Here is a 144,179-nt window from a genome sequence, read left to right as displayed (position 1 = left end):
TACAGAAACCATGTTGACTTTTGCCCAACAATTTATGTTCTTCTGTGTCTGAATTTTATTCTTTACTATTGTTTCAACTAATTTGCCCGGTACTGAAGTTAGACTTACCGGTCTGTAATTGCCAGGATCACCTCTAGAGCCCTTCTTAAATATTGGTGTTACGTTAGCTATCTTCCAGTCATTGGGTACAGTAGCTGATTTAAAGGACAGGTTACAAACCATAGTTAATAGTTCTGCAATTTCACATTTGAGTTCTTTCAGAACTCTTGGGTGAATGCCATCTGGTCCCGGTGACTTGTTACAGTTAAGTTTCTCAATTAATTCCAAAACCTCCTCTAGTGACACTTCAATCTGTGACAATTCCCCATATTTGTCACCTACAAAAGATGGCTCAGGTTTGGGAATCTCCCAAACATCCTCAGCCGTGAACACTGAAGCAAAGAATTCATTTAGTTTCTCCGTGATGACTCTATCTTTAAGTGCTCCTTTTGTATCTTGATTGTCCAGGGGCCCCACTAGTTGTTTAACAGGTTTCCTGATTCTGATGTACTTAAACCTTTTGTTATTACCTTTTGAGTTTTTGGCTAGCTGTCTTCAAACTCCTTTTTGGCTTTTCTTAGTACATTTTTACATTTAATTTTGCAGTGTTTATGCTCCTTTCTATTTACCTCACTAGGATTTGACTTCCACTTTTTAAATGATGCCTTTTTATCTCTCACTGCTTCTTTTACATGGTTGTTAAGCCACAGTGGCCCTTTTTTAGTTCTTTTACTGTGTTTTTTAATTTGGGGTATACATTTAAATTGAGCCTCTATTATGGTGTCTTTGAAAAGTGTCCAGCAGCTTGCAGGGATTTCACTCTAGTCACTGTACCTTTTAACTTCTGTTGAACTAATCTCCTCATTTTTGCATAGTTCCCCTTTCTGAAATTAAATGCCAGTGTTCTTCCCACCACAGGAATGTTAAATGTTATTATACTATGGTCACTATTTCCACATGCATGCTGGGAATCGTACCATGACCAGAGGAGCCTGCAGCCTGAGAGTGGATTCTAGGGGATCGCAGAGATGGGGGTATGAGGAGAGGGGTGCAGCCCAGCTGTATGCCCTGCTGAGACTGTCTGGCACATAGATGGACAGAAGATGCTCATGGGCCTAGAAGCAGCAGGGTGCCCTAGCTGGAATGGGCTTCCAGACTCCAGGTATCAACGGAAATACCGTTTCTTAGAAAGAAAGAGTACACATGGGACATGAATCTCTGAAAGGGAATTGCAGCCAAAAGAGTTTGGGAACTGCTGCTCTCGTCCATCCCCCTGCAGGCTCAAGATTGTTCTTATTTGTTTTAAGTGTCTCCAGGAGGAGGCATCCACACACAGTTTCACCATCTCACAGACCTGGCAGGAAAGTTTTCCTGATTATAAACCTGGAATTTGTATTTTTGGTTAATCCTTTAGTCATCTGAATGTATTGCTCTAATCTGAATACTCTCGTTTGCCTAATCTGAGCACAGTATTCCAGATGCTATTTACAAGAAATGAAGGGAGAGATCATTGCTCCTGTTTGTGATCCCTCTGTATATACAGCCTAATCTGTTGATTCCTTTCAGGCCACAATGAAGTATTTGATTTGGTTTATTTTAAATCAGGTAGCGGGAATCTTGCATTACACTATCAAGCTGGCAGAAAGTTTGGGGACTCAGGTATATGCAAAGTTCTGGAGGATTTCTTCCATGTAGCTGTGCAAAGATCAACAATTATAAACTGAAATGATGAGTGCCTTTAGGAGATGCATAATTCTTCATAGGGAAGTGACATGGAATCCAGTTCATGCAAACTGCCCCACGACAATTAACTTGTCAAAAGTTTGTACATTTTCCAAGTGGTTAGGAACCAAGAATCCAGGATTAAGAGCAGCCAGATGGGTAAGAGCAGAGTCAGGCTTCACTAGTTCCACCAACAGAAAAAAAGCCTTCTCCCAGAGACCTTTTTTAGTTTGTTTTTCGGATGAGTCAGGATCTTTGACCAAATGGTTAGAAGCATCCTACCACCTAAGAAAAGCACCCCAGCTGTCACTAATTTGGGCAAGTCATTTGACTTCTGTGTACTCATCTGTAAAATGGGAATGACAACTGCTGACCACTTTTGTAAAGCACTTTGAGATCTATGGATGAAAAGGGCTCTATCTAAATGCTATCATTGTCCTCTGCAGATTCTTGATTTGATGCAAGGAACATGGCAAAAAACAAACAAAAAAAGTCTTGAATAATCTGTTTCAAGACTGTTTCTTATTGTGTTACCTGCTGAAACTGTTCTATTAGATTGGCTCCACACAACAATGCAGGCAGATTGAATTAACAGTGTTTGAATGCAACACTGGATTTGCACTCAGTAGTTCTGGACCATTTCTTCAAGTTCCAATTCCCCACACAAATGCTGTTAGAAAACCCCATAGCCACACCCAGTTGCGAAGAAACAACAACTCTTCTGTACTTGTTGAGATGAAGCAAAAGAAAGAAAAGCTAGAATAGCCCTGATGAAAAATCAAAATTTAGGTTGGAAGTTACATAAATCTTAATGCTATTGGCTGATGATGATCTTTCAAGGGAAAGTGACCAACCACTCTAGATTAGTGGACTCGAAGTGTAGAAGAAAATATTTAATCTAAGCAAACAAAATATAATTGTATAAACTGGGGTTTTCAGAATTTTATTTATACTATTAACTAGAGAGAAAGCATACATATTGTAGCTGTCATACAGTCAATACATTTGCAAGTTTTTCTACTTTAAATTCTCTATACAAAGTCATTGCCAATTGATGAGGTCATTGATGGCATCGGGCTTAAAATAACCAAGAGGTATAAAAACAAGTTTGTCATCTTGCCCCGAGTGGAAATGGTGAACAGATACAAAAACTGGATCCTAAATACTGATGTCATAATATACATGATTTAATGGTATATGCAAGTTATCACTTTTCAAATTAAGTATAAACAATCAAACTACCCATTTTAGTCTGACTTTTTTTCCTTTGTATTTAGGTCACAGAAGTCAGCAGTAGTTATGAAAATATGTTCCTACCATTAGATATTCATTATGTCATTTAATTGGCAATTTTACAGGTCGGATATTTCATGTTCTATTTAAACTGAGTGCCAGCACTGAAAGTATCCACTCCTGTTAGTGTTTTAAAAATTGTGTGCCTATATAAATAAAAATCTAAGACATCTTTTTAAAATACAGTAAAGGAAAAGAAACATTTCTTTTTCCAGGCTACTTTTAATTATTACCAACAACATACTCCTAATTTTTGGCAGTTTGTACCCTTCAATCTGGAAAACCACAGCAAGATCCTCATCAAGATAAAGAAATCTCTGTTGCTAGTGATTTGTTCCCTAAAAGAATTAAATGCAAGATTTCAGTAACTTTAAAGTTCTTTTAAGGTAAATGTTTATGGTGATTAGAAAGAATTTTCAGATATAAATATATATATATATTCTGCATACAAAAGGGTCTCATGGGGCTCGTCAGCAAGTTGCCATAATAGAGCAGATCAAAGTTACCAGTGCTGTGTTCAATCCCTTTGAAAATATCCATATAGGCTTTACTTTAAGCCCTGAGCCACCTGTTGTGACAGTAAAGTTCTGAAAATGTAACTTGAAATCCAATTTCTGCATGTTCGGTTTCTTTCTGAAAAGAGCAAGAAGGCAAACACATTTTTAAAACCTGGTTTTAAAAGATTAAGCAGAACAAAAGTAAAATATATCTTCAGGTTATAAACAGAATTGTATTTTACAATCCACCATCCTGACAATATAACGGCCCACAGCAGTGCGCAGAGGGATCTCAGTCCAGAGGTTGAGGGTCTGCAATAGGCATGGTATGAAGTACTTCATCTAGAAGCTGGAGGGCCCGGTGTAAATGAATTTCAATCCAACAGGGTGTTTCTTTGATGCTCTGTCTTGGGTAATCAGGTCCCCAACCTTTCACAAAACTCATCCTGAGTATGCATAAGCGGCGAAGATCATCTACGCCGATTCCAGCAGCAGCCGACAAACCTAAATAAGAGGTTTTGAGTAAGTGTTCATGTGCATTTAGTTGCCTCAGACATGCTGTTTTACGCAACACCTAGCCAATTCTACATAGTAACCTGTTTGCTCAGCTGTTCCTTCATGTACAGTTCTCCCTCTCCACAAACCATACCAATCAACATTTCTAGATTTGTGCTACAGATACATGTACCTGTAGCCTGTGTAAGCTACCAGATACAACCAATTAGCCTGAAAACAGTTGTGATGCAAGCCAGTCTTAAAAGCCCATTTTAGAAAGTTAAGTACACTAAAGATACTTATGTCTGGAATTAAATTAACAGTACACTGTCAGCCTTATGAGAAAGTATTGACAATTCAATATATAGCTATGCCATCTTGATTCACAAAAGACACAAATCCAAATTAAACAAAAGCAAGCAAAAAAGGACTTCCAAATTTGTGTATGTAATTTATCCAGATGCACCTTCTATGTACAAGCACATGTATGGAGCCAATCTCAGTTTTTTCACTTCAACATGATAACCTAACAGGACTGTACAAATGGTGTTGGGAAAGCTCCAGCATCTACTGCAGTTTATTTGCTGCTAACGTGATTTCTTTAAAATATTTGTAGAGCGGGGTCTAAAGCCATAATTGTCATTTCAAATGTGCTATTAATGAGAACTGTTTGTATTTCCATTTTAAACCTCTATTTCAGTGAATTTAGCTTCGCAATAAACATTTCCCAACAGTGTAAGGTTGGTACAGACAACAGACTGCCTTCTCAAGGAAGATTTTTTCTGTTTAAAATGTTTAATGTTTAAAAGCAGACAAAAATGTACTCCATATTTAAATAAAAAAACCTTACCCAAATTATTCTGTTTCTTTTTTATATTGTTTTGTTCATGTTTAATGAAACAAAAGAAAAGATGAATATGGCAAGTGATCATTAAATAGGACTGGTGCTTTCTGTTAATAAAACAAGTTAAATGTTGTGGCCAAAATAATTTTCAATGTTCTCTGAAATGGCTTGAAATATCTACTTGCCAACAGCAATACGGAAGCTAGAGAAGATTGATTTGCTTAAGTGTCCAGCATTTTCAAAAGTCTGGCTACTTATTTAGGTGCCTAAATATGGACTTAGGAGCCTAAACTTAGGCACCAATTTAAAAAAACAAACTTTCCTCTTAGCAAAATTCAGGGCAAGCTCAGTGACAGATCCCAGCACCTTCCTCCAGAACAGGCTTCTTACATGGCTGTTTCCCCTAGACCTCAGTGATGGGCCCCAGTCTCTCCCCCCACATTTCTTTGGCGGCTGACTAGTACATTTAGTTCTCTCTGGGAAATTTTTCACACTCTGTTTTAGGAGGGGGAGATACAACTTCATTTAGAGGAAAAGAGTTATACTGTTTGACCTTTGTGCCTCGGAAGCAGCGTACTTTGTCACACTGCTTTTATACAAATTCTGCAGCCCCGTTCACACCCGGAATTTCCACAGACTTCACAATGGGAGCTTCATGTGCAGAGAAGCTACAGAAATGGGTGCTTTATTTACTTGATAAAAATAAGAGTAAGTCTGAAGTGTGAATAAGCAGAGATATAATATGGTCCCCATTCTCTGTAGGGTGTTTTTCCTTAAAAAGAGCAAAGAAATTACTTAATGTACTTACTGATAGCTGGGGCTATTCCACCTACTGATCCTGGTCCAGGGATGTTTCCAGCTACTGCTGCAGCCTGGGCAGCAGCTGCAGCTTGGGCAGTAGCAGCCTGCTGCTGCATCTGACGATGACACTGGCGTAAATCAAACACCTTTAAAAAAATATAAGTCCTGCATTACATCGATTTATCTTAACCACTGAGGGAAAGAGTTCATAAGAGCCAGTGCTATCATTGCTGTTATGTATGAGATAAATTAAAAATCATAACACCACAGAGTTACGGGCAAGCTTTTACCGACTGAATTTTTATTTCTAGAACATATAGGGGTCAAAAAAAAATCTATTCATTGTTTTTACAGACTCTTCCAAGATTTGAGCACTAGTAGCTTTAAAAAAAGCCCAACACATTGAGGCCCTGACTGAATCTGAGTGGGCTAAAGAGGCTACTTGTGTAGATCAAATTGCAGGATCAGGGCCTAAGATTGTCACAAACCGACAAAATCCAGGAGAAGGTCATAGCTTAATACTTAATTTAAAAAAGCAAGGCATATAAATGAAAAATTAGAAATGTGTCCTCCTAAACTTTGAGAGTCCCCATCTGCTTTTGTCACAGCCTTGTTGAAATATGGAAATTTACTTACACAGAATACGGACACATGGTAGGCCTCAAATTAGAACAGCTAGGTTTCAGTTTGTGGGCACACTGCTTTTTTATGATCAGACAGGTTATTGAAATACACAAGAATTCTGCTCTCAGAGACTGAGGGTTTCTGCAGTGAATGAAAGAAATCCAGAGCTCTGGGTATGTTGCCCAGCAAAGTAGTTTGGTTTTAAACCTCGTTTTACCCTGAGATGTACGTAAAGCGAATGTTCATTTTAATGTAGGTTACATTTGAAATCTTGCAGAAAAATATACGATTTTGTATAAAGTTTGACTTTTGGTGGATTCATTGGTTCAATATTTCCATGTCCATGCTTTTAAAAAAAATTAGCTATTTTTTCAAGATTTTAATATTACATTTCAAAATATCTTTTTTTCCAGAATGAGAAAAATAATTGGACCATATTATAAGCTTAAGTTACCAACTTTTTGAATTAACTCATTTGAACAAAAACTGCTAAAATGCAATATCACTGCTAAGATTGCTTGTGACAGAATTATGAAATGGCTGATTGCTTCCATAACATCTAAATAAACACTGCCAATTTAAAAAGCCAGTCATCAACAATAAAACGAACAAAACTTCATTGGGCACTAGTTAGAGACTAAAACAGTTTTTTTTTTTAAGTGGGAAAAAATATTTTAGGTTATTTGGTTTACATTTCTTTCAACACTTCATAAAACAATTTCTTTGCCACCTACAAAGAACAAATTCATTTGTTATTTCCTACAACTGTCATCCAGGATATTCAAACCAACCTTTATGTATGCACTTGGGTAAATCTTGTGAACTGCATCTCCTGGTGCACGCCCTGCTTCTCTATCCAAGTAGTAACTCTGAACGAAGACTGCGTGGTCACTGAGGCACCTAACCCACACGTCACCTTCACCTTTACATTCCAACTGCACCCCTTTACCTATGTGCAACCTTAAAAAGGGAAAAAGGTCCAATGTACTTATGTTCACAAACTACACACTAGAACCTCCTTAAATGAGCCATACACAAATCCTAAGAGTTCTCAGCAGTCCACTACACCATAATCTAAATTTTAGGCTGTAAAATAATTTACCTAGAAGGTGAATAATTAACTATTTTTCAAAGAATTGGGATTGCTGAAGTCTTAGCAGCAGCAGCAGTCCACTGCAAGCTATGCAACAAAGCATGAAGGTATATCACATCCACTGTATTATGAGCACACTGCATTGTACATGTAACATTAACTTTATGGAAGTAGCAGCATGGATAGGCAATGTAGGTCAAGGAACATTTAAAGTAATTATATAGACATAGAATCTGCATTCCAAAACTGTATCTCAGCAAATACAACACTTGGGCCTCCTATTTCAGCAGAATAAGGATCCACACTGACAAGTGTCCTAAAGTGTTTGCAGCGTTGCTGTAGCCATACTGTATTAAAACATGAGAGAAACAAAATGAGTGAGGTAATAGCTTTTCCTGGCCCACCTTCTGTTGGTGAAAGATACCACCTTTCAAGCTACACAGAGCTCTTCTAAAGTCAAGTGTACAGTCCTGCGTAAGAGAATAGCAGTGTATACATCTTTTGAAGCAATGCTTCAATACAGCAACATGACCTCTTGGTGATGTCACAATAATGCACCATATTTTAAGCTAACTAACTATAAACACTTGAAATTATTTTAGTCCTGTTGTACTCCTGTTTGTTTCATGGGGAAAGGACTTTATCACTAGCAAAAGAGTTCCTGAAGGCCTTTTTCTGCTCCTTCACCAAAACTTAAGTGTGAGGTGAGACTGAAAAACAAGTATCTTTTTTCCATTTGCCTATGATGCTCTAAAGAACCTGTGTGCTTCACTTAGTCTAATCTTTGCCCTTACCCTCAATAGATTAAGTCTTCTCTCCCCAAGCACAAGGACACAAATTGTTCTTAAAATTATGACAACTTTCAAACACAATTATATAAACCAACATATGAAATATGCCACATCAAGGGGCACACTCCTGGGCCACTCATGCACTACTCAGATGGATGAACGTACCCAAAGTGTGAACCCAAAGGCCCAGGAAAACACAAGCTGTATCGTATCAATCAGAATGTACATAACGGAATTTATATCTTCAAAAGAAAGATATATACCAAAATCTTGAACAATAAATATAAAATACAACCAAAGTCTGGCATTCCAGAAGACATGCAAAATACCTTGCTCTTTCAATGGCTTCTGTTCTGTGTACATTAGAAAGCTGGCCCAGGCAAAAGCGGTCTCCTCCAGAGGGGTCCACATAGCCATCAACAGTAACAACTGGACAGCTTGAAGGGACTTTAAATGTCTCCCCAACTTGCACATCCATTTCAAAGTAAGCAATTGAACACCAGTACTCCGGAGCTAGAGAAGACAAAGAACAGGCTGAAATGTGCCAGTAAAAATCCTGCAAAACCCTGAGACACAAGTGTTTAGAACTTTTACCATTTGTACTTGCAATTTAATTTTCAAAAGTGTGTATGTATGTAAGAAGTCAGTAGTGAGCTTAAATGAACACAAAATTGCCTCCACTTTCAAATTTTTATGTATCATTTACTAGTAAATGTTTTGCACATTAGAGATGGAACAAACACCTGGGCAGGAATGAGGTCATGGTAACTTAAGCTTGCAGCTGCATTTAAAAATTATTCGAACTGCACCTCAATGTCAATTAATTTGCATATTAATTATACTTTTTATATACAGATAGTACAGGTTGATTTTTAGGAAATTAAGACAGAATCACCGCAAATTACTAGGAGAAATACTGTTTTTATCATAATAGGACAGACACAAAAGCTTCCAGTTTTTACAAAAACCCTTAAGGAACAAGTATTTCAGACTTATGTTTATGAAACAATACTTAATTATGAAGAGTATGGATCATTATAAAAATATGAATTTTTATATAAACATTGAGGTCTTATCACCAGTTAAATTCAGCTTTCAATCACTGCCAGTTTTCCTTTCGGTGGTAGAGGCCAATGAATGAACGAAAAAATAAGTTACTGTTTAAATCATACAAAATGATATAACCTATGTGATGGACAAACTGTATTATTGTAACGTTACCATACTACCTTGCATCTGCAAGTTGGCTAGTTTTCTAGGTTTCACACCAAAACTGTACTTGCTTAGATTCTATTAATTGCTTAAACAAATAAAAATCTGTTTTTTCTATTTAAAATCCATTCTTTGAAAGCGTGGGCCTTTAGTTTCTGGAAATACCAACAGTTATCATTCATCCATTTTGTTCCATCTCAGAATGTATTATTTCTTGTAACATATGCTTGGCATAGCTTTTGAAGTAGGTGATACATGGCTTTGGATCAGGCCCATACGGAATACATTTAATTTTCCATTATACTTTGAACAATTCTTCAGAAGCTTGCACTTACCAGGATGATTTGATATAGGAGGCTGGAATGCAAGTTCATTGTGAACTGGCCCTTTAAAAAAAAGCATGAAGTTTATTTTACATGAAGATACAGATTTATGAGTAATTTTGTTTTGGTAGAGTCCACAGTGTGCTAGGCACTTTCCAAACAGAGAAGAGGGTATGGTCCTAGCCCTGACAAGTTCATTCTAAAAACAGAGATCAGCAGAGAGGTTAGTCTTGGCAAAGCATAGTTAACTTAACAATTTGTTTTAATTTTCATTATAAATTAGCTATGCTCCTCATAGGCAGCACAGCAGAAGTACATCTTTAGAAGGGATTAAATGTGCCGTTTTACAGATGAGTTCGGGATATGCATCATGGACAAAGGCACAATGGCTTCTGGGAGAAGATGACAAAGTTGGCAGACGTCAATGGATGAGACTGCCCAAAGTGAGAGGAGCAGGAGGCCAAGGAGATAGCCCAGGAGTACCGACATCCATTTTTAGAAAAGTCAAAGTATTAAACTGGAAAGCCAAGTCAATATTGAAAACATTTATGAATAACAAGCACCAGAAATATATTTGAACTCCAGTACTTCAGATAAACAAGATGGAGTATGGAGTGGGAACCAGGTAGAAGGGAGTAATATAAAACTTAATATCAGAGTCTAAAATATGTTTTGTTGATACAGGAAAACTGCCAAAGTAATTTATTGCAATAAGTGATTTTAACTCCCCCTCAGGAATAGAGTGCAGAGCATAACCACTGCAAATAGAATAATTTATAAGTACAATAATAGGAAATCCAGAATTATCCCAGTGTTTAGAGATTATTGAATTCCATAATAAAGGAGGACAGGCAAAATTAATTTTAATTTTTGTTCTTTTCTCACCACACTCCTTGCTCTTAGATAACCTATCTAATCTGCTATACCTTTAGGCTCTACTGATTTCAATCAAACCTACTAGATTACAACATGGTAAAACAAAAATCAATCTATTTTGCCTTGAGGCCAAGAGCTAACTAGTAATCTTTAAAGAAAATCTATTTACAGGTCTGTTTTGTAGTAAGTGCAAACGTACGTGCCAAATGTCCCCATGAATTGGGTTGTAGTGGGGCCAGTCAGCAATGATTTTTAACTTTTATAATCATTTTAAATTTTAGTGCACATAAATTACACTTTAAAAGAAATGCCTAAGTACTGTAAGTTATTAAGAAAATGAGACTTTACTCTAAATATGTTTCTAAAGGATCTGAAACAGGAACTTGAACCAAAAAAGGCCAAATATTATTTCAAAATCTACTTTTGGACCAACACTCAAGGTCAAAGGAAGCATTTACAGCCAAGTTATAAAGTTCTATAAACAGAAGCTAAAAAGGGAAATACAAACAGGTTTTTAACTGCAAAACTGGATGGTGCCATTATAACAACTAAAATTTTAATCTGCTCTCACCTGTTTTGATGCAGCGCAAAGTACAGCACACCAACTCTCATGGAGCTTTCGTATTTAATTGTCAGAATACGTTACACAGTAATTATAGTTTTATAATTAATAGAATTTACGTGTGTGGGGGGAAAAGGTCACAAGAGAGATTAGATTCTGCCATTATGCTACAATGACAGCACAGAAAGTATAGCAATTTGAAAATCCACAAATGCTTACAGTAATGTCCAGGGTGGGGCATAGGTGGGTGATGCTGAAGATGCCCATTCTGATGGTGAGGTATAGTAGGTGTGTAGGCTGCCGTTCGACTTCCAGTCCAAGTCGTTGTACTATCTAAAAGAAGAAAAAAAGGACTGGACTACTTCGCATTTAAGGGAGCTTACCCATGTCATTTCTATTTCTTTATTTCTCCTGAATATTTATTAACCGGTTTTAGAAAACTAAAAAGAATGCATGTACGTGTATACTCACTGTGATGGTAAGTAGCTGGCTGAGCTGTAAACCCATTCTGCTGCGTTCCTGGCTGAGGCCCTGAAGCAATCTGTAAGAGTCCATCACTATGGCTACCTGTCAATATACTGGTTGGCTGACCTGGTAAAAGAACATATTTCCCATTCATAAATATTCCACAATTTTATTGTAAGAGGGAAACTGCACAATCCTACTGAGGAAAACACATCCCAATTATCAAGGTTATTACAATAAAGCTGCTAGAATTTAAGGATATATTTCTTGCAGGAAAGAACCTTAGAAAGCTGCAGGTAAGATACTTTGTGCATCAGCTAATTTTTCTTCTATTCCGACAGCGTATTTTGTGTCATATCTTATGACTAGGATTGCTCTGCACATTTTTATTTGCTAACAGGAAAATGGATCTTTGTTTTACTCAGATTTTGTTTTGGATATTTTCAATATAGGGAAAAAAGAGAAGCTAAAGGCTTCACTTGAAAGATACAGAAAAAGCAACATGCTTCACGCAGCCCCAGAAACACTTCTTTTCAATAAGATTTCCACGGACTTAGAAGAGGGATCAAAGACTGAAAGGAAATGGAGACTAAATTATCTTCACACTCTTCGAGCAATATGATACGATGGCGATAGGAGCGATACAAAACCCAAAATACAAATGGTTTTTCTAGGCAAGGACTGAGGGATGTTGCCAAGGTAGCATAGGGATCTTTGCATACTGCTACTTCCTGATCCGAGTACAGAATGATTTCATTTTCTAGGGCTATGTGATAACTGATTCAATTGAGCACTTCCACACAGCTAAATTCACATAAAACATTTAAGAAAAATTAGATATGGCATACCAACGTGCTCATGAGGGTTTTAAGAGAGTCTGCAATTTTTACAGGCTTATTGTTCAAGTGGTTCAATTAGTTTTTTTTCAAAAAAGTTAGAAGAGAAGGTGTCCTCAGCTCCAGAAAGTTTAAGAACTACTTCTTCATATATCCAGTTTTATTATCCCTCCTGCTGATTTAATGGAATACTGAAATTTTCCATTCCCACCCCAGTTGTTCAATACTCATGCTAGTACTCCTCAAGGAGTCAATAACTTAAACAACAACACAGCAATGAACAGTGTTTGGAAGGGTTTCTCAAGAAGTGTGTATCAGTTTTTTGTAGTTTAGAAAATTCAGTCAGTGTAATGGGGGGGGGGGGGTAACAGAAAAAACTGATTCAAATTCTAGGCTCCAAGTAAAATCTCATTTTAACATCTGAGATCAACAGGCCACCTGTGACTGGAACAACAAAGTGAGGTATTAGTGTATTTACTTTGATAAAATAAAAGCAAGTTTCCTATGCAATGTCCACTTTACAGAAGATCAAATAGTTGTGCCATTCAAGTATTCTGATTTTATATTCCAGATAATCTAAGTTTCTTACTTGTGGAAGCCACAGGAATGTTGGGAAAGTTGGTGGTGCTGGTAGTGCTAGACTCAGTAGGAGCTAACATAGCTGGGGTGCTGTAAGTCTCAGTAGAAGCCCTGTTACTTGGTGGATGCTGGATGGTCTGGACTGAATGGCCTTCAGCTGTAGATAAGGACTGTCCTTCGAAGTCATGAACATATTCATCTTTCACCAACATGCTTGATGGAGCTATGAAGAAATAAAGGTTTAAATCCTTAAGCATGCATGTGCATTTTGCTAATTTATAGGTAAGTATGTGGAGCTGCTCCACTTCCAAACAATTACAACACTATTAAAGCTGCATTCTTAGAAAAGCAGTTTAGGCAACCATCTCTGACCTACACAGACCTTGTACAACATTGTGGGGCACGTTCTCTAGTTTACAAATAAATAAGCAATTCATCCAGTAGCTGAGAACTATAAAAAGTAACTTTATAGCACACCAAAGAACGGTGAGCTCAACTTGCTGCCTCTGAAATAACAATTCCGTTCCCAAATTATGCATATTCTAACACCATGCTGGTTTGTGTTCATTAGAGTATGGCTGGAGGGCGTGAGAAAAGTGGAAATGCACCGTCAAGCACTTTAACTTACATTAATGCAATATTGAAGTTACAACTTTAAACAAGCAATTCAGAATATGCAAACTCCTCATAATAAACTTAATTCAGCAACACTGCACATAAGAAAAACCCTCTCCTCAAGCTACTTTTATGCAACACCCTTTGGAAGTGTGCATGCACATGGCAAGGCACTACAGAACTCACTTCGTATTTAACAACTACTAATCCAAAATAGTATCTGTGGCTAGTGTGGGTGAGTTACAATTATATGAACACTAACTTTTGCATTCTGTATTTAATGTTTTAAACTAATTTTTTACATTGCATTAATTCCATGTTTGTTTTTGGTTTAAGAAATGTCAAAGGATATTAAAATATTTTCCTTTTGTTCTCTATCAGTTCCATAGCTGTAGTGAGATAGCAGCACAAAAATATAATTATGTAATCAATACATACCATGTATTTAGTTACTGTACTATAAACTTTGGTACAAACTTGATACTGTGCACATAAATCATTTTCAGTTGCTTCTTCTCCTTCAGTAGAAAGCAAACTGGCCTGGAGTCTAGTCTATCAAAAGTTCAAATTTGTAAAGTTTAGCCAATCAATTTGATTTTTTTTATTTTATTTTTTTTAAAGTTTATGTCCAAGACTTCCAGGCACATGAACCAACAAAAAATCCCACCACATCTGTCCTTTAAGAGGAAAGGAAAACCCTAGCTTCGGTGCATCAGTTGCATACACAATACAGTTACAGAAATAACTAAAACCCTATCATTTTGCTTCTCTGAGTATACCTGGAAGTAATTGTTTCCAAGTTTTAAATACATTCCCCCCAGTTTACCAATTTGATTATTCTCCAGCACACCTGCCACAAGTCTGAAGTTAGAGTTCAGATGTCTGAATTAGTTGTGCAGTCTTAGTTTTTAATACTATTTTACACAGGAAAAGTCTATTTTCCTCCTATCACCTAGCTCAGATGGTAAATATACTATACTGCCAGACTTATTCCGTTCAAACAAAAACAAAAAAAATTTTGGCTTGTAACTTTCCATGCTTGCTCTGATTCCAAATGAGAGTTTTGGGGAAGTTACAAATGAGTGAAACTAGAGCAACAACGAAAGGTGAGTTGAAAGCTTAGGCTATATCTTTTTTGATGCACACACCAGATTGCTTCACGTACCACTATTCTGAAAGGTCTCCTAACTAGAGGAAATAAGTGCATTTCTATCCTTGCTTTCCCTCCCTCTCTCAGCATGTGAGAACATTTGTGAATATGCTATTTAAAGTGCAATCTAGTTCTTTTTACATAGAAATCTTTATCAATTATAAACAACTAACTACTTACCAGAACTCTGCAAGGTCAGTCCTGAAAGATCTTTTAAAAAGAAAAAAGGAATCTTTTAAAAAGTAAAAATACCTTTAAAAACCATGAAATGCATTTACAAGCTTGCAATACATTGAACTCATGAATATACACAAACTAACAGAAATTTGAGGTTAGTGACTACATACACTATGCCAAGACATCACAGAAATATGCAAACTAAAATCACTCTTACAGTTTACATGAACTAAATACCACTTCATATTCAGTTCCGAAAGGCTAAAACTGCAAATTTCATCCCTATGCCTCAAGTTTATTCCAAAGTTAAACTTCAGTAACTATTTCCAATAAATAAAAGGTAGAAGTAAAAGTAATTCAAAGTATACTTGGTTTTTAACTATGTCATTACGCACTCATTTTTATTTAGGTCTACATTTTCTAGAACATAAGGAAAAAATATTTACACTTTACTTCCACTGTTCCACTTTAAATCGACAGACTACTTACCAATGCCAGGTGACACCACACGTTCATAATGGTAAGGATTCACACAGACACTGTCACATTTTAGGTCAAAAGCATACTGACAATATTTAACATGCTTGAGTTCATTTTTGTGAAGATCAGGCCACCTCCAAAGACGAGCATAGATCACGTGTGGGAACCCTTTACGACCAGCCACCTAGAAAGTTAAAGACACAAAAGTCATCTGGGAAAGTTGGGGAAAAAAAAATGACTTTCCCTCATTTCCCAATAACAGAATAAGGCTGGCTAGTACCGAGCAGATACCTTTCACTAAAAATTTCTCCTGCCATGTTTTTAAAAATACTTATCCTCCAAAACTCTGGATCCAATAGAAAGAATCCAAAAAGAAATCGCAGTGGATATTTAAACTAATGCAATTATTCCCAGGAGAAAGTATAAGACTGTGACAGGCAATATTGAAAATAAAATGGCCAACACAACAAAAGTGGTGGGAATTCACAAGTTAGATGAAATTGCAAACCACAGCCTCCCAGAAGTCTGTTGATAAAAATTATGGGAGAAACTGTAGAATTTTATCTCTAGATTAAAAAGCTAATACCTTAGCAGGATGTGAAATGGTCTTTCTATGTAACCTGTGGCATGTACATTTGAAAAAACAGGTATTAGTAGAAAAATGGTAAATGTTATGGGGGCAAACCCAACAAACTGTCTGCATATGGGTTTCTATCGCCTCCAAGGCAGGGAAAATTATGCCATAGAGCCACTCTGCCTCTGTGGTGCACCCCAATCCTATTACACCCACTTTTGCTACCACGCAACTAGTATACGTAGAAAAAATATCCGTGTCTGTATCTGGACTAACCTGAAGCCTTCCATCCAGTGTTCTCTGTATTGTAACACATTTACTAGGATGAGCTCCATTTGTAGTTATAGCTGTAATCAAAGAATCCAATTCATCTTTTTTCTCCTTTAGCTTTTTAACTAAGCTTTCGATTGCTCGTTTTGCAAAAGTTTCACTCTCTCCACCTTGCCGATGGCACATCAAGCTGTGAACAATGCTCAGACAAGCATCATTACTTGTTGGTGTGTTAGTAATAGACATATTGTCCATTTGGAACAGCTTTTTCTGGCAGATCAAATATGCCTGGAATCCTTTTTAAAGCTGTATTTTCAGGCTAGAGAACAAGAGATGATCAAAGAAAATGTCAGGCACATGGGGTCTTGGGCAAACCTAGGGAAGAAAAATACACCTACTGTAGAAGAGTTTTCATAAAGCATTAATACATCACAGCTTGGAGGTGATAAACATGTTATCAAAGCAATAGATAATTTAACAGCATATTAAAACTAACCACAACAGAACCAGTACCTTGGCATTATGTTTCAACTTTTTAGAGAAACTTTCATACAAAACGTTTTATTATAAATGAAAAAATATATTTATAATCAGTTTTGACAACAAAATGATCATATATTATATATCTATATATAATTTGATGAGAAAAGGCGCTGAGTAGACAAATAACCTTGGGTGAGTGGGCTCTGATTTGGAAAAAGAGGGCCAGAAAGACTGATCTGTAGTACCTCATATGAGTAAGATTAAACAAAAGACAGATTGGGTGGGTATAAATGTTGGGGAAATTGTTCGGAAACAGATAATTTTTCGTGTATTTGGTAGACATGTCCATTATTAAATGTACTGGATTGTGATCTGTAAGCAAATATTATAAATTGTTGGAATTAAATTTTCCAGTGTTAGAAGCTGCTAGACTACCAGTAGCTTTTTAGTGGAAAAGAATAAGTTGCCCCAAGTTAAAGAAATCGTTAAAAAAACTGAGATACTACGATTAGAAAGTTGATGTATCAAGTATGTATGCAATTTATAGACAAGGTTTCCTTCCTGTGAGTGCTACTATATTTTCTATAACCTATGTCTATAAGATGTTACAGACCAGTCAGCTTAACTTCTGTATCCAGAAAAATAATGGAGCAAATAATTAAACAATCAATTTGCAAATACCTAGACGATAATAAGGTAATAACAGTCAGCATGGATTTGTCAAGAACAAATCATGTCAAACCAACCAGATAGCTTTCTTTGACAGGGTAACAACCCTTGTGGATGGGGGGAAAATGGTAGCTGTTTATATCCTGACTTTAGTAAGGCTTTTGATACTGTCTCGCATGACCTTCTCATAAACAAACAAGGGAAATACAACCTAGATGGAGCAACTATAAGGTGGGTACATAACTGGTTGGAAAATCGTTCCCAGAGAGTAGTTATCAGTGGTTCACAGGCCTGCTGGAAGACCATAACGAGTGGGGTCCCACAGGGGATCTGTGCTGGGTCCGGTTCTGTTCAATATCTTCATCAATGATTTAGATAATGGCATAGGCAGTAAACTTAAAGTTTGTGGACGATACCAAGCTGGGAGAGGCTGAGAGTGCTTTGGAGGATAAGATTAAAATTCAAAATGATTTGGACAAACTGGAGAAATGCTCTGAAGTAAACAGGATGAAATTCAGTAAGGACAAATGCAAAGTACTCCACTTAGGAAGGAACAATCAGTTGCACACAGACAAAATGGGAAACGACTACCTAGGAAGGAGTTCTGCGGAAAGGGATCTGGGGGTCATAGTGGATCACAAGCTAAATATGAGTCAAAGGTATAATGCTGTTACAAAATAAGCAAACATCACTCTGGGATGTATTAGCAGGAGTACTGTAAGCAAGACACAAGAAGTAATTCTTCCGCTCTACTCAGTGCTAATTAGGCCTCAACTGGAGTATTGTGTCCAGTTCTGGGTGCCACATTTCAGGAAAGATGTGGACAAACTGGAGAAAGTCCAGAGAAGAGCAACAAAAATGATTAAAGGTCTAGAAAACATGACCTATGAGGGAAAATTTAAAAAATTGGGTTTGTTTAGTCTGGAGAAGACAAGACTGAAAGGGGACATAACAGGTTTTAAGTACATAAAAGGTTGTTACAAGGAGGAGGGGAAAAAATTGTTCTTCTTAACCTCTGAAGATAGGACAAGAAGCAATGGGCTTAAATTGCAGTAAGAGCGGTTTAGGTTGGATATTAGGAAAAACTTCCTGTCAGGGTGGTTAAGCACTGGAATACATTGCCTAGGGAGATTGTGGAATCTCCATCATTGGGGATTTTTAAGAGCAGGTTGGACAAACACCTGTCAGGGATGGTCTAGATAATACTTAGTCCTGTCTTGAGTCGAGGGGACTGGACTAGATGACCTCTCGAGGTCCCTTCCATTTCTATGATTCTATGTTTCCGGCCCTTCTGGTTTTAAAGAAAACGCTTACACAATTTAGGATACCACACTATGGTCTGACTGAGCATGCAACCAAATAATATTATTTTGGAGTTGAATTTTCCCAGTCATCCAAATAGGACGATTCCCAGGAAGGCTAATTAAAATAGCTAAAATACCACTGGTTCACCACTTCACTATTCAGTGATGCAACTGAACAACTAGCAAGTGTGTTTATCCAAATCAAACAGATGTATCCTGGTACTCTATAGAAACTGCTACAGAAATATCCATGTCCCAAAATGGTTAAACAAGCAGATACTTCATTTTGATTGAGGATCAATGGAAAATAGCTTTTAAAAAAAGTAGCGATGCCAGCTTCAAAGATTTAAAGATAAACACCCCCCATTTCTCCCCTGCCACTGCAAAAAAATGACTTGCAAATTGTAACATCTGGGCACTTAAATGTAAGTTTAATCATGCCATCTTACTGGAAGCTGATAAACTTTAGTGATCTAGCAACTTCAAGCTGCATGTATCCCCAGAAAACTGGGACAATTCCCCCCTTTGCAACTCCACCACTGGTAGCTATAGCATAGACAGAACTCATGTATTTCTACCACTAAATCACCCAAACCTAGTTTGATGATTTGGTGGTAAAAAATGCCTCTGTCCTGTTTACCCTACAGCTTCCACTGGTGGAAAACTGTGTGCCATCTGCCAAGCTAAGACCATGGAGAAGGCTATAAACTCAGGGTATAGCTACATTAAAATGCTACAGTAGCACAATCATAGTGTAGTAGACACTTACTACAGGAACAGATGAGGTTTTTCCATTGCTGCAGCAAACCCACCTCTCAGAGGCAGTAGCTAGACAGACAGAAGAGTCTTCTGTCAACCTAGCAGTGTCTACACTGGAACTTAGGTCAGCTTAATTACATTGCGCAGGGCATAAAAATTTTCACAACCCTGAGGTACGTAGTTAAGTTGACCTAAATTTGTAGCATAGACCAGCCCTCATACTGCAGGCTTAAATTTTCATGAAGCAATATTTTGAATATTACAAAAACAAATTAAGAGTCTTTTTTTTCCTTTTATGAATTTAGCACAAATATATAAGTTAATGAAACTATAACTGTTCTATCTGTTCAATATTTATTCTCTTCAATTTCAATTTGAATTCAAAGCTCTATAGCAAACTTGATACAAATGAATTAGAACGTCAGATACCTTTCCCCATCTGTCCATTTTCAGGAGTTTTTCAAAACACACTTTTGGACGTGAAATTTCTCCGTTTTCCAAAAAGTCTCAGTAAAATGTTCTCAGCTATTCAAGTTACTCCTTAATAAGTAGTGTTCCAGATAGAAACACATAATAAAGTGAATCTACCTAATTGAAAACTTAAATAAATACTTAAATGACTAAAGATAACAGCCAACATTTAGAAATAAATGCCTGAAAATTATACTCTTTGAACTTGATCTTGCACCACTGAAGTCAGTAAGAATTTTGCTACTGACTTCCATAAGAGTAAGATCAGGCCCTTGAATCCTTATTTAATCATTTAAGTGGCCTGATTTTCAGAAGTGTTGAGCCACCTGCCAGCAGCCACTGAAGTCCATAGGAGCTTCTGGCTGCTCAGCACTTTTGAAAGTCAGGCCACATATTTAGGCATTTGAATACTTTTACACATTGGTAAAGAGTTCAGAGTAACAGCCGTGTTAGTCTGTATTCGCAAAAAGAAAAGGAGTACTTGTGGCACCTTAGAGACTAACCAATTTATTTGAGCATGAGCTTTCGTGAGCTACAGCTCACTTCATCAGATGCATACTGTGGAAAATATAGAAGATGTTTTTATACACACAAACCATGAAAAAAATGGGTGTTTATCACTACAAAAGGTTTTCTCTCCCCCCTACCCCACTCTCCTGCTGGTAATAACTTATCTAAAGTGATCACTCTCCTTACAATGTGTATGATAATCAAGGTGGGCCATTGCCAGCACAAATCCAGGGTTTAACAAGAACGTCTGAGGAGGGGGGGGGAGACAAACAAGGGGAAATAGGTTACTTTTTATAATGAATCAATCATTCCCAGTCTCTATTCAAGCTTAAGTTAATTGTATCCAATTTGCAAATTAATTCCAATTCAGCAGTATCTCGTTGGAGTCTGTTTTCCAAGTTTTTTTGTTGAAGGATAGTCACTTTGAGATCAGAAATCGCGTGACCAGAGAGAGATTGAAGTGTTCTCCGACTGGTTTGTGAATGTTATAATTCTTGACATCTGATTTGTGTCCATTTATTCTTTTACATAGAGACTGTCCAGTTTGACCAATGCACATGGCAGAGGGGCACTGCTGGCACATGATGGCATATATCACATTGGTAGATGTGCAGGTGAACGAGCCTCTGACAGTGTGGCTGATGTTATTAGGCCCTGTGATGGTGTCTTTTGAATAGATATGTGGGCACAGCTGGCAACGGGCTTTGTTGCAAGGATAGGTTCCTGGGTTAGTGGTTCTGTTGTGTGGTTGCTGGTGAGTATTTGCTTCAGGTTGGGGAGCTGTCTGTAGGCAAGGACTGGCCTGTCTCCCAAGATCTGTGAGAGTGATGGGTGTCCTTCAGGATAGGTTGTAGATCCTTGATAATGCGTTGGAGGGGTTTTAGTTGGGGGCTGAAGGTGACGGCTAGTGGCGTTCTGTTATTTTCTTTGTTGGGCCTGTCCTGTAGTAGGTGACTTCTGGGTACTCTTCTGGCTCTGTCAATTTGTTTCTTCACTTCCGCAGGTGGGTACTGTAGTTGTAAGAATGCTTGATAGAGATCTTGTAGGTGTTTGTCTCTGTCTGAGGGGTTGGAGCAAACGCGGTTGTATCGTAGAGCTTGGCTGTAGACAGTGGATCATGTGGTGTGGTCTGGGTGAAAGCTGGAGGCATGTAGGTAGGAATAGCGGTCAGTAGGTTTCCAACGCATTATCAAGGATCTACAACCTATCCTGAAGGACGACCCGGATCCGCTCTAGGTAAACGCTGGGAGGGGGAGGGGAGCTGGCGGGCCGCAGAAAATAACCCCGAGTGTTTGAGACCCCTGGCTTAACATCTGCTGTGAGCATGAAGCTTTAAAATCATTCATTTGGATAATAGGGGCTGAGAAAAAAAATGCTTTTAACACAGTACTGCACGTAACTACAAAATTCTAAGAATATGTCTACACTTAAAACACTATGGTGGCACAACTGCAGCCACACCACTATAGCACTTGACTACAGATTCTCCCATCACTGTAGTTAAATCCATCTCCCCCAGGGTGCTAGCTAAATTGATGCAAAAATTCTTCTGTCAACCTAGCACTGTCTACACTGGGGCTTAGCTCAGCATAGCAACATCAACTCCCCTGAGAGCTGTAAATTTTTCAGTGTAGATCAGCCCTAAATAGAAGCTATATAAAGTTAGCAACCCTACAAGATACTAAATATGCTTAAGTTATGGAATTCAAAACTCAACTTTAACAGGTCTGCATTTGTAAGAAGAAAGAAGTGTAACAACTAGTGTTTTATACAGTATCTACAAACGTACTGTATCAAGTAAGGAAAAAATATTTTTGGGAGCCAATTAGATTTGGGAAACAATAGCTAAGTACTTAAAATACAGATTGAAAAAACAGCTAACCAAGATACTACTGTCCCACTGAAAAATTTATTACTAGCCAATTCTTCAAAAACCTTCCTTAAAAGTCAAACTGAACTGAAAATTCCACTGTCACACTTCTCTCCACCCGAATGAACAAAACACTAATTACTACTCAGGACTACACTGAGGTAGTGAAGGGTGATATATCCTTTTAAACTAGGCAAAGAAATTCAAAGCAGGAGGCAGCTGTTTAAAATTAACAATGGTAGGCAAGTGCCACGTGCCTCCTCATTTTCATACCTGTGGATACTTCTGCCAAAAAAAGGTTATCTGAACAAGAAAGATATAATTTGCAAGCATTTAGGTCCATCTACAATGGAAATTATATTGCCTATAATTAAAATGCTAGTAATGATTTGAGTGTTATTGACATTACTGAGTGTCTACATTGCAGTGCTGTTTCACTTCCATTATCCTCATGTCCACACAAAGCTGGTGCAAGCAAAATGTCCATTGGGAACCAATTCCCAGAACAACTGCTGTGCTATATCCCTGATAATAGCAGCCATTTCTATAAGATCACCCCAAAATGGAGGCCAAGCCAAGCTCTCAGAGGTAGGATTTTCTGTGTGAATTACTGAAAAATTCATTGCCAGTCAAGTTGCGAGGCCCAGAAAAGGAGTCCAATTTTTTCAGATGGGGTGCTTCTGGTCAGCTTGACCACAGGACAGTGAAATACAAAAAGCAACCCAGAGAACACCCAAAGGAGTGAACAGTGATGGGAAAATTAGTACACCAGCTAGTCTGACAGTATTCCTTATCTACGGTAGGAAGGTAATACTACAAGTTAGCATGGGCGAAGAACAAGTGTTTAGACTTGCTCAAAGCAGGAACAAAAAAAATGGTATGAGGCCTTTTGAATACTGGCAGCAAATCTCCGTGCAGCATGCTGAGCATTTGAGAGAATTATTTAATATACCAAAATTCTCCAGCATAAATGAGGCCTTAGAACAGAGGTGGGCAAATTACGGCCCATGGGCCAGACCATCCTGCTTGGCCCTTGAGCTCCCGGCCGGGAAGGCTAGCCCCCAGTCCCTCCCCTGCTGTCCCCCCTCCCCTGCAGCCTCAGCTCACTGTGCCACCAGTGCTCTGGGCAGCGGGGCTGCAACCTTCTGCCGAGCAGCATGGTGGTGTGGCTGGCTCCACCCGGCACGGCTGCCAGTCTGGCTGCTCTGAGCGGCATGGTAAGGGAACGGGGGGGGGGGGCGGCTGGATAAGGGGCAGGGGGTCCTGGGGGAGGCAGTCAGGGGACAGGGAACAAGGGAGGGTTGGATAGGCGTGGTAGTCCCAGGGGGACCTGGGGTGTGGAGAGGGGGCGGGGCAGTCAGGGGACAGGTAGCAGGGGGGGTTGGATGGGGGTGGGGTCCCAGGAGGGCAGTTGGGGGGGTCCCGGGAGGGGGCAGTCAGGGGTCAAGGAGCAGGGGGGGTTGGATGGGTGGGGGTTCTGAGGGGGGGCAGTCAGGGGGCAGGAAGTGGGAGGGGGCGGATAGGGGTGGGGGCCAGGTTGTTTAGGGAGGTACAGCCTTCCCTACCTGGCCCTCCATACAGTTTCGGAAGCCCGATGTGGCCCTCAGGCCAAAAGGTTTGTCCACCCCTGCCTCAGAATTATCAAGAAGTTTCAACAAAGGAAGCCCCTTGACATATCCTGTGGTCAAAGGGGGGGGGGATTTGTGCCTCTGTCTTTTTCATTCTGAAGAGGGCATGAAAGGTTTGGTTTAGTTTTTAAATAAACTTTTTCTGCTTTGATGTTAGCAATATTAGGATATGATTTCCATGCTTTTACTGAAGGACTCCTCAGAGAAGAACTGAAGTGGGAGCTTACACCCTCAGCTGAAGTACAGGAGTGTTGAAATTAAAAAACAAACAAACAAAAACTACCCCACGCATATGAAAAAGCCAAAAACAATGTTTTAAATTATGACAAAAAAATCCCTCCCGCCCAACCTCAACCTCTCTTTCATTGTCACAAACCTACTAATTTGCCAGTGCTTGAGAAGTATACACCTGTAAAATCTAAAAATCTTTCAGGTTCTTCTTCATATATCAAAAAGGAAGCAAAAATAGGCACTTTTTGCCTTGACAGGTGACCTTTAACACTTTTTACAAAAATACAATCCACAAACATTTTGTCAGACTTGGTTTTAAAAAGCTGAACACTATGCCTGTCAGATATTAGAAATGAGCCATACTACATAACTGTTAAGGCAGGACAAGCTATTGTTTGGCCCAAAGCGACAGAAGGAAAACGTGCTCTTGGTGAAGGAAAACTAGATTATATTAAGGATGGAAATGAGAAGCTAAGGAAGGATGCAACAGAAGTAGATACATGTTATCAACAGTCCAACAAATGTCTTTGGCAAGATGGTAGACTCAGGGCCAATATTCATACATCACACAACTGATTTACACTAGCAGTTAAGCCAATCACATCAGTGTAGAAGTCAATTTAATCAAGAAACAAACCCAAAATATTAAATATGACCATTTAAAATACCACTGGATAATTGCCCTAAGGTTCCCCCATTTCATTACTATTTATTATAACTGACAGCATCCACAGTATGCTAGGTGTTTTCTAAACAAATGAAGACATGGTGCCTGCCTAAAGAGTTTACATGTTTTTAAGACAAACAGACTGACGAAGAGAGAAAGGTTTGGGTAAAAGGGAAATAATATTAAAGTAAAGCAAACAAGATGTAACTGATAATGCCTGGGTAAGAAAAATTTTAATTGAAATATATATTATTTCAAAGTTACTACAATCTTCTCATAATCAGACTATTAGTTTCTGTAGGCATGACAGCCAAAATGAGTCTTCAGGAGAGATCAGAGTTCTGCACGGCTTCTGATCAGGTCAGGAAAAGTCCAAAGATGCTTGTGGGAGAAGCAGACAAACATCACATAAAGACTGGCACTGTGTGGGCTGCTAGCAAATACAGACATGAACAGAGTCAAGAGTGGATAAAAAGGGAGAGGTGGACTTATGAAAACATGTGCAAGAAGCTTAAATTCAATGTAGTTGTGGTGGTGCACAATGCACTTGCATATGATTTAACTGGGAATTGGTCCTGCTTTGAGCAGGGGGTTGGACTAGATGACCTTCTGGGGTCCCTTCCAACCCTGATATTCTATGATTCTATGAACCAAAAGAAAAAACAAAGGTTTCATATATGTTCAATACTGTATGACAAATTCAAGACTCTAACTTTTGGTTTTGTCCAGTTGAGGGACTTAAATGGTGAAAAGAGAAGAGGGGTTACTTGTTTTTCCCCAACAGTTGGTTCAAATGGAAGAAAATGCTTCACATTAGCTTGTGCATTTAACATTAGAACTCTTCCAAGGAAGAAATACTAGGTAAGCACTAGATTTTTTTAATGGCAAGCGTACAACATTAATGTGATACAAATGTTGAAGATTTAAACCCTAAAAATGTAATGTGACTATTATCAGTTCTTTTACCAGTATACAATTTAAATGGAAAATATAAAAAGATAGTGCTCATCTCTCAAGATTGCCAAAGTATCACTAGCAGATATTCTTAAAACAGAGCCAAAAATGAAAAAAAAAAAAAAAAAAAAAAAACAAGATCAGAAGGGGCAGAGTGAAGGCAGGAAGACAGCCATATGCTGATCTAGATCCATGCACAGAAATGAATAGTAACAGTATATGAGCTAAAGTTTGAAACAGTTAGAACCCAAATTAAATTCTTATATTTTCAATGTAATGGCCAACAGCCAGGAAGATGCATGTTTAACTGTCTCAGAGGAGGTAATTCATCCCCTGTAAATGCTGCCAAATTGAATAACTGTCTCAAAACATCGCTAACATTGAAACAGATTTCTGATTAAGCCAAGGTGAGAAAGCTGCAGCGAGACTAGACTGAACAGTATTTTTTTTTTTTTGGTTCTCAGATAATTATTTCATCCTAAAGGATACATTTCTAACTGAAACATAATTTAATGGCATTTTTAAAGCTTTAGATAGGTGCCTAGTGGGATTTCCAAAGGTGCCTAGGTGCCCAGTTGCACATTTACGCATCTAAATACCTTTTAAAATCTGGCCCAAAGTTCTTGTCTTATTTGAAGCAAGATTTCAATCCACTGAGGTCTCAGATAAATGATCACTCTCCACATTACAAATTGACTGAAAGGGTTTGCCATAAATGGCAGCCTAATCTCTTGAACTAAATGTGCAACACCACAAATTAGTTTTCCCTCCTGCTCTGTTATAGATGAAAAAAACCTGTTATACCAGAAATTATTAAATAACAATCTTCTGAATATTAATATAGATTCAAAGGTAATGTACAATCTGACATTGGACTTCAACTGCTGCAGCTCCCCCACCCCCACCCCAAGCTAGGTGCTAAAGAAATGATCTGTACCTTGGAATATCAGACAAAGCTCTTATGGCACAGCTAATACAGTTGTATTTAGCTCAGTAAATGAATGGGTTAGTGTTCTCAATTCAACCATAGTGCAGAAGTGATATTTTATGACATACATTTGAGTGCCCCCCGCCAAGCCTCCAACCAACCAAAATGAAAAGGGTTGAAAACACAATGCTTACAATGTAGCCAGTCGTAACTATGAAAACCTTAGCTTTTAATTTCCTGATGTCTGAGCCTTTAAATTAGGAACCTTAAATTGAGGTTCTCCTCTGAAAAATTACTTTGTAAAAAGACAATTCCAGGGTTCCATTCTGATGTGTTTCAATCATATCCTAATCAAGTACTTTCATACCTGACCAGGGGTCTCAACGTTAATCTGTGTTCTTTCCTTGTATATAACCATCAATTATTAAGGACCTTTAGCCCAAATTACAACCGTGACAATTTCACAGATTGAGAAAAATCCTATTGTCCAGCAGCCTGAGACAAGCAGAAATACTATAAGCATCAGGTTTTCTGCCTGCCAGACAAGGAAAGGGAGGTAAACTGAGCGTCAGGCACAGCAGCATTAAGGCGCCAACGAAAAGGGTGGTTGAAGGGTCTGTGTGTGTGACTACAGCAAAAAGTAGTGATCTCTCTATAAACAGAGAGAGGAGGAGGGAATGAGCAGAGTGACTGAACTAAACTCCCAGATGTTAAGGGATTGGGCCTAGTTGATATCAGCTACAAAAGTAATGCCCTCGAAGAAGTGTACTGCTAAGCATAGCTGAGGCAGAGTCCTCGCTTGACCGTGCTATCTGTCAGTGCTCTGACTAGAGAGATCTGTTGTGACTGGGTTTGAGATTTTCAGCTACAGATAGATTGCCTATGATTGAACTATTTATCCTTTGACAAGAAGGCCAGCAGAAGTTTATTTTTCCAGCCAACCTATAGCAGGCTGTGTATCAAGTTTTAGAGCTTTGCAAACTGGGACATTTTAGCAGCAGCTGCAACTGAAAGATAGTTTGATTTGATTTAAGAGGGAGAATAAAGATTGCAAGCTGTTGGCCACAAAAGTTAGAAAGTTTGAAGACTATTACTTCGTCAGGAAGACAAGCAACATTTTAACTTAACAACCAAGCTAAAATACACAATTTGATAACCAGCTGCTGATACAAAAACCAATTTGATTTTAGAGGGGAAGATGGTCTATTACTTTGGCCTGGTCTACACTGGGCAGTGGGGGAGGAGAAAATCGATCTAAGTTACACAACTTCAGCTATGTCATTCATGTAGCTGAAGTCGACATACTTAGATCTACTTACCGTGGTGTCTTCACTGCGTAAGTAGACGGCTGACGCTCTCCCATCAACTCTGCCTGCACCTCTCGCCCTGGTGGAGTACTGGAATTGACAGGAGAGCGTTCGGCAGTCGATTTATCACGTCTAGACTAGACACGATAAATCAACCCCTGCTGGATCAATCGCTGCCCGTCGATCCAGCAGGCAACGTAGACAAGCCCTTTGATACTATCTTTGCAGATGGTGTGCAAGCCAAGTTTCAACTGGATACACCTCGTGTTATTGTGCACTGAATTATCCAGAGCTCCTATTCGAGATTTTAAAATAGGTTAACTTTAGGTTTAGAAGATTTCAAAATAAATTCAAACATTTTCAAATTTTACTATAAAAAGATGACAACTTCGGGCTCTTACTGATGCCTTTAAGGCAACTGGGAGGTATATGGAGATATTCACCATGTACAAAAAGAAAAGGAGTACTTGTGGCACCTTAGAGACTAACCAATTTATTTGAGCATGAGCTTTCGTGAGCAACAGCTCACTTCATCAGATGCATACCGTGGAAACTGCAGCAGACTTTATATATACACAGAGAATATGAAACAATACCTCCTCCCACCCCACTGTCCTGCTGGTAATAGCTTATCTAAAGTGATCATCAGGTGGGCCATTTCCAGCACAAATCCAGGTTTTCTCACCCTCCACCCCCCCACACAAATTCACTCTCCTGCTGGTGCTAGCCCATCCAAAGTGACAACTCTTTACATAATCAAGTCGGGCTATTTCCTGCACAAATCCAGGTTTTCTCACATCCCCCCCACCCCCATACACACACAAACTCACTCTCCTGCTGGTAATAGCTCATCCAAACTGATCACTCTCCAAGTTTAAATCCAAGTTAAACCAGAACATCTGGGGGGGGGGGGGGGGTAGGAAAAAACAAGAGGAAACAGGCTACCTTGCATAATGACTTAGCCACTCCCAGTCTCTATTTAAGCCTAAATTAATAGCATCCAATTTGCAAATGAATTCCAATTCAGCAGTTTCTCGCTGGAGTCTGGATTTGAAGTTTTTTTGTTTTAAGATAGCGACCTTCATGTCTGTGATTGCGTGACCAGAGAGATTGAAGTGTTCTCCGACTGGTTTATGAATGTTATAATTCTTGACATCTGATTTGTGTCCATTTATTCTTTTACGTAGAGACTGTCCAGTTTGACCAATGTACATGGCAGAGGGGCATTGCTGGCACACGATGGCATATATCACATTGGTGGATGTGCAGGTGAACGAGCCTCTGATAGTGTGGCTGATGTTATTAGGCCCTGTGATGGTGTCCCCTGAATAGATATGTGGGCACAATTGGCAACGGGCTTTGTTGCAAGGATAAGTTCCTGGGTTAGTGGTTCTGTTGTGTGGTATGTGGTTGTTGGTGAGTATTTGCTTCAGGTTGCGGGGCTGTCTGTAGGCAAGGACTGGCCTGTCTCCCAAGACTTGTGAGAGTGTTGGGTCATCCTTTTTGCGAATACAGACTAACACGGCTGTTCCTCTGAAACCTGTCACCATGTACAGTACACTGTTTCTGCTCAGGCTACAGCACTGAAGGCAATGATAAAAAAATCATCATTTGATCATCAGCCACTTGATCTGTTTCTATAACACATTCTAAGACAAGCACATTAGTGGACACAATATACTTCATGACAGATTTCACTACTGTGACTGAAGACTAACATTTTAAGGAGACAATCTCTTATTGTTCGAGGCTTTACAAAAACTATATATTTTGTAATTTAACATTTATATTGCAGGAGCACCCAGAGGCCACAACAGGGTTGGACTCCACTGTGATGTACATCATCAGACAGACACAAACTTACAATCTAATATCTAGAATACACTATGATGGAACTTTCGACGATGAAAAAAATTCCCAGAATTGATGCCCAAAAATGTATCTTTAGGGATGGCAAATTTGAATGGGTAAATATTTCTGGTCCTTTAGAAACAAAGCTGGAAGGAAAAAATAAAATTATTTTCAACTTCCAATGGACATATTATTTATTTGTAGCAGTTGGTTATCAAACTTTCCATTTTAACTGGTTATTATGTTAGTTTCATGGTCTACTACTGCAGTGGTAGAATGAGAGTTTCCACAATAAACTTAATAAAGTGAAGCCCACAAATAAATATGCAACAAAGCACCTTTATGTCTTGGTGCAGATATGCCCAAAGGCCCCAAGTGTGGATGCTTTCCCACTCACATCAAATTCTCTCTACTTGCCTAAATGAGGAACAACAACAAACAGATTTGTAGATGCTGGCACAATCAGCACACAATAGCAACAGCAAGCACTACTACCATAGCACTAGACTGGCATGGCTACATATGACAAGCAGTAGATGGATGTTATCCATAATATTCTTTAGGCATTAGAATTTTTCTTCAATTTGAATTAAGTTAAACAACATCAATTCTGACTGTCTCACTGATGGTGGTGGCGGAAATGGCATATTCACTTATACTAAAGCAAGGACAACACAAAAGAAAATAAATAAACTTTTGCACTATTGTACAAAACACAATAAGAGGAATTCACAGAAATGCTTTGAGACAAATTCCAGTAGCAATAATATTTTGTCTTAATTTAATTAACAGAAGACAAGAGTTCAAAGATTCAGAGCGCCTCTTTTTCTTGTGGAACAACTAAATCTGAAGTCTTAACTGCCTTTAGAGAGTTTATCTGTTTGTTTTTCTCAGTCTCCACCTGTGCTCACCTATTACTTTCAATAACATTTTACAAGTGTAACAGATTGGCCCTGTAACTGGAACACAGTAAACCTTTCTACTGATGATATGCAAGGATCTAGCTTAGCTGTGCTACTTCTGCAAGGTTAGCAGACATAAAACCACCAACCCTCACTCTGTCACCTAAGATAACAGCTATGAATCAAATACATATATGGAAAAGATTTGATAAATAGGTACCGTGTTTATATAGTCTTTTTCAGACTAGAATCACATTTTAAAGTTATATTAATCTAAGTTTTTGTGTTTCAATTTCCCCTCCCCTCCAGCCAGCCATTATTCTTAAGGACTTGTAAAGGCCAAATAAACTCCAATTTGTACTACATACAACAGCCTGACTTTGTCAGGGAAGGAAGATGATCACTAGAGCCCTACCAATTTACAGCCATGAAAAAGGTGTCATGGGGCTGTGAAATCTGGTATCCCCAACCCATGAAATCTGGTCTTTTGTGTACTTTTACCCTATATTATTCAGATTTCATGGGAGGACCAGCATTTCTCAAAATGGGGCTCCCTACCCAACAGAGGGTTGGGGGGGGGGTCACAAGCTTATTGTAGGGGGATCACCTTCTGCGCAGCCTTCAGAGCTGGGTGGCCGGAGAGTGGTGGCTGCTGGCCAGGTGCCCAGCTCTGAAGGCAGTGCTCCGCCAGCAGCAGCGGCGCAGAGATAAGGGGGACAATACCATACCATGCCATCCTTACTTCTGTGCTGCTGCCTTCAGAGTTGGGTCAGGACCCCTACACTGTCAAATTTCAGACCTAAAATACCTTAAATCATTAAATTTATTATTTTTAAATTCCTATGACCATAAAATTGACCAAAATGGACCAGAAATTTGGTAGGGCCCTAATGATCACACACAATGCTGGGGCGCTGCATATTCCTCTGGGCCGCCATTCAAATTGGATTTGTTTCAAAGACCTACACCTAATCTTTGAGACCCTCAATGAGCTAGGACCAGACTGTCTTAAGTTCCAAGTGTAGACAAAGCCTATGTCAGTATAACTACCTTGCTCCAGGGCACAGACGTTCCACACCCGTGAGCAATGTAGTTATACGAACCTAACCCCACCATTTAGACAGTGCTATGTCAATGGGAGGGCTTCCCCCACTGACATAGCTACCGCCTCTTGGGGAGGTGGAGTACCTACACTGACAGGAGAAGCTCTCCTGCTGGTGTAAATAGCATCTTCACTAAGAGCTATAATGGCACAGCTACACTGTAAGTGTAGACAAGCCCTTAGAAACACAGATGGAGAAGCTGACACTCAGACATCTGTGTTCACAAGGAATGCTACCACTGACAGAGTCAAATAAAAGTTTCCCCAAGCCTATAGTTCATGGGGTGACCGGTTAAGGCTTGTCAGTTTCATAGCCAACCATATACAAGGGAGTGATGGGGCCAGCATCGCATCCAACTGCCTTTGATAGGCCCTAACACAAAGGCTCGGGTACCTATGTTGCAACCGGATGAACTGGAAGTTGCCTTTCAGTGTGAAATCAATCAAGACTTGAACCCATGACCTTCAGGATTGTAGCTGAGCACATTACCCGCTCCACCATCACACCTCTATCTCACTCTCTCTCACTGACGGAGGCCAGAGTGAGAATTTCAGGAGCCAAGGAAAGGACATGCTCAGCAGAGGGCCTTAAGATGTAGAACTCCTTAACACAGAACAAAGGAAGCCCAAAGCAGACGGTTTTCAGATCACAATACAAACCCACCTTTTTGCAAAAGCCTTCCTTCAATAAGGATTGAACAATAACCTGGCAAAAATCTCAAATAGAAAAAATAATGCTGACTGAACCAAATAACAGAAGGAAGAGTAAACTCTTATGGACAGATTTAGTGTAATTTTATATTTTTATTTAATGCCTTGATACCATAGCAATGGGTACTTGGCTAATGTGCATTCTGTACTGAAAAGTGCACAGGGATAGTATTTTGTGTTAGCTCAAGCCTCCCCCCCTATTTTTTTTTTTAAATCTTCACCTCTGTGGTGAGACCAAGAATGGAAAATTCCAGCCCCAAAAGAATTTTTCAGAATACGTGCAGTACTTTTGAAATTCTTTGCAGTCAGGTCCGTTGCTCTGCTCCACCGTATGCAGATATTTCTCAACATCTGTTGTGTTATTTCTTGTATAAAGTAAGTTGAATTAAACCTATCCACTTATAAAACTGATTCTAGATGTTGATCAGTTTCAGTCACATTTGTACTGATTTCTTTAGAGCTTTGCTCTGTGCATGAATACTGTTTTTAATAAATACATATACATGCCTGTAAGACAAAGAAATCAAAAATCAAAATAGGTTCATGACTGTAAAGTGGAAGAAAGCCTTGTTCCAACAATCATCTAGCCAAAACAAGACGATGGCCAGAAGGAGGGTAAGAAGGATAAGCTGCCTCCCTTTTCATTACATTAATTTTGTAGTTCAGTATAACTATTAATAAATAGAATAGTCACAGAGTTTGAAAACAACTTTACCTAGTTTACAGGGACCCATACACACAAAAAGAATTGATTGGGGATTAGGATTTTATGTTAAAACACACACAAGGATCCTAGTATGCTTAATATCTTCAAAGCATAAAGGCCTCTGGGCAGCTTAAAAATAAACTAAAATATGATTTAGAATAAAAGAAAACAAGATGCGTTCAATCTCAGAGCAGAAACCAAATATAATAAAAAACACACACCACGTTTTAGAAGTGTAACTAGAGCTGTGGGCCACAGTATCGAAGAACAGAGTGGCAGGAAAGGCACTTCAATAATGAGGATGGTGGAAGAGCTTAACTGGGGATAGACTGATCAACAGGAGACTCAAGAAAAGAAACCTTCTATGCCGTGGGGGGGCGGGGGGGGGAATAAGGGAGCTGGGGAATGGAGCAGAGTGCAGCACAAGCTGGGCATCCTCCTACAACAGGGGGAGCTCAGAGAGAGGAGCCTAATAAGTGGGGCAAGAAAATGGGGGGGAACTTGTAAACTGGAGGGAGCGGAGAAGGAGCAAGCAGGGAGGAAGGATGCTCTCCTACCGCCCCAATCCTGCAGTGGGATCAGCACCAGGACCTAGGTGTGGGTGCAAGGGTCCCCTGGCCGCAGTCCTAGGAACTCCGCACAAGGGGGGCGGCCCGTTACTGCTGGGTGGCGCCCCAGGGGCTCTCCCCTCCCGCCAACGGGGGAACCCTGGGGAGGGCCACGCCGCAGCAGGCAGAAGAGACCTCGGGGGGAGGCTGAAGAGCGCCCCTCCCCCACGCGGGGGCGCGCACCCACCCCAGGACAAGCAGCCACAGGGCGCAGAAAGCCTCCGAGCGAGGGGAGGGGAGGGGAGGGGAGGGGGACCCGCGCTCCCTCGCAGTGGGGGCGGGGAGCACTTTCAAGGGGGAGGCGGTGTCTGATTGGTCACAACCCGGGGCGGGCGTTACCTGGGCTCTCCAGGCTCGGCTGGGCCGCGGCGGGCCCGAGCCCCCCCTGCTCCCCCCGCCCCGGTGCGGCGGCCCCTGGTGCGCCTCCTCCTTAGCCAGGGGCCAGGCCCTCGGGCGGCGCGGCCTGTCTCCTCAGGGCGGCCCCGGCGGGGTGGGGGAGGAGGCGCTCACGGGCCTCCGGAGCGGGGGAGGGAAGGATCCAGCCGCCCCGTTACCGCCGCCTCCGCCGTGTTGTTGTTGCAGCTGCTGCCGCTCCGCCGCCGACACGTCCAGCTGCCTCCGCGCATGCGCAACATCCGGGCAACCCCGCCACAGCAGGGAGTCCCCCTCCTGCTTCCACCATCACTCCGGAGCGCTTGTATTTTTTGCGCATGCGCCTAGAGGCAACCACCGTCTCTAAGGTCGCAAAGCGCCGGATAACATTTCCATGCAGGCGGGCGGGTGCTTTTTTGGTATGGGTGAAATTTTAATGTTGTGGTTTCTGTCCCCGCCGTAAGGGGAAAAAGTGAATTTTCTTTCCAATCTCAAAAAGAAAAGGAGGACTTGTGGCACCTTAGAGACTAACCAATTTATTTGAGCATAAGCTTTCGTGAGCTACAGCTCACTTCATCGGATGCATACTGTGGAAAGTACAGAAGATCTTTTTATACACACAAACCATGAAAAAATGGGTGTTTAGCACTACAAAAGATTTTCTTCCCCCCGCCCACCCCACTCCCCTGCTGGTAATAGCTTATCTAAAGTGATCACTCTCCTTACAATAAGAAAAGGAGTACTTGTGGCACCTTAGAGACTAACCAATTTATCTGAGCATGAGCTTTCGTGAGCTACAGCTCACTTCATCGGATGCATACTGTGGAAACTGCAGAAGAACAGTATACATCCGATGAAGTGAGCTGTAGCTCACGAAAGCTCATGCTCAAATAAATTGGTTAGTCTCTAAGGTGCCACAAGTCCTCCTTTTCTTTTTGCGAATACAGACTAACAGGCTGTTACTCTGAAACCTCTCCTTACAATGTGTATGATAATCAAGGTGGGCCATTGCCAGCACAAATCCAGGGTTTAACAAGAACTTCTGGGGTGGGGGGTAGGAAAAAACTAGGGGAAATAGGTTACCTTGCATAATGACTTAGCCACTCCCAGTCTCTATTCAAGCCTAAGTTAATTGTATCCAATTTGCAAATGAATTCCAATTCAACAGTCTCTCGCTGGAATCTGGTTTTGAAGTTTTTCGGTTGTAATATCGCAACTTTCATGTCTGTAATCGCGTGACCAGGGAGATTGAAGTGTTCTCCGACTGGTTTGTGAATGTTATCCTTCTTGACATCTGATTTGTGTCCATTTAGTCTTTTACATAGAGACTGTCCAGTTTGACCAATCTCCTTTGGCTTTTCCCGTTCCCAGGGGCCCAGAACTCTGAGCAGTTATTGGAGCACCTGTCTGACTCCTGTGGCTGGTGGGGACTGTTAGCTGCTGTAGGGGGGCATCATGTCTGTGTGGCGGCTACTGCTCTGGTTCTGTATCTGGGGGGATCAGCCTGTGGAGCTGGGGTGCTGAGGGAAAATCAGGGTGTCTGCTCTTATTTCACACCCATAGGGGAGAGAGGACAGAGACCACCATTTGCCTGAGTTGGCAGGAGGGGAGATAGACAGATTAACTGGGGGGCTGGGCCAGCACCTTGCAAACTGGTCCAGACGCATCCTCTCATGCTCAGGCCGGCAGAGCTAAACAAGGGGTGGGTCAAGCAGTTGTTGGGGATCATTGATGCCATCCTGCACAGCAGGGCATGATGTCAGTCCAAGGGAGCAGCGAAACTACATACACCCACCTTCCGCTGGAAATTTAAAAGCCTGAAATTCTTCTCTTGCTGCCATCCTTCAACCCCTTTCTCTCCTCCCTCTCTCCACTCATCCCCCATCTCAGCTTGCTTTTGCCATTTAACTCAATAAAGTCTACAGCAAATTAACATTTTTAAGTCAAGGAAAATGGTATATCCTGGCTACTTTAAAGATATGTAGGTAATGACAGGTCATAAGAACTGCCTTCAGTGTAGTCTCCCTAAACAGGACAGAGATCTCTGGTTTTGTCTGGTTTCAGAGTAGCAGCCGTGTTAGTCTGTATTCGCAAAAAGAAAAGGAGTACTTGTGGCACCTTAGAGACTAACAAATTTATTTGAGCATAAGCTTTCGTGAGCTACAGCTCACTTCATCGGATGCATTCAGTGGAAATACTGGATGCATCCGATGAAGTGAGCTGTAGCTCACGAAAGCTTATGCTCAAATAAATTGGTTAGTCTCTAAGGTGCCACAAGTCCTCCTTTTCTTTTTGGTTTTGTCTCTCAGCTTTTCACTGTCTTTTTGCATTTGCACAGTCAAAAACCCTGAGATTCTGGAAGCACCCCTGTATCTGAAGAGTCTCTCAAAAGCCTGACACTCTGTTGAAAGCCTGAGGCTTGGGAGATATGGGTGAGACCCTTGTGCAAAGAGCCATCATTTCCCATTGACAGTCCCTCCAGTTATCCCTGTTTGTCCCTCTCATTTTCTGGGGCAGGGCTATAATATATAGTAATAGAGCAATGCCCGCATCGTCTATATTTCTGCAGTCCCTGTGTATAAGGGCATGGGGCCTTACAGCACATACGTGTGTCCCAGTATGCCTATTACAGGCCTTGTTGGGACCTTTATATCCAGGAGCTATAGTTGCAGCTTACATGACTAGGAGCAAGCATGTGGCCCATGGGAATTCTTAAGGCCTCCTGCTATTTAGAGGGGACAGCCCACCAGAGACACAGATTTTGGGAAACCCGAAAGTAGGTCTTATCATAATAGTTTGGAAGGACTCCTCTGGAGGAAGGGTGTATATGTGTATTCTCTCCCCTCACAGCTGGTGGATGCTGGGACTGCCCTCTGGAAAGGGTGTGTATCCCTTTCCTTCCTAGCTGGAAAGTCCTGTGTGGTTGTAATCTAGTCTGTGTTTTGGAAACAAAGCAAGCCCTGAAGAAAGGGTTTTGAAGACTTCTGTAGTTTAGACTTGATATTTCTACCCATGGCTGGTGAGTTTGCACATTTGCCAACACCATGCCACTTAGTTTTCAGGCACAGAAACACCTGCGATTGATTGCTCAAAGGAGATAATGGACAATGGGAAGGTGATCATATTGATTTTATTAGATCTGTCAGCAGCCACAGTCTGAAACCCATAAGGAGCTGTTTATTTTTCTCTGGACAGTGGAGGGGTGAATGAGGGTCCTGACAGTGATTGTTTCTTCTTCTCTCAGATCTTTTCCCCAGGAATGTTCTGGATTTTAGTCTGTCACCCTGTTGTGCCTCTACAATTTCTGTGGGAGACAGAGACATGCTGGAACTGAGTATCAGTTATTAATTTGTTTGCCGTACACTACCCCAGCTCAGAGAAGCAGCAAAGTGAGCTTTAGAGACCACATCCTCAGCCCTCTCTGTCGCATGGACTCCTGTGTTGGACAGGAAGAGTCTTTTGGCAGAGAACACAGAACAGCACTTCCCTATCACCTCTCTGTGCTAACCAAGGCCGGGTTTAATCCTTACTTTGTAACTTGATTTTAAAATGCAAGGTGCCCAGTTGCTATGGAGATGAGCATAATAAAAGAACATAAAAATGCATAATGCAAGGAATAACATCCAGAACTGAGTTTCTATACAGATAATTTAAAAAAAAAATTATGCTAAGGTTTGCAGACAATAGTGTTAACCACTATTAAATGAAGCAAACTTCCTTCCCTCCCACACAAAGCTTCTTAAACTAGAAGCTTTTATTTCTTTTAACAAAGACATTCTCACTTTCTGAGTGCTTGATCCTGCAACACTTAGGCCATATCCACACTACAAAGTTGGGTTGACACAAGTTATGTTGGTGTACCACCACCAAAGTTTTTATATTACTTGAGCGCACGCACACTTGGCTGGTTGCGTTGGCGCTGCCCATACTTACTAGGAGTGCTTGCCTCAATACACAGTGTGATGCACCAGAGCTAGGTAGGTATCAGTGTGCTCCTTGCCATCCTCCAGCGCAGTGCCTTTTGGGACATTTCACAGTGCTTTGTGGGTGTAGTGGGTTAGCGGTCCTCCCTCTCCCTTTGGCTTGGAGGGAGGTCACTCTGCCTCACTGGGAGGTCAGCCTAGTTGCAGGAGGAATTAGCAAATCAAGGGCTACAATGTATGGGGCCCTGGCCCTCAGGCAGGGCAGAGCTGCAAGCAGTCCGGGGGAGCTCTGGCCCTCAGGCAGGGCAGAGCCGCAAACAGATGGGGCAGCAGCCTAAGATGGGGAGGCTGCCAGCCCAGGGGTGGGGTTGGCGGCAGGGTGTAGGGGGACCCAGGCCCACCCTACTCCACCAGGTCCCAATGGCAGAGGGCTTCACCAATGGGTCAGCAGGGATCCCAGTGAAACTCGCCAACTCAAGCAACGACAGCAAAACCAGACTAAAGTCCGGTTTCCCTGGGCTGCTTCCTACCATAATCCAAGTAGGGGATTCGGCATCCAGGGGTCCTCCATCTCCTTAGGCTATTCGGCCATCCCAGATGCTCCTCTCCAGACTCAATCTCCTCTGGGGGCATGCCACGGCCTGGTTCAGCCGTAAGCCTGCAGCAAGCAAGAGGCATCTGTCTCCTTCCCAGGCTCTTCTCCAACTGAGCTGGAGGCCCCACCTCTTAGACTTCTTGTCCCACCTCTTAACTTCCAACGCGAGGGCTGGGCTTGGCCTGGCTGCACCCACCCAGGTGCAGAGAGCAGCCCACCCCCTCAGGCTTGGCAGGAGGCCACTCTGCCTCACTACCTTGGGATAGTAGTGATTTGTCCAGGGATTTCTGGGTATTAGGGGTCAAGTTACCACCATGCCACTTTATCCAGCCCATAATACTTTCCACATCCCATAATGTGCTTTTGACATGGTCTCCCACAGTATTCTTGCCAGCAGGTTAAAGAAGTATGGGCTGGATGAATGGACTATCCGGGGATAGAAAGCTGGCTAGATCATCAGGCTCAACAGGTAATGATCAATGGCTCCATGTCTAGTTGGCAGCCGGTATCAAGTGGAGTGACCAAGGGTTGGTCCTCAGGCCGGTTTTGTTCAATATCTTCATAAATGATCTGGAGGATGGTGTGGATTGCACCCTCAGCAAGTTTGCAGATGGCACTAAACTGGGAGGAGAGGTAGATACGCTGGAGGGTAGGGATAGGATACAGAGGGCCCTAGACAAATTAGAGGATTGGGCCAAAAGAAATCTGATGAGGTTCCACAAGGACAAGTGCAGAGTCCTGCACTTAGGACGGAAGAATCCCATGCACCACTACAGACTAGGGACCGAATGGCTAGGCAGCAGTTCTGCAGAAAAAGACCTAGGGGTTACAGTGGACGAGAAGCTGGATGTGAGTCAACAGTGTGCCCTTGTTGCCAAGAAGGCCAATGGCATTTTGGGATGTATACGTAGGGGCATTGCCAGCAGATCGAGGGACGTGATCATTCCCCTCTATTCGACATTGGTGAGGCCTCATCTGGAGTAACTGTGTCCAGTTTTGGGCCCCACACTACAAGAAGGATGTGGAAAAATTGGAAAACGTCCAGCGGAGGGCAACAAAAATGATTAGGGGACTGGAACACAGGACTTATGAGGAGAGGCTGAGGGAACTGGGATTGTTTAGCCTGCGGAAGAGAAGAATGAGAAGGGATTTGATAGCTGCTTTCAACTACCTGAAAGGGGGTTCCAGAGAGGATGGATCTAGACTGTTCTCAGTGGTAGCTGATGACAGAACAAGGAGTAATGGTCTCAAGTTGCAGTGGGGGAGGTTTAGGTTGGATATTAGGAAAAACTTTTTCACTAGGAGGGTGGTGAAACACTGGAATGCGTTACCTAGGGAGGTGGTGGAATCTCCTTCCTTAGATATTTTTAAGGTCAGGCTTGACAAAGCCCTCGCTGGGATGATTTAGTGGGGGATTGGTCCTGCTTTGAGCAAGGGGTTGGACTAGATGACCTCCTGAGGTCCCTTCCAACCCTGATATTCTATAATTTTTAAAACGCCCACAGGGCACTTTTCGGTCTCGGCCACCTCTCTGACAGAAGCATGGACCCTGCAAAAATGCTCATGCGTGTTGCTGATACAGGACATACAATTCACAGAGCTTGAGGGAGTATTGCTACAAGCGGACCTGTGATGAGGAAGATGTGGAGATATTTGAGTACCATAGCTGGATCCTGAGGGATGTAGTGGGGGAAAAACGCCACGTTGGTGTTGGCATTCACAGAGCAGCTCCGCATCTGGTGGTGCTGCTCCTGAGCCTGAGAAACAAGCACTAATTGCTGGGATTGCATCATAATGCAGGTTTGGGATGATGGGCAGTGGCTTCAGAACTTTCGAATGCAATAGGCCACAGCCCTGGCTCTGTGTGCCAAACTCACCCCAGCCCTCTGGAGCAGGGATAGGGTGACCAGACATCCCAATCGGGACTGTCCCGATTTTAACCCATTTGTCCAGCATCCCGACTGCACATCGGTCGGGACGCCCTTTGTCCCAATATCGGGGATGGACCTCTCACCATCACTGCCAAAGTCCCGGGGCTGGCGTGGTGGCACTTCCTGGGGCAGCCCCCAGTGGCGCACGCGCCCGCCTGCCGGCAGGAGCCAGCAATGCAGGCGGCCCCTGGGCACAGAGGCAGAGGAGGTCTCTGCATGCTGCACCGGCTCCCTCCTGCCCAATCAGAGCTGTGGGGGCGGGGCTTGCAGGCACCAGCAGCGGGCAGAGAGCCCTCCGCCCTCCCACCCCATCCACCTACCCACCCACCCCACCCAACCCTAGGAGCCAGGGGGACCTGCCAGATGCTTCCTCGGAGCTGCCCCAGATAAGCACCACTGGACTCTCACCTCACCCCCGGCAGGTCCCTCTGGTTCTTAGGGTCAGGGCGGGGGGAGGGGAGGGCAAGGGGCTCTCTGCGTGCTGCTGGCGCCTGCAAGCCCCGTTCCACGCCTCCAGCAGCTCCCATTGGTGCTTTTCCCAGCCAATGGGAGCCACGGAGCTCGTGCATGTGGCGGGCACAGCACGTAAAGAGTCTGGAGACCCCCACCTCGCCGCTCTGACCCTAGGAGCTAGAAACTTCCCAGCAGGGCTGGTGAGTGCGGCCAGGGAAGGGGGCAAAGTGTGATGGAGTGAGTGTCTGGGAGGTCTATGGGTATGTCTAAACTACGGAATAAGGTCGAATTTATAGAAGTCGGTTTTTTAGAAATCGGTTTTATATATTCGAGTGTGTGTGTCCCCACAGAAAATGCTCTAAGTGCATTAACTCGGCGGAGCGCTTCCACAGTACCGAGGCTAGAGTTGACTTCCGGAGTGTTGCACTGTGGGTAGCTATCCCACAGTTCCTGCAGTCTCCGCTGCCCATTGGAATTCCGGGTTGAGATCCCAATGCCTGATGGGGCTAAAACATTGTCGCGGGTGGTTCTGGGTACATATCATCAGGCCCCCGTTCCCTCCCTCCCTCCGTGAAAGCAAGGGCAGACAATCGTTTCGCGCCTTTTTTCCTGAGTTACCTGTGCAGACGCCATACCACGGCAAGCATGGAGCCCACTCAGGTAACCATCACCCTATGTCTCCTGGGTGCTGGCAGACGCGGTACGGCTTTGCTACACAGTAGCAGCAACCCCTTGCCTTGTGGCAGCAGACAGTACAGTATGACTGATAGCCGTCATCGTCATGTCCGAAGTGCTCCTGGCCACGTCGGCTGGGAGCGCCTGGACAGACATGGGCGCAGGGACTTAATTTAGAGTGACTTGACCAGGTCATTCTCTTTAGTCCTGCAGTCAGTCCTATTGAACCGTCTTATGGTGAGCAGGCAGGCGATACGGATTGCTAGCAGTCGTACTGTACCATCTTCTGCCAGGCAGGCAAGAGATGAGGATTGCTAGCAGTCGTATTGTACCATCTTCTGCCAGGCAGGCAAGAGATGAGGATGGCTAGCAGTCATACTGTACCATCTTCTGCCGAGCAGCCATGAGATGTGGATGGCATGCAGTCCTTCTGCACCGTCTGCTGCCAGCCAAAGATGTAAAAGATAGATGGAGTGGATCAAAACAAGAAATAGACCAGATTTGTTTTGTACTCATTTGCCTCCTCCCCTGTCTAGGGGACTCATTCCTCTAGGTCACACTGCAGTCACTCACAGAGAAGGTGCAGTGAGGTAAATCTAGCCATGTATCAATCAGAGGCCAGGCTAACCTCCTTGTTCCAATAAGAACGATAACTTAGGTGCACCATTTCTTATTGGAACCCTCCTTGAAGTCCTGCCTGAAATACTCCTTGATGTAAAGACACCCCCTTTGTTGATTTTAGCTCCCTGAAGCCAACCCTGTAAGCCGTGTCGTCAGTCGCCCCTCCCTCCGTCAGAGCAACGGCAGACAATCGTTCCGCGCCTTTTTTCTGTGCGGATGCCATACCAAGGCAAGCATGGAGGCCGCTCAGCTCACTTTGGCAATTAGGAGCACATTAAACACCACACGCATTATCCAGCAGTATATGCAGCACCAGAACCTGGCAAAGCGATACCGGGTGAGGAGGCGACGTCAGCGCGGTCACGTGAGTGATCAGGACATGGACACAGATTTCTCTGAAAGCATGGGCCCTGACAATGCATGCATCATGGTGCTAATGGGGCAGGTTCATGCTATGGAACGCCGATTCTGGGCTCGGGAAACAAGCACAGACTGGTGGGACCGCATAGTGTTGCAGGTCTGGGACGATTCCCAGTGGCTGCGAAACTTTCGCATGCGTAAGGGCACTTTCATGGAACTTTGTGACTTGCTTTCCCCTGCCCTGAGGCGCATGAATACCAAGATGAGAGCAGCCCTCACAGTTGAGAAGCGAGTGGCAATAGCCCTGTGGAAGCTTGCAACGCCAGACAGCTACCGGTCAGTTGGGAATCAATTTGGAGTGGGCAAATCTACTGTGGGGGCTGCTGTGATGCAAGTAGCCCACGCAATCAAAGATCTGCTGATATCAAGGGTAGTGACCCTGGGAAATGTGCAGGTCATAGTGGATGGCTTTGCTGCAATGGGATTCCCTAACTGTGGTGGGGCCATAGACGGAACCCATATCCCTATCTTGGCACCGGAGCACCAAGCCGCCGAGTACATAAACCGCAAGGGGTACTTTTCGATAGTGCTGCAAGCTCTGGTGGATCACAAGGGACGTTTCACCAACATCAACGTGGGATGGCCGGGAAAGGTGCATGATGCTCGCATCTTCAAGAACTCTGGTCTGTTTCAAAAGCTGCAGGAAGGGACTTTATTCCCAGACCAGAAAATAACTGTTGGGGATGTTGAAATGCCTATATGTATCCTTGGGGACCCAGCCTACCCCTTAATGCCATGGCTCATGAAGCCATACACAGGCAGCCTGGACAGTAGTCAGGAGCTGTTCAACTACAGGCTGAGCAAGTGCAGAATGGTGGTAGAATGTGCATTTGGACGTTTAAAGGCGCGCTGGCGCAGTTTACTGACTCGCTTAGACCTCAGCGAAACCAATATTCCCACTGTTATTACTGCTTGCTGTGTGCTCCACAATATCTGTGAGAGTAAGGGGGAGACGTTTATGGCGGGGTGGGAGGTTGAGGCAAATCGCCTGGCTGCTGGTTACGCGCAGCCAGACACCAGGGCGGTTAGAAGAGCACAGGAGGGCGCGGTACGCATCAGAGAAGCTTTGAAAACCAGTTTCATGACTGGCCAGGCTACGTTGTGAAAGTTCTGTTTGTTTCTCCTTGATGAAACCCCCCGCCCCTTGGTTCACTCTACTTCCCTGTAAGCTAACCACCCGCCCCTCCTCCCTTCAATCACCGCTTGCAGAGGCAATAAAGTTATTGTTGCTTCACATTCATGCATTCTTTATTCATTCATCACACAAATAGGGGGATGACTACCAAGGTAGCCCAGGAGGGGTGGTGGAGGAGGGAAGAAAAATGCCACACAGCACTTTAAGCACAGCACTTTAAAAGTTTACAACTTTAAAATTTATTGAATGACAGCCTTCTTTTTTTTGGGCAATCCTTTGTGGTGGAGTGGCTGGTTGGCCGGAGGCCCCCCCACCGCGTTCTTGGGCGTCTGGGTGTGGAGGCTATGGAACTTGGGGAGGAAGGCGGTTGGTTACAGAGGGGCTGCAGTGGCAGTCTGTGCTCCAGCTGCCTTTGCTTCAGCTCAACCATACACTGGAGCATACTGGTTTGGTCCTGCAGCAGCCTCAGCATTGAATCCTGCCTCCTCTCATCACGCTGCCGCCACATTTGAGCTTCAGCCCTGTCTTCAGCCCACCACTTACTCTCTTCACCCACCACTTACTCTCTTCAGCCCGCCACCTCTCCTCCCGGTCATTTTGTGCTTTCCTGCACTCTGACATTATTTGCCTCCATGCATTCGTCTGTGGTCTGTCAGTGTGGGAGGACAGCATGAGCTCGGAGAACATTTCATCGCGAGTGCGTTTTTTTTTCTTTCTAAGCTTCACTAGCCTCTGGGAAGGAGAAGATCCTGTGATCATTGAAACACATGCAGCTGGTGGGGGGAAAAAAAGGGACAGCGGTATTTAGAAAGACACATTTTATAAAACAGTGGCTACACTCTTTCAGGGTAATCCTTGCTGTTAACATTACATACATAGCACATGTGCTTTCGTTACAAGGTCGCATTTTGCCTCCCCCCACCGCGTGGCTACCCCCTCAACCCTCCCCCCTCCCTGTGGCTAACAGCGGGGAACATTTCTGTTTAGCCACAGGCAAACAGCCCAGCAGGAATGGGCTCCTCTGAGTGTCCCCTGAAGAAAAGCACTCTATTTCAACCAGGTGACCATGAATTATATCTCACTCTCCTGAGGATAACACAGAGAGATAAAGAACGGATGTTGTTTGAATGCCAGCAAACATACACTGCAATGCTTTGTTCTGCAATGATTCCCGAGTACGTGTTACTGGCCTGGAGTGGTAAAGTGTCCTACCATGAAGGACACAATAAGGCTGCCCTCCCCAGAAACCTTTTGCAAAGGCTTTAGGAGTACATCTAGGAGAACCGTGAATGCCAGGGCAAAGTAATCCTTTCACATGCTTGCTTTTAAACCATGTATAGTATTTTAAAAGGTACATTCACCAGAGGTCCCTTCTCCACCTGCTGGGTCCAGGAGGAAGCCTTGGGTGGGTTCAGGGGGGTACTGGCTCCAGGTCCAGGGTGAGAAACAGTTCCTGGCTGTCGGGAAAACCGGTTTCTCCACTTGCTTGCTGTGAGCTATCTACAACCTCATCATCATCATCATCTTCTTCGTCCCCAAAACCTGCTTCCGTATTGCCTCCATCTCCATTGAAGGAGTCAAACAACACAGCTGGGGTAGTGGTGGCTGAACCCCCTAAAATGGCATTCAGCTCATCATAGAAGCGGCATGTTTGGGGCTCTGACCCGGAGCGGCCGTTCGCCTCTCTGGTTTTCTGGTAGGCTTGCCTCAGCTCCTTCAGTTTCACGCGGCACTGCTTCGGGTCCCTGTTATGGCCTCTGTCCTTCATGCCCTGGGAGATTTTGACAAAGGTTTTGGCATTTCGAAAACTGGAACGGAGTTCTGATAGCACAGATTCCTCTCCCCAAACAGCGATCAGATCCCGTACCTCCCGTTCGGTCCATGCTGGAGCTCTTTTGCGATTCTGGGACTCCATCATGGTCACCTGTGCTGATGAGCTCTGCATGGTCACCTGCAGCTTGCCACGCTAGCCAAACAGGAAATGAGATTTAAAAGTTCGCGGTTCTTTTCCTGTCTACCTGGCCAGTGCATCTGAGTTGAGAGTGCTGTCCAGAGCGGTCACAATGGAGCACTCTGGGATAGCTCCCGGAGGCCAATACCATCGAATTGTGTCCACAGTACCCCAATTTTGATCCGGCAAGGCCGATTTAAGCACTAATCCACTTGTCAGGGGTGGAGTAAGCAAATCGATTTTAAGAGCCCTATAAGTCGAAATAAAGGGCTTCATTGTGTGGACGGGTGCAGGCTTACATCGATTTAACGCTGCTAAATTCGACCTAAAGTCCTAGTGTAGACCAGGGCTATGTGGGGTGCTAGGCTGTGAGGATGTGGAGGGCGCTGGGCAGTGGGGGAGGTTTGTGTGTTTTGGGGTGCTAGGCAGTGGGGGCCTGTTGAGGGGTGCTGGGCAGTGGGGGAGATCTTTGTGTGTCAGGGCACTGGGCAGTGGGGAGTCTGCATGGGGCATTGTTTAGTTGTGGTGGTGGGGCTAGGGGGAAGGGCACTGGGAGGGAGGAGAAATCTGTGCCCCTGTCCCCGTGGCTTCTGCTGGGGGCTGGAGCTGGGGCCATGAGTCCTTGAGTCCTTGCCCCGTGGCTTGTGGTGCGGGCTGCAGCAGGGGCCGTACACCTCCCTTGCAGCTTCCTAGGGCTGTGCGCCCCCTCTCATGGCTCTGGTCGGGGCTGTGCACCTGTGGCTCCCCCCCGCTCGCCCAGTGTGTCCTGAAATTTCACTCTTGTGATCTGGTCACCCTAAGCAGGGACAGGCTGCGAACGCTCCCAGGTTGGACCATAGGGTTAAGGAAGGTGCCACATGGTTTATGGGGAGCAGTGACCATGGAGTTCTCCAAGGATTGGAAAGACTGCTGAATCTGGGATCTATGGGCCTGTCAGTCAGCCACATTCTGCAACATTTAAGTTTGTTGCCTGAGCAACCCTGTTATGTCCTGATATGTTTTCCAATGCACCTCTCAATCCCTTTGCCTCTCCCGCAGCAATCACTATCTCTATTCTTGGTCTTTCTCCATGGTTGGGTTCTGATGGACCCCCAAGCCCTTTGATCACAATCTGAGTCAATAGTGGCCTGGAGGATCTCACAGAACATATCCACCTCAGCCCTCTTCCACCTCCTCCCAAGCAGGGTCAGATGTTCAGTGGGCATGGAGGAGGCACCCCTACAGCCACCATGACAGAAGTTGCTGATACACCATTAGATTAATGGTCACAGTGGAAAAGGAAAGATGTCTCAAAACTGCCTTATATTATTCAAATAAACACCCTTAATAAGAAATGCTTATTAACACTTAGCTATGAAGCACCTTGCTACAGCACTGCTCCCCAGCTCAAACCATGGTGAGTATCTCCTAGCAGGGATGTGTTCTGTTGCATATTGCTATAATGATGATATAGGCACATCATATAACATGGTTTCTACTCCTTTAGTATCTCAGGAGGATGTAAAACAGCAGCTAGTAAAGCAGCAGGTAACTTGCATCCAAGAGTTTTGAAAGAGCTGGCTGAGGCACTTGCTGGGCCATTAATGTTGCTTTTCAGTAAGTATTGGAGCAGTAGAGAAGTTCCAGAAGACTGGAAGAAAGCTAATGTTGTGCCAATATTTTAAAAAAGGATAAACAGGCAATCAGGGCTTAAATTCAGCTGGAGCTGTCCACAGTGAAGCTCTGGTAAATATTTTGAAATCCACATGGCAGAAGCCCTGGGCCCTGACTTGTCCCAGAAGGCTGAAGCCCCGAGTCCCGCAACTCACAACTGAAACCTGGAGCCCCGAATAGCATAAGGACCGGGGGGAGTTCCAGGAAATACTTTATGAGAATTTAAACCTGCAGGTAATTATAGGCCTGTCAGTCTGACATTGATCCCTGGCAAGATAATGGAGCAGCTGATACTGGACTCAATTAATAAAGAATTAAAGTAAGGTAATATAGTTAATGCCAAGCAACATGGGTTTACAAAAAATAGACCCTGTCAAACTAACTTGATTTCTATTTTAAGAGATTACAAGTTTGGTTGCTAAAGGTAACAGTGTTGATGTAATGTACTTAGACTTCTGTAAGGCACTAAACTCGCTACCACATCACATTTTGATTAAAAATTGGAACAATATAAAATCAACATGACACATATTAAATGGATTAAAAGATGGCTAACTTTTCACAAAATGTCATTGTAAATGGGGAACCATCACTGAATGAGTATGATTCGAGTGGGGTCCTGCAGGGATTGGTTCTTGGGTCTGCACTATTTAACATTTTTATTAATGACCTGGAAGAAAACATAAAATCCTCATTGATAAAGTTTGCAGATGACACAAAGATTGGGGAAGTGGTAAATAATGGAAAAAGGTAACTGATAAAGAATGACCTGGATTGCCTGGTAAACTGGGCGCAAGCAAATATGGTTAAATGTAAATGTATAAATCTAAGAATAGAGAATTTAGGTCATATGTACATGGGGGGGGGGAAATCTATTCTTGGAAGCAGTGACTCTGAAAAGGATTTGGGGTTCATGGTAGATAATCAGCTGAACATGAGCTCAGAGGCTGACACTGTGACCAAAAAGCCTAATGCAATCCTTGGATGCATGAACTGAGGAATCTCGAATAGGAGTAGAGAGATTATTTTACCTTTGTATTTGGCACTGATGAAGATGCTGCTGGAATACTGTGTCCAGTTTTGGTGTTCACAATTCAAGAAGGATGTTAAATTGGAGAGGGTTCAGAGAAGAGCCACAAGAATGATTAAGGATTAGAAAACATGCCTTATAGTGACAGACTCCAGGAGCTCAATCTATTTAGCTGAACAAAGAGAAGTTTAAGGGGTGACTTGATTACAGTCTGTAAGTACCTGCATGGGGAACAAATATTTCATAATGGGCTCTTCAATCTAGCAGAGAAAGGTATTCCGTGATCCAATAGCTGGAAGTTGAAGCTAGACAATTCAGATCACAAATAAGACATACATTTTTCACAGTGAGAGTAATTTAGCATTGGAACAATTTACCAAGGGTTTTGGTTGATTCTCCATCACTGACAATTTTTAAATCAAAACTGGATGTTTTTTCTAAAAGATCTGCTCTAGCAATTATTTTGGGGAAGATCTATGGCCTATGTTATTCAGGAGGTCTGACTAGATAATCATAATGGTCCCTTCTCGCCTTGGAATCTATGAAAATTTTAGACCCCCCCTCGCTGGGCGTGGGTACAGGGAATTGGCTGTGGATATATTGGCACTATTTTCACAGGCAGCGCTGATTTTGGCTGATACCTCACTCCTGAGGGTGATAAAGGCACAGAGACCAAAGCTGCCTGGATCTGTATGTTTATATCCTGTTTACTGCAATGGGGCCAGCCAAAAGCACTGCAGAGTGGTATGAGAAAGTGTCCTGTTGTGGTCGAAAAAAAAAGGTTGCCATCCCTTAAAAACTTCAGGAGAGGATTGCAGAGTATCTCCATGTAGGTTTCATCCAGAACTCTCAAGAGGATAAAGAAGTCATCTTTATTCTGATAAACAGAATACTCTGCATAGCTCCCACGCCTAGCCCAACCAGCCAAAGGAATGAAAAGCATTTTGCAGATGATGACTCTACCTTTGTTTGGTCTACCTCTACGTAAGCACCGGACACTGATCTGATGTGGATTATGTAACCACAATGTCATACAATCCTTTTTAGAATTTATTCCCTAACTAGGGTGACCAGATGTCCCTATAAAATCTGGACTGTCACGATATTTAACCCTTTGTCCCGCGTCCCAGTCAATGTATGATCAGGATGCCATTTGTCCCGATATTCAGGTAAGGAGGCGAGCGGGAGGGAGGCACTGACTCTGTGCGTGCTCTGGGGCTGGAGCACCCACGCTCACCACTAGCCTTTTCACTAGGAGAAAAATTAGTGGGTGCTCTGCATCCACTGACAGGCAAGCTCTCCTCTCCTCACTTCCTTCTCCCCGCTCCAGCGCACCACATCGCCGCTCCTCCCCTACCCTATCAGCGCTTCCCGCCACCTAACAGCTGTTTGGTGGTGCTTAGGACTTTCCCCAGAGGGAGCTGGAGGAGCGGGGAGGCAGCGTGCTCAGAGGAGGAGGGGAGAAGAGGCAAGGCAGGGCAGGGGCGGGGACTTGGGGAAGGGGGTGGAATGGAGGTGGGGCGAGGGCGGTGCAGGGGCGGGAAGAGGCGGGGGGGTGAGCACCCACTGGGCAGAGGGGAAGTTGGCACCGTAGGTTTGAGGGGCAGGTGGGGGTGTGAAAAGGCTAGTGGCAAGCGAGTGGCGGGTGAAGAGGCAAGCAGTGGGTGGGGGACTGAGGAGGGACGCAGCAAGCCAGCGGCGGGCGGGGGGATGAGGAAGGGCATGGTGGGGAGGGGGCGGGACCTGGGGCAGAGTGGGGGCGGAGCCTGGGAAGAGCAGGGGTGGACTGTGGGCAGGGCTGACAGCACCCCAATGTGTCCTGATATTTTACTGTTGTGATCTGGTCACCCTATCCCTAACCTTTTATTTTCTAACGTTACACCAGTAAAGCAATGACCACCTTTGTCTTGCCTTGTAGATGGGACAGGCACCATTTTTATAGGGGATACTAAGGCAGACAGGGGATGAGGTTTGAGGGAAAGGATAAGCAAAAAAAAAAAAAAGATTGCAAGGAATAATGCATGTACGCACTTGTCTGAATTTCCTTCCCTTTCATCAGCAGGCTCATCTGTGCTTGCCTGGTGGGACTGGCTAGACTCGTGCAGAGTTTCACATGGTTCCTGGCTTGCAACATGGTTTGAATTCCCCCCACCCCTCATGTGTTCCCTAACCTCCCCCCTTGCTGTTCATAGAAGGTGCGTCTATCTCAGGATCCTCCAAGGTATCCACCGTCATCTGCGGGGTCACTGCCAAGCAAGTCATGCTGTTCATTGGAAAAGCTTTGGGGCAGCACTACTCACTTTGTGGTATGCCTGGAATAGTTCCTTCACTTTCACAAGGAATTGTTGCTGATCCCTGTCATGCCTCTTTGCCAGCATTCCCCATGCAACCTGCTTATAGATGTCAATGTTTCTATGGCTGGTCTACAGCTGAGCTTGCACAGCCTCTTTTCCCCATGGGCCAAAAAATCCAGGCAGGTGTGAGTCTAGTAGCGCTCTGTGTGTGGAGCCAGCATGGTCATTTGGGCAGTCGAACAGACACAAGGGTGAGTTGCTAGGTGTACTCACCAAGGTGGGCAGTCAGGAAAAGGCATTTCAAACACATTCAAGGTGTTTTAAAGGGGGTGGCAGGCTTCCAGTCTATGGGCAGTGGAGTTCAAAACTGTGACCGGAGCGGTCACTGTTGCGGGGACAAGGGCATTGTGAACAGCTGCTAGAGAAGTAGGAGGTTGAACACAACTACTTCAGTGTCTACACACATACTATATCATCCCGCATAGGCTGATTGAGGCTCTACGTCACTCATGGAGGTGGTGTGAGTGTGGCACTTTAATGAGCCGCTTACATCAGCAGGAGACAAATTTTAGCACTGACACATAAGAACGGCTATAGTGGGTCAGACCAAAGATCCATAGAGCCCAGTATCATGTCTTCTGACAGTGGTCAATGCCAGGTGCCCCAGAGGGACTGAACAGAACAGGTAATCATCAAGTGATCTATCCCCTATCACCCATTCCCAGCTTCTGGCAAACAGGATAGGGACACCATCCCTGTCCATCCTGGATAATAGCCATTGATGGACCTATCCTCCATGAATATATCTAGTTCTTATTTGAATCCTGTTTTAGTCTTGGCCTTCACAACATCCTCTGACAAGGAGTTCCACAGGTTGACTGTGCGTTGTGTGAAAAAATACTTCCTTTTGTTTGTTTTAAATCTGCTGCCTATTCATTTCATTTGATGACCCCTAGTTCTTGTTATGAGAAGGAGTAAATAACACTTTCTTATTTACTTTCTCCACACCAGTCATGATTTTATAGACTTCTATCATATCCCCCCTTAGTCGGCTCTTTTCCAAACTGAAAAGTCCCAGCCTTACTAATCTCTCCTCATAAGACAGCCGTTCCATACACATAATCATTTTTGTTGCCTTTTTCTGAACCTTTTCCAAGTCCAGTATATCTTTTCTCAGATGGGACGGGCACATCTGCACACAGTATTCAAGATGTGGGCATACCATGGATTTATATAGATTTATAGCTTTATATAGAGGCAATATAGAGGCTATTTTCTGACTTATTATCTGTCCCTTTCGTAATGATTCCCAACATTCTGTTCGCTTTTTTGACTGCCGCTGCACATTGGGTGGATGTTTTCAGAGAACTATCCACAATGACTAAAAGATCTCTTTCTTGAGTGGTAATAGCTAATTTAGACCTAATCATTTTATATGTATAGTTGGGATTATGTTTTCCAATGTGCATTATTTTGCATTTATCAACATTGAATTTCATCTGCCATTTTGTCGCCCAGTCACCCAGTTTTGAGAGATCCTTTTGTAGCTCTTCACAGTCTGTCCGTGACTTAACTATCTTGAGTAATTTTGTATCATCTGCAAATTTTGCCACCTCACTGTTTACTCCTTTTTCCATACCATTTATGAATATGTTGAATAGGACTGGTCCCAGCACAGACCCCTGGGGGACACCACTATATACCTCTCTCCAGTCTGAAAATTGACTATTTATTCCTACCCTTTGTTTCCTATCTTTTAACCAGTTACCAATCCATAAGAGGACCTTCCCTCTTATCCCATGACAGCTTACTTTGCTTAAGAACCTTTGGTGAGGGACCTTCTCAAAGGCTTTCTGAAAATCTAAGTACACTATATCCACTGGATCCCTCATCTACATGCATAACAAGGTCAAGGCAAATGGACTTAAATCAATTTAACTTTGTCGTGTAGACCAAGCCTTATTCATGTGAGTTGTCCTTAAACAAGTGATACCAGTCAGCTCTGTGTTCTTGGGGAACCAGGGCGCAGTATCCAGCCTGTCTGATGCATGAAAGACACCGCCCCACCCCTCCCCCAGCCTCTGCTTAAACCAAAACCCATCAGAGAAAAAACTTGCAGAGAGCAATGAAGGGCGGATGGGAGACACACCTAGACCCCTCCTGACAAGGATGACAAGATTAAGACATCTCCATGAGCATACAGAATGGAAAACGGAGACAACTCCCCTAGCCTCATCTGCATGAAAGATGGGACAGGAAGACATCTCAATTTGCATACAGAATGGAGAACAGAGAACAGCACTGAACTCTGGGACCAGAAAAGCAGGGAAGCATGGCATCATGGGGGATCTCTTTTCCAGATGTTAATGAACCTACGCGTGCACACACCCTGCTCAGCAATTATCAGACCAATTCAAGTAATAAATCCTAGATTGATATCCAAAATACTGAAGGAAAGGAGTACTTGTGGCACCAATGCATCCGACGAAGTGAGCTGTAGCTCACGAAAGCTTATGCTCAAATAAATTGGTTAGTCTCTAAGGTGCCACAAGTACTCCTTTTCTTTTTGCGAATACAGACTAACACGGCTGCTACTCTGAAACCTGTCAAAATACTGAAGCAGCCTAGTTGCATTGTAAACTCCCTGGAAGAAAACACCACCCATAATCAAGAGTGATCAGCTCCTATTATCTAGCCCAAAGAAAACCCTTGAGTCATCCATTTACCCATAAACAAATCTAATGATCTCCCTTGAACCGTTGTATTTTCTCTACAAAAATCCCTACTCAGCCTCCAATCAGTGTTCTGATGCATGGACCCAAACTCTTAATCAGTTCTACTAGGACTCCATCTCCTAGTATCGTGCTGGGGGCTCTGCCTGTCTCCTGCACTCAGGATCCTGAGCTACCACCATCACCTGGGAACCCCAACCAGTTCATGCTTCAGGGAGCAGTGAGATCCTTTTCTTTCTCTCTCTCTCTGTTTTCCTTTCTACCTCAGGTATTGACTTTTAATAAAGTATGTTATGTTGGTTTAGGCTTTCCTTGTGTAGTTATCACTATTATTCAATAAATAACTTTTATGGTTAAGCTGGTTGCTTCTCTCTCTCTCTGAACTTTACTCTTTTGTGTTTTGTATTTTGGGGCACTACAGGGGTTTGCTCATCAGGTGGGTTACTACCAGTACAATTGTGACGTGAAAGGGGGGATAGGGACGTGTTAAACCTGTGGCATATAAGGGTAGCTGAAAGTGCTGCTTGACCCAGCCCACTGAATACAGGGACATATAAGGGGGTCAGATTGAGAGTGCTGATTGACCTGGTCTGCTCAGACTTGCTCTGTTGTGTGTGTGTGCACACACATGTTCATCTGGTTCTAGGGCTGGAAGAACCCAGTCCTGGGGAACCTAGGTCCTACAGCATAGCTCCATTGGGGGGTGGACTTGCAGAAGGAAGGAGTAGAGCTCCATATGAACACACAAGTGACATAAGCAGTACATTAATAGAATTACAGAAACCCCTCCCCCCGGAAGAGTAACCCTAATAAATGAGCATACCCCAGAGTAATGGGCACATCTGGTAACAAAAGTCATTCCACTGAAGTCAATCAGACAACTCATGTGCATATGGGTTGCCAGACTGGGTCCTAAGAACTGTTTGCAAATACTTAATTTATATTATTTATTTCATCAGATCACGTCAGAGCCTCACTTGTGGATCAGGACCCCATTGTGCTATTCAAACACAAACACACACCAATGTATTTGTGCCATGTAGGCCTTGTCTAGACTGGGGGAAAAGGTGCTGTTTTTCAACAGCTAGTTCAGTTGAGGTAGCCTAACAGGGTTATCAAGCTACAGTGCTTAACTGTGTCTGCTTTGGTGTTAAGAGGAGTTTTCATTCATGTTAAACTGATGGGGGAAAAACACCTTGTCTATAGCAGACCTAAATGTCAAGCAGAGAGCAATGTCCCCTCACCATGTATGGCCTCTACTGTCATTGTATCTGATGAAAGTCAAAAACATGAATGAATTAATCCTGCAAGGTAGGAAGGTGGTGGTCCCTTTCCTGGATACAATCCAGGCCAGTGCGGGTCTGTGTCACCACCTGCCCTGCCACCTTGGGTGCCTCACACTGCTTTGCTGCTGTCGCTTCCAACTTGGGCTGCTCACAAACACCCAAAAGCATGCAGGTCACACCTTGAGTGTCTGTCCCTGGTCCAGCAGCTCTGACCCCAGCAGCCTGCCAGGAACACACCAGCCACACTCTGGCTTCCAGCAGCCTTGGTTACTTGGTTGAAAATTCAAGATGATTGTACAATGGCAAATAACAAACTTAAATATCATTCTCTAAATATCTTCAATACAATTAGTTTGTTTTCTTGGCTCTCTGGCCAACAAGCCCCATCTGGAGTAATAAGGAGGCTGTGCACCAAATTGCTGCTGCTAAATTGTGTTTTAATTATGCTTTTAATATACAGTCATTTTAAATGTAAATTGTGGTTTTTAAAAATAAATTATAGAATAACTAACATCACATTGTTCCCTGCAGTCTGCACTTTATCAGGGGAGCTGCAAAGGATGGTCTATAAACTCAGCAAGAAAAGTCAATCAGTTTTCTTATATTCAGGTACAGCATAGGGGTCTGAGCTTAAAGACTGCAAATTCACTGGCAGATGCAGTGTTCAGGAGACTTATTCTTCACCACCCTAATTTGGTTACCTGGGAGCATATTATACATTTTTATATCCCATATAACTTTAGTTCAGGTTCCCAATTGAACTTTATTCCTCGGATACGCCCTGAAATTTGCTGCCTTTAGTTTCAATCGTCATGTTTATTTCCCAGCCTGCTGCTTTGTAAACAATTATATTCCAGTCGTTTTAAGTATTAACCATAACAAAAATGTTAACAGTAATATGAATAACAAACTTATGTAGCACCTACTCTCTATTAGGAATCCCCAAGTACTTTACAAACTTAAGCCCCGATCCTGCAAAAACAAACATGCTAATGTAAAGTCCCCCTGAAGTCAATGGGACTCTACACAGACAGACAAGTCTGCTCCAATGTGACTCTTTTCAGGGCCTTAAAATGACAGAGTAATTATATAAAGCATAGGAGGTATTTTGCACAGCAGTTGTTGAAAAGTGTACAGCCAAACTACACACCAGTTTAGGCCAACATATGAATATTATATCCAGCTGAAACTTCAGGGAGTTTCAGTAAGGTAGGCTGAACGTAACTACCTAAATTGAAATTTCAATGAGAAGGAAACTGAGTTCGCACCCCACTTTTGGGGAAGATTTTGTGGCATCTTTAATGCCCACAAGCGGTCAGAACCTTAGTATTTAAGGCTCATCTGAAAGCCTGCATCTCTAGTAGTACAGTATTTCCTTATCAGCCTGCACAAAGAGGGGCCAGGCTTGGAGAGAAGAGTGCAATATGGTTTTTCCGAAGCCACCCAGAAGTTCCTTTTAGGTTACACATTTCATCTGTATTTTGAAATTTCAAGTATTAGTGACAGAAATTTCACACTTTATATGCAAAAAATAAATTTGAAATAATAAAATTACTTTGATTGGATTTCTCTAGTTCCTTCCATTTCACGATCCAAAAGTATGTATTTTTATTAGTATGTTTTTTAAAACACTCAAAGCTCTAAGTCTGCGTTAGTGACTATGGGTCCAATCCAACTTTCACTGTTTTCAGTGAGAGATGATCAGGCCCTATAAGCTTGCCAAAATGAATTAGTAAAATGAAGCTATATGAGTTATATAGTCACAAAAAATGTATGAAACAATCAACATATTTTTCTTTATAAACAGCCATATAATTCAATAATGGGCAAGACCATTTCCTTTTCAAATCTGGCAGAAAAATAATCAGTCCCAAACTAAGATCATATGCCAAGTTCCAGCAGCACAAAAGGATAATTTACTACTTATGAACCTTCAGCAGAAATTGATCTATTAACTATCCCCTTGCTATAGCTGGTGAACTTTGTTCTGGGGGGAAAAAGGGGTTAAGAGCTAAGCTAGTAATTCATGTTTGATGGCGCACTCACAAACATAGAGAAAGCATACATGATAGTGAGATATAAAGGTTTTTATCAGGTGGCTGCATTATTCACAAATGGTGATTTCATGAGTAATGATCACAAAAAAATGGCTACTGAAACCTTTTACCACATTGTACTTGTATTTTGTTTATGCCACATATTGTACAGAAAAAAATTCCCAAAATATGTTTGATAGCATTTACAAATGTTATTGGTACTATTTTACATCCCTCTCTTGCTGTAAAGCTAGCCTAACTTGGAACCCCATAAGGGCCACCTAGGGAGAAAAAAAAGCCATAACAAATAGATTTTAGAACTCACTAAAGCGTTCCTAAAATAGGATTTTTTACACAAAGCAATGTTTCATATTTAAGTTCCCATCTTGTGATTACCAGGACTAAAAGCTTTCATTGCCACCTCTGCTGGTTCTTGAGGTATTAGAACTTACAGTCACTCCTAAACAGATACAAATAGGCAGTTCAGATGCCAGGTGACTGTAATGGTTACTGTCCAGAAGTTTGTTTCCTGGAGATACAATTCTCTGGAGGCTGGAGCCACGAGACCTAGAACCAAACACATTGAAATAAATGGAGATTTGCTGAGGGCCAGATTAATCCTCTAGGTAGCTTGTACCAGACATTGAATAGCTAAACATTTCTGTACTTTAGGTTAGGGTTTCTGTCCGTGAGTTGACAAAGTTGACATAGAGCCCAAAAAGGAAAAAGAGATCAAAAAGAGAACTGGGATAAAAGGTAACATTAATTACCAACTGTATGTACAAAAACGGCAATGTTACAACCCTTTAAAATAATTTTCCCTTGCCATTCCCATAGCACTTTACTAAATTTCTCATGCTCTTCCGTTGATATCAGCCTAATGTGAGTCCTCCCAAAAGAAAAAAATCTTCAAGTACAGAAACAGTTTAAAATTCTGGAAGTCGTTGGCTTACATACTGGTAATCAGCACCTCCGCAAAACCTCTATTGCCCCAACACTGTCCTGATCATGTGGGTTAGTCTGCAAATCCATAGTGTCATCTTCAAGTGATAGCAATCCTCACCTGTTTCAATCCTTTTACTCGGCATCAAGAGTGCCCCCATTGTCCTAGAACTTGAATAGCTGAGAAAAGTTCTGGATTCAGTTATCCCCACTATTATTTTTACCATCTCATCTTCAGATCCTAGAAGTTGGGGAGAAAAAATAGCCAGAGTAGCAGTTTTCTCCCTGCTCTCCCTTGAAATACCTCAGTTCCTCTGAGGGTCCACGTTTCCATGTGGTACAATCCAAACCAACTTCACATATATCGTGCCCAATCCTGGAAGGTGCTAAACACTCAGCACTTGACAGGAACTTTTCTCAATTCCCATCGAGCTATATGGCAATTGAGGGCACTCAGCATTTTGCAGGATTAGGACTAAGTAGGTATCATTTACTGAGAGAGCACATCCATTTGTGGTCATTACATAGCACTAGAACAGCAGCCAACTAGTGGGTTGCGTAAATTCAGACATTAATGCTAGAGGAAATTTTACTTGGCCCAAAATTCTTAAAGGAGAGGAAATGTTATCTGAGTCTGAGGGAAACTTTTGGCATTCAAAGGGGAATTTGTACAGCTGGAAATTTTAATCCATGCTATATCCTGCTCACTTGAATATGGGAGAATTCAGCCTTTGTACCTGCCATACCAGCTAAGTTTAAAATTAGAATGATGACATTTGAGCTGTATTGGGTCTCAGTTTTTTTTCAGGGAGAAGTATTTTTAACTTTGGATGCACTTGGAGATAAAAATAAAAAGGGAAGTCAAGGATCTCAAGTTTCTCTCCACCATAGAAACTTTGCAAATAAAGAAGTTGCTAAAGCACACTTCACAAATCTACTCAGAGATTTTAGTATGTTACCACATTATTTAGCAGCTCTCAAGTTAAACATGATCAGGCAGGTATACTTGAATCCTAAGAAAGTTCTCCCTCTGCTAATTTAATGATTAATGGATCAATGAGAAAAGGATACATCCATTAATAGTGAGGATAAAGAACAATCTATGGCCCAAATCCTGCTTTTCTTACTAGCACACATAGTCTTAACTTCATTCTAATGACACTAGTGGGTAGATTTTCAAAAGAGCTCAGAATCCAGCTTTTTTCAACCAAGAAAGGAAGAGACTGGAGGGTAGGAAGTGTGTTTGTAAAGAGAATAGGCTTTGGCCCCATAAAAGTTGCTAAGAGAAATTCAGCACAAAATATGCACAAGTATTTCACATACACCACTATAGTTACATAATGCATACCATGGTACTACAGATTTGTTTTGGCAGCAGGGGTGTGTGCTTTAACTGCATGCTTTTCAATGAGGCAGCGAGTGTGGAGCACCATGAGAGTATTTGCAGGATACAGCTTTGTTTCAAGACAAACCCCACTGATGGCTGAGGAGTGACTATCACTACTGTATGCAGATCACTGCATCCTGTAAGATATTTGAAGGACACTTGTTGGGTAGTGAGCTAGTATAAACAGGTGGCCCTCTCCTGAAGAGAGGTAGACCTGCTTAGAGCTGGGCTGAATTTGACCCATTTTTTGAGAGATGTGGTAATGTGAGTATTTCTGTAAATGTGATTATATCATACTTAGTTTTTAAGTCCTGTTAAATTTAACACAAGTTTTGATGCTAATTTTTCTTGTTCGTATTAGCATCAGTGTAATAGGAAGTGGACAGTATCATAAGTATCAGTTGTATTTTAATAAATGCTATAAAAAGTTAGGCACCGTAGAAACCATTCAATATTGTTAGCCTTTAATAATCCACGGTAAGAAAGGGTATCTAGGGTAAAATTTTTAAGAGTTCTTAAGTGACTTAGGAGCCTACATCTCATTTTCAAAGGTGACTTGGTGTGTAAGCTCCTAAATTCTCATTGATACTTCTGAGCCCAGACACGTTTGAAAATGGGACTTAGTTTTTATTTTGATTTAATCATTCCGATTTAGAAAAAGATACAGTTGATCACTGTAACTCCTCTTGTGTAGATGCAGTTATACTGATAAAGTAACGCTTATTTTGCATAAGCTATTATTATTTTGCATAAGCTACTTTCTGGGATCATTCAAAAACATGTCACTTTTCACTAGGTTTACAGCACAAAGCTCACTACTGGAATGAAGATTTTTTACACAGGTAGGGAAACCTGGAATTCTCAGTTTTGTCACAGAACATCTGAAAAAGAACTGTCAAGCCATGCCTGACTCTAGAGGACTGACTAAGTAGGAGAAGGAACAGGCCCATAACTAGAATTTGTTTTATCTCTTCTCTGCAGTTACTTCTTTCTCAAGTATACATAAGAAGGTTTTAAAATCATAGCTTGGAACAAATTATTTTGTTCCAAATCTTTCACAAATGTGATTTGTTAAATTAGACCATGTATTGATATCAATAGGCTTATACAAGTTTGCATATAGTGTAGTTAAAATGACATGATTTTTTAATTTCTTTACCTATGTTATTAACATCTTAATGAAAATTTTAGTTCAGTTTGTTACTATGCACTTCAGTCACTGTACTGCTCATCTTGTACAATGAAAGTCAGTTTCCCTTGCAGGTTCTTGGTGTACCCATGCTTGTGTTTCAGACACTACATGAGAATGTTTAAAAATGCTGAACACAAAAAACAACCCCAGGAAAAAAACGATTTGCATGGCCCTAGACAGCATATTTTGTTTGTTTGTCTACAAAACCCATAATTTTAAGTCTGAGCCAAATTTAAATCTACAGTGTCCTTTTAAAAGCTAGGGAGTACAGTCAACCATTTATCTGAGTGGTGAATTTTCACTGACATTAGTGATCTCTTCAAGCAAATAGATGTCAGGTATAGTCAAACAGACACAATAAATCCTGCAGGGAGTTAGACCAGACCCTTGCAGTCTCTTCTAATCTTATGGTTCTATGAAATACAGTAAGCATATTAATTTGTAGTATTTCTGTACATTAGTGATGAGAGTAATTTACAAAACATGTGGCACAGTTATCAATACTTTATTAGTTTGTTTATGCAATATTCCTTTTACATAAAATCATGTAAATAATTATTGAAAATATTTTATACAAAAGCTCATGTGAGGTTGAGAAGTTAAAAAATATCTACTTTGATATGCCACTAAGATTTACAAAGGATTGTAAATAAGAGGCAAAGAATGCAAAGTTCTATTTTAAGACTTAAGACGAGAGAATCTGAAGTTCTAATAAAAGTGTCTAGTGTTCGGAAGATTTCTGCCTATACAGTTAAGTTTTCCAGACTTGGCTAAATACCTGTATCAATAAGCCTAACACTTAAATTCCAAAAAGATAAGTTAAAGGCGTTCCATATACTTGTAAAATAAAGTTATTTAGATTTGCAGCTAAGTGTTTAAATGATCAATAAATATTTTGCTTTGTCTCCATATGTTTGAATACTTGTATTTATATAAACCTAAGAATGAGTTTATTTCTCCCCCTTGCTTAGGTAGCTGCACACATATTCACTTAAGGCAGTGAGTTTGACTAGTAATCTGCTTTTCCATCTCCCTTCTTCCTAGGCAAGTTAACAGCAATACCATTCTATAATGGCCCATTTCTCATAGGTGTGGAACACCCTCAACTGCCATTAAAGTTGCTGAGGCACTCAGCATCTTACAGAGTTGAGCCTTAAAACTCTATAGCAAGTAAATCCAGCACTTAGTCATTCTCTAGCAACTGAGCATGTCACCTTAGCAATTCAACCTCTTTCTTCATCTGGAAACTGAGGAACCAATTTGGATACCTGAAGCCCTACCTGTAAACTCACAGTCCAACAGCAAGCTAATTTGTGTGGTATTATCGAGCTAGATGCTACTTCTGCTTTTTCCCTGGAATTTCTATTATCATAAAATCCTCAGCTAAAGTTACTTCTTGACCATTTAACGCTGATTCAGCTTGTCTCTTCAGTTCCGTGACATCAATATCTCCTTCTCCAATCTGACCAGCTGGTTTATACCTCTGACTGAAGTGAGTCAGAACCAGTTTCTTAACCTTACACAACTTTGCAAACTCAGCTGCCATTTTTGGAGTGCTATGACCATGCTCTTTGGCTTTGTCCATTTGGGTGTCATCCAATGTGGCTTCATGAACTAACACATCTGCTTCGTAACAGAGTTTCATTGCTCCATCTCCAACCACACCTGAACAGTCACCTAAAATACAAATTTTTCTTCCAGGAATAGGCTCATCCAAGACATCTGAAGGAGAAATGGTTACTCCATTTTCTAAGACAACTGTAACACCATTCTTCAGTTTCCCATATATAGGACCTGGCTGAACTCCTAGAAAGTTAAGTCAAAAGTGTCTGGTTAGTTTTAGTGTTTTGAAAATAAACACTGCTCATATTTCAATGCAGTATCTGACAAATTTTACATTTAACCTATTCTTAAGGCATGGTTTTCTTACAAATTAAGTATTAGGGTATGGCAAAGTGAGAATTTTCTTTAATATTTTTATGAATCCTATGTGCACTTCAGTTTCTCTCTATCATTGCATTGCTACCCAGTGGGAGCAAAAAGGTTAAACGTTGCTCTTGCACCAACACAGGAGACATAAGCATGTATCACCTCGCTGTCTGGGTAGAATGAATAGTCATTAAGGAACTGGTTGAAACTGATCCAGATCAACAGAGAGAGTCCAGAGAGACAATAGGTAGTACCAATGATTGAACAATCACTTCCTCTCAGCAGGGAAGCTGAAGAGGAACCCAAGCTCCAGCAGTGGGGCTCTGAACTCAGCATGGCCCTGCCTGGAGAATTAAAAAGGACAGACGTGTCCATCAGGGAATAAAATGTGGTCTTCTGGGTTTGGAGGAAGCTAGCTCACTACTGGGGAACTTACTAAGTAAATCAGAGAGAGATAGTGCCTGAAAATGGAATTCACTACAGCATGGCTGGTGAATTATGGCTTCACCAGAATGGACTATTCTTTAACATTTATTTCTCTATGCTAACCTAAGGACTTCCAATGCTGTGTTCAGCTGACTAATAAATCCTACTTTGCTTTTGAAAACACTGTTGGGGTGTCACTGCAAATACCAGCTCAGGTGCATTAGTCCCTGAAGAGCGTACACGTCTCTAACCAGAAGTGTATCTCAGTTGGACTCACTGATTAGAACTCAATGGTGTGAAGCAAGAGTGCTGAAGCCCCAGAAGTTCATCAGTGAGGCTGTGTGGCGTATGCTGAAGGAAGAGAGAGACCTCTTGAGGTCTGGCACACTAAAGGGTATTTCAAAGAGTCTGTTCAAAAGCCGGTGGTGTAGCACCAATATTGTAGATCCATGACTTACAAAAACTAATAGTTTACTTATTTCATACTCCAAGAGAACAAAATCTTTTAATTTTAGTAAGAGGCTCTACTAACAGATTTTAAGTTGTGTATTTTGAAGCTGATACATCCCCCCAAATACACTCTACGGCCAATTTTATGATCTCTTTCTCATGTAAGCCCTTAATAAATGTGCTAGAAAGGGGAGCTTGGTTTTTACCCCTCTAATGATCAAACTAGTATGCATTTGTATGGAAAAAATAAGTTCTAGAATATCAAACTTTCCTTTTCTTGTGAAGAATAAAGAGTCCCATTTCAGAATGTATTACAGACAGATGCACACTGTTCTGATTCAGCAAGCTTCCTTGCAGAAGTTTTCAGAAGACACTCTGGCTATTAGTGAAGAATATAATTTTGTTACAATTCCTGGAAAAGTGAATCAGCTGTCAGCCTGAACACTGTGTATACTTGAATATCCATCACCTATTGATGGATCCATTTTCAACAGTTATATTGTAACACTCTTGCTTACACACTATCATAATAGATGCCTTAGAAATTCTAATAAGGCATTTGGCAGTTAATGTAAGCATATACGAAATGTAGTTAATCATACAGTTCTATTATGACTTTAATGTATATCAATTACATCATAAGGACATTCATGAATAGATTTTAAGAAACAAAGTAATATCCACAAGTCATAAGAATTAAAGGAAAAAATAAATGAAGCTAATTACCAAGGCCTTTTAGCTTCTGTGCATTGAGTTTACCAGTCCGCTGCTTCTCCTCCACTAAAAATCCAAAGGAAGGAATACGGTGAAATAATCGAAATGCTTTCATAACAAATTGCTGATTGTTGACCAGTGTGTAGGAGTTTTCTACATGATCCAGATGGAGCGTTCTCCCTTGCACTTCTTTGGAAGAGACTTCATCTCTGTCAACATAAGACAGTTCTTTAAATTCTTCTGCAGGGCACTGATCTGGTGTAGGTACCAGTTCATGAACCACATATGGAAAGAGAAGTTGCGAGTGGGAGAGTTCCAGAGTTCTGCAAATGAAGTTTCGTAGTCCTAATGGTCCATAGATATCAACAGGTTGCTTGCTTGTAGTAGAACTACTCTGAAGACTAATTGTGCACAGGAGACCAGGAAGACCAAAAAAATGGTCCCCATGAAGATGAGTTATGAATATCTTAGTAATTCTACCTATGATTAAAGCAAAAAGACACCATAGTAAGTGTGCTGAATGACAATTACACTCACAGCTGCAAAATTAGAACTGGTTGAAAAATTCAATTATTTTGTGGGAAATTTACAAAAAAATTAGTTCCCAATTTTTTTAAAACCAAAACCAAACCGAGAAGTGACGTTTTTTAATTGAAATTTTTTTCACTTTTTATTTTTTCAATGAAAATTTGAAAAATGTGAACCAAAATTACATTTGTCACTTTTTTTGTTTTGGTTGATAAGCCATTTTTCCCCAAAGGTTTGTGTGATTGAAAGTTTAGATCAAAATATATTTTAAGAGCAAAGAAACTAAGAAAAATTGACTAATATGGTGATCTTTGCTGCATTAAAATGCAAACAAGTTGGGGATGGGGGCTGCACTTTGTCATACCACATGACGACTGTGGGCCAGTGAGAACTACTGGGTGAATTTCTGCCTTTGTTCTAGTTTCTAGTTCATTCCAACCATTCATCTAGTCTGACCTTCTGTTTTATCACAGGTCACTCCCAATTACCCATGAATTGAGCCCAATAACTTGTGTTTGTCTAATGCGTATGTTCCAGAAAGGTTTACAATCTTGATCTGAAAACTTCAGGAAATGAGTAATTCATCAATTCCCTTGGTGGTTTGTTCAAATGGTTAATCACCCTCCCTGTTAATTTGCGCCTTCTTTCTACTTTGGCTTCAGTTTCCAGCCACTGGTTCTTGTTATATACCTTTCTTTGCTAGATTAAAGGGCCCTTTACTACCCGGTATTTTCTTCCTGTTGTGAAGGTACCTATAGATTAATCTTCTTGTAGATAAACTACACAGCTCTTTAGATCTCACTGTAAGGTATTTTCTCCAGCCCTCAAATAATTTTTTGTAGCTTTTTTCTGTACCCTCAGCAATTTTTCAACATTTTATTTGAAGTGTCAGTATCAAACCTGGACACAATATTCCAGCATTGCTCTCACCAATGTCAAATACAGAGGTTTTAAAAAAATTGCCTCCCTACTCCCACTCATTACTCCCATTTATACATGAAAGGATTGCATTAGCCCTTTTTCCACAGAATTGAACTGGGAGCTTATGTTGCATTGCTTGTCTACTATGACCAATAACTCATTTTCAGAGTAACTGGCTTTCCAGGATACAGTCCCCCATTCTGCATTCCTAGATGTATAACTTTGCATTTGGCTGTAAAATGCATTTTGCCTGAATGGACCCTGCTTACCAAGCAATCCAGACTGCTCTCTCTGACTACCGTGTCCTCATCACTGACCACTTTGTTATAATGTGCAGATTCTCAGCAGTGATTTTATATATAATTTTCACTTCACTGATGAAAGCCTTGAATAGCATTGGGCCTAGGATTGATCCCTGTGGGACCCCACTAAAATACCCCCGTTCAATGATGATCCCCCATTGATAGCTGCTTTTTGAGATGTGTCAGGCAGCTCTTAATCCACTTAACTTGTGCTCTCTTGATATTGTATATTACTAGTTATTCTTAATCAGAAAGTACCATGGTATTAAGTCAAATACCTAAGTATATTACATATATGCAGTCACATTTGCCAACCAAATTCGTAATTTCAAAGAATAAACTAAGATTATCTGAAAAGACCTAACTTCCATAAAACTATTCTGAATGGCATTAATTATATTCCCATCCTTAAACTCTTTATTAATTGAATCCCATCAACTTTTTGATTATTTTGCCTGACATTGATAGTGGGCTAATCAGCCTATAGTTATATTCATGTCATCCCACTTCTCCTTTTTGAATACTGGCACAACATGAGCACTTTTCAAGTCTTCTGTAATTTCCCCAGTATTCTAAGATTTATTAAAAATTAATGTTAACAGTACATAGACCCTCAGCCAACTCTTTTAGGACTTTTCGGTGCAAGTTATCCAGGCCTGCTAATTTAAAAATGTTTATCACTAATAGATAATATCTATCATCCTCATAGCTACTAATAGACTGGAAAGAACTTCATTTTTATGTGGTAGGAATATCTCATCCTGCTTCTTTCCAAATATAGAACAGAAATATTTACTGAACACTTTTCTGCAATATCAATAATTTTACCATCCCCATCTAGTGATGAGCCTATGCAACTGCTAAGATTTCTTTTGTTTTTACTTAAACAAACATGAAAACAAATAATGTACAATCAGCAGCACACTCAGTGTTTATTTGTTTTGATATTAAATTCAGTTCCATGCTAACCCCTTATACAGTTTTTGATATGCCATAGTTTTTGGTATGGACAACACAACTGCACTGTAAAAGTCACAAGGGAAAGGTGAATACTTTGGCAGCTAGGTAGAAAGCAGTTAGGGTTTTTGGAACTTGCACAGGTACTGGGAGTGTTTTGGGATAAGCAGATATAACAGCAAATAATTTTAAGTGGTCATGAAATAATTAACGTTAATGTTGACATGTCCACCAATATCTGTAGCTTTCTGAACACCCCATTAAAGTGAATGGGACCATTCACACGTCAAGCTATTGTTTCAAGCTGCCTGCAGACTCAGAATACGGCAATGCATAGGTTTAAATTTAGTTCATTTTTGGAAATTATAATCATGAAGGCTAGAAGCTTGTATTAGATTAAAGCTTATGTTCTGGAGAACAATTCTGCAACAAAGGGTGATAAAGGAGAATATCATAGCAAGTTCAAATGGTCCCACCGAAAATACAGTAATTAGAGATGTTCACTCTTATTTACAGAGGTCTTCAGACTATGTGAGCCTGAATAGGAAAGGTATTTCATTTGGACTGTATGAAGATTTTTCTCTCTCAAGATAACAACTTTCAATTGCACTGACCTGCTTTAAGATGGCTTTTCATAAATTGTGTTTGAGTTCCCTCGCCACAATCAAATAGCCAGCATTCTCCTTCACTACGAACGACTAAAGCTGAAGCTCCTCTTGTTGGAGATGGATATGCTGAGCCCGTTCCCAGAAAAGTTATATCCATGGACATTATGCCCAAGTCAGCGTACCACCCAAAACAAATATATCACTGTAAGTCTATTGCACGTGCTTACTCTGCAGAGGGGAAAAAAACAATAACTAGTTGTGGCTTTGCTTTAAATAAGGGGTGTCAAACTCATTCTACTGCCTGGGTCAAATTACATTTTTTATTGTTGTGCATGGACTGGGGTATAAATTTAGGACTGCCCTTTCCAATTCACAACATATCTCCCAGTGATGTTAATGAGGTCTGCACAAAGATGAAGGGTAGAATATGGCTTTTATTTAGTAGCAAACCTTATTGTCCCCTTCAATATCAATTGGAAGGACAGTCTCATTGTCAGAAAGACAACACATTGGTTTATGCTCACTTTGCATTTGGAAGAGAAGAATCTCTTAGCAACAATGATGGCTAGAAATCTATTTGGGCCTGGTCTACGTTAGAAAGTTAAGTTGGTGTCAGTTAGGGTGTGAAAAATCCATATCTCTGCACGGTGTAGTTAAGCCCACCTAACCCCTACCGTTAGGTCAACAGGCTTGTTTACACTTAAAACGTGACAGCAGCACAGCCGAGCCACTGTAGTGCTTCAGTATAGACACTACCAATGCTGATGGGAGGGGATTCTCTCTTGGGCGTAGGCAATACACCTCCTTGAGAGGCAGTAGCTACGGTCAACAGGGATTTTAGGTCAGCCTAACAATGCCCCTCAAGGGTGTGGATTTTTCACACCCCCGACTGACACAGTTAAACCGACCTATTTTCTAATGTAGACCAGGCCCTAGCTATCAGCACTCGGGGAGGTGGATTACCTATGCCAGTAGGAGAATCCCTCCTGTCAGTGCAGGTAATGTCTACACTGAAGTGCTACAGATATAGCTGTGCTGCTGAAGCATTTCTAGTGTAGATGTTGGTTTTAAAATGAAAGCAGAGATTCTACAAAATCTTTAAATGGTATGCAAGCCATATGACAACGTTGAGTGGGTGAGCTGTTTGACACAGCTGTTTTAGAGGCAGTATTCTGTACAAATAGTTGTCATAAGTTGGTTTTGTTTGTTTCTCCTTTACACTGTCAGAAGGAAGTTGTCTTATGTTTATATATGTGATCTGAGTGTATGTGCCATTTGCATGTTCCATTAAAAGCAGCCCAGAGACTGTTAGCAGAATATTGTAAATTGTATTCATGCTTTATGTTGCATATTTGCATTCTTAAGTTAGTAATTTAAAAACTTAATTTTCAAAATTTATTTTCAGACATTTCCACAGCCTTGTAAACAATACAAATTTTGAGTATTTCAATAATTAAGTCTTTGCCCTAGGGAGGGGTGAGGGAGGAAAGGAAATCTAATCTGCCTGCCATTAAAGCTACTTCAAAAGGTATTAAAATAAAATACCCATACAGCCAACCACATTTAGTTATATCAAAAGAAATGAACCATTATTTCCTAATGGGCTATAACGATTCTCTCCATTTCAGTTCAATAGTCCATTACCTCACCATATTAACAGGATTCCCTGCAGGATGGTAGAAGATAGCATGTTATTAATCTGAACCTGATTACGCTATCAGTTACCTTGTTGAAATAAAAGTACTATAGCTCCAGAGAAGTCAGAAATAAAAAAATTGCTTTGTATATAATAGCAACTATAAATACACAAAGGGCTACGTTCTTTTTTAACAATGTAGGCATGTCCAGATGATCAATAACTTCTATGTTGAGGTAAGAGCCCAATACAGTTGTTGAAGTTCAAATGGGTTTTTGCCATTGACTTCAATGGGAACAAATTGCACTCCCCCACCCCTCTTCAAGGTACTACCCCAGTAACATGTTCAGTAATTATGTGCTTAGGTGTTTAAATCAGTCCAATATTGTACAGCACATATTTTGAGATACGATATAAAATCAGAGTTCTAGCAACCAGTATTCATTAGAGATCTCATGTCACTTTTGGGAAAGAGGATGTTAAATTCACTACCTGAACCATAAACTGACCATGAATAAGTTTAGGCTGGAAATGAGAAGGTTTCTAGTCATCAGAGGACTGAGGTTTGGAACAACCTTCCAACAGGCACAGAGAGGCAAATACCCTAACTAGTTTTAAGATGAAGCTTGATAAGTTTATGAATGGGAATACACAATGGGGTAACTTGTGATAGCAGGTGACTGGACTCGATGACCCAGGAGGTCCCTTCCAGTCTTATGCTCCTATGACTTATAGCAGCGTTTCTCAAAGTACGGGTCACGACCCGGTACAGGGTGGTGGCATGTCAGGCACTAGGTCGCCTTGCTGATTCAAATGATAATGATTGTTGCTGCACAGCAGCTCTAAAGGCCTATGCAGCAAGGACCTGGGAGAAGAAAGAGGTAGCAGGTGGGCGGGAACTGGGGAGGGAAGCAAGTTGGGGCTAGCAGGGCTGCTGCAGGCCTCTCCCCTGGCCCTGGAGCTCGCTGCTGCTGACAGGGAGAGAAGGACCTTTGCCCTCAGGGCTCCATGCTAAGGAAGAGAGAGGCCCTTTCCCCGGAACTAGCTACTGCTAGCGGGGAGAGGGCTGGGGGGAATCCTCTGGCCCAGCCCAGGGGGAGCCTGCCTGCACCCCAAAACTCCTCATCCCTGGCCCCACCCCAGAGTCCCCACCCCCAACCAGAGCCCTCACCCCCTGCATCCCAACCCTCTGCCCCAGCCCTGAGCCCCTTCCTGTACCCTGAACCCCTCATCCTCAGCTCCACCCTAGAGCCCTCACCTCCATACCGAACCCTCTTCCCTACTCTGGGCCACCTCCCACACTCCTTACCATAGGCTTACTAAGGCTAATGTCTAGTGTTAGTTATGTAAAGTGGGTTAAACTGGAACGTATTGCATTATTATGATTTTCCAAAAACTCTAGTCAAAAGATATAATTATGTTGGGTCATGGGCATCAAAAATTTTCTTCAACTGGGTCAGGAGGAAAAAAGTTTGAAAACCACTGACTTATAGGAACCTTTCAGAGTAGCAGCCGTGTTAGTCTGTATCCACAAAAAAACCAGGAGAACTTGTGGCACCTTAGAGACTAACAAATTTATTAGAGCATAAGCTTTCGTGGGCTACAGCCCACTTCATCGGATGCATAGAATGGAACATATAGTAATATATATACATACACATACATACACACAAACACACACACACAGAGATAAATTGGAAGTTACCATACAAACTGTGAGAGGCTAATTAGTTAAGAAGAGCTATTATCAGCAGGAGAAAAAAACTTTTGTAGTGATAAACAAGATGGCCCATTTAGACAGTTGACAAGAAGGTGTGAGGATACTTAAGTTAAGGAAATCGATTCAATATGTGTAATGACCCAACCACTCCCAGTCTCTATTCAAACCCAAGTTAATGGTATCTAGTTTGCATATTAATTCAAGCTCAGCAGTTTCGCATTGGAGTTTGTTTTTGAAGCTTTTCTGTTGCAAAATTACCACCCTTAAATCTTTTACTGAGTGGCCAGAGAGGTTGAAGTGTTCTCCCACCGGTTTTTGAATGTTATGATTCCGGATGTCAGATTTGTGTCCATTTATTCTTTTGCGTAGAGACTGTCCAGTTTGGCCAATGTCCATGGCAGAGGGGCATTGCTGGCACACGACGGCATATATCACACTGGTAGATGTGCAGGTGAACGAGCCCCTGATGGCGTGGCTAATGTGATTAGGTCCTATGACAGTGTCACTTGAATAAATATGTGGACAGAGTTGGCACCGGGCTTTGTTGCAAGGATAGGTTCCTGGGTTAGTGTTTGTTGTGTGGTTGCTGGTGAGTATTTGCTTCAGGTTGGGGGGCTGTCTGTAAGCGAGGACTGGTCTGTCTCCCAAGATCTGTGAGAGCGAGGGATCATTTTTCAGGATAGGCTGATGATGCGCTGGAAAGGTTTTAGTTGGGGACTGAAGGTGACAGCTAGTGGCGTTATTTTCTTTGTTGGGGCTGTCCTGTAGTAGGTGACTTCTGGGTACTCTTCTGGCTCTGTCAATCTGTTTTTTCACTTCAGCGGGTGTAGTTTTAAGAATGCTTGACAGAGATCTTGTAGGTGTTTGTCTCTGTCTGAGGGATTGGAGCAAATGTGGTCGTATCTTAGAGCTTGGCTGTAGACAATGGATCGTGTGGTGTGTCCTGGATGGAAGCTGGAGGCATGTAGGTAAGTATAGCGGTCAGTAGGTTTCCGGTACAGGGTGGTGTTTATGTTACTTGGAAAACCAAAAAGAGATGAGAGATCCATGCTATTATGATATAAGTTTAAGATATTCTCCTTCAAATCTTTACAGGCACAATGCTGAGTCCTTCTGAAAATGGAGCAAGTTTGACTATGCCCCATACCAGCTAATGGCAGCATTCCACTTGTGAGAACCATGCTGCCTGAGTCAAGGGTTTTCCCAGTAAATAAAAAAATAAAAAAAGTAAATAAAATAACTAAAGAAGGATAACCAGGCTAAGTGACTTTGAAAGTAAAAGGCACACTTACACTTATTTTATTTACTTTTTATTTAGGGGGACTTTCTCTCGATCCCTTTCCGCCTTGGAGAGGAGGACTGTCTCAAACCTAAGAGTTGCAGCTTATATGTATCTCCAACCTACTCCTCTTCTGATCTTCACAGCTGTGAGAGAAGATTGCAACAGTATCTTCAGAAGTCATGCAATTATAGGGACCAACCTGCTCATTCCATGGGGTTTAAATGCTTTAAGGGGAGCACATGGCTCTTAGCCGCACCTATACTTACACCATTGTGCAGGTAGGAAGAGTCCTAACGTAACAGACATTCCATCCATAGGGAAAGCATCATACAAGTTTCACACTACCAGTTAGCCAGTGCTACTCCACAGATACATTCTGGCAGAACAAAGTGAAGTCATTAAAATCCTTACATAATTTCAGTCCCTTTCTAAAATACATAGGACAGTAACTAAAAATATATCTGACAAATTGAAAAGGGAAGGGTGAGGTAGTGGAGTGTGCACTGGTTTCTACAAAAAACTATCACAAACACCGACCATGAGAAGAGAAAGATTACTTGTTAGCATCCTTTAATACAAGCGCACCCAGGTTTTCTTGTGCCTTGTAATGAGGAAGTTTTGCTAGGATCAATCCTACCAGCGCCAGTCCTCTTCGCACTGCGAGATGAAGGACCAGCCCCAGAGAAAGCCCCGGTGGGGCCCAGCCTTCTTCGCACCCCGCGATGAGGGGCCAGCCCCGGTGGGGCCCAGCCTTCTTCGCACCCCGCGATGAGGGGCCAGCCCTAAAGGGAGCCCAGCCTTCTTCGCACCCCGCGATGAGGGGCCAGCCCTAAAGGGGGCCCAGCCTTCTTCGCACCCCGCGATGAGGGGCCAGCCCTAAAGGGGGCCCAGCCTTCTTCGCACCCCGCGATGAGGGGCCAGCCCTAAAGGGAGCCCAGCCTTCTTCGCACCCCGCGATGAGGGGCCAGCCCAAAAGGGAGCCCCAGTGGGCTCAGCCTTCTTTGCACCCCGCGATGAGGGGCCAGCCCCAGTGGGCCCAGCCTCCTTCACACCCCCTGACACCTGGGCTGCCTCAGCAGCTCGTCTCTCTCACACACTTCGATGAATGGGTTGCCCTAGAGGACCCCGCCCCAGCGGGCTCAGCCTTCTTCGCACCCCGCCATGACGCGCCAGCCCCCGAGCAGCCGCTGGCGGGCCCGGCCTTCCCCACGCCTGGCAGCGGGGCCGCTGCAGGGGTTCCCGGCCCGCGCGGGAGGGGGCCTGCGCTCCCCAGGCCCGTCTCGCGGGCCGCAGAGACCCAGCTGCTCGCGGCCTCCTCACGCAACGGGGCCGAGCGGCCCCTACAGCCGGGGCCTTTCCGAGGAGGCCGCAGGGGGCAGGCGGAGCCCGCGCACGCCAAGCCGCGCGCCGCGCGAGAACCGCGCTGGAGCGCGCCACGTCCCGGGGCGGAGGGAGCCCGGGAAACGCTGCCCCGCCCGCCGGGCCTCCTACCTTCCTGCCCCGCCGCGCGCCGCGAGGAAGCGCCGCCGCCGAGGAGGCGGGGCTGGGGGCGGGGCCTGCGGGGCGGGGTCGCGGTCGCGCTGGCGGGCTGGCGCCTCAGGGGCCCAGTCAGCCCATGGGGCGAGGAGCGGGGAGGTGAAAGGGGCCCCAGCGACTGGGGTTGGGGAAGGGGTGACGCAGAGGGTCGTGGGGGTGGCAGCGGGCGTCAGCCAATGGAGTCGGAGCGACGGTGGGGGTCAGCGACGGTGTTGGGGTGATGGAGGGGGCGGGGAGGGTCAGCGGGTGGGTGGGGTGATGGAGAGGGATGGGGAGGGTCAGCAAGTGGGGTGTGATGGTGGAGAGGGGCGGGGGTGGCGGTGGGGGTCACTGACTGGGTTGGTGTGGTGTGTGACGGTGAGGGTCAGCGGGTGGGGGTCAGCGACGGGGGTGGGGTGGCGGTGGGCCTCAGTGACTAGGTTGGGGTGATGGAGAGGGACGGGGATGGGTAGGGGGTGTGTAACAGTGCGGGTCAGCGAGTGGGGTGGCGGAGGGGCTCAGCGACGGGGGTGTGTGTCAGTGACTGGGTTGGGGTGATGGAGGGGGCAGGGAGGGTCAGCGGGTGGGTTGGGTGATGGAGAGGGATGGGGAGGGTCAGCAAGTGGGGTGTGATGGTGGAGAGGGGCGGGGCGGCAGTGGGGGTCACTGACTGGGTTGGTGTGGTGTGTGACGGTGAGGGTCAGCGAGTGGGGTGGCGGAGGGGCTCAGCGACGGGGGTGTGTGTCAGTGACTGGGTTGGGGTGATGGAGGGGGCGGGGAGGGTCAGCGGGTGGGTTGGGTGATGGAGAGGGATGGGGAGGGTCAGCAAGTGGGGTGTGATGGTGGAGAGGGGCGGGGCGGCAGTGGGGGTCACTGACTGGGTTGGTGTGGTGTGTGACGGTGAGGGTCAGCGAGTGGGGTGGCGGAGGGGCTCAGCGACGGGGGTGTGTGTCAGTGACTGGGTTGGGGTGATGGAGGGGGCGGGGAGGGTCAGCGGGTGGGTTGGGTGATGGAGAGGGATGGGGAGGGTCAGCAAGTGGGGTGTGATGGTGGAGAGGGGCGGGGCGGCAGTGGGGGTCACTGACTGGGTTGGTGTGGTGTGTGACGGCAAGGGTTAGCGACTGGGATGGGGCGATGGGGTGCAGTGGTGGGGAGTGGCACAGAGGGTCAATGACTGAGGTAGATGGGTGGATGGCTGGGGCAAGGGCGGGTTCTGACACTGAAATAAACTTCCCCACCGTAGGATTTGATCCTTTATCCACCTTCATCATTTTCAAAAACCCGAGGGCTGAGCTGCAGCCCCCAGTGTTGGCTGTGAACACCAGGCCTCATTGTGCCCCAGTGAAATCCGTGGGGATTTGTAATGACCCAGGGGAAGGGCTGGGAGCATTCAGACAGCCCTAATAGGAACAGCAATGCCCCCTTAGCGCTGTGTGGAGAGCATCCTGAGAGCTGCAGGAATAGCTGAGTACCATAGGACTGCTGTGACAGCCAAACTTTCAGCCACTTTCAGGCTTTGTCTTTATTGCCAAAAAGGTGGAGTTTACCATCATATAACTAACCAGTTATAACCAGTTAGTTATTTTGCTATAAAATCATAAGAGAAACAAGACGCCTGTAGGTTTTACTGTGAGGTAGCTAGGTGCATTCAACGCTATCTTCCCCCATGTGTGGTTGACCGCACTAGTTTATTATTATTTATATTATAGCACGTAGGAACGCCAGTCATGGACCAGGACATGGTTGTGCAAGGCTCTGTATAAACACAGAAGAAAAAGAAAGTCCCTGCCCTCAAATAGCTTACAATCTACTTACTGTAGTTTACTTTAGGGTAAAACTACAGATGCATTGTCTCCACTAGGATTTTACAGCGGAAGAGTCCATAGGGTTGTCAACCCTCCAGAATTGTCATGGAATCTCCAGGAATTAAAGATTAATCTTTAATTAAAGACAATGTCATGTTATGAAACCTCCAAGAATTCATCCAGCCAAAGTTGGTAACCCTAACAGCCCATGATAAAAACACTTTTGTTTTAGCAATTATGACAATGCCTGTTATGCTATGTACCAGAACTTCATAGCGACATTGCTAAGATGCTTGTTGCTCCAAAAATGCAGGACCTTTATTCTTGGGCTGCATTATGTTAGCAAGCCATTCTGATTTCATCCACACTCTTAGGCAGTGATAAACATACATACTAGTCAGTTCATTGCATAGTTCTGGGAACTTTGGCTGTGTATACGTTCTGCAGTGGTGATGGCAATTTCTGTACATCATTTCTATTTTGTTCAATTTTAACTGAGAACTCCAGCCAAAAATAAAACTAAGAAGGTTACTTATGCTATGCACTAGGCTCACAGATTATAACAGCATGCCGCAAGGGTCTACTTTAACATTTCCCAAGTACCTTTCTTGCTTTATATATAAACTGTTCAATGGAGAGTTTTTGAATGAGACTTCTCACAGCTACTGACTTCCAAATCATTAGGATTTTAAATACAGCTATTTTATAAAACCAGTAAAGACCCCTGATGCTCAGGTCAGGGTGAACACTGCTTCAAAACATTTTTGATACTGTTTATGTACAATTGTATCCCATGATGAATACATGAGTGGTATCAAAGCAAGGTGGGTAGCAGCTGGATATCTGAAGAACAATGTTATTAATTTAAGCAAGCTTGCTGCTATCTAATTTTTCAAAGCTGAGCAGGTTTGGACCTAAGTAGTATTTGGATGGATAAACCATCAGTAATTACATAATGTTTACCTGTGCTGATGTGACTACAGTGGTTGACATGTATGATTATGTACATTAAATGTTCTAAAAATTTCTACATATTGAATTGAGTTGCACGACTCATTACTGAGTGCCCTTAATTGGTCCCAGGATAAGCATTGGTCAACTAAGGGGCAAAGATGGAAGCGAGCACCAAGTGTGATCCAGAGGAACCTGAGTGGAGCAAATGCTTCCATTCTGTAACTGATCCCGTCTGTTTCTGAGAGAAGAACTGTTATGTAGTTAAAGCACACAATAAAATCAACATTCTATTCTCAAGTATCAAGGGGTAGCTGTCCACAAAAACAACAAGGAGTCCCATGGCACCTTAAAGAGTAACAGATTTATTTGAGCATAAGCTTTCATGGGTAAAATCCCCAATAAATCTGTTAGTCTTTAAGGTGCCACCGGACTCCTTATTCTATTCTCAGCTGCACAACATACATATCAAGTGGCCTGGGACAAGCCACTTTAACTCTCTCTGCTTCTGTTTCCCTGATTGTACAATAAGGTTAATACTTCTCTACTTCACAGGGTTTTCAGAGGTACAGGGCACCTACAACTCCAACTTAAGTTAACTGTGAGTGTTCAGCACCTCTGACAATCAGGATCTAATCCTTATAAATCCCTTGAAAACACTTTGTTGGAAGCCATTATAGAAGGTACAAAGTATTAATCTAGCTTCTCCTTCCCCTTGGATATTTATGCCTTTATCTGTGCTGTTTCTTACCCTCATTGTGTCTTTGTACACTCCTGGTTTTTATTCCAATTCACCATAAAATACACTTCTGCTGTTCAGCCTTTCAATGATAACCCAAATAGACAATATTTTAAAATTTAAAAAGTTCTGACCCATGCTGCAAATCCTTTGCATTTTCCACATTTCCATTGACCACACTGGGAGTTCTGAGTGTGGAGAGAATGCAAACTAAGCAATAAAGCCACAGTGTGGACCAGAGAACAGAATCTTTAGCATAACATACTGGTAAAAAAAGAAATGCTTATTTATATCAGCTATATATGCAAACCATATTACAAAGGGCTTGTGAATGCCCCCTTGGAGATCTGTGGATTCTAATCCCATTTTAGGTTAATGTGAAGATGAATTTGGAGATATCCTGCTAGTCCCACTATTTACATATGTTACCATACACGGTTGTCACAGCTGGGAGTCCCTACTTATGAGTCACCGAGGCCTGGAATAAAAAATATTGTAGGTCAGGATTGAGGGGCATTGACATAGGTGTATGGGTGATACCTGCACAGGACCTGCTGTAGGACATTAGTTGTTGGTCACTTACACTAGCACTGAAATCCATTACAACAGAGTAAAAATGCAAGTTTCTCTCAAGCAATTTAGTATTTTTGGAAAGTTCTGTATATTGAGCAGATACATTATTTTAAGAATAGAACAGAATCAAGCATAATTTGGGCAAAGGAAAATGCATTTTACTAAGAAAATAGAAGACCAGAACACTTATCTCAGTACAATTACAATATTATAAAAGGAAAAAAAAAAACAATTCACATTTCAACACAATTTTTTGTTTCAGCTGACCCTGACCCTCCTGAAATCAATCAAATCCTAGATTGAATTTGACATCCTAAAGATTCTCTTTGTCTAGACTAGAATTGTTCACACAAGAACTCCCAATATAGAGTGATTTCTTTACCTCGTGTTTGAAATAGACAACAGTTAATTTTGCTATTTATTTTATTCCAGAAAAGCAGGCAGATCTACTGTGGGTAGTCTGGAGTAGGGTTACCATATGTTAAGTTCCCAAATAGAGGACACTACCAGGGGAAGGAGAGTATAGTTTCTTTTTACTTTGAATATTTAACATTTATAAACAATATCTAACATTTATAAATAGCCTCAAAAATAAATGTAAATCAAATTTAAATGTACCTTTTTACATGCATTCCTTTTCTACTGCCTTCTTCCTGTTGTGCCCATGCATATTCCTCTGTAGAGCATATCTTTCTCAGCACTGGCTGATTGCTCAGTAAGCAGCCATGGAAGTCTTTGCAAGATGTGTGCCTGAAGTTGTACTGTACAAGCAGGATCCCTTTCAGCAACTCAACAGTCCATACCACGCCAGCCTTACTTCTATGCTGCTGCACTGCCTCCAGAGCTAGGCACTCGAACAGCATCACCACTTTCTGGCTGCCCAGCTCTGAAGGCAGCGCCACCACCAGCAGCAGCACAGAGGGTGGCAAACCAGTAAACATGCATGTCACTCTTAGGGCACGCCAGGAATTGCAGTTCTACGAGAACTGATGTTGAAAAAAGAATGAGCAAGGAAAAATCACAGACATTTGTTCGTATTTCAAAAGTCTGCCCGGATGGAGATTGGTGGACCAAAAAAGAGGTCATGTACGGGAAAACCCGAATGTATGGTAACCCTAGTGTGGAGAGTAATTCTGATTTCCATTTTTATTATAAAGGAACTTCTTTAAGGACAGATGAGCAAAGTTCTGAAAAAACGATTGAATGCCTATATAACACAATGATTTGTGCTCCATGAGAGGCCTTGATCCCTGCTCCCATTGAAGCCAATGATAAAACTCCTCCTGACTTCAGTTGTGCAGAATCAGGCTCTAAAAAACAGGAAAATCAGGAAGGTTATGCAGGTAAAACTCCTTACTGAAGTCAATGGGAGTTTTGCTTCAGTAAGGATAAATAAGACCTGCTGAATTTGCCTAGATCTTTTAATGCTAAAAATGTTCTAAAACTGCCTCCGCTAATTTTACTGATTAGTTTATAAGAAGATAGTTTCTAAAGTAATGGGAGACTTCTCCCCCTTCCCTCAAAACTAAAATGGAAGGGACCTTTCTCATTCCCAAAGTGCACTCTACAATCATCCAGACTCATAAAAATTGCTCCTTAAAGTGTATTTCTAGTCTGAAGGTTTCAGAAATGTTCACTATTTTGTGTCTCTGTTTGGGTGCACAACTTTGGACACCTCAGGCCTGATTTTAAAGCTGCTGGAAACATGTGGCTCCCATTAAAGTCTGAAACTTTTGTTGAATGTAAAAATGACATTTTCTTACTCATTAAATCCAGTCCATGTGTATATTCAGCAGATCTGACTCTGAATAGTAACTTTTTTTTTTTTTTAAAATGGTCTTTGCACCTGCTGGTCCACCACAGCCAATGGAGCTAAGAGAAAATGAGCTGGATTCTATTCCATTTTATGAATCAGCAACACAACTGGTACAAAAGTTCCAGTCAGCTACACCTGTACAAGCCTGTTGAAGGCAATGCGAGTTCACAGTTGAACGTGAAGACACAATTCCCCCAGCAGACGCTTTATTAGACTTGAAGATCATGCACAAGAAGAGATGACTCTAAGCTCCCTGGCTGTGTGCGCATGGGCTGGTAGTTAGAAAAAAACAACTTTCTACCTATATACTGAGCACATTTGTTTTGGTGTCAGAGAGAGAAATATGGAACCTCATGAGGCTATGCTTAGTCATTTTTCAGAAGAGAACTGCATGTAAAGACATCTGTACACAGTATGCTAAATTCCCTCCAATGCTTACATAGGTGCATAGGGTTTGGACAGCTAGCAAGTCAAACAGCTGCCATGAACATAGGTTTTAAATCAGCACCAAACACTGTGCTTCAGAAGGTAACAGCGGCAAGAAGAGGCCTATTGCATGCTGGGGTGGTCCCATATGTGCCATCCTGAGATATTATGGAGACATGAATGTTAGAAGTACCTAGATAGGTCAAGATGGACAAATACACAGATATAGACAGATGACTCTTCTACCAGAGGCATGTTACAACAGCATTCAGCTGGAGATGCTACTGGTTTGGCATTAATGCCCAGATCTGTTTTTGTATGTTCAATCAATAATTATTTGCTGGTTCGATGATTTCCCTTTCTCCAGCATTCATCATATGATAAATAGATGTAATGTGCAGGACTGATGTTGTGAAAGTTCTTATACAGCATTTGTGGCAGTTGTGGGCATTATATAAAAAACAGAGAGCAATACGATTTGTAAACTTTGGTGTATCATTTACAATCATGAGACTATTAGAGTCTGAATTTTTTTATTCTCACATTTCATACCTAAAAGACTGCTAGATGACAAAATGAAATGATATTAAGAGCTTGATCCTGCACTAAAAGTAAATGGTAGCAGGACCAGGACCTAAATGAAAGGAGATAGTTGCCTTTTTGTGCCTACTTAAAATCCAGTCTGAGCTGAGATACATGGTTGGATCTGTATGACAGCAATGATGCCACTGTTAACTTGGCAATAATCCAATTCTCTCACAGTAATATTCCTTAAAGAACAAGACTACTGTTTAGTAAAAAGGAGCCCTTGTCCTTTGTCCCTTCATTACATTTTCACACGAAAAGAGTTAGTTATAAAAACCTGCTAGAAAAAGTACAAAGAACAAATTCATCTGCTCGGGGCAAACAAATTAAATACTGATGCGGGTGAAATGATACTTCACTTACAACATTTTCCCATTAAAGCTCGTAAAATGCATGGAACATCATGCAACATCCTAATATGTCTAAAACAAATGTATGTGGCAAGTTACACTTTTGTATTAACCAGATACAACATTGGACTTTCACGCACAGTTGTTAGCCAAAAGTAGTATAAAATATACAAAGCTTTCAAATGCTTTTTATTGAGCATGTATATTTTCAGGAGACAAAGTGGGTGAGGTAATATCTTTTATTGGACCAACTTCTGTTGGTGAGAGAGATAGGATTTCAAGCTACACAGAGCTCTTCTTCAGGTCTGAAGTGCTCTGTGTAACCTCGAAAGCATGCCTCTTTCACCAGCAGAAGTTGTTCCAAAAAAGATATTACCTCATCCACCTTGTCTCACTAATATCCTGGGACCAACTCAGCTACAAACACCACTGCAAACATGTATATTTTGTGAAGTTAGGCTATGTTCTCTTAGTCTTTTTCTTTTTGTTAAGTGCACATTCCTTTCACTTGTAACACAGATGTTTCCCTCCTTTGTTCTCTAAAGGACTGATACTGGTCCCATTGATGTGAATGGGAACACAACTGGGACCAATCCTGGACAGAGCTCAGCACCCTCAGCTCCATTGCCTTTAATGGGTGCTTAGGATCCTCAGCACCGTGTCAGAAGTGCTTAACACTGTATAGGACAGGGAGTGGAGGAGAGTTAAAGCATTTCTTCTTTGTGCACAAGTCACTGGGAGCGTATGCAGATTGAGGACAGGATCAGGCCCTAAGCAATGATTTTTAGAGAGAAGTATGTGCCTATTCTGCACAATTCAGTGCTATAGAATGTAACATCAGTGATAAATTTTTTTTTCTTTGGATTAAGATCATTTCCTTTATTGATAATTGTGTATAACTACCCTTGAAAATGGTTGCAAAGCAAAATCAGAATTAGTTAAAATATGAAGCTGAACACTATGGGGTTTCCTTTCTGGATGACAGATCAGTGAATTTTCAATAGTTTAATTCATGCTCTCAGGCAGTTTGAATGAACTTATTAAATATGATAATACATAGAATCTCTCTCATCCCTTTCAGCATGTATTTAAAAATAATAAAAAGGAAGAATGAAGTGCATCCAAAGTAGGATTACCTGAGCTGGTATCTCAGTCACAAACAGAAAACACAGTGGTGGTAAATCATATGTATAATCTTAGGTCCCAGTTATGATCCAGCGATAACTGAACAACAAAACCTGGTCACAAGTTAAAAGTTGCAAGTTAGATGAGATCTGTGTACTAGTAACGAAGTTAAATCCCTGGACTTCCATGATCCTTACCCAGTTGCAGAGACATAGTCAGATCCTACCTACATTAGAACTTTGAAGCATTCTGTATCCAGATCAGGGAACAACTGTATTCTAAATGTGTCTTCTGTTTCAGTTATAGATCTAGTATAGACAGGGACAGACTCAGACAGGAGAGCTATGCTCCCTCCTCTCCTTTTCAGTGGCTTCTTGTATCTCAGATGAAGTTTCAAAAACATTCACAGCTGGTCAATGCCACTACAAGCCACTTTTGAGCAATGTAATGCTCTTGGCTCCTATAGATGAAGGACAGCAAGAAAATAATGGAGTATGTTTTGCAAAAACAGGAAACCTGGTCCACACTTTTATTAGAAGTCCCTGCCAATTTTTTTCTGCGTTTTGGCTGACAGTAACAGCTGCTACCCTTACAGCCTGGGGCAACAGCCTACTGCGGTCAGTCAATGCCACTCTTGAAGGGCCTAATTTTCAGAAGTGCAGAGTACCTACAGTTCCCATTGACTTTAAATTGTGGCTGCTCAGCTCTTCTGAGAAATAAGGCCCTAAATGGAGCTATGTATGTTTCTATTTAGTCACAAGGTACAACCTTCCCCCAATGGCTGAGCACACAGTCTCTGCAGTCATTGCTGACCCAGGATACAGAAGACTCCTCTTCAACACATGCCATGCCATGAGGGCAACATATGGAGTGCTTATTTTTTTCTTTGTTAAATTCATATTTTCACTGGAAGGAGTGGGGAAATGTTTGTTGTACGTTTACTTTAATACAATGATGCAGAGTTCCACTTACACACAAATAACTCATTCTCAATTCATGCTTTGGTGAGATTTGAGTTTTCAGAAGATCTGGCAGTTATTTTCTGTACTAAATAAATAATGATCCCAGAATAAGATTCAAGTTTAAATTAACTTATAAATACACTAGAAAGCAAGCAACGCAAAAAAAGATGAAAAGGCATTCTTTGTAAAAAACACCATGTGCGTGTTGGTCTTTTTTATAGATATAGAAATTGCGAACCTCATAATTCACAAAAAACACAACAACCGTAGAATTTAGAGCCACCTCCACGCTCCGTGTTTTACCAAAACCTCAGTATATTTTCAAGTAATTTTCCCATCACTGCTTTTTCTAAATATCTCAGCCTTCTCGCCTCACCTAGTTAAAATCCACTGCAAACTCTACTTTTCTTCCTCTCACCTTTTGCTCTTAAAAAGATTAAAATCAATCAATCCATGTTTATTTTAAAACCATAACAGAGTAAGCAATAAAAGGATGGGGGGAGCTCTGCACCCTCTTCAAGGGGACATGGTAACTGTGCTTCCTGCTGTGCATTCGTTTGCCATGGATATAATGTCTGTAAATTTATTCCTGTATCTGGATCTTGGCTTCTAGCCTGTCAGTTCAGCCAGAAGAGGTATTTATTTCTGCCCTTGTTCCCTGACACAGCAAAACTCCAGTAAAGCACACAGTTCCCTTTGTCTAGTCTTACGTTATCCCTTCTCTGTTGGGGATAGTTTTAACAACGTCACAGACAACCACAATAGCAACATTCTGTGTCTACTAACGTAGAGAACTGGATTTCACTCAGACAGTAGATGGGGAGAAACGAGAAGGAATCCAAACAACAATACCCATGTCAAATTCAGGGCCTTCAATGCAACAGAAGGCTAAGCCTGAATGAATCAATGAGAAAAAAAGAACTAACCTAGCAATGGTCTAGCCACAACTTCTGATTTCATATGGAGTAACTTGATAGAAATTAAATTAAATTCACATTCTGTGGCTTGAAGAGGAACAAGGGATCGACTGAAAACTTTTGAAAGTCAGACTTTTCGAGTCTTCTATGCACACTGAGCTACTGGGAGTCTATCAAGCGAAGACTGCAGGAAACATGCAGTCAAACCACTGGAAGGGCACATATCAACAGCTGCCTGCAGCACCCACTGTTCCAGCTTTATCAGAAAGAGAAAAAAGAAAGGAGGGAAAATAATCTTTGTTCAAAGCACCAAGCAGATCTGTTTTGGAGTCACTTCTGGTCAGTGATGGGTCACCTGGCTCTACAAACTCCTCACGTGAAAACAAAGGATGTAAGTTCTAGGAAGAACACAGTGCTGAGAGGTTTTCTTAAAGTAACAGAACCTTAAAAAGAAAACAAATCAAACCAAAATCTTTTGGCAGATAATTTCTGAGTTCTGCAGCTAAACTGAACCACCTGTAGCTTCCACAACTCACTATAAAGGATTCGGTAGACTGCTTTATAAACTGAACCCCAAAAAGTAGAATAATCTGCAATAGTTTACCATCTTTTGCTTAGATAAAAAAACCCACTATGATGTGATTATTTTCAGACTTTTCAAGAATAACTTTTTTCAAACTAATTCAAAATTTTTTCTAATGATAAATTCCATACAACAATTGAACTGTAGAGTACAAATATCGTTGCAAATTTCAAATGTGCACACAACATTGGCCTCCCCACAGCCAAGAATTTACAAAGCATGACCACTGAACAGAGTGGCTGAATGAAGCATGGAAACCTGGACACATGTAGCTTTGTTCTGCAGATGGAACAGAATCTGCCATTTGGATACATTTGGCCTTTTTTCTTGACAGATTCTTTCTGTGATGCCACAATTCATTGTTTGTGATGACAATGAAGAAACTAGACAGAAGACTTCTTATTAAAAAGCAAAAGCAAATATCTTGGCAATCAGCAATGATGAGAAGGAGAGATACAGTTCATTATCATTTGTCTGTGGCTAAAATACCATTTAAAAATTCTCTGGTGTGAGGAGCGCTCTAAACTTGAGTTACAGCATTACTGTCATTTAAATTAATTTTGGACAGCTATATCATTCATGTGATGTGAGTTATCACCAATATAGTTTAATCAGATTCTTATAGGAAAATCTGTCACGCAGGAAAATGAGGGGGTGGAGGGGAGACAACAAAATGAGGAAAAATAAGTTACAAGTTGCAAAAGTCATTATCGTAAATTGGTCTGAAAAGAATTCCCTGCAGAGTAGAAGACAGCACCCAAGGAGTGCAATCTTTTGTATGTCAGTGCATTTCAGATGGTTTTGCCGTAGCCAGAGGCCAGTCATACACGTCTGGCATGAAGGATTCATATTCGTAGCTCCAAACCTTTGATCGTATATATTGGTTCTTGTCTGCAGGTTCAGGGTAATGGAAAGCCATGTTGTTTGCGTACATAAATTCCATAACCTGAAAAGTGAAATCAGTGTACAGTTTGTGCCTGTTAATACTTATTTGGATGGTATACTACGAAAACAGAACAGAACAGAACTTCAGCTAAGCTAGTGAAATTAGATGTATTAAAAAAGGCTTGGTCGAGGGTAGTAGATAGTGTCAAATAAAAATCACATTTCTGATTTTTTGTTTATCTCCCATTATTACAAGTATCCCCTATGCAAGGAAAAGGGCAGGGTCTCATTCTAGTGCTCACAAGAGAGTGTAAAAAGGGGGCCTGGTTTACATATTGGCTGGTGCTTGAAGTCCCTAAGAAGGCATGATTGGCAGCCAAGAAGTAATGGCCAACTCCCCAGATCGTTGGTATATATGCTACAGACCTGCAGGATGTGCAATGTGCTGGTCTGGGTGCACTCTACTTCTGGAAGGCAGCAGAATGCTCACCCAGCTTGGATCCGTCCCCTGAGCTCCTGGCCTGGTGGGGAAAATTCAAGGCGCACAAGACACGCATGCCACTATCCCTGCTCCCTAGGGAAGTGCAGATGAGGGAAGGATTTGGCCCTTCGTACCTCTGTTCTTTTCAAAGTGGAGAATAAATTTGGTTTTTTGATACAAGAAGTGGCACTTTTATACTCTCTCTCTCTCTCTCATATTAGCAATTCCAGAAGATCTTATATACTAAAAACATTGCTACGATATCTTTGACATCTTATGCAGTGAGATTAACTGCTCTAAAGAATGTTTGATACACAATAATCAAATATTTTTCTTTGCATCCTTTCAGCTGAGGTAGGAACACACACTTAGATTTTGCCTTATGGCTGCATTCAAACATTCAGGTAAAGTATCATTATGCATACTTCTTGGGCACCCATGAAGCCACAAGCTACTTAAAGCATTAACACCATCTAGGAGAATGACAAACTATCCTCTTTGTCTCAAATTAAAGCCAGTTACTTATGGGACCACTCTGCAACTCATAAGTTAGGCAAAGGCATGCTGAAAAAAAAAATAGTGCAATATGACCTAAAGGGTGTATGGCTTAGCCTCATTTTGACTTCTGGTGTCAATGAGTTCCAAAGCTGGTGGCCCTTGACCGAGACTACTCTGTTCCCATGAGTTCAAATCTGGGCTTCAAAAGCTAGAGAATCCCTTACAGGCAGAACTACAATAGGTTATGATAGAGGAAGAAACATTCTAGTTCTTTTAGGACTTTAGAAATAAGGAGCAGAATCTTTTAAGGGATCTAGAACTGGAATGATGTCAAAGAAGTCAAAGGAACAAAGTTTTGACTAGTGATCATTACCAGTATATAAATAAACTAATATTTCACAAGTCTCCCTTATTATAGCAGAATCATAAAAATGTAGGTCTAGCAGGGACCTCAAGAGGTCTTTTCTCATCACACTGCACTGGGCAGGATTAAGTATACTTAAGCCATCCCCGACAAATGTTTGTCTAACCTGTTCTTAAAAACCTCCATTGATGTGGGATTCCACAATCTCCCTAGATAACCTGTTCCATTGCTTAACTGTCCTTATAATTAGAAGTTTTTGCTAATATGCAACCTAAACTGACTCTCAACTTTCTGCAAACTAAGCCGACTACTTTTTGTCCTATCCTCAATGGATGTGGAGAACCACTGATCGCTGTCCTCTTTATAACAACCTATTACATATTTGAAGACTTACCAGGCCCACCCTCGGCCCTCTCACTTTTCGACCTTTCCTCATAGGTCAGGTTTTCTAAACCTCTTATTCTGTTGCTCTCTTCTGGACTCTAATGTGTTAACATCTTTTTAAAAGTGCAATGCCCAAAACTGGCATAAAACTCCAGCTGAGGCCTCACCAGTGCAGAGCAGAGTGGGACAACTATCTCTTATGTCTCACATACCACACTCCTGTTACTATATTCCAGAAAGACGACATTTTTTTGCAGTAGCATCACATTGTTGGCACATATTCAATTTGTGATCCTCTTTAATCCCCAGATCCCTTTCAGTGCCTAGTCACTTATTTCCCATTTTATATTTATGCAGTTGATTTTTCCTTCCTAAGTGTAGTACTTTGCACTTTTATCAAGAGCCTGAACATTAGTCTGTTCTTTTTTGTCCCAAATATCATGCTATAGAGCTTGGGAAGTTTATATAATGTACAGTGTATCTTTTCGCATAGGCCAATGCTATCCACTTACTTTAACAGCAATGCAAATAGAAACTTCTTTGATGTTGGACAGTGGTGGATAAAGCCTTCCTTGGGCAAGTTCCTCATTAGTTAACTGGTCTGTCAATGCCTGTATTAAAAACAAATATTAGCAATTTATTGACCCTTCTCAGGAGGCAATGCATCACTAAGCTGCAAACAGAGGAATGTGTTTGTAAGTTCTTACTGGTACAGCTTACCTGAAATACATATAAAAATGCATGGTATAAGTCCGCCAAAGCCTCAAAAATTACTATAAAGATGCAGGCTGCAATCTGTGACCAAAGCAACAAGCCTCTCACTTATTATTAGATTTTTTTTAGCATCTCAGCTGAAGTCAGATGTTTCTTTGCTGAAGTGTCAACATCTCAATGTTAATGACAGTAAATAGATAAATTACAAGGGAGCCACCTGCACTGCAGGGTTGGCCCATTGAACATGGATGCACAGAATGATGGATCCCATCATTCCACTCACTTCCAAATAAAACATAAATAAGTAAATATAAAAAGGAGAGGGGGAGATGGAAAAGCAAACAGACAGACAAAAGAAGCTGCAGAAGGTGATGGAAGAATCAAACAGAAATTACAACAAAGATTGGACGGAGCCGCTTTGTTTGCAATAAAAAAGAAAAAACACACAATAAAAACCACACACACTGTATTTCAGGGTTTAAGGCTTTTTTCCTTTCTACCTTTGTTCTGTCTTGTAGCTGCTCTCCCCTCGGGCAACCCTAAAAAACCTTGGCTACAAATTCTCCCAGTATCATCCTCCAACCATCTTATGGATCATTTCCCCCGCCTAAAGTGCAGAGACTCCTGCTGGCAAATCAAGTCCATAAAGTTGGACAGCACATGGCAATGTAGGGAGATGATAAAACATCAACCCTAGAGCTGGTCAATAAATGGGGTTCTCCCCTACCTCTGTGGAAAATCTATTTTTTTGGTGGAAATTTGAGAACCAAAATACTTTGGCCAAACATGTTAAATATTTTGATTTGGAAATGCTACTGCAGTGCCTCATGTGTCCATTCTCCTCCACAGTCCAAGCTCCCTCACTGATCTCCCATGATGCACCACCTCCCCTTTTGGAGAAGGGACGTGGTGCATCATCAGAATCCCTGGCTACAGTGCAGCACAAGAGACATAGTCCAGCCAGAGAGCACAGCCCATAGAGGAGAATGGGAACACAAGGTAACCAAACTACAGTTCCCATGAGGCACTGCAGCTACATTTACAAATTGAAATATTTCAAAAAATAAAATTTTTGTCATGAGCAGACATTTCCCACCAAAAAATATTGATAATCAAAACCCGGTTTTCTACTGAAAAACCATTTCAGTGGAAAATTTTTGATCAGTCCAACTCAGCCCATCATGTCAACGGGACCGACTTCGCCTTTCAAAAGCCATCATCTATGTTTGAACACATACCTTTGCAGCCTCAAGGAAGACCTTATCACTAATATGCCGAACACTGCTGAGGACTACAGCCAGAGCCACACCTATAATACAATTATTGATAATATTATGATAAAATCATTTTTAATGTGCAGCCCCATCATTGACATGGTACAAGAAATGCAGACAAGCCATAAAATAAAGTATTTCAGATTTATGGATAGGATTTTTTTAACCTTCTCTGTCAAGTGCCAAAAGATTCATAGCAAAGGAGACAGAGAAGTACTAATTTTGCTACATAAGCATAGACAGACGGTGGAACACTCAAGTGCTGCACTGGACTTTTTGCATTAATGAGCAAAACTCTTGGTTCATACATCACTTTAGTTGAATGTTAAAACACAAGTTCTTCAGACTAGTTACTGGTGTCCTAGTAACATACCAGAATGTGCAACTTTGGGGGGGAATCCCATGATGCTTCTTTGCACTATTATCTGTGCAAAAGTAATTAGAAGAACAGCAACTTCACGAAAGTCCCCCCCCTCCCTGCCAAGAAATAATAAATAGGCCTTGGTTATTTGTATTTCTAAAAAGTAATCAAACTGAAACCTGCTAATTGTGCACACAGACAGCCTATGTCACCACGTATTCTGATCACTCGTCCTTGGCATATCACGTATCCTTAATGGCCTCCATTTATTTATTGTACTCACTTAAGTCTCATCTTAAACTAGACTAAGCTCTTCAGGGCTGGGAAGGTCTCTTACTGTGTGCCTGTACAACGGAGCCCCAGTCCTGACCGAGGTCTCTAGGCAATGCTGCAATATTAGTAACAACTCTGAAATAATCTAATCTTAAAGTGGAAGAACAGAATTCTCTATATCACCTGGAAAAATATAGGCATTGTTTCCCTGGCCTGGTTTGAAGGATCGTCCATCTTTCAAAACCACATGCTCGAATGGACTGCCACTGGCAAACAAACACCGCCCCTGTTAAACAAGAGGGAGTCAGTCATTCACAGAGTCTGCATTACATGAAAATAAAATCGCCACGAACAAGAGGCTTACCACACCACACTCACAGTCATCTAGGCCCCAATTCAGTAAAGGTACTTAAGCAGAGATGCCAGAACAGGGGGTGACAGGGGACCATGGCCCCATCACCTTCAAAAGTGGGAAGGTGATGCCTTCCCACTTTTTACCAGCCATAGGGGTGAGCTAAGGGGGGGGCAGTGTAGGGGGAAGGGGCAGAGAGTGAGTGAGTGGGAGGCAGGGTCTTGCAGGGAAGAGGCAGTACCGGGGCAGGGGCTCAGGTAGAAGAGAGGACGGGGGGAGGGAGCATGGTTCAGGTGCTAGTGGGCCCCCCCACTTTTAGGGAGCTTCCTCCGCTCCTGTACTTAAGCATGGGCCTCATTTTTTCACATGCTTTAAGTCAAGGCCATGCCAGTGCCTTGCTGAATCAAAGCTCTACAGTCCATCCCCATGAAAACCAAAACTCCCACCAAACAACAGCTGGGAAGAGACAAAAATATTAGCAAGATTTCCTTCTGAGTTACAAACATCAGGAAACTAAAAGTAGAAAGCATACACATCAGACTATATAGGTTTCTAAGGAATGGAAGATTTCTACTTGTTTAAAAGATATTAATTCCTCCTAATAGCACACAGTTCTCTAGGAAAGTAAAACCTTCCATTGGGACTAATCACACGATTAAAGTAAATTATGATGATTAATTATTATTTGTATTGTGACAGTACCTAGGTGCACTAGTCATAGAAATGTAGGGCTGGAAGGGACACAGAGCTCATCTAGTCCATCCTGACAATGCCCGATACGTGTTTGTCAGGGATCCTCAAAGTTTTTTTGTTGGGACCCCCTTTGAAAATATTTCAGGCTGTGATCCCCCGCCCCCCATGCCATCTAGCTCTCAAGGCAGCGTCGCCACCAGCAAGAGTGCAGAAGTAAGGGTGGCAATACCGCAACCTCCCAGAATATGCTTGCGACTCCCTTTTGGGTTCGGATCCCAGTTTGAGAAACACTGGATGATGAGGATTCCATAATCTCCCTTGGAAGCTATTCCAGTGCTTAACTATCTTAATAGTTAGAAAGGTTTTCCTAACATCTAACCTAAATCACCCTTGATACATATTAAGCCTGTTACCTCTTGGCCTACAGTCAGTGGAGGTGGAGAACAATTGCACAAATCCTCTTTATAACAGCCCTTAACGTATTTTAACACTGATCAAGTCCCCTCTCATTTTTATTTTCTCAAGACTAAACATGTCCAGTTTTTATTAACCTTTTCTCACAGGTCAAGTTTTCTAAACTTATCATTTTTGTTGCTCTCCTTTGGACTTTCTCCAATTTGTCCACATCTTTCTTAGAGTATGGTGCCAAGAATTGGACACAGCGCTCTAGCTGAGGCCTCACCAGTGCAGAGCAGAGTGGGACAATTATCTCCAGGGTCTTACATAGAACACTCCTGTTAATACATGCCAGAATTTCAGACCAATTTGCCATGATCACTTTGAATTTTAATCCTGTCCTTCAAAGTCACTCCCAGCTTGGAGTCACCCGCAAATTTTATAAGCGCAGTCTCCACTCCATTAGCCAAGTAATTAATGAAAATATTGAACAGTACTGACCCAGGACAGATGCTATTCAATATTTTCATCAATGACTTGGCCAGGGCCCCGCTGTGCTAGGTGCTATGCAAACATAAGACAAAAAGATGGCTGTTACCACAAGCAACTTACAATGTAAAATATAAGACAACAGGCTGATAGACAGACAGATGGGAGCACAAGAAAAGATTGAGACAATATTGGTCAGCATGATAGGCTGTGGTCTCAATATGTGCTTAAGTGCTCTGCTGCATCAGGGCCTCTAGAAGGAATGTGTTTTGCAATTGATCCTCTCTTGCTATGAAGATAGTTTTAATGATTAAAAAATATTAAAAGTCGCCGAGAGGTTTGAGTGTGAAATCTGCTTGCTCTATGGTCGAGCAATCTCTCCCTCTTCCAGTTCAAACCGGAAAACTGAATGTCTGATAGCAAATTGTGAAAATAATAAAATTAAAAAGTTTATAGCTCCATATCAATCTCACACATGAGAACACATCACCATGTATGCAAAAGTTCTGGTACTGTGTTTGAGCATGCGGACATATGCACAGTAATGGATTTTTTGACAGGCTTCAGAGTAGCAGCCATGTTAGTCTGGATCCGCAAAAAGAAAAGGAGGACTTGTGGCACCTTAGAGACTAACAAATTTTTTAGAGCATAAGCTTTTGTGAGCTACAGCTCACTTCATCGGATGCATGCAGTGGAAAATAAAGGGGGGAGATTTTATATACACATAGAACATGAAACAATGGGGTGTTACCATACACACTGTAACGAGAGTGATCAGGTAAGGTGAGCTATTACCAGCATGAGGGGGGAAAAAAAATCAAACACACACCCCTTTTGTAGTGATAATCAAGGTGGGCCATTTCCAGCAGTTGACAAGAACGTGTGAGAAACAATAGGGGGTGGGGGGGGGACAAACATGGGGAAATAGTTTTACTTTGTGTAATGCCCCACCCACTCCCAGTCTTTATTCAAGCCTAATTTAATGGTGTCCAGTTTGCAAATTAATTCCAATTCAGCAGTCTCTTGTTGGAGTCTGTTTTTGAAGTTTTTTTGTTGACAAATTGCGACTTTTAGGTCTGTAATCGAGTGACCAGAGAGATTGAAGTGTTCTCCAACTGGTTTTTGAAAGTTATAATTCTTGACGTCTGATTTGTGTCCATTTATTCTTTTACGTAGAGACTGTCCGGTTTGGCCAATGTACATGGCAGAGGGGCATTGTTGGCACATGGCATATATCACATTGGTAGATGTGCAGGTGAACGAGCCTCTGAATGTGTGGCTGATGTGATAAGGCCCTATGATGGTGTCCCCTGAATAGATATGTGGATGGAGTTGGCAACGGGCTTTGTTGCAAGGATAGGTTCCTGGGTTAGTGTTTTTTGTTGTGTGGTTGCTGGTGAGTATTTGCTTCAGGTTGGGGGGCTGTCTGTAAGCGAGGACTGGCCTGTCTCCCAAGATCTGAGAGAGTGATGGGTCGTCCTTCAGGACAGGTTGTAGATCCTTGATGATGCGCTGGAGAGACTTTAGTTGGGGGCTGAAGGTGACGGCTAGTGGTGTTCTGTTATTTTCTTTGTTGGGCCTGTCCTGTAGTAGGTATTGTAGTTGTAAGAATGCTTGATAGAGATCTTGTAGGTGTTTGTCTCTTTCTGAGGGGTTGGAGCAAATGCGGTTGTATCGTAGAGCTTGGCTGTAGACACTGGATCGTGTGGTGTGGTCTGGATGAAAGCTGGAGGCATGTAGGTAAGTATAGCGGTCAGTAGGTTTCCTGTATAGGGCGGTGTTTATGTGACTATCGTTTATTAGCACTGTAGTGTCCAGGAAGTGGATCTCTTGTGTGGACTGGTCCAGGCTGAGGTTGATGGTGGGATGGAAATTGTTGAAATCATGGTGGAATTCCTCAAGGGCTTCTTTGCCAAGGGTCCAGATGATGAAGATGTCAGCAGTGTAGCGCAAGTAGAGTAGGGGACGAGAGCTGAGGAAGCGTTGTTCTAAGTCAGCCATAAAAATGTTGGCATTTTGTGGGGCCATGTGGGTACCCATAGCAGTGCCGCTGATTTGAAGGTATACATTGTCCCCAAATGTAAAATAGTTATGGGTGAGGACAAAGTCACAAAGTTCAGCCACCAGGTTTGCCGTGACATTATCGGCTTGTAGTCCATCTTTGTGTGGAATGTTGGTGTAGAGGGCTTCTGCATCCATAGTGGCCAAGATGGTGTTTTCAGGAAGATCACCGATGGATTGTAGTTTCCTCGGGAAGTCCGTGGTGTCTTGAAGATAGCTGGGAGTGCTGGTAGCATAGGGCCTGAGAAGGGAGTCTATATAGCCAGACAATCCTGCTATCAGGGTGTCAATGCCTGAGATGATGGGGCGTCCAGGATTTCCAGGTTTATGGTTCTTGGGTAGCAGATAGAATACCGCTGCTCGGGATTCTAGGGGTGTGTCTGGGCAGATTTGTTCTTGTGCTTTTTCAGGGAGTTTCTTGAGCAGACGATGTAGTTTCTTTTGGTAACCCTCAGTGGGATCAGAGGGTAACTTCTTGTAGAATGTGGTGTTGGAGAGCTGCCGAGCACCCTCTTGTTCATATTCTGACCTATTCATGATGACAACAGCATCTTTTTGAGTAGGTGAAGTCAGGGTCAAAAGATGATGTAAACTAAACACAGAAAATACTTCTTGCAAAGCAGCAGAGGGCACCAAAGCATCACCATACTCATATGAAATGCAAGAATAAGTAATAAGAGTTTATTGATTGTTTCTTCATGCTCTTATTTAGTGTTATTTTCAAGTTTTCCATTTATAATGGTTAGGCCTTTTCTGAAGTCAAGAAACCTAAAGGGCTGGGAGTGGAGGATTGGTAATTACAAGACAAACTCTAATAGTCAAATGACAAGGGGAACATTGAGTAATTTTGGATAATCAAGGTTTTGGCTAATAAAGGGAATTCTTTATGTAATTATTAAGTGTCAGAGAACATGACCCTGCTTAAGATAATGGTGAATTCTGGATAACTGAGGTTGTACTAAATACACTTTAGATAAATAATTATTCTGAAAATGGACATAATATTGGGCGGGAAAATATAAACTGCCAAAAGTATTAGAAAAAATAAAATTTGGAGGGCTGTAACAATTAAAATCCTTTTTCCGTTAACCTGTAATATTTCACAGCCTTAACATTACAAACACAACAATTTAAAACTGCATGTGAATGGTAGATTATGGGAAATCATGAATAGAAATTAAGGCAGCCCCTATACTGGAGAAAAATAAAGATTCCCTCCCCACCTACCAAGGACTAATTGTTTTGAGTACCAGCCTGACTTGCTTTTAGTGGTGTTTAGAAAACACTTTAAACTGATCTACTGCACCTGGATCTACCCAGCACTATCTTGTGTTGGAAACTGACAGTGATAAAGTGTTCCAGAGAGTGCACTTCATCACTCGACATAAACACATGGGCAATTCCGTGGAGACAGCTGTTGTTGTGTAGACCTTCTCTAAAGTGAGAAACAGAACCTCATTCATATCATGTGTAGGTAAGTACCTCCTATAGATATCAATGGAGCTACACTGATTTATTGCAGCTGAAGATCTGGCCCTATCATCTGTTTCTGTTTACCTTCAATCTGAACTGTGAATTTAGAGTATTATATTTTATTCACCAAAATATTGCCTAATAAACATCTGGGGAATAACCAGTACACAAAGAATTAAATTGCTCTGAGGGACTAAACACCTTGCATATGAGTTCCCTTGTGTCGTAGAAATCCAGAATACAGTAGTCAAAATCCAGATTTGGTCCAGAGGCTTTTGTCTTTTACGAGAGCAGGGCTTTGCCCTTGCAAAGCCTCCGCTAGAGACCCACTGATCTGGGGGAGAACTAGCAAGCTATACTAGAATCTCAGCTTTCATTGGGGAGGCAAGGGGGAGAGGTAAGTTTCAAACCCTTTAGCCTTAAAATGTACAGTGCTATGGATCAATGTGATGACCAATAATGCTGAAAGGAACAAACCACAAATATACATTTCTGCAACAGGATGCACACACATTTTTACATAAATGAGTCACTTAAGGTTGGGATGTATTCCAAAGAACCATTTCACTAACCCACTCCGCTTCTAAAGTCCCCATGCTAGCCCTATGGATAGTGGTAAGATCATACAGGACAGGAGTCAAAAAGGTTTAAATGGGAGGCATGGCAAAAAATTGTTTTGCAGGCCAGCTCAAAACTACTAAGGCCAACTCTGCCTCTGCTTTTTTTCTCCCCTATCTCTTCCCCCTTTGCCCAGCTCCTCAAACAAAAAAAACAGTCTTATGTGCACAATGCTTAAAAAAACTGTGCAGAAGGATAAAGGTTTTATTGGGTTTTCCTTTATTAAATGTAAATACTGGGCCTGAACTCACTCACACTGGGCTAAGTTAGCTGTAGCAGCACTGAAATCAGTGGAATTACAAAATCCAGAGACAGAGAGATCAGAATCAGGTCACTATGCTTAATTTTAAACATTTGACCAATTCAAATATTAGGAAATTCAGTGCCGAGTATGAGCCTTGGGCTGTACAACACAAGCAAAGACATTCCCTGTTCTGAGGACCTGATTCAATATTAAATAAATACTGCTTTAATTAACTATTTCCAGGTTGTAGCTGGTTTCTGTCATGACTATTACATAAAATAACTGTTTCTTTAAAAACAAAAGCTAAAAATAGTCTCAAAAACAATGTCAGTCAAGGTTAGAAACACAAGTTACTCTCAGTAACCAATGATTACACTTCAATATTGTTTCACCTGCCAAATCTAATAATTTACAATCAGAGCTGCTTTTTAATGTATACCAAGACAAATATGCATTTGAAACTGGAAGGTAATGAGCAGTTGTATTCTTTACAAGGAGAAATTCCAAGTTTAAATGCTTGGGGTTTTGCACTCTTAGATTACAGACAGAAAAACAATATATATGCATTGACATTTTTCATCATTAAGTACCTCTGTTAATGTATAAGCTTCCTCAGCAGTGCATTCACCTTTCACTGTAGGGTTACTTAGTGCAAATATTATAGGTCTTTCATTGATGGAACCCATTGCTTTGATCACATCATGTGAAAAAAGCCGGCCAGCCCCTGCAACTCCTGAAATAAATTGAAAGATACAAAAATTACAGTTACACATTTAAAATGGGACAATGATTGCAAAAACTTTATACTGTATATATTTATTTCTGATGTTAATCAAGATCATCACTATTAAGGTCAGTCACACTCAGAAAAACCAATAAAAGGCTTTGAATAAATATTTATCATTCATTAAAGCAAGCTATATCCAGAAAATGAGCTGTGGGAAACAATCTTGCACTGTCAGGAGATGCACAAGATGACCCAAAAGGTTTTTTCCATCTCTAATTTGAAATGCATTGGAAACTTAAACCCTACACTATTCAAACCCAGCGAATACATTACAAATCAGAATGCTTGAATTTTCAAAGTTCAGATATTTAGTTATTTATGAGGGGGGAAGAGGCCTTAAAAATGAGGTACTCCTCCCCACAATCATTTTATAACTCAAACAGTTTAACACACTTGACATACATATGCACAAATACATAACAATGAATATGCACACTCCAACACACATACCTGCACACACTCAGACACAAAGACTCAGTCCAAAACCATATTTTTTCAGAAAGTTATGTGCAAGGAAAAAATATGGAACTATAACAGAAGCCATTTTGCAGCCTTAACTATAGCGGTGGCTACTAGGAGCTGTTATAATTAACATGTACATACATACTCACACGCATCCACTGACACAATGAATACTGGGGAATAGGGACTGGAGTGCAGAACATCTGCTTTACACCAAATCGCTGGCAGATACTAGCTTAAGTCAGTGTAACCAGCCATGGGAAAAATCATTTCAGCATAGGGGGTAACGTGGTGACACAAAGTATGCAAAGCAGCTCCTACACCATCTCTCTCCCAGCTGCTGGGGTAGGAATGTGACAAGAGAAATGGGGGTAGCTGGGTCTACTCTATTTCTCACTGATCCGCAGCTGCAGTATCATTCTTTTGGACCACTGGCAGTCAGTGTAACTCAGACCAGTCTGTAAGCTGTTCTAAGCTACACAAGCAGACTAGCCAGCCCAGGATTGGAGTGGGGAGCAAAAAAAGGTCATGCCCCAGAGCTGCAGTTTGAGCTCCTCAGCCATAGCTGAGCCTGTATGTACTATACACATGATGCAGTGAGCCCCACAGCCATTTTACACGTATTTTAAAATAGTGAACCAAATTCTGCTGTCATTTACCCCAGTGCAAATGCAGAGTAGCCCCATCAACTTATGTGGGGTTATGCTATATGTACGTGATAAAAGTGAAAGCAGCAGTTGGCCCAGTGACAGCAAGATAAAATTAACAACATATATTATCTAAGGAGTCTGAAATAAGTTTACTGACCAATAATAGCTGATGGCTGAAGTACATTCACCGCATCTACAAATGTCTTTGGCACCTGGTCTGGAGGCTGGTGCATAAATGGTTCTTGATTGGCATCTACCTTTTGTTCTCGGCCCTAAAGATTTAAGATGATTACGATTGTGAGAAAGACAGGAAAGAGAACGGCAATGTGTATTGTGTTATTCCAAAGGCCTGGCAGACCCTCACCTGAACCAACAGGCCATATTTATCAAACATCCAAATTTTCTTATACGCTTCCTCTGAAGAAATACCACTTTCCATCATAGCCAGAACAATGAGGTTTGCAATTCCAAGAGCAGCCTGACAGATAAAGAACAAGTATTTGAAAATAAAGGAAACATCCATCAGTTTAACTTACGGTACTATGAAAACCATGGTACATTTCCTTCCAATATGGTAAGAACTAACAATTACATTCTCTCTCGCGCGCGCGCGTGCGCAGAATCATTAATTTTGGGGGCTAAACCCTGCCATTGTATACATGGGTCCATCTGCTTTATGATGTCTGTATGGGTAAAGTGAGAATCTGGCCCTTGAAAATTATCCTTTTGTAAATGTTAAACCCAAACTTCAATCTAAATAATAATCTTCTGTAAAGGGGCATTTCCTTTAATACAGTTCAGCAGGCCTCCCTCATACAAAGTTCTGTAAGAACACACAAAGAACACCCACACCCTTTTTTACAGTTCTGTGGGGTTTAACTTGTATTGCACTAGAGACCATGGCAGAACTCACCTCTCCTGCTCCAAGGAACAAAACTTTATGCTCTGTGATTGCTTTCCCAACAACCTTCTGTGCTGCCAGCATTCCCGCTAAGGCCACTGCGGCTGTCCCTACAAAGGAAATAAAAGTCTCTCAGGAGAGCTGAATAGATTGACATGACAGAACATATTTGGGGGGGTGGGGGGGGAAAGGTTTTCACATATGTAGCAAGAGTCAGAAGTGAACATTTTACCCTGAATGTCGTCATTGAAGGTGCAATATTTCTCTCTGTATTTCCTCAAAAAACGGAAAGCATTATGATTCCCAAAGTCTTCAAACTGAATAAGTGTGTTATGGCCGTACCTAAAGAACAGAGCATGATATTTTATCAACTGACACACTAATAAATCAAAAATTCCTAAATATACACACAGAGTTGTTTAGGGCCAGATGCAGTCCTCAGGCTCTTCCTGGAAAACGGTTAAATACCATCTCTGTCTTATATATGTTTAACACAGAGGACAGGAGATGTGCCCATAAATCAAACACAAAGTCACTGGCAGAGCCAGGACGAGAATTCAGGTCTCCCGATTCATAGTCCTGTACTCTAGTCACTCGACTATATTCTCTCCTTATATGACATTTGAAAATGAAGTTGTGGGATGTTTCCCATGGCCCACTCCTTCTTGACAAATTTATGAGTAACTAATTCAATACCATACCTGTCTGTAATGGCTTCCATAAACTCATCAATCAGGTCATCATAAAGCTGTGAGCGGTCTCTTTTTTGGTACAGGCCCATGTAAAAAGGATCTTTTAATAGGGTCTATAAAGTAAACCAAAGATAGCAGCAGAATGAAATCATTCATTCAATATACACCCTCCAAAGTTCTAAGTGACATATTTCAGCCACTACCCAGAGATAAGATACTGAGAAGGATTTCATCTATCTTTCCTTCTGTGAATATTTTCCACAGTTGAATTCCTAGCTAGCCATAGTCAGGGAGCCAGGAATTCTCTGATTCTGCAGCCATTGGAGCAAATACTGCAGAAATCCTGGGTTTTGGTGGCAATTCTCTGGATTTTGTAGCAGTCACCCACCATCTTTTGCTCCCTTTCTATTTCTCCCTCTGCTTTCTCCCCCAGTTTCATCACTTTCACAAACTTGAATTCTAGCGGCCTTTGATGAGAATGTGTCACGTCTAATTGAGCTTGCAACTTAACTGGCCATGCATGGGTCTAAAGTGTTTATGAAAAGAAACTGGTGGGGGGCTAGAATAAGGAATCTTGGGAAACTGGGTAAAATGAAATACACAGGAACAGAGTAGAAATTTTCTTTTAAAAAGATAATCGGGAAGTAAAATAAGCTGAAAAGAAAAAGGGGGTACATTTTCAAAGGCACAAACTCAGACCAGTCTGTAAACTCTAAACTACACCAGCAGACTAGCCAGCCCAGGATTGGAGTGGGGAGCAAAAAAGGTCATGCCCCAGAGTTGCACTTTGAGCTCCTCAGCCATAGCTGAGCCTGTATGTATTATACACATGATGCACTTTTTTACACGTATTTTAAAATAGTGAACCAAATTCTGCTGTCATTTACCCCACGGCAAATGCAGAGTAGCCCCATCAACTTATGTGGGGTTATGCTATATGTACGGTGATAAAAGTGAAAGCAGCAGTTGGCCCAGTGACAGCAAGATAAAATTAACTTTAATTAGCTCCTATTTGTGCCTTTGACAGTCTCCCTCCAGATGCTTAATTGGGAGAGATATTAAGTCCTCTCTTTTCATAATTTTGTTAGTAGTTAAATAGAAATGATTTGCTAAGGCATTGGAGCATTGTTTGATTTTGCCTATAGTGAATCCATCCTCCAGAAACAAAAAAGGTCTAACGGGATCTAACTGGAAACTCTTCAGGGCAGGGACTGTGTCTTCCTATATGTTTGCACAATGGTTAGCCACAAGGAAGTCCTGTCCCTGCTGGGGCATTTCTGCAATATAAATAAAATAGACAACAATACTACACTGGGAACACTATGTTACATAGCCACAGACATAAAGGAACAAGTTATGAGGTTAGGCAAATATCGACTGTTACCTGAAAGCATTACATCACTGTCCTTACAATGGGACAAATCAACATTCAGAGTAATGATGCTTTAACAAATCTGGTTCACGCTTCCAGCAGCTTAAAAAATCATGTCACCTTTTCCCATTGCTTTGCAGTTCAGACCAGCTTTCAAGTAACAGTCCAAATGCACCACTTAACTTTATATACGTAGTTGGGGATTCTCAGATCTTAATATTCAGCTTTAAATTCATTCCAAACTTCTCAATATTACACAAGATAATCCCATCTTAACACAGTACTCACTCAAATTCATACACCTTTTTGTAGTACTAATTTTCACTACAAACCACCATCAAAAAGTGATTTCTTTATGGCTGTCAGAATACAGTTTGACTTACTAGATTGTCAGTTCCAACGTCGATACATACAGGCAGGCATTTATCTGGCCGTATTCCAGCACAAGCTGTATACAAACATAGTTTTCCTACAGGAATTCCCATTCCATAGACACCCAGATCTCCAAGACCTAATATTCTCTCTCCATCAGTTACTACAACAGCCTTAAAATTACACAAAGATTAAAGGTAAACTTTGGTAATCATGGACATAAAGGATAAAGCAATATTGCATAGATTTTTCTTGGTAAAATTAAGCATTAAAACAAATTAAGAATAGCTTGCAAAGAATTTATTGTCTCTAGTGGCAACACTTAAGGATTAGCTAATTTTACCTAAGAGGAAATAGACAAGGTTACGTGAGTATCTGCAGTGTTCCCTGTACTGTACTTGCCTAAAGTGACCACAGGAATCAGCTATCTTGCTGCAAATAATTACTTAGTTATCTAAAGCAGCTGACAAGTTTTTAAGTACCACCATTGTAAATAGACCTTGCACTTCCACTGGAGGATCTCAAAATACTTTCCAGTAACTTTAATAAAATTTAAACCACCGAACATTTCTTCAAATTTGGTGTTTTTATTTCAATGTTAAAGACAGGGAAACAGAGTCACAGACTCCAAGTGTTTTGTTCAAAGTCATACAGGAAGTTTGTGGCAGAGCTGGGAATAGAACCCAGGTCTCCCAGTTCTATGTCTTAATCCTAAAACAACAACAGTAGGTAATTCAGAGAAAGAGAGGCATGTTAAGAAACAAATCTCAAAATCCTCTCCAAATAGAACTCTTAAGAAAAAAGTGTTTTGTAAATTTTATTCTACATTGTGATGATCACAACTGGCATAGGAAAGAAATATTGTTGATCTGCAGCTTTCATGCTGTAGGTCTTGAACTATAAACTTGGATTTAGAGTACAGTCCCACACATCTTTATGTGCAGAACTGTTACAAACTATATACAGTTGTCATTCTCATACAATTGCCATGCATGCATTATTTAGCATCAGCAGGTCTCTCAATAAAACTATCCACTTTTTAAAAAGTGGAGTAGGGATTCATAAAGAAAAGACAATTAGAAAATGGAGTGTTGTAGTGGTAATACCTTAACATCAGTTTCTGGCCAGTTGTCCACAATTGACCTAATATGACCTCTGTCTGAGATAGAAATAAATAATCCTCTGAAACAAAATCAGAATGGAAATACTTTTATACTTGATCATTAAAACTGCAACTCTGCTTTGCAAAACAAAGTTTTAAAGACAACATTTTTGGTGCAAATTAATTATAAGTTTTGCAATTGTTTACACAAAAGAATATAAAAGAGCCAATGAATGATAGTTATAACTAAGTCTATGCAACCCAGATAACATACTAGATTAAAAAAGATAAATGTAGAGCCATACAGTTGTTCACAAGACCACCTGGATTCTGTACTGCCATGAGTTAGCTTGAGTCGCACAACCAGGTAAAGGGACCCTAAAGCTAGTGTCAGCAGCCATGGCAGGACCACCTACCCCCGATAGGGATGGCAGATCAGTATAGAACTCGTGCAACAGTTCTTATGCCACCCGCTTCCCTGCTGTCAGTGCAGGAGTGTCTGGAAGAAAGGAGCATGGCCAGAGCTTCTTTATGTCCCACTGATCTCTGGTTGCCACATCAACCACTGGCATAACTCAGAGCTGCTTTTAGGCTGCTCTGAATTACACTGGGGGACTGGCTCAGCCTAGCAAACATCTGGCCCAGGCTCAGAGGAATGGAAAGGTGAGCTTTATGCTACCTGTGCACTCCTTGGCCACAGCCAAGGATTGAGCCTTTTACTTTCAATGTGCCAAAATCTGCAAGTGAAAGTGTTCCATATAAATTCTGAATTACAGTAGAAATAAGAATCATACTTAAGAAAATTACTTGCACTCATTTCAAAAATAAAATTAATTACTGTCCTTACTTTGGTCTCCTAAAGATATGTCCATATTGGGAACAGGCTAGACCTACTGTCGGTGTATATACTATTGGCATTAACCTTTCAATATCATCTTGTAATATCCTGTAGAATAATTTTTCATTTCTCTCTTGGATTCCCATTATGTAGATATACCTGTAATCAAACGGGATAACAAGGCAAAAGAAGAATTAGGTTAAAATGGTTTGCATCTATCTAGAAACATATAGTGTGAAATGCCGAGGCATAAACCAATTTGCTTTAGATTTTATTTTTTGTAGCTCATGCATTTCCTTCCCTGACTCAACCCTGGCCTTGAGAAACTGATGTAAGCTGGAGAATATAGAATTAAACAACAACAAAGTCTGAATAAAAATACTGGATGTTCTGTACTGCGTATGGGAGCACACCAACTTATGGATGTACACAATGATAGGAGTTCATTCCCACCTCCCTCCCTCCCCTGTCACAACTGATTTGCAGTTTAAAGGCTGATTTCTTTTTGTGAGGTTTTTAATGTTAAGATTTCCTAACCTCGTTCTTTTCTAAATGAACAGTTCCCACACTGAGAATTTTTGAACACTAACCAGAATCTCATCTGGGTCCTACGATAAACAAATGAGTGGATGGACATTGTGCAAAAGAAACATTTCATTTTTTTCTAATATAATCACTGAAAATGCATTTTGGTTTTAAGATATAAATTGTAATGTTCATAGTTAAGAATAGAAATAAAGTAGCATTCTCCAGATATCTTTCTATAGCCTTCTGATGTAAAAACAGAAGTTGGAATACAAAAATATAAAATTAATGAAGTTAATTAGGGGTCTGATTCTGCAAACACTACAGATTTTAAATATTAAAAAATAAACTCTTGAATCTTTGTTTTCTCTATTACAATGCAGATTCAAAAGAGATTCATGAAGGGTTCATTTTGGGCCATTGGTTTACAGTAGAGCAGTCCCAAAAGCATTCCTAATGGAAACTATTTCATTGCTCCATTCCAACAGGCTATGTGATACTGATTCAAGTTACTTTGTTCTATGATCAGTGGACTGCAGTAGGAATCTTGATGTGGTCCTAATGTAAATCAATGATAAACCCCAAATCATTCTAGCTTTCCACTCACTGGCTCTTAGGACATTGCACCCTAACATAAGTCAACAATAATATGATAAAAACGTCAAGCTATTGCAGCCAACAGGTGCATCCTTTAAAAAAAAAAAAGTGTTTTCTAGGCTAGAGAGTTCAAAATAAGAAAAAAACCCACCAAATAATTAATCATTAAGTTCCCCATAAATGTTAAAACATCTTTTGTTTCCCTCTAGTCATAAGTTAATATATATATTAACTACTTTTGTATTGTTCCTGTCTGATTTTTAAGTCCTAAGTTGATTTTTTTTTCTTTCCACATCTGGGAATCTCTACAAAAATCTGAAAAATTATATATCTAGATTTGGAGATCCTGAAACTCAACTCATCCATCTTCTAAACTTCTAAAGCACAACAGAAAGACTGCCAGAAACATAACAGTCATGTTTCCACCAAGTCGCTACAATGCTACAGCCTGATCCTGCAGTCCTAGCTCAGACAAAACTCCTATATAAATTAACAGAAGTTTTGTCTCAGCAAGTACTGCAAGACTGGACCTTTTATTTATGTATATTCTTTTTCACATCACATCACAACTGTGGAGTAACACAAATGTCTTCCTTTAAATTACCACGAAACCAAGTTAGCTGCACAAGTCTGGATGAAAAATACAGTTTGCATTAATAAAAAAAATTGCCAATTATTAAACCCACTGGATGCAAGAGATCTGCCTTGATATTATAATAAATCAGATTTTCTCAGAGTCCTTTAAGCTTGCACTACACATAGGTAAGAAAAATACGGATTAATTATTACTTTTCCAAGGGGTCACTCATTTTTGCCAAATTCTTATGGAAGCGTAAGGCTTGAATGTCTTGTGTCTCTATTTTAGGAGGTAAAAGTCCTTGGAGCCCAAGCATTTGTCTTTCCTGTAATGTAAAGGCCATGCCCTGAAAACAAAAGGGGAAAAAAGTTAGTTTATGTTATTATTTACTTTTTTGTTAGCTAAAGTAGTTATTTTGTTTAAAATTTACATGTACCTATATTTATGACTATCCATTTCTATAATGCCCATCACTACAGTTCCTAAGCACCTCACAAATATTAATGAATTAAGCCTCACGACACTGGGAAAAAGGAATTCGTATCCCTTCTTTACAGTTGGGGAAACTGAGGCATAGAGAAGTGGATGAGTTCTTGGGCAAATCATTTAAATCAGTGGCACAGACAGAACCCAGATCTCCTGACTTCCTGTGCTTTAATCATCAGCACATATATCTTCCTCCAAGCACATTTCTGCTTTTAGAACTGGATTATATCCAGATGGAGATTCCTTTGGAGATATGCTGGTTTTTAAGACTCAAGTGATATTTGCTTCTTGAAATGTTCCTTTTGAATATCCCTGTTTGAAACATTTCCCTACACACTTCTGATAATCTAGCCACCCAAAAATGTTATTTGCAGTGCCCTCAGACCTCTGCTGGGAAAGACAACATCTCAACCTGAAGCCTTCCTTTTAGTTAAGGATAAAACTGATCTCTTAATCTCTTCAACTGTAATCAACAAAAAAAGCGTTAGCCTCCTCCATCAGTTGCAACAAATTAAGTTTATGAAGGGTAAAAAAATAAAAATAAAAAAAGATTCCAAATATCCTTAGTTGTACTAATCTCAGATGCACACAAATGTCCAGGAGTCCTAAAATATTTTACTTCTTTACAAGATCTTCCTGATATTTTGTTATGAAAACCTTTACTGGTGAATTTCAAGTATCTAACCAGCAGTATAGATGGCTGGTTGTCATTGTTTGGTAGGACTTTAACCTTCAGGCTGGTAGAGTTATTGATAGTAAATTATATAATGAATTTATCCCTTTTTCTGTTTGTGAGTCATCTGCAAACGTACTCGTTATAATCAAATACTTTCAAATTTCAACCTGTAGTTTATTTGTGAATTGTTCACTTTCATTAGTCATCATTGTTGTTATTTTTTTTAAACTAAATTCATTTTTTCCCCCCCATTTTTACTCCCTATGTAATACTTTTAGTGCATTCCATAGAGGTAAACATATCCTGGAAAGTTACGTGAAAAGGAAGTTTGCCAGCATATATGTCAGATTACTCCTGTTTTTCTGAACTGTCCCATTAATTCATTACTGTGCAGCAATTCATGCCCGATTACATGACCATCTCTCAAACTCCACATTTATCATCAATGAAACAGGTGCGGAATCTGAAATTAACAACTGGAAAACAGTAACAATATTTTCACCATATTTTAGGCACTACAAAAGTAAAAGCATCATGAAGATTCTTGATGTGAAGGAACAAAGCACAGTCTATCACTTCAGAAGGTATATAAAACATGGATCAGTAACACCTTTAATGTATATCCGATTTTTAAAATACACTGTAACCCCCCCCCCCCAAAATGAGGAGTACTTGTGGCACCTTAGAGACTAACATATTTATTTGGGCATACGCTTTTGCGGGCTAAAACCCACTTCAACAGATGCATGCAGTGGAAAATACAGTAGGAAGATATATACACACGAAGAACATGAAAAAATGGGGGTTGCCATACCAACTGTAACAAGACTAATCAATTAAGGTGAGCTATTATCAGCAGGAGAAAAAAAAACTTTTGTAGTGATCATCAGGATGGCCCATTTCAAACAGCTGACAAGAAGGTGTGAGTAACAGTAGGGGAAAAAATTAGCATGGGGAAACAGTTTTACTTTGTGTAATGCCCCACCCACTCCCAGTCTTTATTCAAGCCTAATTTAATGGTGTTCAGTTTGCAAATTAATTCCAGTTCTGCAGTTTCTCGTTGGAGTCTGTTTTTGAAGTTTTTTTTTGTTAGAGAACTGCGACTTTTAGGTCTGAAATTGAATGACCAGGGAGGTTGAAGGGTTCTCCGACTGGTTTTTGAAAGTTATAATCCTTGACATCTGATTTGTGTCCATTTATTCTTTTGCGTAGAGACTGTCCGGTTTGCCCAATGTACATGGCAGAGGGCACTGCTGGCATAGGATGGCATATATTACATTGGTAGATGTGTAGGTGAACGAACCTCTGATGGTGTGGCTGATGTGATTAGGTCCTATGATGGTGTCCCTTGAATAGATTTGTGGACAGAGTTGGCAACAGGCTTTGTTGCAAGGATAGGTTCCTGGGTTAATGTTTTTGTTGTGTAGTTGCTGGTGAGTATTTGCTTCAGGTTGGGGGGTTGTCTGTAAGCGAGGACTGGCCTGTCTCCCAAAATCTGTGAGAGAGGGATCATCTTTCAGGATAGGTTGTAGATCCTTGATGATGTGCTGGAGAGGTTTTAGTTGGGGGCTGAGGTGATGGCTAGTGGCGTTCTGTTACTTTCTTTGTTGGGCCTGTCCTGGAGTAGGTATTGTAGTTGTAAGAACGCTTGATAGAGATCTTGTAGGTGTTTGTCTCTGTCTGAGGGATTGGAGCAAATGCGGTTGTATCTCAGAGCTTGGCTGTAGACACTGGATCGTGTGATGTGGTCTGGATGAAAGCTGGAGGCATGTAGGTAAGTATAGCGGTCAGTAGGTTTCCGGTATAGGGTGGTGTTTATGTGACCATCGCTTGTTAGCACTGTAGTGTCCAGGAAGTGGATCTCTTGTTTGGACTGGTCCAGGCTGAGGTTGATGGTGGGATGGAAATTGTTGAAATCATGGTGGAATTCCTCAAGGGCTTCTTTTCCATGGGTCCAGATGATGAAGATGTCATCAATGTAGCGCAAGCAGAGTAGGGAATGAGAGCTGAGGAAGCGTTGTTCTAAGTCAGCCATAAAAATGTTGGCATATTGTGGATACATGAGTACCTTTAGCTGTGTGCCATGGTAGTCCATGCTAACATTTTATCCTTAACCATACGGAACTATCCCACCAGTGAAAAGTACATTATCTCTGTCAAAGTTCTTGGTTAGATCCCTTAAAACAATTTACTTAATTACCACTGAGACCATAAATACTTAGGCATGACATTCTCTTAATTCCCCCTTGTGACCACAAGTCTTCTGGTTCCTTAATAAAAAGCTCAAGGCTTGTTTGATATATTTTATTAATAGCTACCCCCCCTTGTTTATGTGACGTACTTGCTTTTTTTCCCCCTGCCCAGCCTACAGATATCTTCAGTGTTGCTTGAGTGGCTGCAGTGTTAACATGTTGGAATTTTTTTTAAATGGCACTACAGTTTCCCACACTGTATATCTGGACAACTCAAGTCTTCACACTGAGCTGCATCTTAATTACTGGTCAATCCCTGAAGCCAACGATGCAATATTTTGGCTATTTCTCCTGCTGCACCTATGTCCACTCTATTCACTCCTCCTCCTCCTCTTCCCCTGCCCGCAAAAATGAGAATGTGACCATACCTAATCTAGGACAGCACTATCAAGATCCTCCAGGGACCTGCCTTCACTTGTTTTCTCTCATATAGTATGCTTTTTGACTACCCTTCCCCTTCTTTTTCTATTCTCACCCTCTCCTCCCTGCTGATCGGGCAGCACGCTGCTTATATCCTCGGAGGTGATGATCACCCTCCATTCACAATGACTTCAATAAGAGCCAAGGGGCCTAAGCAGCTCTGAAAAGGTGCTCCGCATGATGGAGCACTAGGTCCCCAGTGGTCACTTTTTTATTGATGCAAAGAGCTATAGAAGAGCTAGGTATTATTTGTTTTAATTGTGCTTGGTTGTTTACTTGCTAATTCACAAAGTTCACTGTTCTGCAACAAGTCTCCAGTCATCAGTGCAAATGAACAAGGTTCACCCACATGAATGAAATGTCTATTTTATGTCTCACATAACCTTTATAATCATAGTTGACTGGTCGCTTAAATACAGCACAGGAAATATGTTTTTCCTGTGGTTTCCTTCCTTTCCCCATATTTTTCACTTAATGTAGTGCTTGTGGAAGGTGCTGGATTGACAACACGATGTCACAGAAGATATCAAACACAGACAACATTAGCATAAGCTTCCCAGAATTTCCCATCAACATCTCTCACACCCTGACGTGAGGCTACTAGTTAATTTAGTCTCTGTGCCCAACGCCTAACCTCTCTGGTGAGACCTGCAGCAAGGATGACAACTGTTCTATTTAAACCTCTGTTTGGAACTAGGTGGAGATCACAGATCTACTTCACAAAGGCCACCAAACAGCCATCAGACAGCAGGCGGTAACTCACTCATTAATATGAACCAGTCACTTCCATGCTGAAGTCTCAGCATACCATCACTGATCCCCTGAGCCGTCTGGATCCTTTAGAACTTATTTCCAAGCACACGCTGATTTGGCAATGCTGAAGTCACTAGCATGATGGATTGTAATTGTTCACCTACCATTTCATCTAGACCAGTGTGGGCGAACTACAGCCTGGGGGCCACATCCACCCTTCAGACGTTTTAATCCGGCCCTTGAGCTCCTGCTGGGGAGTGGGGTCCGGGGCTTGCCCCACTCCACATGTACTGTGGCTCCACATGGCTCCTGGAAGCAGAGGCATGTCCCCGCTCCAGCTCCTAAATGTAGAGGCAGCCAGGGGGCTCCACATGTTGCCCCCACCCCAAGTGTCGCCCCCACAGCTCCCATTGGCTGGGAACCATGGCCAATGGAAGCTGCAGGGGCAGCGCCTGTGGATGGGGCAGCATGCGGAGCCCCCTGGCCATGCCTCCACGCAGGAGCCAGGGAGGGACATGTCACTGCTTCTGGGAGCTGCTTGAGGTAAGTGCCACCCAGAGCCTGCACCCCTGAACCTCTCCCGCACCCAACCCCAATCCCCCATCTACCTCTGAACTCCTCAGTCCCAGCACAGAGCACCCTCCTGTACCCCCAACCCCTCATCCCCAGCCCCACCCCAGAGCCTGTACCCCCAGCCAGAGTCCCCACCCTCCCCAACCCTCTGCCCCAGCCCAGACCCCCCTCCTCCACCCTGAACTACTCATTTCTGGCCCCACACCAGAGCCCACAACCCCAGCTGGAGCCCTCACCCTCTCCTGCACCCCAACCCCCAATTTCATGAGCATTCAATTTCCATACCCAGATGTGGCCCTCGGACCAAAAAGTTTGCCCACCCCTGATCTAGACCAACATTTCTCAAATGCAGTCACCAGGGGGTTTCTCTGTGTCCATGACAGCTTCCTGAGAGGTGACTGGGGGCGGGGGGGGGGAGAGGAGGCGGCAAAGCACTGCCCCATCCCCATCCCTCCTGGATACGCAGCCCTGCACGGCCACTGGAGACAGGTGGGGCACAATGCTGCAGGAGCCCGGTGAGTTCTCTACCTGGGCTTAGGGGCGGATGAGGCTTGGGCTTCAGCCCTGGGGTGGCTGGGAGTCAGGCTCCAGCAGTGGGGCTTAGGGAGCCTGGCTGCGAGGAGCAGGGCTCCAGCCATGGGACTTCAGATGACAATACCCGGCTCCAGCTGCAGGTTTTGAGCGCTGACCGCCAGCTCTGGCCATGGGGCATCAGTTCAGGATCCAACCCCGGGCCCCCAGTGCCTCTCCCAGCCTACATCCATTCTACCATGGCCCCCACTGCCTCTGCCTCCGACCCCTTGTCCCCCATCCGGGGCTTAATTTGTCCTGGGACTTGCTGAGAAAAGTGACATTAACAAACATGCAAATATCACTTTTCACAGCCTTCCAGATAGCTACTAAGTGTCCTGTGAAAAGTGATTGATATTAACAAACATACAAATATTACTTTTCACAGTAACGTTTTTATTATCGAGTCTACAAAAAAACCCTACATAAATTACAATGATGTGAATGTGTATATGTCGTATTTGTTTTTCTTAAAGTTAATCAAATATTTTAGGGAAAAAAGTGTCAATAAGGCCACCAGCGAGAGTGGTGAGACACCAAAAAATTTGTTGTGCGAACCCCTGATCTAGACTGTGCACGGTCACTAAACGACTCAATTGGAGATATTTTGTTAAACTGTTGGTCTTCTAATTGAACAACCTTGTTTGGTTTTATTTTCCCTTGAAACACGCAAAGGCATCACAGCTACAAAAAATTCAGCAGCTTTGAGGTGGATGACTGAACTAAGGTAAATGAGCTGTAAGTCTAAAGCCTACATACATTTTTGACATGTCTAACACCTTCTCAATCAGAAAAGGAAAACAAGCTGCAGATTTTATAGTTTAACTCCTCTTCACATTTAGGGCCTTCAAGAACAGATAATAAACCTCAACACAAGTGAGGCCATCTTTAGACGTTAGACGTAGAGTATGTTTTTAATCTCAGGAATAGTCAATCCACCTGCTAAACAATTATTTTCCTTGTCCTCCCTGATCTCTTGGTCTGTATCTATCTGTTGTTTCTTCACTTATACTTAGATTGTAAGCTCTTTGGGGCAGAGAGCATCTTTTTGGCATAATGAGGCCCTGGTCCATGACTGATGCTGCTAGGCACTACCGCAATACAAATAGTGAATACTGTAACAACCTTTATAGTTGACTACAGTACACTGTATTTGGTTAACTATATTCCAAGCAGCAAACAAGCTTACTTATTTTTACACAGCAGTTAACGCTGACATAACAAAAGGCCTTTAAAGTTAAGTCATTGTAATTGGAGTCCTTGTCATAGAGCAGCTTTGCGAAGTCATAGAAGAATGTAAAGACAGGTTCATGCAGTTACAGATTGTTCTGAAATCATCTGGTTGAAGTGACAAGGACATTACCAATATAGCTTTTCACCTTTCCTGGGCTGCCCTACCAATAGAACTTGAAAGCTGGACTTTTGAAACAAACAAATTCAATTAATTTATGCATTCGGCACCCATGGGAACCAGTTCATGGGAAAAAAGGTCAGAGCACTTAAATTCTTGTATTTGCCAAGCAGTGAAGCAGGTCGAGGAGTTATGGGGTGGGAAGTTTAATGGTCACAAAAGGTGTGGGGTTGGGATCTGGGTCTGAAAATTTCATCAGCTGGCATCTTACAGCTTTTAATATGGCATTTAGTCCCCATTATTATGGGTCCCAAGTGGTAAGAGACACAAAATATTAAGTAACATAAGTGAATGAGACTGCAACACAACTAGACCTGCCAACAAAAGATCCTACAATGAGACGACAATCTCAGCAGGTCCACAACAAAGGATACCAAAGTCGGTTATTTATCCATACATCAGGTGCAACAGTGCAATTTTTCCTCACACCACCCCAGCCATTGGTCTCATCTCCAATACAGCAAGACCGTCTACAATTGCAAGGGTATATCACTTTCCATCCCCAGTCAGACATTAATTAATTTTTCTGCTGAGCTGCTGAACAAGGGACCCCATTTAGTATTGCTACTTGTTGCCCAACAGACAAATGGTATCACCTAGTCGTTTCATAGAACCTCTCAAACAGGTGCCAGAGTATAACAGACTCCTCATAGACTAGAAGGCTCTTTATTTCATTGTCATCTGTCTGAATCAAAATGGATACTGTGAATTAAGTGCGACAACAAATTTCTTCTCTTCAAATATTGCATTTTGCTCCATTTATCATAAAACTACATCCTTGAAAAATAAAATGTAGAAGCTACTGCCAAAAGCAAGCATATATTGTTTTCCTTTCTGACCACTGGTGCACAACCGGTGCTTGGAAAAGCTTGAGGGCTTTGAAATAATTTCCACTGGTCTGCCAAGAGCTTTTAGCTCAGAAAAGTCACAAGACTTTGTACCTTGACAAATCACATAATTCTCCTCACACTCCACTTTCTACATGATTTTAGCAGGCACTAAGTTTCAAAGCACTAGAGATCTCTATCTGTTGAGGTGTTTGTACAGCACTCACCCCTGTGGTATCTGAGCACCCTATCAAATTATATAAATCCATGTAAGTGGTCTGAACACAGACATATGTTTTGTCTTCTCCCCCTCCTTTCAGGGTAGTTAGAAGTCACTCTTTATATCTCACTATTCTTTTCTCCACTATCCCAGGAGCAGCAGAGAAATGGATTTTTGTCTCCTATTATGGATAGGATACAACAAAGAGACAGGTGTTATATTTTCCTCCAAGCCAATCAGGGTTGTGATCTTCCTCATCTCTTACAGAAGGGAGTTCACAGCCTTGGACCAGCTGCCAAAAAAGCCTGTCTTCAGCTCCCATTACCCCTATCTTAACTCTTGAGAGTTTCATTGTCCCCATGGATTGCAGCTGCCCTTGAATATCTCCTTCTGCAGTTAAGAGGCTGTTTTCTTAGGGTGAAAGCCCTCCCCAGTGCAGAGGGCCAACACAATGTGGATGTACAATAACTGAAGTCCCACTTAAAACCAGTTTCTAAGTTGCATGAAGACCTTTTGCTGGCCCTCTTCATGGGGGTGTTTCACATTGAGATGGCTTAGTTCCAGCCCAAGGACAACTAAGAGGACTTAAAGTTAGAGGTTAATACTTTCTACCACTTGAAAGGCGGGATTCAAAGCTGGTATCACGGATATAAAATATTGGTCTTGAGCTTTAGTGTTTCTTGAAATACTAAAGCCAAGTTGGAATTAAACTGGACAAAAGCAAGAGGGTAATCAGAAAGATGGGATTTTTAATTCATGATGGGGGATGGAAATATAAATTACTATGTTATGCTTAGGGCCCTACCAAATTCACAGTCCATTTTGGTCAATTTCACAGTCACAGGATTTTAAAAATCGTAAATTTCATGAGTTCAGGTATTTAAATCTGAAATTTCAGGGTGTTGCAATTTTAGAGGTCCTAACCCACAAAGGAGTTGTGTGCGCGCGGTGGGAGAGGGGGGGCTGCAAGGTTATTGTAGGAGAGGTTGCAATACTGCTACCCTTACTTTTGTACTGCTGCTGGCGGCAGCACTGCCTTCAGAGCTGGGCAACTGGAGAGTGGCGGCTGTTAGCCGGGCACCCAGCTCTGAAGGCAGAGTTGCCGCCAGCAGCAGTGCAAAAGTAAGGCTGGCATGGTGTGGTATGGTATTGCCACCCTTACTTCTGCGCTGCTGTTGGGTGCCCGGCTAACAGCCGCCGCTCTCCAGCCGCCCAGATCTGAAGGCAGCACAGAAGGGGGACAATACTGCAACCCCCCCTAAAATAACCTTGTGACCCCCTGCAACTCCCTTTTGGGTCAGGCCCCCCAGTTTGAGAAATGCTGGTCTTCCCTGTGAAATCTATATAATATAGGGTAAAAGCACACAAAAGGCCAAATTTCATGGTCCACGGTCCAAATTTTCACGGCTGTGAATTTGGTGGGGCCCTAGTTATGCCATTGGAAATCAGGGATTTGTAAGAGTGATAATGGCAGAAAGTCTTTGTTGCTAGCCCTGATATCATAGCTCTAAGATATTAAACTTTAAATCATCACTGAATCCTCAGTCTTGTATATCTTTTGTGTCACTGATCCAGAACTGAACAGAATAAATCCCTGACCTCACATCAGTATAATTTTCAATCCCAGAACAAGATCCACAGGACTGTTACTAGCTGGAGATCAGATGTTTGATAAATGCACGCTACTAACCTTGTTTGTTCTTGGGTTTAACATCAGCGGTTTGCCTTTTTCTTTTGTGTGCACGGTGCGACATGCCAATGCACAGGGAGTGGCAACTACTCTTAATCGGGAGAGCATTTCTTATAGTTCACCTGAGAAAAAGGAAATGAAATAAATCAAATATAAAAATACTTAACCACATGTTCATATTTCTATGCCTGCTAACATGAGAGGGAGAAACCAATACACATCAGATAGTGCTAGCCTGGGGAGTCCTAGGCTTATAACCAATAATATTTTGTGGCAGCCAGGAAAAAGAAAGTGGAGAATATTTCTGTAGAAGAGGGGAACGGGGTCCTCACAACTATGCCGACGCGTCCATAGTGCACTACATAGACCTTCTGACTTGGGTCTGTGGCTTGAGCTGCATGCACATGGCAAAATGGCTTGGACCTGAGACTCAGTGGGACTGACCCGCCCCCTAACAGGATCCTAAGACCTGGATCCTGAGTGCTTGCTGACCCAAGTCAGACTGATTTGCGTGTGGACAGAAGCGATGCTTGTGCTTAGACTTGAGTCAGAGCCCGGGCTTAGTGAGCAATGTAGACATACCCTGAGTCGACAGAACGTTGGAAAACTGGTACATTTATTATTGTACAGGGGACTGTAGTCAGTCAGCATGCATGTGCCACGAATTACCCGATATTTGCACCCTGTACTTAGAATAGAAAACTGCTGCTGGCCAATATTGACCTTTTAATGGTGACCAATAAACTTGCCACCAGTGTAAACACCAAGGAGGAGAGAATTATATAGGATAGTACTGAAAAGAACAATGGAGGCTGAATGTCAGGAAAAACTTCCTGACAGAGAAAATATATTGGCCTGTGCAATAGTCTCCTAAGGGAAGTAATGGAAACCCTGTTACTTAGCACATTTAAAGCTAGACTAGAGGAAAAACTAGTAAATGTAAAAGAGGCAATAAACAAGATAAACTAACAGGTCTCTTCCACCTCTAGACTCTTACTTCAGCCCTTAAAAAATGGAGCTCTGCTGGGACAACTGGTGGGTATGCATTTCTGCAGGGTGTAATTTTCCAGAGCCTCCTTGTAAGATCCTGTTAGTGTTACCTTACAAACCTAGAGCCCAATCCTATGAAGTACTGAATGTCCTCAGATCCCATTCGGTTCAATTATTATTAGTTGGATTATGGTTAGATTGCAAGATCTTTGGGGCAGGGACTACCACTTACACATTTGTACAGTACCACTTACACGTTTGTACAGGTCCTGGCCTGACAGGCCTTTAAGTACCACCATAATATAAACGTTTAATAATAATTGTAACCCCAGAGGCCCAAAATAGGGTTGTGGCCCACTGTGTCAGGAACTGTACAAATACACACAAAGACACAGTCTGAAGAGCTTACAGTTGAAGGATGTAGTGTTGATAAGCCTCAGAACTTCACAGTACGGGGCCAGAGGTAGCAGATTTTTGTTATATTTTAATGCTTTGCTCCTGTGTTACATCAAAGCCAGGCTTTCCCAGTTAAATACAGAGCTGGGTTAGCTTTCACATGCACATACATTTGCTTTCATAAGGCACACACATTTGTTCAAGCAAGCAATAATATGCTCACAAGATCAAAACTAACTGAATAATAAGCTGCACAGGGAGCCCTTACCTAGTAACAAATCCAAAACTACCAAAAAGTGTAAGCCATTTTTGAATAGTGAAATGCTACCTGGTTTGGTTTTATAAAATGATTTATAGGTGGACCACAAATTACATTAGTGTCATTCCCTATCTTAATCAAACATAACTTGAATATTTGTAGCAGAAGTTATGTCTTTTAAATTATCTAATCAGCTGTTAAACACTATATGATGGAAGGGAAATACCATATAGTATAATCTGATAACAATTTCCTTGAAAACCGTTCAAAAGTATCTAACAAAGTGCTTAGGAAAATTATCTCCCCCTCTGCCCCCCACATATTTGCATTTCTTCATTGCCCACAGAGTAGAGTTACAAACACCAGGAGTACCAACTGACTGGTCAACCACACACCTTATTTGGAACCGGAAGTACACAATCAGGTAGCAGCAGAGACCAAGAAAAAAAAAAAAAAAAGGCAAATACAGTACAGTACTGTGTTAAATGTAAACTACTACAAAAATAAAGGGAAAGTTAAAAAAAAAAGACTTGACAAGGGAAGGAAACTGTTTCTGTGCTTGTTTCATTTAAATTAAGATGGTTAAAAGCAGCATTTTTCTTCTGCACAGTAAAGTTTCAAAGCTGTATTAAGTCAATGCTCAGCTGTAAACTTCTGGAAGAACCATAACGTTTTGTTCAGAGTTACAAACATTTCAGAGTGACAAACAACCTCCATTCCCAATAACGCTGAGGTTCTACTGGAGCAGAACGCTACCCCTATTTACACAGCAACTGCACTCTGATTCTCAATCACTGCTCCTTTGTTTGTATGTATGTGCCTTTCACTTTAAGAAAGTGTGATTTGAAGCACATACGTGCAGTGGGTTTGTTGTAAAGTACATTAGTTTAGTGTTTGTAGACAGGGTAATGGAAGTCTTGTTAGTATTAAAAACAAATGCTGCTTTTAACAGAGTAATTCCTCACTAGGTGGTGGTGGACTGAACACAGCTGGCCTGTCAGAATTAATCAGCAGTGCTGACAAAAATAACTTTGTAAAGAACAGGGTCTGATAAAACAAAATTAAATTCATGCTACAAACTGTCATCATTTGGGCATGGCAAATTCAATTCCGAGTACAGTTTAAATTCTAGCCACTTGTTTACCATTATTGTGCAATTTCAAATTAATGCTCTATACATATGACGCCAAAATTATTTGAGATAGCAATGCAAAAGTAACATTTAATATACATCAGCATTCTCTGAGGCTGGTTTCAATTTGTCAGTACTAAATATCTTAAACAAGGAACTATAATTAAGCCAAACCCAACCTCTTTCCTGTAACTGAATTCAATCACCTCACTACAACAAATGAGCACTTATGAACAAAACAGTACTCCCTTTCCTCTTTTGAATGCAGGAGGTTTAATTCCAGGTACTGTATAACCCAATAAAATGGATTAGTCATTTTTTTTTGTCCTGGACTCTCCTTCCCCAGATCTATTACTTAGTCATTTCTATTTCATCCTATCTCTTATCATTCCCCTGAACTGACCTCCCTTGTTCCATTCTCTTCAATTCATTCCCACATTTCCAGCTCACACGGACCTTTGCATTTTAAAATAAAGGCCTAAATCTTGCTCCACAAAACCCTTTGACTTCGATGGGAGTTACAGACATACTTAAAGGCAAAACTTAACCTTAATTTTTTTTAAATATAAATGAGAGCCAGAGTTATTCACTGCTTTATAAAAGTTTAGTAAGACAAACAGGCCCATGGGGCAGACCCTCCAACTGAGAAACTGCAGGATTGAGCCTCTATAAAATTAGATTTTGTATTTGCAGTACAACAGCTGTTCAGATGAAGAACAATCACAAGGCAGTGCTAATACCTTTTAGACAGTTTGTAAGTGGGTGCTGGAAGGGTTTGTAGAAGAGTGTTTTTAAAGAGGGATCTGAGTTGAGGTGGTGATGTTTTGCTACATAAGACAACCAGAAAAAGGAGGGAAGTCAACTGTGGGGGAAAAAAATATATATAAAAGGAAGTGAAAGCAGAGATGTAAGCAGAGGTGCAGTTCTGAACAGGGATAAGAAGAGAGAACACAGGAACTGAAAGAGGAATAAAACGCCATCTAAAATCTGCCAGCATAATCAAAACTAGACGTTCCCCCCCCTTTTACCTTCAGTAACCAATAGTACAGTAAGCAACAGCCCTAAACAGAACTGTGTTATACAACCAGATTTGATTCAATATAACCAGTAATTTTTAGCACAATATTGCTTACATTCTGTGTCACTGTTTAACTGCGTCTACATTTTTCAGCATATTGGATGACCGTTTTCCTCCGTGGAGTATCTTATCAGGAGGCATCTGGCCAGTTCAAACTAATTATTAGTATTATACAAGTGCACTTATCTAAGAGCAAATGTTTTTGTTAGTACAATTACGGATTTGTTAAATTTCAAAGGCTGCTTTTAGGGAAAAATATTCATTATACTTTTATAGGTACAATTACATTCCCAATTGAATCATGTAGTTCACAGAGCCAATTAAAGCAGTCTGCTTCAATTAACATTGAAGCTTATCTGGGTCACGAATTACAGCTTTAATACTTAGTAATATGTTTCAGCAGAGTTGCTATTCATGTTCAAAGGCTTTGCAGCCATCCCTCAGTTTCAACGACAACTGATCATTAAAATAATATTTCAAGTATTTCCTCCTATACAAAATGTCAGAGTGCTTGGATAGGAAATTAGTACAATTTTCCTTTAATATACAGAATGCACTTATCATAACTAGAATCAGTAATAAACGGTTTATTTTAAATATCGGGTGAAACTCTTAATTTAAAGGATTGCACAGGCCTCGCTAAGCTTCCTGAGTTTCTAGGAAAACAAAATGTTTATTACATAGTAGTACCACCTTTGGCCCAGCCAGCGTTGTCACATACAGCAGTAGCAATTGTTTTGTGAATCTGTACAGTCCTGAATCATGGCTAAGTCCTTTTTTCAGTTTAAACCAATTTTTACTGAAAAATTCCTGGGTTTTACAAGTATTATTCATTTTTTTTCTGATTTTCACCCTACGTTTGTAGCTTTCAAATTTATAAAAAATAACTTGTTTTATTAGGAAAATACAATACATTGCATGAGATATATATATATATTACGATAGTACATTAGCCTGTGTGTATATGCAAAGCTGCCTGTTGAAGTAAGGCTATGTATTAGTCTAGAAGATGCACACAATAAACCAACAGGCACACACGCAAGCTCTGAAGGGCGTGTGCATCTGAACGTACTGATGAACCTCATGCCCATCACATACACATTTCAAGCTGATAGCAGATAACAGTTTAAAGACTTTACATACTAAAACGGGAAGAAAATGAAAATCTGTATCAGAATACGTTTCAGAGGACAAGGAAATATTCAAAAGTTTAAAAAAAAAACAAGAAAAGGATGAAGTTGAGTGTATGCACTGCAAATGGTGTGGCCCAATTATTAAATGTTAATATTTGTAGGCTAATAGTTCCAAGTCTACAACACTAAGCTGTTTATTCAAATTAAAAGTTTTATTTGGGGATTAGAGGTGTATTGTTTTCTTAAACTCAGAGGTGGCACAGGTGGAATTCAAAGCATTAATCTACGGAATACCTTTCCCCTGTCTTTCCAGCCACCAAAATAAACCCCGATATTTACCCAGAAAAACTATTAATTTTTTTTGCACTGATTTTCACCCATTTTTGTTGTTGTGGTAAACAAACACTGATAAATTCCCAGGAAAAATTAAATAAAGAAAGAACTGAAAACAAAGGGCCCTAATCATGGCACAGGCATGGAGGTTTGGGGTATTTTGTTAACTAAACATGGCTGATCTTCCCAAGTATGACTCTCTCTCTCTCACTCACACACACACACACACACACACACAGCAGACTACAATTCTGAAATTGGGCGACTCCCAGGTCTGAATGCACTTCCCTTTAGGTCTTTTAAAAACAAACAAACAAACCTTCCCTCCACCTAGCAGATTCCACCAGGGTTACTTCACTTCGAGGAAAGTGCTTTGCTGAGCGCGAGATATGGGGCAATTTCCATTTGCCTTAAGGGTGGCCTTAAATTACATACGTGTATGTATAAGAGAGCCCAGAGTTCATATTTGGGAGTCAGGTGTTCTGGATCCTATTCCATATTCTGCCACTGATTCATTCGGACACTGGACTAGTCATTTCAATGTTGTGTGCCTCAGTTTCCTCAACTACAGAATGGAGATATTTAGGTATCTGTCACAGGAGTTACAACACCATTTTAACTGACATCTGTAAAGTGCCTTGAGATTCTCAGATGAAGGAAGGTACTATGGAATTAGGAAGTATTATACAATGCATTTGCAGATGCTGACTGTCTCAAACAGCAATAGTAAACAGGCCACCTGAGACACAGGTGAATTTTAGACCTCTTTTTCCCTCATCATTGCGTGGCCAAATCAACCCAACAGTGGGTCTGTAGCCTCCAACAAGGGAGGAGAAACATTAAATCTAAAATATTTATGCGGGGAACATGCCTCTGACCTACACAGTTTGAGACATTCAGCGCAGGAAATGCCCACCAGTTCAATTAAAACAAACAAACCTGCAGGACGCGTGTAGACTTCTTGCAGCATTCGATATAAGCTGGAGTTCTCACAGTCCAAATAGAAAGAAGTACTAGATTGTAAGGCTATGACTACACTACAGACCTGACATCGGCACAGCTGTGCCACAGTAAGGTCTCCCATATAGCTGCTCTATGCCGACCGGAGAGAGCTCTCCTGATGGCATAACTAAACCACCCGCAACGACTGGCCGTAGTCATATGCATCGACTTCTAGTTTTCCCTGAGGGTGCTCCACCCTTGCTCTGCCATGAGGCCTCACCCCCACTTCACCTCTTCCCCCAAGGCCCTACCCTCATTCCACCTCTTCCTGCCCCCTCGAGGCCCCTGCCCACCACTCACTGCTCTCCCTCAAACCCCTCCCAGGTTAGCTCAGTGGGGGCACCGCCAAACAGCTGTGGCTGGTGGGTGCTAAGCACCCACTATTTATTTCTGTGGATGCTCCATCCCTGGAGCACCCATGAAGTTGGCACCTATGGCGGTAGCTATGTCAGCGGGAGAGCGTCTCCCACCAACACAGTGCTGTCCAGACTTGCGCTTTTGTCATTGAAACTTGTGTTGGTCAAGGGGATGGTTTTTTCACACTCCTGACTGACAAAAGTGCTAGTTAGAGAAAGCCTATGTCTAGCGATATCGAGGGACTCATAAAAGCTCTTATCTCACCACACAATGTGAGAGAAGTCTTTAATAGACAGGTTTCATCCGATGAAGTGAGCTCACGAAAGCTTATGCTCAAATAAACTGGTTAGTCTCTAAGGTGCCACAAGTACTCCTTTCCTTTTTGGTCTTTAATAGAGTAACTGATCCAGCAGTTACTGTTCTGGAGTTCTTAATACAATGATCTTATTAGGTTCTAAAGCAGCCTTGCCCAGCGCTATTTTGTGGAAGGTGCTGTTCTGATTTAGGGCTCAATCCTGCAAAGGCATGTGCTTAACTCTATTACCACGAGTAGCTCCACTGATTTCAACGGGAAGACTCATGGTAGGAAAGTTAAGCACTTGCATAAGCGTGTGAAGAATTGGTGCCCTAGTCTGAAGAATTCTCATAAGGACTGTGGATGGTGAACTGCCCATGAGGCTTCCTTCAAGCATGAAGGGCCTTAACCCAGCAGAACCAACATGGTTTCACTGTGAAAAGCGGGGTGAGGAGAGAGAGCAAGTTTCAGAACAATATTCTGAGGTATCCTGGGAACAACAGGCCAGTCAGCCTCACTTCAGTCCCCGGAAAAATCATGGGGCAGGTCCTCAAAGAATCAATCCTGAAGCACTTAGAGGAGAGGAAAGTGATCAAGAACAGTCAGCATGGATTCACCAAGGGAAGGTCATGCCTGACTAATCTAATCGCCTTCTATGATGAGATTACTGGTTCTGTGGATGAAGGGAAAGCAGTGGATGTATTGTTCCTTGACTTTAGCAAAGCTTTTGACACGGTCTCCCACAGTATTCTTGTCAGCAAGTTAAAGAAGTACGGGCTGGATGAATGCACTATAAGGTGGGTAGAAAGTTGGCTAGATTGTCGGGCTCAACGGGTAGTGATCAATGGCTCCATGTCTAGTTGGCAGCCGGTGTCAAGTGGAGTGCCCCAGGGGTCGGTCCCGGGGCCGGTTTTGTTCAATATCTTCATAAATGATCTGGAGGACAGTGTGGATTGCGCACTCAGCAAATTTGCAGATGATACTAAACTGGGAGGAGTGGTAGATACGCTGGAGGGCAGGGATAGGATACAGAGGGACCTAGACAAATTGGAGGATTGGGCCAAAAGAAATCTGATGAGGTTCAATAAGGATAAGTGCAGGGTCCTGCACTTAGGACGGAAGAACCCAATGCACCGCTACAGACTAGGGACCGAATGGCTAGGCAGCAGTTCTGCGGAAAAGGACCTAGGGGTGACAGTGGACGAGAAGCTGGATATGAGTCAGCAGTGTGCCCTTGTTGCCAAGAAGGCCAATGGCATTTTGGGATGTATAAGTAGGGGCATAGCGAGCAGATCGAGGGATGTGATCATTCCCCTCTATTCGACATTGGTGAGGCCTCATCTGGAGTACTGTGTCCAGTTTTGGGCCCCACACTACAAGAAGGATGTGGATAAATTGGAAAGAGTCCAGCGAAGGGCAACAAAAATGATTAGGGGTCTGGAACACATGACTTATGAGGAGAGGCTGAGGGAACTGGGATTGTTTAGTCTGCAGAAGAGAAGAATGAGGGGGGATTTGATAGCTGCTTTCAACTACCTGAGAGGTGGTTCCAGAGAGGATGGTTCTAGACTATTCTCAGTGGTAGAAGAGGACAGGACAAGGAGTAATGGTCTCAAGTTGCAGTGGGGGAGGTTTAGGTTGGATATTAGGAAAAACTTTTTCACTAGGAGGGTGGTGAAACACTGGAATGCGTTGCCTAGGGAGGTGGTGGAATCTCCTTCCTTAGAAGTTTTTAAGGTCAGGTTTGACAAAGCCCTGGCTGGGATGATTTAATTGGGGATTGGTCCTGCTTTTGAGCAGGGGGTTGGACTAGATGACCTCCTGAGGTCCCTTCCAACCCTGATATTCTATGATTCCCTGGGACTCCCAGCACTGCAACTGACCGGGGACACAGTGAGGGAGGAATGGAACAAAACCAGAGGATCCATGGTCATTGCTCCCTTCTTTTCCAGTAGCAGTTCCACGGCTACCCTGCGCTTGGAAGAGAAAATACTTTCCTGCAGAAAAGCCCAGAACAGAGCCTAACCATTTGGGTTGCATGCTAAAATTAGATGTAGCCTAAATAGGAGCAACATGGAAACGATTCACTGTTATAAATAAGGCTCAGTCATTCCAAACATACTGAACAGCCAAATACTTCTTTTTAAAAAGTGTTCCCCCCTGCACAACAAAAAGACTCTAAAAACACATACCTAAAATTAGACACTAGCTCATGCAACAGTTCAAAGTGGTTCCTTCCACTGTTACTGTTGAAATGGAAACTTCTGTTGCAATCCAAGAGAACATTTAATGAGCATCCACCAAAGCACAGCCCCATTGTGTTTGGTATTGTACAAACACAGAACAAAAAAAAAAAAAAAAAAAAAGGACAATCCCTGTCCCAAACAGCTTACAATTTGTAGTCTCATCACATTCTCGGTTTACATGAGACAAGCTTCTAGTTTCTTGTCAGGTATCACCTACCGGATTCATATGACACCAACGTATGTTATTTCCAAGGAGTCATGATGAGCACAGAAGGCCCATACCAAGCTCATGATCACACATATGCAGTGATGAGCTGCCAAAATCTTAACAACCCGTTCCCTCCTCACCCCACGAGGGGGTCGTGGCCCACCCCCACCCCCCCGGGACTCCTGCCCCATCCACCTCCTCCCCTGTCCCCTGACTGCCCCCAGAACCAGGCAGGAGGGTCTCGTGGGCCACTGTAGTGAGTGCCCACCCCGCCCCTAAGAGCCAGAGGGACCTGCCGGGGGGCAAGGTGGGGAGTCCCAGCATTGCTTACCTGGGGCAGCTCCCAGGAAGCATCTGGCAGGTCCCTCTGGCTCCTAGGGGAGGGGGAGCGTAGCTAGTGGGGGAGCAGGGACAGCGGCTGCTCCCCCCACTGATCACATCAAAAGTGGAGCCTTAGGCGCCGACTCTGTGGGTGCTCCAGGGCTGGAGCACCCATGGGGAAAAATTGGTCGGTGCAGAGCACCCACCGGCAGCTCCCCGCCCCATGGCTGGCCCCAGCTCACCTCACCTCCACCTCCACCCCTGAACGGGCCACCACGCTCTGCTTCTCCGCCCCTGCTTCCTGCAAATCAGCTGTTTGCGCGGGAAGCCGGGGGCGGGGTTGGGGGAGCTGAGAAGCAGGCGGTGGCTTCACACTCAGGCCCAGGGAGGCGGAGGTGAGCTGGGGCAGGGAGCGGTTCCCCTGCGCCCCCCAGGTTACCTGCTGGTGCGCAGGCAGCCCTCCTTGCACCCCTCCCGCCCCAGCTCACCTCCGCGCCGCCTCTCTGGGCCTGAGTGCGAAGCCACCACTTGCTTCTCAGCCCTCCAAGGCTTCCTGCGCAAACAGCTGATTCATGGGAAGTGGGGGAGGAGACGCAGAGTGGGGCGGCATATAACTCAGAGGCAGAAGCAGAGCGGAGGTGAGCTGGGGAGCTGCCGGTGGGTGCTCCGCACCCACCAAATTTTCCCTGTGGGTGCTCCAGCCACAGAGCACCCACGGAGCCAGTGCCTAAAGGTGCCACTTTTGGCTGATCGTTAAATTTGGAAGCCCTTTTAGAACCCGTTGTCCCTTGTGGGACAACCGGTTCTAAAAGGGCTTCTAAATTTAACAACCGGTTCTAGTGAACCAGTGTGAACCAGCTCCAGCTCACCACTGCACATATATACATACATACATACACACACACACACACACACACCAACAAAGCAGATATTCATTTGTCACAATGGTAACATTTTTCTGGGACAAAAGAATAGTTCTTCTACCATAACTTCATCCATATCACAAATGCAGTAGAGTTTCCTTTAACTGACTACTGGTTAATGCTATTACTTGACTTTCTCAGTTTTACTCAAGCAGAACACAAGCATCTAAACGTACAGTGTAATAATAAGATGAAATTTAACAGGAATGTAACAATGGCATTTCAAATCATCACTGACATTTCTTTTACCAGATAGACAACAACAGATCAAACCAAGGCTTGCAGAAGCTAGTTCTAAAAATATCAACCAGCCTAACATTTCCTACTCAAAGCCTGCATCAGCATTTCCACTAATTATGAACTTTTACTTTCAAGGCTTTATGGCTCTGCCATAAAAATTCACTCCAGGTTCAATGTCAGCACGCAAACTGTCAGCTCAGGGACAGGGCTTCAGATATTTCAACAGTATCTAAGCCCTGTGTGTTTTCACAGTGGCCTGACTCAAGAGGTTTCTGTTTACAACAGCAAAGTCTTGCAACTCATTAGTTTGTCGTTTTCATTTTCACTTTTGCTATTTTGGAAAAAAGAACGCATGAATAACCAACCCATTTTACTGTGTCAACAACATACATCTTGCTTCCTTTCATAAAAAGATTAAGTTGTTCACAAGGAACCCACCCGTCTGGGGGACACACTCCCTTCCTGGCTGAGCAGAGGGAATATTCGACACCAGCAAGAGATACAGAAGACTGCAAGCGGTTTAATTTCAAGAGGCGGCATTTGAATGGAGTAGTTTGCAGGAAGTGGAGCGAGAACAAAGCCGTTGTGAGCAGGAGGAACGGTACTCTCCCTAAAGGGGAAATAATTTTCAGTGCAATCTAACTGCAGAACCAATTTGCTCTCCAGAGGCATCTTGTGAGCAAGCCATCCTTAGGCAGGGATGGTTTAGCAGTAGCAAGACACACAGAACCCTCATCATCCTACATCAATGTGAACATGGCCTATAGGTGTAGCAGCGATGCTCCTGTTACAACAGGACGGAGCAAGCAGACAAGCAGGATTTATTATAACAGAACTGCTCCCTCAGAAGTGCTGCCTATGATGCTGGTATTTGTGAAGCCTGTGACTGCAATAACAAACAACAACCCAGGCTTAATCTTGACCACAGCCTGAACCAAACACTGTGGCTCTCACCCATGCGCCACACACATCAGGGAGCAGACAGATGCCCCAGAACAAGGCTCCTAAGGAGGAAGAGTTTCAGGAAGGAAATGACCAGGAAACAAAGTCTTGTACAAAATGCCCCAAAATGGGGCCTTAAAAGAGTTGTAATGCTCTTAATATTGAAATGGAAAATAATTACCAGGGCAGGAGCTGCTACCTCTTCCTCCTGCTGCTGCCCTCTGTGTGATGCTGCCCCAGGACTTGAACCTGCGTTAGTCTCTGCACCAGCCAGCAGCTCTCCTCCGCCAGAGATACTTCCCCCTCGGCACCGTGCACGGAATGAAACAGGCAGGGCAGAGCCTGGGAGGGACACTCCAGAGGGCGGGGCGTTCCCTCTGACTGACAATGCAACTCAACTAGTGAGAGGCGGCGGACGGATGACGCTCAGCTACCCAGCTCTCGACGCCGCCGGCAGGGAGGTGGGGCTGAGACAGGGAGGGAGCAGCTGCTGGAGATGCTAATAAGGCGAATAGGGACAGCCAATCAGCGTGCGAGATGAGCAGGGACACGAGGGGGCGGGGGAGGGAGATGGTTTAGCCCCGGGTCCATGAAGAACCCAGCCAAGGGTGGGGGAAGGCTGGTGGGGCTAGTTGCAGAGAGATGGGAGAGGGACGGAAAAGGAGTGGGGATGGGAGGGTGATTATGGAGTGGCTGGGGGACTGAGGTGGTGGCAGGTGGAATGGAGTGGGGCGGGGGGAGAATCTGGGGCCTGAAGGGGTGCAGGAGATGTGAGACTGGGGTGGTGGTGTGGAGAGGCCAGGCATAGAGTGGACGGGGTGGGGCAGGGCGTTACCCATATTTCATGCTGTGCTATGGCTCATGTGCCTTGCCCTCACGCTGCACAAGCCCAAATGTGGGGTGCAGAGAGGGACACAGTTTCATTATTCATGCAGGGAACTTCAAGCGAGGTAGAATTCCCACCGTCCGTAAACACAATGCTTTTTCAGTTTCAGGGTTCTTTGGTTCTGATGGAAATAATTTTTGATGATACAAGTGAGAGGACACCACAGTGCATGGAAGGTAGGGAACTTCAGGACTAAAACAAGGGGCATTTGAGAGGTAGAAGTGTGAAGCCTCTCTGGGTTCATCCAAACCAAGCCAGCTTTAGACATAAGTAAGGCTGCATGTCTGTCACGGAGGTCGCAGAAGTCACAGATTCTGTGACTTTCCACGACCTCCATGACTTCTGCAGCGGCCAGTGTGGCTGACCACAGGGCCAGGTGCTCGGGTGGCCGCAGGACAGCAACACCGGCTGCTGCTGGAGCGACCCCTGCAGCCAGCCGCTTGGGCAGCCCTGCAGTTAGCTGCACTGGCTGCTGCCGGAGTGGCCTGGGGGCCAGCTGCACCAGCCACTGCTCTGGCAACCGGCCCCAGGGACTTCCTGAGCAGCAGCTAATGCGGTGGCCCTGGGGACCTCCTGAGCAGTGGCCCCAGGGACCATCTGAGCAGCGGTCTAGCGGCAGCCACACCAGCCACTGCTTGGCAGCCTCCAGCTGCTGGCTCCAGGGACCACCCCAGCAGCAGCTGGTGCTGCTGGCCCCTTGGACAGACCGAGCAGGGGCAGCAGCCAGTGGGGGTGGCCCCAGGGGCCCCCCAGAGCAGCAGCTCCCTGGGGGCCCCCCCGGCTGAGATTTGGTCAGAGGAATTTGTAGTAAAGGTCATGGACAGGTCACAGGCCATGAATTTTTGTTTATTGCCTGTGAGCTCTCTGTGACTTTTATTAAAAATACCCATGACTAAATCATAGCTTTAGACATAAGCCATTGTTTGGGGCATAGGTACTGACTCTGTGGGTGCTCCAGGGCAGGAGACGTTCCTCCAAGAAACAGCATATTAAACACAGCCTATTGTTAAGTGAATCTTAATCCTGGCAGGCCAGGATCCCAGAGCCCAACAAAATTAGATCTATCCCAGGGCCTGGAGGAAGAAGGGGTGTAGAGAAGAATGGGACCAGAAATCACAGAAGTTGGAGGTTCAGCTGGGGGTTGTTCTCTGTTGCTTGCTTCTGTTTGAATTTAGCATGCTACTGTATTGTGCATAAATGAACTGCGGCACATCACAATGCATAGCACAATAGCGAGCTACATTAAAAACACAAGGGTTGGCAAATGCCAGAAGCAGGGCTGTAACTAAGGCAGGACGAGACGGGCAGCTGCCCAGGGTGCAGAGCTAGCGGGGATGCAAAAAAGGGGGGAAGCGCAGGATTGAGCCCAGCAGCATCAGTACTCCCTGCAGGATTGGGTCCAGCAGCATCAGCTGGAGTCCATGGGCATAGTTTGGGCTGGGGTGGAGGGGTGTTGCTCCCCCCCACCACAACAGAGACCTGAGCCAAGAACAGAGGGAGTAGCATGAAACTGCTTCTCCTGTCAGGACACCACCTCCTGGATCCTAGTGTAGCTGGTTGGCTTTCCCTTCTATGTGTGCTGGGTGCCCTATATGGCCACCATCCTAATGGTGAGTGCTCGGGAGGGGCCAGGGCAAGGGGCTAAGGGGTGAGGGATATGGGGGAAGGGAGGGGAAGAGGCAGGGGGGAAGGAAGGGGATAGGGGAATGGGGCAAGAGAAGAGGGATGTGGGGGAGGGGGATACAGGCAGAGGACAGTGGAGAAGGGGGATGGAAAAGAGAAGGGGATGGGGAATGGGAGCTGTAGGCAGCGTCCCCTCAGAGCATCAGCAGCTGGGGCTCCCCTGTTAAGCCAACCCATTCCTCCCCTAGCACTGGCAACTCCAGTGGGTACCCCTGCTGTGGGTACCCCCTCTAGTGCCCTCCAAATACCCCCTCCAGCACCCACTCAAATACCCCCTGCAGCTCCTCCTCTCCCTTCCCCCACCATGTCCTTTATTTGGGAACTTGAAATATGGTAAGCCCAGGGGTCACTTTTTTCATGGCCTTGGTTTCCAGAGCTGGCAGGAGGAAGTCCACCCTGCCAGCAGCCACCTGCTCCTGAGGGCTGGGCTGGGCACCAGCTCGCGAGGCTGAGCTCAGAGCTTGGGCTGTGTGACCACAAGCCTGGCAGCCATGGGGCTGGAGCAGGTCAGCCTAGGGGAACAAGGAGCGGTTCCACTCTGCATGCAGGGAGTGTGGGGAGACTGACCTGGTTGCAATGACAAGTCCACGGGTGGTGACTAGGGTGTGACCGCGCTGCTGAGAGGCAGGTGCCCAAGGGGAATGAATATTGTGGGGGAGCATCTCATGGCAGCCATTCTCCATGGGCAGAGGATGGCTCCAGGGGATGTCGCTGGCTGATGCCAGGTTTCTTCGGGGGCGACACAAGAGTGTGTCAGGGAAACAGCTCAGAGTTGTGTTGCCCGCCCTGTCTGTGGAGCACCCCCCATGCAGCGGCAGCCGCTTGGGGAGCAGGGCAGGGAGGGCTGCCAGCCAGCCAGCGCCCTGGCTGCCATAGCACAAAGAACCAGAGGCCTGAGCGGGCCAGTCGGCTCCCACCAGCTTCTGATCTGCCAGCTCTTGGCAGGAGTAGACTGTTTTCAAACTGTAGGGTGCATCCCGCTAGGAAGGCATGCCCCACAGTTTGAAAACCTCTCTGCTAAATGGGAGGCAGAAATCGTGAGGGGGCACATGACCCCATGTGACCCCCTGCACATTGCCTCTAGGGGGCGCAAATATGACTGCTCGTCCCAGGCTCTAAAATGTTTAGTTACAGCTCTGGACAGAAGGGCAGCACCTGTGGCAGGCCAAACACTGTGGTAGCAGGGCCCACTGGAGAATCGCAACACAAAACTGCACAGCAGTCCTTCCAGCCCCTTTTACAGAAGAGAAAATATACTTTCCCCTATGCTATAGGGGTGGTGATTGGTTTGGGGGCCAGATGCAGTATGAACCACAGCTGCTCAGACCACCTGGAGCCACTTGGTTCTCCTTTCCCTGGGGACCTTTACCTCTCCAGTCTGATGCTGTGCAGCCTTGTTAATGTTAAAAGATGCAAAGCTATTAATTTTGTCATGTTAGCTGTGATGACTCAGATGGTTAGGCATGCGAATTAGCACTGTATAGTTAAGTGAGGCAGAGTTGCTATAGTAACAACTGAAATATATATATACACTACAACCCCGTTTAATCAAAGCTCCCTCTTCTCCTAATCATGATTTTGAGACCTGTTGTGAATTACATACCCAGCTGCTTCCTCCTTCTCTCCCCCGCATTTATCGATATGGCTTTGATGTCCCTGAAACATTTCAGATAAGCATGGTATGGAAGATGTAAACCAAAAAAACTTGTTTTAGTAACATGAAAGTTCAAGGCTGTGTGACAGGCTAAGACAGCTTGAAGGAGAGAGATTTAAAAACATTCATCCTTAATGGGCATAAATCAATGTAGCTCTATTCATTTCAATGGTGCCATGTCAATGTAAACCAGTTGAGGATCTGGCCCAATATGATTGAGGAATATTAAATGCCTTAGTCACAGTGAAACATGCTGCAAAATCATTTCTTTTGAGGGGGTGATTCTTTAAAAACTGTCTTGAAATTAATCCAAGAAGAATCATAGGACTGGAAGGGACCTTGAGAGGTCATCTAGTCCAGTCCCCTGCACTCATGGCAGGACAAGTATTATGTAGACCAGTGGCTCTCAACCATTCCAGACTACTGTACCCCTTATAGGAATCTGATTTGTCTTGCATACCCCGAAGTTTCACCTCACTCAAAAACAACTTGCTTACAAAAATCAGACATAAAAATACAAGTGTCACAGCACACTCTCTCATTTCTACCATTTAATTATAAAATGAAGCAATTGGAATAGAAATATTGTACTTATATTTCAGTGGACAGTATAGCAAGCAATATAAAAAAGTCAATGTATGAATTTTTACTTTGCACTGACTTCACTAGTGTGTTTTACATAGCCTGTTGTAAAACTCCGCAAATATCTAGATTAGTTGATGTACCCCCTGGAAGACCTCTGTGTACCCTTGTGGGTACATGTACCCCTGGTTGAGAACCACTAATCTAGACCATCCCTGACAGGTGTTTGTCCAACCTGCTCTTAAAAATCTCCAATGATGGAGATTCCACGGCCTCCCTAGGCAATTTATTCCAGTGCTTAACCACACTGACAGGAACTTTTTCCTAATGTCCAACCTAAATTGCCTATGCTGCAATTTAAGGCCATTGCTTCTTGTCCTATCCTCAGAGGTAAGGGAGGACAATTTTTCTCCATCCTCCTTGTATCAAACTTTTATGTACTTGAAAACGGTTATCATGTCCCCTCTCAGTCTTCTCTTCTCCAGACTAAACAAACCCAGTTTTTTCAATCTTCCCTCACAGGTCATGTTTTCCAGACCTTTAATAATTTTTGTTGCTCTTCTCTGGACTTTCTCCAATTTGTCCACATCTTTCCTGAAATGTGGCACCCAGAACTGGGCACAATACTCCAGTTGAGGCCTAACCAGTGTGGAGTAGAGCGGAAGAATTAGTTCTTATGTCTTGCTTACAACGCTTCTGCTAATTCATCCCAAAATGATATTTCTTTTTTTGCAAGTGTTACACTGTTGACTCATATTTAGCTTGTGATCCACTATGACCCCCAGATCCCTTTCTGCAGTACTCCTTCCTAGGCAGTCATTTCCCATTTTGTATGTGTGCAACTGATTGTTCCTTCCTAAGTGGAGTACTTTTGCATTTGTCCTTATTGAATTTCATCCTGTTTACTTCAAACTATTTCTCTAGTTTGTCCAGCTCATTTTGAATTTTAATCCAATCCTCCAAAGCACTTGCAACCCCTCCCACCTTGGTATCACCTGCAAACTTTATAAGTGTACTCCCTATGCCATTATCTAAATCATTGATGAAGATATTGAACAGAATCAGACACAGAATTGATCCCTGTGGGACCCCACTCGATATGTCCTTCCAGCTTGACTATGAGCCACTGATAACTACTCTCTGAGAAGTTTTCCAACCAGTTATGCACCCACCTTGTAGTAGCTTCATTTAGGTTGTATTTCCCTAGTTGGTTTATGAGACGGTCATATGAGACAGTATCAAAAGCCATACAAAAGTCAAGGTATAAACATTTATCACTTCCCCCATATCCACAATGCTTGTTACCCTGTCAAAGAAAGGTTTCAGAGTAGCAGCCGTGTTAGTCTGTATTCGCAAAAAGAAAAGGAGGACTTGTGGCACCTTAGAGACTAACCAATGTATTTGAGCATAAGCTTTCGTGAGCTACAGCTCGCTTCATCGGATGCATAATAATTATATAATAATTACATAATATGCATCCAGTGAAGCGAGCTGTAGCTCACGAAAGCTTATGCTCAAATAAATTGGTTAGTCTCTAAGGTGCCACAAGTCCTCCTTTTCTTTCTGTCAAAGAAAGCTATTAGGTTGGTTTGACATGATTTGTTCTTGACAACTCCATGCTGACTTACTTATCACTTTGTTATCTTCTAGGTGGAGCAAATAATTAAGCAATCAATATGCAAACATTATCTTTCTGGGTACTGAAGTTAAGCTGACTGGTCTGTAATTCCCCAGGTTGTCCTTATTTCCCTTTTAATAGATGGGCAAATATAGTGCCATTTTCCAGTCCTCTGGAATCTCTCCCGTCTCTCATGATTTTTCAATTATAATCGGTAATGTCTCAGATATTTCCTCAGCCAGCTCCTTGAATATTCTAGGATGTATTTTATCAGACCCTGGAGATATCTAACTTGTCTAAGTAATTTTTAACTTGTTCTTTCCCTATTTTAGCCTCTGATCACCTCATTTTCACTGGCATTCACTGTGTTAAACATCCAATCACAACTGTCAGTTTTCACCAAAAAGGAAAAAGTCATTTAGCACTTTTCTGCCATTTCCACATTTTTTGTTATAGTTCCCCCCCCTTCATTGATTAACGGGCCTACCCTGTCCTTGGTCTTCCTCTTGCTTCGAATGTATTTGTAGAATGTTTTCTTGTTGACCTTTCTGTCTCTAGCTAGTTTAATCTTCTTTCGTGCTTTGGTCTTTCTAATGTTATCCCTGCATATGTCTGTTCTTTGTTTATAGTCCTCCTTTGTAATTTGGCCTCGTTTCCACTTTTTGTAGGACTCTGAGTTTCAGATCATTAAGCCAGGGTTGTCTCTTGCCATACTTCCTATCTTTCCTACGCAATGGGATTATTTGCTCTTGTGCCCTTAATAATGTCTCCTTGAAAAACTGCCAACTCTCTTGAACTGTTTTTCCCCTTAGACTTGCTTCTCTTGGGATCATAGAATCATAGAAGATTAGGGTTGGAAGAGACCTCAGGAGGTCATCTAGTCCAATCCCCTGCTCAAAGCAGGACCAACACCAACTAAATTATCCCAGCCAAGGCTTTGTCAAGCCGGGCCTTAAAAACCTCTAAGGATGGAGGTTCCACCACCTCCCCAGGTAACCCATTCCAGTGCTTCACCACCCTTCTAGTGAAATAGTGTTTCCTAATATCCAACCTAGATCTCCCCCACTGCAATTTGAGACCATTGCTCCTTGTTCTGTCATCTGCTACCACTGAGAACAGTCTAGATCCATCCTCTTTGGAACAACCCTTCAGGTAGTTGAAGGCTGCTATCAAATCTCCCCTCACCCTTCTCTTCTGCAGACTAAATAACCCCAGTTCTCTCAGCCTCTCCTCGTAAGTCATGTGCCCCAACCTCCTAATCATTGTTGTTGCCTCCACTGGACTCTCTCCAATTTGTCCACATCCCTTCTGTAGTGGGGGGCCCAAAACTGGATGCAGTACTCCAGGTGTGGCCTCACCAGTGCCGAATAGAGGGGAATAATCACTTCCCTTGATCTGCTGGCAATGCTCCTACTAATACAGCCCAATATGCCATTGGCCTTTTTGGCAACAAGGACACACTGCTGACTCATGTCCAGCTCCTCGTCCACTGTAACCCCGAGGTCCTTTTCTGCAGAACTGCTGCTTAGCCAGTCAATTCCCAGCCTGTAGCGGTGCATGGGATTCTTCCTTTCTAACTGCAGAACTCTGCACTTGTTCTTGTTGAACCTCATCACATTTTATCTTATCTACCGACTCCTGGAGTTTGCTAAAGTCTGCCTTCTTGAAATCCATTATCTTTATTGTGCTGTTTTCCCTCCTACCGTTCTTTAGAATCATGAATTCTACCATTTCATGATCACTTTCACCTAAGCTGCCTTCCACTTTCAAATTCTCAGCCAGTTCCTTACTGTTTGTAAAAATTAAAACAAACTCTCCCCTAGCAGCTTTCTCCACTTTCCGAACTAAAAAATGGTCTCCGGTGCATTCCGTGAACTTCTTGAATAATCTGTGCCCTGCTAGGCTATTATTTTCCCAACAGATGTCTGGGTAGTTGAAGTCCCCCATCACCACCAAGTCCTGTGTTTTGGATGATTTTGTTAGTTGTTTAAAAAAAGCCCCAACCTCCTCTTCTTCCTGGTTAGGTGGTCTGTAGTAGACCCCGACATCACATTTGGTTTTTACCCCTTTTATCCTTACCCAGAGACTTTCAACAAGTCTGTCTCCTATTTCCATCTCAATCTCAGTCCAAGTGTATACATTTGTAATATATAAGACAACACCTCCTCCCTTTCCCCCCTGCCAGTCTTTCCTGAGCAAGCTGTACCCTTCTATACCAACATTCCAGTCATGTGTATTATCCCACCAAGTGTCATAGTTGTGTTTATTGACCACCATTTCTAGTTCTTCCTGCTTATTTCCCCATACATCTTGCATTAATATATAGCCAACTAAGGTACTGATTTGATTTTCCCGCTACGTTCTCTTGTCTCTCCCTCATCCCTGCTATAACAGCCCTTGCTCCCCCCAGATCCCAACCTTTCTCCCAGGTCTCTATGTTCTTAACTTGGGCTCTGTGGGCTTTTATCACCTGTTCCCGTTGAACCTAGTCAAAAGCCCTCCTCACTAGGTTAGCCAGTCTGTCTCCAGATATGCTCTTCCCCTTCCTCCATGGGTGGGTCCTATCTCTGCTCAGCAGCCCTTCTTCTTGGAACAGCATCCCGTGGTCAAGGAAGCCAAAGCCTTCCTGGCAGTACCATCCTCGCAGCCAGGCATTCATCTCCAGTTAGTGAGATGTGGCAGGTCTGGGGGGGTCTAAAACTCACAGCAAAAGCTCTTCTTTGAAGAGAGGAGTAAGGGGCGTTATTTCATTCATATAATGAAGGCAGGCTGCTTTGATGATCCCCCACATAAGTCATTAAATCATTGCTATGTTTATGTGATTTTATAAATTGTATATAATGAAAGAAATAGTCCCCTCCATCCCTTTTGAGCCCATGTTTGGTGCTCAACCCATAGCAGCTTATTTTGGCTCCTATGATGGTGGTGGCATTAGCTTTATGATTGCCAGAAGGATTACTGGCCCCTTAGGCATCAATAAATTCTGGACTCTTTCATCCCGGCCTTCTCAAACCCATTTGGTCTTCAGAGGACTAGCCCCTCTCAATTTCACAGCTCATAGATCCATGCTGACAATTTAAAGCCAGAAGGGACCATTAGGATCAGTGGCTTTTAACCTTTCCAGACTCCTGTACCCTTTTCAGGAGTCTGAGTTGTCTTGCCTACCCCCAAGTTTCACCTCACTTAAAAACTGCTTGCTTACAAAATCAGACATAAAAAGACGAAAGTGTCACAGCACAGAAATACTGAAAAATTGCTGAATTTCTCATTTTTGCCATGTAATTATCAAATAAATCAATTGGAATATAAATATTGTACCTACATTTCAGTGTATAGTATTTAGAGCAGTATAAACAAGTCATTGTCTGTATGAAATTTTAGTTTGCACTGACTTCATTAGTGCTTTTTATGTAGCCTGTTGTAAAACTAGGCAAATATCTAGATGAGTTGATGTACTCCTGGAAGACCTCTGTGTACCCCCAGTACACGTACCCCTTGTTGAGAACCACTGCATTAGATTATCTAGTGACCTCCTCTATATTAGAAACTGTAAAATTTCATTCAAGTACCCCTGCGTTGAGCCCAGTAACTAATGTTTGACTAAAGCATATATTCTAAAAAGGCATCCTGGTCTTGATATGAAGACATCCAGAGATGGAGAATCCACCTCTTCCCTTGGTTGTTGTCCATTCCAATGCTTAATCACCTCTGTATCATCATACTGTTAGTGTGTAACTCAGAGCAAAGCATGACACTTTCAATGTTTAATAAAGTAGCATCAAGATTTAAGGCCCAGGAACTAATATATAGCCCTCTCTCCTTATCCAGATAAAAGGGCCTGTGCATATGAACTGTAGTCCTAGGTATCTACATCAGAGCTCCATCTCAGGACAGGAGTGACAGGCTCACTAAGAAAAAGCACCTGGGAGAATACTCACTATTCACAGCTGAGACCAAGGGCTGGGGAGATGACCTGGGATGGGAAAGGCCCCCCTAAGTGGTTTATTTTTCTTAGTTCTATTGACCCTTGAAAGTAACCAATCCTGTGAAAGCTCAAAGCCCATCAAGGTGTAACATGCCAGGACTGTCAAGGCAAAAGGACTCTCATTTTATTTGTTGGTCCAATAGAAAGTCTCATTGTCTGCTTATCAACTCTTGAAAGGCAAGGAACCCAATCCTGTACAGTGCTGAGCATCTTCATTTTGTATGAAGGAAAAGGGAAAGTAGTGTAGCCTAGTGGATTGCTCACTGGAGTGGGATTCACAAGACCTGAGTTCTAATCCCAACTCTATCATGGGTTTACTGGGCTGGTGGGAGAAGTCATTTTGGCTCCCTTGCCTCAGTTTCTCCATCTGTAGAGTGGGTATAATGATATTGTCCTTCCTTGAGATATTGATATTTAAAAGCTCCACTTTCAAGAAATGGTGTGCACAGGGATTAGCAAAGAAGAAAGAAAAAGGGTGCATGAAAATGAAAGACACTGGACAGAGTGAAAAAAACAGAGACTGATAAAAGGAACAGGGGAGGAGAAGAGGAGAGCTGGCCCGGAACTGGTTTTCCCTTCCTAGGAGAATTTGAGATTTTCAAATTTTTCCCATCCTGATTTGGGACAAACTCAAAATCCTGAAAATGTTCAGAACCCCAAAATCTAAAATAAAATTGAGATTGGATCAAAATGTTTTGCTTCAATTTCAGACTATAAAGTAACAAATTTCTAGATGGAAAGTTGTTTCAAACCAACTCCAAAGAGGTCTAATTAAACAAATCAGAATTTTTTTTCAAAAATATTCTGAGTTGGGAAATTTGTCAGAACCAGCCCATCCCTGCGAACAGTTTCATTTCTGACAAAGGAGCATTTTGCAATGAATATAAAAACTCCTGACCAGCTTTGTTTACCAGTACTATAGCCACCTCCTGCTCTCACTCTTTGCTGGGCACGTGCTCTGGCTTGGTCAGATGTCATGTGTAAACTGAGATGCCACTAGCTGGACAATGGGGCTAGGTGCTTTTAGCAGCATCTGGAGAGTTGAGATTACAAAGTGAGATGAAAAAAATACCTAAATGACCTCACTTCCAAATCCCAGGCAAAGGCAACCACAAGTCCTTCAGGTAGCTGGCTGATTAGTGTGGCTTGCTGGTCTCAGTATAATCATCTGCATCTGGAAAAGCTTGATGCTTGTGAACTCTGAGTATCAGGCTAGAGAGTGAGGAAACAAAGCTGAAGGGTCAGTAAGAAACCCTCCAAAACAAAGGCAGCTTTGGGGTTTATCCACTGAGGCCAATCTGTGCTCCAAATTGTGGAGGTCCCTTACTTGGGAGCTGCAAGTGAAAGAAGAACCAGTTTCTGAGCAGCTCCTGTCATTTTCTGGAAGCAAGGCCCTTTGGTTTTCCTGGAAATTCAGAGACATGTTCAACTAGCAGACGTTTTCTATTTAAAATTAATTTCCATCTATCTATGGGTTGAAAGGCCCTGAGCTCACATACACTGGGGTTGAATAAAGCTAAGGTCTATGCTGGTTTCTGCCTTCTGAAAGGCACCTAAGATGAGAAAGTCGGCAAGGCTGGGGGCAGGGAGTGGGGGATTGCTGGAACAGCAGAAGCTACAATCTCATCTCATCTCTGGGTGATCCACAGCCTAGTGTGGCCTGAAGAGTGTGTGACAATAACTTGGTGGGAGGGGTTGGCCGTGGTAGTCAGGGGATGCAGCGAGTGAGTCCATCCCTGCTATAGCCTCCATCTGCAGGGCTACTACGGAGCCTCTCAGGGAAACTAAAGCCGCCTTCTTCTGGAGAGGAATGAGCGTAGCCCTGCCCATGTACAGCCGGGTGCGCTTTGCACAAGTTGTAGTAGTGTCTTTGCTGCTCTTTGCTGAAGAGATGTGTTCCAGTGGGGTGTGCTGGCTGCTGAGAGAGCGACCTTTATAACAGCATAGGGGGCAGGACTTAGATTCCAGTTATTACTTACAGCCCAGGCATCATGAGCCAGCTCTGTGTTCTAGGGCCACATTTAAACAGATGTTGAACAAAAAAAAGCTTTCAAGGTTCTGACTTTTCCTACCGAGAGCCCAGGCTGAGCTCTGGACAAGAAGTTATGGTAAAAGTGTAGGGACAGATCCATACTGAAAAGAAACTTTCCCATAGGGACAGTGGTCAACACCAGCTGCTTCTGAGGGAGGTGCAAAAAGCCGTTATGGGATAACCAGCTCCCACAGACAGCTTCTTCCTGACCCCCATGAGCTAGAGATGGGCTCGTGCCCTGAAGCAGGTGTTTAGAATTGTGCAAACTGGAGCAGCCCCTCGGAAGCAGGGATTATCCACTCCATTGAACACATTGGGAGGGAAATGCCAACTCAGTCTAGAGAAGCTGCACAGAATGACGGAAGTGACTCTAATGAACTACATGCTGCAGCTCTCTATATAAGAGCGGCCATAGTGGGTCAGACCAAAGGTCCATCTAGCCCAGTATCCTTTCTTCTGACAGTGGCCAATACCAAGTGACCCAGAGGGAATGAACGGAACAGGTAATCATCAAGTGATCCATCCCCTGTCGCCCATTCCCAGTTTCTGGCAAACAGAGGCTAGGGACGCCATCCCTACCCATCTTGGCTAATAGCCATTGATGGACCTAACCTCCATGAACTTATCTAGTTCTTTTTGAACCCCACTGAACCTTCTAACAGAGCAGCTGTCAGCACTCCACACGGACATTCCCCTTCTGTTAACTACTGCATACAAAAGGCCCAAAGAACACTTCTTATAATGATACTTAGCACTTTTCTACCATTGATGAATGCTCACAATGTCCCTGTGACCTAGTTAGGTGTTCTTACCCTATGGGGAAACTGCAACAGAGAGGTAAGGGGTTTGTCAAGAGCTACAGAGGGAATCAGTGACAGAGCTGGGTTAAAATTCAGAGGCTCTTCACTTCTTGCTCTAGGCTCAGACCAATAGAGTACATGCTTCTCTCCATAAATCTCATTTAACAGCACGGGATGTTTCAGACAGTTACTGTGGAAGGGATCACACAGCTTTTCTAGATTTTAAACAGGACAGGAGCCAGTGAATTCAGCCAGCATAGTCTAACAGCTGAGTTTCACACAGGAAAAGTTTTTTCACTGCCTTTTATTATCAGAAAGCTTTGAGACACTCTCACAGGGCTGGGATCAGGCATTTAGGTTTTGTTAAATACAGCAGTTATAAACTCTAGTGTTAATATATGCAGGCTTCTGTTCCTGTACTATGCAAGATCAAGCTATTAGAAGCTACATTTCCCTTCCTGTTCCAACTTCAGAGTACTCAGATACTGATCCAGTGTCCCCCAATGCATCAAAACACTCACATGAACATCTTAAAAATCAGTGGAATTACCCCTGTGCTTCAGAAGGTCTGCTGACATGCTTAGAGTAATATGCATGTGCTTAAGCGCATTGTTGGATTGGACCCATGGGGTCCAAATCTGCAAGACACTGAATGCCCTCTTACTTCATTCAGCAGGAGTGGAGCACATTTAGCACCTCACAGGGTCAGAGCTGTGGTTTCTGCTCACCATACACAGATCTGCCTCAGTTGTATTTCTCACCTCCCCAGGTGAGCCCCAATGTCTCAGCACCAACCACCGCTACAGACTAGGGACCAAATGGCTTGGCAGCAGTTCTGCAGAAAAGGACGTAGGGGTTACCGTGGACAAGAAGCTGGATATGAGTCAACAGTGTGCCCTTGTTGCCAGAAATGCCAATGGCATTTTGGGATGTATATGCAGGGGCATTGCCAGCAGATCGAGGGACGTGATCGTTCCCCTCTATTCAACTTGGTGAGGCCTCATCTGGAGTACTGTGTCCAGTTTTGGGCCCCACACTACAAGAAGGATGTGGAAAAATTGGAAAACGTCCAGCGGAGGGCAACAAAAATGATTAGGGGACTGGAACACATGACTTATGAGGAGAGGCTGAGGGAACTGGGATTGTTTAGTCTGCAGAAGAGAAGAATGAGAGGGGATTTGATAGCTGCTTTCAACTACCTGAGAGGTGGTTCCAGAGAGGATGGTTCTAGACTATTCTCAGTGGTAGAAGAGGACAGGACAAGGAGTAATGGTCTCCAGTTGCAGTGGGGGAGGTTTAGGTTGGATATTAGGAAAAACTTTTTCACTAAGAGGGTGGTGAAACACTGGAACGCGTTACCTAGGGAGGTGGTGGAATCTCCTTCCTTAGATATTTTTAAGGTCAGGCTTGACAAAGCCCTGGCTGGGATGATTTAGTTGGGGATTGGTCCTGCTTTGAGCAGGGGGTTGGACTAGATGACCTCCTGAGGTCCCTTCCAACCCTGATATTCTATGATTCTCACCCTTCAGTTCTTCTGCACATCACAAGTGATAAACAAATAAAAGGAAGAAAAATAAGTGTATGTGCAGGTCTTTGCCCTTGACAGTGAGTGTCCCTAAGCATCAGTTTAAGAAGGTTTCGCCTGTGGTTTTTAGTCAAGGCAGTGGAGTAAAAGTCATAACTTACATCAGATCACCAGCAGAGGGCAATCATTGCCCACCTCATATCAGCAGCTGCATGCTGGAAAAGTTAAGCAGCCTAAGGTTCACCACCAGTAATCTCGACTGAGAAGCATGGTTCCTCTTCCCACTGTTCAGTGAGTGGAAGAAATTTGCCCTTCAGTGCTGACAGTAATATTTCTTGTAGATCACTAAGACGAGCATGCTGTAGAATGATGTGTTCCTGCACATCCAGCCTCCCAGACACCTTTCTGATTCAACTGGCCTCCAGCACTCAGGCCTACCTCGGAGACCGTCTGCCCACAACTTCAGACATTCTTGCTTCAAGTTGATACTGCAGCACGTGCATCCTAATTGTCTACATGTGTGTCCGGCCCAGGGACAATCCTGTTGCTTCATAAGTAAGGGTGGCATTTTGAGCCGCTTACAGTAACAGACCACAGATACAGCATTTTCCCATCTCAGCAAATTTTCAATTGACACTTAGCATGACTGTTGCAGCATATCATTACCTGGCTGCTCTGTGCTAGAAGAAGAATATGCACAGTAAATGCATCCAATGAAGTGGGTTTTAGCCCACGAAAGCTTATGCCCAAATAAATTTGTTAGTCTCTAAGGTACCACAAATACTCCTTGGTTTTTTTGCTGTTACAGACTAACATGGCTACCACTCTGAAACCAGTAAACGCAGTGTCACCTGTCAAATACTAACTTGTCTTGCAATGCTCGGAGTAAGCCCAAATATGAAAACTCCTGTTGAAGCTGGAAGGATTGTCCAGTGGCTAGGGCCCTACTCTAGGAATTAGGAGACCTGGGGGCAAGCCCCTGCTCTGCTACAGACTTATGTGACCGTGGGTAAGTCATTTAGCCTCTCTCTGCCCCATCTATAAGAGTGGCGATAACAGTACTTCCCACATCCCTGGGGTGTTGTGAGGATAACTACATTAAAGACTGAAATATGATTAGAGCCTGTACTGTATCAAGATGGTTTTTGAGATGCATGCACAAAAGAGCTGGATGAAATTTGCTGCTTTGGGTCTTTTAGTCTGGAAGGTCTTGCTTAGAATGGAATCTCTCTGGGACAGGGACTAGGTCTCCATGGGAATGTGGAAAGCCTCTAGCATGCTGTCAGCACTACCAGACTGCAAATAAGTACTACAGCTACTAACAGACTGACTCCAACCAAGCCTTCAGATCTGAGTGCCCCTAAACTTGGAGGGTGTTCGAAATCCAAATCCAGACACAAATTTTGCAAGTTATGACATGATTCAATGCTCCAGATCCAGACACTGCTGAAATGTGAGGGGTTCAAAACTGGGCCTGCGTTTTGCTGCCTGAGCCCATGAGTAGTTTGTTTGTGTTGGGCTCATTTCCCAGAATATCATGTGCAACCTGCGAAATTCAGAGCAAAAAGGGAATAGAACCTGTCACATTCCACCTGGTTTCTGGGGCGGGGGGAGGAGTGTCAATACTTTGCCATAGAGCATTGCAGACTCCTCGCGGGCCCACCTGGGCTCCCCAAAAACCTGTCATGCTGAACCTTGCAAGAGTTTCAGGCTGGTAATAAAACATTCCCAGAGCTGCAGTATAACCAGCCAAGATTTTTAGACTAGGCTCCTAATTCCACATTTAGACACTAAATAAGTGGGCTGATTTACAATGTGTGCTGCTGGATATGGGCTCCATACTTCTGAAAATCTTGGCTACAGTCTTTCTACGTACAAACCTCCTACTGAGAGCCATGGGCGTTACTCAGGTGCAAACGGTGCAGGATCAGGCTTTCAAAATAATTGTTTCGCTAAAATATGCCCATTAAATCCCTTTATCCACTGTACTATCCTGGTCCAGCATGATGATATTGGCAGAGTTGTCATTTTCTCTCATGCACCAAAACCAGCTCTTTGCCCAGACACGCTTTCCAGGAGTTCTTCACTAGGACTTTAGTGTGACCTCTTCTGGAATATTTTGAAATAGAAAAGTAGTTATTGCCAGATAGGAAAGTTAGTTGTCAATTTATAGTATGGTTGGGGGCTGAAAGAGCAAAATTATAGGTAAAAGGAGAGTCCAGGCACCTCCTTATCGTAAAGATACTGAAACGGGGGGGGGGGGGGGTCGGGTCAGAAAAAGACAACAAAGGTGATCCAGAGGGCTAGAAAATGTGAGTCAGAAGGGAAGATTAAGGACACAATGTATGTCTACAGTATGTACATGAGCAGGAAGGGAGGGACACGGTAACAGTATCTGAAAGACGCAAACACCAAGGAAAAAATAATTATTTAGTGTCATCCTTGGGGAAAACAACTCCCAGTTGTGGGATGAAATTAAGGACTGGGAAAATTTTGACTGACCGTCACTGGAAACCACTATGCTGTGAGAGGGATTGGGCAGCGGAATGTGCTCCCAATGGAAACCTCACGTAAAAGCAACGAAGTACATGTTGTAGGGAACGCTCCTGCATTGGCAGGGAGGAAGACTACTGGAGCTAACTGGTCTTTCCCAGCTCTACTTTATATGAGCTATTCCGCATAGCAGTGATTAAGATTTGCACTATATCTGAACTCTGAAAAACCACAGGCTAGGAGTAATTTAAATATATGGTCTCTGCTGTCCCCTTCAGTGGATGTCCCTCTGTGATTAAACAGCTTAGTTGCTCATAGAAAAACAT

General features: G+C 42.7%; 3 protein-coding genes and 1 long non-coding RNA gene across 13 annotated transcripts; 1 reads left to right on the top strand and 3 right to left on the bottom strand.

Moving 5' to 3' along the window:
- Positions 1-2,688: 2,688 nt before the first annotated feature.
- Positions 2,689-34,665, bottom strand: SMAD4 (SMAD family member 4). Of its 3 annotated transcripts, none has more exons than XM_048850391.2 (12): positions 34,319-34,665; positions 16,325-16,693; positions 15,484-15,658; positions 14,998-15,027; positions 13,063-13,275; positions 11,644-11,763; positions 11,392-11,505; positions 9,747-9,797; positions 8,529-8,712; positions 7,107-7,275; positions 5,699-5,837; positions 2,689-4,055 (listed from the first exon to the last, which is right to left on the bottom strand). In XM_048850391.2, the coding sequence occupies exons 2-12, from the start codon at positions 16,571-16,573 to the stop codon at positions 3,844-3,846; spliced, it is 1,656 nt and encodes a 551-aa protein (XP_048706348.1). In that variant the 5' UTR covers positions 16,574-16,693; positions 34,319-34,665; the 3' UTR covers positions 2,689-3,843. The 3 variants fall into 3 exon arrangements, with proteins under 3 accessions (XP_048706348.1, XP_048706350.1, XP_048706349.1); XM_048850393.2 differs by having other exon boundaries at positions 16,325-16,637; XM_048850392.2 differs by lacking the exon at positions 34,319-34,665 and adding an exon at positions 32,953-33,135.
- A 26,431-nt stretch (positions 34,666-61,096) lies between these two features.
- ELAC1 (elaC ribonuclease Z 1) lies at positions 61,097-73,644 on the bottom strand. 6 transcript variants are annotated; one of them, XM_048850397.2, is made up of 6 exons: positions 73,572-73,644; positions 72,347-72,456; positions 72,091-72,223; positions 67,449-67,670; positions 64,139-64,606; positions 61,097-62,413 (listed from the first exon to the last, which is right to left on the bottom strand). In XM_048850397.2, the coding sequence occupies exons 4-6, from the start codon at positions 67,603-67,605 to the stop codon at positions 61,944-61,946; spliced, it is 1,095 nt and encodes a 364-aa protein (XP_048706354.2). In that variant the 5' UTR covers positions 67,606-67,670; positions 72,091-72,223; positions 72,347-72,456; positions 73,572-73,644; the 3' UTR covers positions 61,097-61,943. The 6 variants fall into 6 exon arrangements, with proteins under 6 accessions (XP_048706354.2, XP_048706353.2, XP_074984471.1 ...); XM_048850396.2 differs by lacking the exon at positions 73,572-73,644 and adding an exon at positions 72,638-73,540; XM_075128370.1 differs by lacking the exon at positions 73,572-73,644 and adding an exon at positions 72,718-73,540.
- A 4,155-nt stretch (positions 73,645-77,799) lies between these two features.
- ME2 (malic enzyme 2) lies at positions 77,800-126,941 on the bottom strand. Of its 3 annotated transcripts, none has more exons than XM_048850384.2 (16): positions 126,777-126,941; positions 114,741-114,862; positions 105,075-105,208; positions 103,173-103,322; positions 102,330-102,405; positions 101,235-101,396; positions 99,489-99,592; positions 99,020-99,129; positions 98,800-98,897; positions 98,251-98,364; positions 98,044-98,158; positions 96,578-96,720; positions 89,845-89,947; positions 88,992-89,062; positions 87,552-87,650; positions 77,800-85,373 (listed from the first exon to the last, which is right to left on the bottom strand). In XM_048850384.2, exons 2-16 carry the CDS (start codon positions 114,846-114,848, stop codon positions 85,209-85,211), a joined length of 1,752 nt encoding a protein of 583 aa, XP_048706341.1. In that variant the 5' UTR covers positions 114,849-114,862; positions 126,777-126,941; the 3' UTR covers positions 77,800-85,208. The 3 variants fall into 3 exon arrangements, with proteins under 3 accessions (XP_048706341.1, XP_074984468.1, XP_074984469.1); XM_075128367.1 differs by lacking the exon at positions 126,777-126,941 and adding an exon at positions 124,979-124,998; XM_075128368.1 differs by lacking the exon at positions 126,777-126,941 and adding an exon at positions 124,501-124,520.
- Positions 126,942-127,428: 487 nt separating this feature from the next.
- Positions 127,429-142,177, top strand: LOC142071988 (uncharacterized). Its single transcript, XR_012668272.1, has 3 exons — positions 127,429-127,657; positions 129,008-129,091; positions 141,702-142,177. It is a non-coding gene; the product is annotated as an uncharacterized LOC142071988 (long non-coding RNA).
- Positions 142,178-144,179: the final 2,002 nt, after the last annotated feature.

Source organism: Caretta caretta, chromosome 5 (genome assembly GCF_965140235.1).
Source record: "Caretta caretta isolate rCarCar2 chromosome 5, rCarCar1.hap1, whole genome shotgun sequence".
Taxonomy (NCBI): Eukaryota; Metazoa; Chordata; order Testudines; family Cheloniidae; genus Caretta; species Caretta caretta.
The sequence above is the reverse complement of the archived record's forward strand: the minus strand, read 5'-3'. Positions and strand labels throughout refer to the sequence as shown.

Coding starts and splice junctions, on each gene's coding strand:
- ME2 (XM_048850384.2), bottom strand. CDS start 114,848: ATGCTCTCCCGATTAAGAGTAGTTGCCACTCCCTGTGCATTGGCATGT. Junction 98,898..99,019: donor CTTCAATGACGACATTCAGG/GTAAAATGTTCA, acceptor TTTCCTTTGTAG/GGACAGCCGCAGTGGCCTTA. Junction 85,374..87,551: donor CTATTTGCATTGCTGTTAAA/GTAAGTGGATAG, acceptor TTCACTTTTCAG/GTTATGGAATTTATGTACGC.
- SMAD4 (XM_048850391.2), bottom strand. CDS start 16,573: ATGGACAATATGTCTATTACTAACACACCAACAAGTAATGATGCTTGT. Junction 11,506..11,643: donor GCCAGCTACTTACCATCACA/GTGAGTATACAC, acceptor TTCTTCTTTTAG/ATAGTACAACGACTTGGACT. Junction 8,713..9,746: donor TCCTATATCAAATCATCCTG/GTAAGTGCAAGC, acceptor TGTCTTCTCTAG/CTCCGGAGTACTGGTGTTCA.
- ELAC1 (XM_048850397.2), bottom strand. CDS start 67,605: ATGTCCATGGATATAACTTTTCTGGGAACGGGCTCAGCATATCCATCT. Junction 64,607..67,448: donor GAAAAGCCATCTTAAAGCAG/GTCAGTGCAATT, acceptor CTTTAATCATAG/GTAGAATTACTAAGATATTC. Junction 62,414..64,138: donor ACAGAAGCTAAAAGGCCTTG/GTAATTAGCTTC, acceptor TTAACTTTCTAG/GAGTTCAGCCAGGTCCTATA.